Source organism: Furipterus horrens, unplaced genomic scaffold (assembly GCF_987537825.1).
Source record: "Furipterus horrens unplaced genomic scaffold, mFurHor1.1.pri manual_scaffold_6, whole genome shotgun sequence".
Classification (NCBI taxonomy): Eukaryota; Metazoa; Chordata; class Mammalia; order Chiroptera; family Furipteridae; genus Furipterus; species Furipterus horrens.
In genome coordinates, this window is record NW_028327176.1 from 70,808,104 (window position 1) to 70,952,282 (window position 144,179).

The window sequence follows — 144,179 nt, forward strand, 5'->3', positions numbered from 1 at the left end:
TAGAGCAGAGCTTTGATCCCTGATCCTCGCTGGCCCTTAGCCATACTGTCAACATCACCATTACCAGGTTTAATGGCATTTCCTATGGGCTCTGTGGGCCAGGCACCGCAGCCGAGCCTTTCACAGACAGTCAGTATCGGTTCTGCCGCACTGGATGAGACGGATGTGCACAGACAACAAGGCTGAGCAATGCACCCAGAGCTACAAAGGCAGGCAGGGTTTCTGCCTGGTACAGAGTGCTCCCCCATGTGCTGTGATGTGGAGACATGTAGGAAGGGGGCCTCTGGGACTCACCATGCCTCCGGTGCACTTGTGGCAGTCCTGCAGACAGTGGATGTTCTCCCAGGTGCACCAGGCCTTCAGCCCTGCCACTAGCGCCTGCAGCAGGCGGCTGTCCAGCAGTTCCTCCTCCTGGAAGACATCCTTATCCAGGAGGATCCTGGCATACCTGCGAGACCAGTAGAGATGTGTGACATGCAGCAGTGTCCCAGCACACCAGAGAGGACAGTGCAGGGTGAAACAGGCGCCTCCCTCGGAGCTCCCAGAGGCTCCATGTGCCCCTCAGAACTGTCACCCTGCAATCTGAGGCTCCCAAAGCGTCTCCTTCAGTTCTGTTCATGGTTATCCTTCAGTCAGTCCCCTCACAGGCCTCTGCTTACACTGGCACTGGCTCAACTCTCTTCCTGCTTTAGTCCATGCAGATAGCAAAATATTCCAAACTATATTCCTCTACCGTTCATGCAAAAAATGTTTCATGTCTACTGTCTTGTTAATTTTTTTTTTTAATCCTTACCTGAGCATATGTTCATTGATTTTAGAGAGAAAAGAAGAGAGAGAGAGAAGGGAGAAAGAGAGAGAACCATCAGTGTGAGAAAGACATTGATCAGTTTCTTCCTCTACATGCCCCAATTAGGGATCAAACTCAAAACCTAGGTATGTGCCCTGACTGGGGATCAAATCCTCAGGTGCATAGGATGATGCTCCAACCAAATGAGCCACCTAGCCAGGGCTCGTATTATTAATGTTTTCAATTCTACTTCCATGAAAAATTTTGAAATGAATCTTGTGTTAAGCAGATACATGCCCCCCTCCACCCCCGCCCTGCCCCGAGGTGTGCAGGTACTCATGCCTGGAGCCTTCGACTTTGCTAACCACATGACAAAGGGGTTTTGCTGATGTGATTAAATTAAGGAGCCCAAGGTCGGATGTTATCCTGGATTATCCACGTGGGTCCAACGTCATCACAGGGGTCCTTCTAGGAGAGGAAGGCAGGAGAGACATGACAACGAAGTAGGTAGGGTGATGCAGCATGAGAAAAGACTCAACCAGCTTTCAAGATTAAGAAAGAGGCCTTGAGCCAAGTGGCAAAGCAGCTTCAAGAAGCTAGAAAAGGCAAGGAAATCTATTTTGCTCTAGAGCCTCCAAAAGGACTGTAGCCTTGGTTTTTCATCAGTGAGATGTATTTTGGACTTCTGACCTCCAGAACTATAGAATAATAAAAGTGTGTTATTTTAAGCCACCAGGTTTGTGGCAATTAATTACAGCACCATGAGCAAAGTAATACAGTTTGTAACATTTCTTCCTTCAAAATGCTGAGTCCCTATTTTCCTCATTTCTCAGCTGCCTATGGGCATGACTATTGTGCAGTGCCAAAGCAATGTCTAGTGATTGATGTTCCCCTCAGTTCTGGTTTTCCTCTTTGCCATCTTTCAAAACACCACAGCTTTCCCTCTCTCCCTTCTTCTGAAGATTGTCCTATCATCCTTATTTATTAAGTCTCTTTTCAAATGACTCTTCTAACAGCTAGGAATAAAACATCATTTAACACACATTCTGTGCTCAGCCAAACTCCAGGACACAGAGGAAGCCTCAGGATGAGGCACTAAGGTCAAGGGTGGTCAACACACGGGCTGGGTACTTTCCTCTAAGCCCCTTGAACTTACTGAAGGATCCTGGGAAGTGCCCTGAGGCCTGGCCTCACTGGTCTGCTCCAAGGAAGCCAGATGCTGGAGGCTGATACCAGTGACAGCCATCAGAGGTGTTGATTCATTGGTCGCTCTCCATCAATTGAGTGTCATCTACTAAGATGATGATTGTATACTTTTCTTCTTTATAATGGTAATATGATCAGTTATGTAGATTTATTTTCAAATGTTAAACCAACCTAACATTCCTGGGATAAACCCCACTTGGTCACTGCTATTATCAGGTTTATATTTTACTGTATCAGATCTGCTAATATTTTGGTCATAAGGGACACTGGTCTCATGTCTTTGTCTGGTTTCTGGTATCAGTCTAATGCTCCAAATACTTGGAAAGTTTTTGCTTCTCCTTTATTTTCTGAAATAGTCTGTATAAAATTAGCATGTTTTCTTTTCTTAAAAATTTGGTAGATTTCACCAGTAATACCAAATAAAGCTATTCAGATTTTCTATTTCTTTTTAATTCATTTTTGGTAATATGTACCTTTCAAAACATTTATCTATTTCATTACTGTTGTCAAATGTATTGTATTACATTGACATTATATCAATAACACCGATAATACAGATTGGGGCAAAAGAAGGTTTACAGCTGTGAGTATGCAAAACCGAGTTTATTCTTGTATTATTTATTAATTATTGTATTATTTCCCATCGAAACAACTGTAAACTTATTTTTGCCCCATTCTTGTATTAAATTCTGTCTTTAAAAATCTGTAGACGCTATTGTGACATCCTTTTACTCCAGATACAGTAATTTGTGTCAATCTAGCTAAAGGTATATCAATTTTATCTACCTTTTGAAAGAAAAATATAGTTTTTGGCTTAATTATTTTTTCTCTCTTTCATTGATTTCTGCTCTCTTGTCATTCTTTCTACTTCTTTGGGTTTAACCTGTTTAACCTGTTCTTTTTTTTTAGCTTCTTAAAATAGAAATTGACACCATTGGCTTTGAACCTTTATTCTTTTCTAATATAGCACTTAAAGGTATACATTTTCCTCTGAGCACTGCTTTAGCCAGATATAACAGATTTTGATATGTTGTGTTTCATTTTCATTTTGGTCAAAATATTTTCTAATTTCCCTTGTAATTTCTTCTTTGACCTGTGAATTATGTATGGTGTTTAATTTCTTAATATTGGGGAATTATTCTAAATATTTTCCTGTTATTTATTTCAAATTATCTCATTCTAATCAGAGAACACACTTTTTAAAAAAGATTTCATTTATTTATTTTTAGAGAGAGGGGAAGAGAGGGAGAAAGATGAGGAGAAAGAGGAAGAGAAACACGGATCAGCTGCCTCTTGTATGTGCCCTGTCCGGGGTCCAAACCTACAACTTAGGCATGTGCCCTGACTGGAAACTGAATCAGTGACCTTTTACTTTGTGGAACAATCCCCAGCCAACTGAGCCACACTGGTCAGGACCAGAGAACACACTTTGTATGTTTTCAATCCTTTTAAATCTACATGGTCTGTTTTGATAAATGTTCTATTGATATGTGCTATTGTTGAGTAGAGTGTTCAAGGTATAAATTTTTTGCATACATTTAACCTATTTTTCTTTATATTTTAAGTAGGTTTCTTACAGAAAAAGCATCTAGTTCAGTCTTGACTTATGTCTAAAATGTGAAAATCTGAGTGTTTAAACTACTTATACCTACCTGATTGTCTTAAAAACTATTAACTTGCCTTTTTTTTTCCATTTATCCCATTTGTTCTTTGTTCCCTTTCCCCTCTGCTTCTGCTTTCTTTTGATTAACTGAATAATTTGTAGTATTCCACTGTTATACTTTTAACTATGCTACTTTATTTTTTTAGGGATTTTTCTATGGGCTAAAATATGCATCTCTAACTTATCACATTTTCCCCTCAAATGTTATACCACTTCAAAAATAATGTAAGGACCTTACAACAATACAACAGTATACCCTCACTTTACTCCCATACACTGTACTACTATAGGATACATATATCTTCTACATGTTATAAACTTCACTACTATTCTTGTTTTAAACAAAATATTGATCTCTTTTCCTTATCAACATTCTTGAGGAATAATTTATTAACAATAGAGTGCATTCACTCAAAAAACACCATTTAAAGTTTTGACAACTGTATGTGCCCATGAGAACACCACCACAACCAAGCTACAGAATATTTCCAACACCTTCCAAAACAATGTGTCTGTCATTTTGTAGTTCATTGCTTCCTCCACCCCCACCTTAGTCCTTACAACTGCCCTGCTCTTTGTCACTATAGATTGGTTTGCATTTTACATAAATGGGATAATATAGTATGTGTTACATGCTGCTTCTTTCAAGCAGCATATTGTTTTCAGATTCATCATATTGTAGCATGTATTCATAGTTGTTCTTTTTTATTGCTGACTAGAATTCCACTCTGTGCAATGCATATATCACATTTCATTTATGCATTTACTTTTTGATGAGCATTTTAGCTGTTTCCAGTTTTCAGCTATGACAAATAACATTGCTATGAAAATTCATGTAAAAATCTTAGAGGAGACATATGTCTTCATTTCTCTTGAGTGAAATAAGAGTGGTTGTGCAATTTTACATTCCCACCAGCAGTGTATGAGAATTCTAGTTGTCCCACATGCTGGCCAATGATTGGTCTTTAAAGTCCTTTTAATGTTATCATTCCACTGGATATGCAATCGTATAGCCTCATGGTCTGAATTTTCATTTGCCTGATAAGTAATGATCATGAGCATCTTTTCATGGGTCTATTGACTGACCATTCATGTACCTTCTTTTGTTAAGTGTCTTTTCAAATCTTTTGATCTGAGAGGGAAGATGGCGGAGGAGTGAGGGGAGGCTGCGCTTTCAGCCTCCTGAGACCCATCTGTAGTTTGGACTAATTGCAGACAGAACATCTCAGTGAGCAGCTGGACACTGGCAGGAGTCGAGCCTTGGCACTGCTGGATTAGAGAAAAACCATCTGGGAACAACCTGTTTAGTGAGGATAGTGGAAGAGAAAGGGACGAAACGAGACTCCTGACTGGGGTGGCTGCCCGAGCTGCGGTTGAAAGGACACAAAGGCTTTTTGGTGACCACAGGCTTCCCCAGAGGGGAGTCAGGAGGAAAGCGGATCTCTGCCCGCTGGCAGAGACGGGACTCAACCAGGTGGTATTGGTGCTGGAAGACGGGAGACAGCATGCTGCTGAGCAAGTGAAATCATAATTTTTCCTTTGTATTTTTCTCTTGTGAACGGCGGAGAGGGGGGAATTTTGGGGGTGATAGGACATTCTTGAGGAGTGCAGGCACAGAAATGCGCTTGCCCACTCCCCACCCTCCCCTTGGGTCACGGGTGCACATAGGGAAGTGCCCTCATTCACTGGTCCAGGTGCGCAGGGCCGCGAGTCCAGGTGCCCCTCAGACACACCCCAACAGACGTAAGATCAGTGCCCCAACGGGCGCAGGGAGGGCCCACTGGATACGCAGAAGACTGTGCGCAGTTGCCCCTGGCCAGCTCCAGTGGGCACCAGGCCTGAGTGCCAGGCCAGAGCACAAAGCATTTGCTCAGGCTCTGCTCGTGCCCGCCCAGGCGGGTGCAGGAACAGTGGGCGGCTGCAGCGCTGGAACAGCAGGCAGCAGTGACTCACAGACACTCACTTCTACTGAGCACAAGTGTTCGGGGCCCCACCCTAAGAGGCGAGAGACCAACTCTCAGAGCGCTGTGCAGCAGACCTGAGGCTAGCTCCCCGGCCGCCTTCGGGTAGCATGGGCGCGGGAGCGCAAAAACACTTCGCCGACATCAATAGGGACCAATCGCTCACTTCCACTGTGCACAAGTGTCTGGGGCCCAGCACTGGCAGGTGAGAGACCAACTCCCGGAGCACAGTGCTACAGGCCTGAGGCTAGCTCCCCGGCCACCTTGGGAAACTCCCGGAGTGCTGCGCCGCAGGCCTGAGGCAAGCTCTCGAGCCACCTTACTGGCTCATAGGTGTGCCTGCAAGCACACCTTGGCTAGCTCCAACAGGCACCTAAGGAATGCACCGTACAGGGGCCCACTGCTGTAAGGAACAGGAACCTCTGACCCACCTCATTAGACCAGCTGTGGATACAGAAAAACAAGACAACACACAAAGGTTGAACTGACATCTCCACAAAAGAATTCAAGATAAAGTGGATAGAGTGACTCTCAACTAGCCAGAAGGAAGATCCTAACAAAAAGCATCTGAAATTTAACCAGACAGCATAAACAAACCACATAAAAGGTACCCCAAGGACATCAGGCTCAGGAGATCAAAGAGACTGCACCACTGAGACCCCCAGATCTACCATAAAGAATCTCATACCAAAAAGGTGGGAAGGCAGAGCAGACAAATCCAAATAACAAAAACAAACAAGAAGAATCCAACATGGTAAGACGCAGAAATAACCTCTCAATGAGAAGAAAAGAGGAATCCCCAGAAAGAGAGGTAGATGAAATAGACATAGCCCAAATGTCAGACATGAATTCAAAACAATGGTGGTGAAGAAGCTCAATATACTCAACAACCTTAAAAACAACTATGACAGCCTACAAGGAAGTTACCAGCAGCTCCAAGAAAATTACAGGGAACTTGCAGAAAACTACACCAGCATAAAAAAAGACATAGAAACTATCAACAAGAACTAGGAAGAAATGAAAAATGCAATCTCTGAACTGAAAAACACAGTAGAATCAGTCAAAAGCAGACCAAACGAAGCAGAGGATTTTATTAGTGAGTTAGAAGATAATGTAGGAAAAAATACTCAGATGATACAGCAAAATGAAAAAAGATTTAAAAAGTATGAAGAAGAGGTAAGGGAGTTACAAGATAGCAAAAGGAAGAACAATATAAGAGTAATTGGAATTAAAGAGGGATCAGAAGAACAAGGAATAGATAAACTGGTAGAAGAAACAGTGACAGAAAATTTTCCCAACCTGATGAGAGAAAAAGTTATGCAAGTCCAGGAAGCACAGAGAGTTCCAATAAAGAGGAACCCCCCAAAACCCACTCCAAGGCACATCATAGTTAAAATGGCAACATTCCAAGACAAAGAGAGAATCCTAAAAGCAGCAAGAGAAAAACAGCAAATAACATACAAGGGAGCTCCAATAAGGCTATTGACCGATTTCTCAACAGAAACACTACAAGCCAGAAGGGAATGGTCAAAAATATTTCAAGCAATGAAAAACAGAGGCCTACGACCAAGAATACTCTACCCAGCAAGGCTCTCATTCAAAATAGAAGGTAAAATAAGGAGTTTCTCAGACAAAGGAAGACTGAAAGAATACATCTCCACCAAACCAACATTGTGAGATATGCTAAAGGGAATATTCTAAGAAAAAGGAAGAGAAAAAACAAAAAAAGAGTAGAGGAACAGAGGTACAAAGGGAAATGAACAAACACATGTCAATAATAACCTTAAATGTAAATGGATTAAATTCTCCGATTAAAAGACATAGGGTAACAGAATGGATAAGAATACAGGACCCACATATTTGCTGTCTACAAGAAACACACCTGAAAACAAAAGATTTACACAGACTGAAAGTAAAGGGATATAAAAGAATATTCCAAGTAAACGGACCTGAAAAAAAAGCTGGGGTAGCAGTCCTCATATCAGACAAAACAGATTTCAAAGCAAGGGCAATAAAAAGAGACAAAGAAGGACATTTCATAATACTTAAAGGAACAAACCATCAAGAAGATATAACACTGATAAACATATATACACCCAACACAGGAGCACCCAAATACATAAAGCAAATACTAGAAGACCACAAGAAGGACATTAACAACAACACACTCATAGTAGGGGACTTCAACACTCCATTATCAACAATAGACAGATTATCAAAGCAAAGAAACACCAAGGATATACAGACATTGAACAACACACTAAACCACATGGACTTAACTGATATATATAGAACTTTTCACCCCAAAGAAGCAAAATATACATTCTTTTCAAGTGCACATGGGACATTTTCAAAGATAGACCACATGATAGGACACAAAACAAGCCTCAACAAATTCAAGAAAATTGAAATCATATCAAGCATCTTTTCAGACCACAATGCCTTGAAACTAAATATCAACCTCAGAGAAAAAAATCAAAGACACCCAGAGTCATGGAGGATGAATAACACGCTATTAAATAATGAATGGGTTAACAATGACATCAAAGAGGAAAACAAGGAATTTCTAGAAACTAATGACAATGAACACACAAAAGCCCAAAACCTATGGGACACGGCAAAAGCAGTCCTAAGAGGGAAGTTCATAGCAATACAGGCATTTCTGAAAAGGACAGAAGAAGCTCAAATAAAAAATCTAATCCTAAAGCTACAAGAACTAGAACAACAACAACAAACAAAGCCTAGGGCAAGAAGAAGGAACAAAATCATCGAGATCAGGGCATAATTAAACGACATAGAGACTAAACAAACAATCCAAAAAATGAACAAAACAAGGAGCTAGTTCTTTGAAAAAATAAAATCGACAAGCCTCTAGCCAGGCTCATCAAGAAAAAAGGAGAGAAGACCCAAATAAACAAAATCAGAAATGAAAGAGGAGAAATCACGACTGATACCTCAGAAATACAAACCATTGTAAGAAATTACTACAAACAACTGTATGACAAGAAATTTGACAATCTAGAACAAATGGACAAATTTCTAGAAACATATAACCTTCAAAAACCGAATCAAGAAGAAGTAGAAAATCTAAACAGACCAATAACAAAGAAGGAAATTGAAACAGTAATCAAAAATCTCCCTGCACACAAAAGCCCTGGACCGGATGGCTTCACAGGCGAATTTTACAAAACATTTAGGGAAGAACTAACTCCTACCCTCCTCAAACTATTCCAAAAAATCCAAGAAGAGGGAAAAATCCCAAACTCTTTCTATGAAGCCAGTATTATCCTAATCCCAAAACCAGGTCAAGACACAACAAAGAAAGAAAACTACAGGCCAATATCACTGATGAACATAGATGCTAAAACCCTCAATAAAATTTTGGCAAATAGGATCCAGCAATACATCAAAAAGATCATACACCACGATCAAGTAGGATTCATCCCAGGGATGCAAGGATGGTTTAATATTCGCAAATCAATAAATATAATACATCACCTAAACAAAATGAAAGACAAAAATCACATGATCATATCAATAGATGCAGAAAAAGCATTTGATAAAGTACAACACCCATTTATGATGAAAACACTCAGCAAAATGGGAATAGAGGGAGCATACCTTAACATAAATAAGGCTATATATGAGAAGCCTGAGGCCAACATCATACTCAATGGACAAAAACTGAAAGCATTCCCCCTGAAATCAGGAACTAGACAAGGCTGTCCACTCTCTCCACTCCTATTCAACATAGTGTTGGAAGTCCTAGCCACAGCAATCATACAAGACAAAGAAATAAAAGGCATCCAAATTGGGAAAGAAGAAGTAAAACTATCACTATTTGCAGAAGACATGATAGTATACCTAGAAAACCCTATAAACTCCACTAAAAGACTACTCGATATAATAAGTGAATTTGGCAAAATAGCAGGGTACAAAATAAATATACAGAAATATAAAACATTTCTGTACACCAACAATAAAATACCGGAGACAGAGGCAAAAAAGAAAATACCATTTACTATAGCAACAAGAAAAATAAAGTACCTAGGAATAAACTTAACCAAAGAGATAAAAGACCTGTACACTGAAAATTATGCAACAATGAAGAAAGAAATTAAGGAAGATACAAATAAATGGAAGCAAATACCATGTTCTTGGATGGGAAGAATCAACATCATCAAAATGGCCATACTACCCAAAGCAATTTACAGATTCAATGCAATCCCTATTAAATTACCAATGACATATTTAACAGACCTAGAACAAATACTCCAAGAATTCATATGGAACCAAAAAAGACCCCGAATAGCAAAAGCAATCTTGAAACAGAAGAACACAGCAGGAGGAATCACGATACCAGACATCAAACAATACTACAAAGCCACTGTGATCAGAACAGTCTGGTACTGGCATAAGAACAGACATATAGATAAGTGGAACAGAATAGAGAGCCCAGAAATAAACCCAGGCCTCTATGGTCAACTAATATTTGATAAAGGAGGAAGGAACATAAAATGGAGTGAGAAGAACCTCTTTAACAAATGGTGCTGGGAGAACTGGACAGGGACGTGCAAAAAAATGAAACTAGACCACCAACTAACACCACACACGAGAATAAACTCAAGATGGATCAAAGACTTAAATGTAAGCCGTGACACCATAAAAGTCCTAGAGGAAAACATAGGCAGGAAAATTTCAGATATCCCACGTAACAATATTTTCACGGATACATCCCCTAAGACAAGAGAAATAAAGAAAAAAATAAACAAATGGGACTACATCAAACTAAAGAGTTTCTGCTCAGCAAAAGAAAACATCAGCAAGATGAAAAGGAAACCAACCATATGGGAAAACATATTTGCCAATGACATCACAGACAGGGGACTGATCTCCAAAATATATAAAGAGCTGATATGACTCAACATCAAGAAAACAAACAACCCAATTAAAAAATGGGCAAAAGACCTGAACAAACACTTCTCCAAAGAGGACATGCAGAAGGTCCATAGGCACATGAAAAAATGCTCAACACCATTGGCCATCAGAGAGATGCAAATAAAAACCACAATGAGATACCACCTCACACCTGTCAGAATGGCCATCATCAACAAATCAACAAACAACAAGTGCTGGCGAGGATGTGGAGAAACAGGAACCCTACTGCGCTGTTGGTGGGAGTGCAGACTGGTGCAGCCACTATGGAAAACAGTATGGAATTACCTCAAAAAAACTAAAAATGGAACTGCCTTTTCAACCAGCAATTCCACTGCTAGGATTATACCTGAAAAATCCTAAAACCCTAATTCAAAAGAACTTATGCACTCCTATGTTCATAGCAGCCCTGTTTACAATAGCTAAGTGCTGGAAACAGCCTAAGTGCCCGTCTGTAGATGAGTGGATCAAAAAACTGTGGTACATCTACACAATGGAGTACTATGCAGCAGAAAGAAAGAAGGAACTCCTGCCATTTGCAACAACATGGATGGAACTAGAGAGAATTATGCTTAGTGAAATAAGCCAGGCAAAGAAAGAAAAATACCATATGATATCACCTAATACAGGAAACTAAAGAACAACACAAACAAATGAACTAAACAGGACAAAGAGAAGAATAGTAGTCAGTAGGGGGGAGGGAGGAGGGAGAGAAGGAGGATAAGTAAGGGAAGGGTCTAGTCAAGAAACGTGTATAAATGACTCATGGACATGGACAATGGGGAGGTATATGATTGCGGGAGAAGGAATGGGCTGGTTAGGGGGAGCAATGGGGTAAAAATGGGACAACTGTAATTGAAAAACCAAAAAATAAAAGAAATTTAAATAAAAAAGAAAAAAATCAAATCTTTTAACCATATTCTTATTGGCTTACTCATCTTATTTTTAGTTGAGCGTGTTCTTCCCATATTATGGATAGCATCAAATTGTCAGATATATGGATTGCAAACATTTGCACCCATTATGTGACTTCCCTTTTCGTTCTCTTAATGGGGAAAATTAATTTTGGCTCAAAGTATTTACCTTTTTCCATATATAAAATAATCTTGTAATTTCTGAATACCCTAGCTTCCTCAATGAAATCTGCATGTGAAAAAGATGTTGCATTGAATCTCCTCCTACAAGAAGAGGAAAGAGTGCTATCCAACCACATACCTGAGACCACTGAGCTGGGGCAACAGACAAAACATGGCACTTGGATGAAAAGAAATCAACTGCATTTAGCGACTACTATAATTAAAGGGCTTCTTCTGCCTTTATCATTTCATTTAGTTCTTACAGCAACCTGTGAATAGGAAATCACAACTCCACTTTACAGATGGGGAAACTGAGCCTCAATTGAGGTTACATACCTAAGTGAATATCTTGCATGAGTTGGAGCAGAGCTAGGGTTCAAACCTAGTACTCTCTAGCCCTAAATACCATGTTCTTTTCATTATAAATAATTTGTGTGTCAGTGCCCTTGTAACTTTATAGCATTATAACTCTATACTATAGTACTATCACCCATGTCCTGGGCTGTTACTACTATGCAATGACTCTCTCAAACACACACACACACAGCTCTACCCAATCCCCATGGTGGAAATGGGTAGGAAATAAGAAATGGGCTTTAAGGAAAAAAAAAAAAAAAGAATCATCAGACTCTCCCCTAGCAGAGATTTGATGAGATTCCTTTGCAATGCTGACCTGTGATTTTACTTAACACTGACATGGGCCCTGCTGAGGGAGAGCCTCCATTGGCCAGGAGAGGAGCACCCAGTGGTCCTCTTCCCTATCACACACTCATGTCTCCTCAAAGGGGATCCAAGAAAGCACCTGTTTCAAGGTGGGTTACAGTCTAGGAGGTATAGGTCCTAAGAAAATCTGAACATACCTAAACATAATAAAGGCCATATATGACAAATCAAACCCACTGCAAGCATCATACTCAATGGGAAAAACTACAAGCTTTCCCCTTAAGATCGGGAACAAGACAGGGATGCCCGCTTTCACCTCTCTTATTCAACATAGTGCTGGAAGTTTTAGCCACAGCATTCAGAGAAGAAATAAAAGCCATCTAAATTGAAAAGGAAGAAGTAAAACTGTCTTTATTTGCACATGACATGATACACTGTACATAGAGAACCCCAAAGATTCCACCAAGAAACTACCAGAACTCATAAATGAGTTCAGCAAAGTAGCAGGATACAAAATTAATATCCAGAAACCAGTTGCATTTTTGTATGCCAATAATTAACTAATAGAAAGGGAAATTAAGAAAATAATTCCATTCACAATTGCTACATAAAGAATAAAATATCTAGAAATAAATCTAACCAAGGATGTAAAAGACCTATACTCAGAAATTATAAGACATTGAAGAAAGAAATAGAAGAAGATATAAATAAGTGGAAGCACATACTGTGTTCATGAATAGCAAGAATTAACAGCACTAAAATGTCCATACGACCCCAAAGACTTTACAGACTCAATGCAACTCCTATCAAGATTCCAATGATATATTTCACAGAACTAGAACAAATATTTCAAAAATCTATATGGAGCCACAGAAGGCCCTGTATAGCAACAGCAATCCTGAGAAAGAAGAACAAAGTTGGAGGAATCACAATACCTGGTATCAAACTCTACTATAAGGCCATAGTAATCAAAACAGTCTGGTACTGGCATAAAAACAGACACATGGATCAATGGAACAGAATAGACAGTCCAGAAATAAACCCATACTTTTAGAGTTAATTAATATTGGACAGAGGAAGCAAGCACATGCAATGGGCTAAAAATAGTTTATTCAATAAACGGTGTTGGGAAAATTGGACAGATACGTGCAGAAAAATGAAACTAGACCCCTTCTTACACTGCACACAAGAAGAAATTCAAAATGGATCCAAGACCTGAATATTAGACCTGAAACCATGAAAATCATAAAAAAAAAAAAAAAAAAAACATAGGCAGCAAAGTCTCAGACATTGCTTAGAGCAATATTTTATCAGATATATCTCCTCAGGCAAGGGAAATGAAAGAAAAAAATAAACAAACAGGACTATATCAGACTAAAAAGTTTTTACACAACAAAGGAATCATCAACAAAATAAAAAGACAACCCACAGGATGGGAGAACATATTTGCCAATGAGTCTAATAAGGGGTTAATATCCAAAATACATAAAGAATTTACAAAACTCAACACCAGAAAGCAAAACAAAAACAAATAAAAACAAACCAATTAAAAAATTGACAAAGGACCTGAATAGACACTTCTCCAAAGAACACATACAGATGACTAACAGACACATGAAAAGATGCTCAACATTTCTAATCATCAGAGAATCGCAAATTAAAACCACAACGACATACCATCTCACACCTGTCAGAATGGCTATCATCAATAAATCAATAAACAAGTGCTGGTGAGGATGTGGAGAAAGGTGGGAATGAAGATTGGCAGAGCCGTTGTGGAAAGCAGAATGGTGATACCTCAAAGAATTTAAAATGGATCTGCTTATCGATTGAGAGATTCCCCTTCCAGGAATATATCTGGAGAAACCCAAAACACTAATTTGAAAGAAAATAAGCACTTCTGTGTTCATTATTTACAATCACCAAGATGTGGAAACAGCCCAAGTGTCCATCAGTAGATGAGTAGATAAAATAACTATGGGATATTTACACAATGAAATACACTCAGCCATAAAAAAGGAAGGTTTTACCCTTTGTAATAGTATGAATGGACCTGCAAAACATTATGCTATGTGGAATAAGTCAGCCAGAGAAAGATAAATACCATATGATTTCACTCATATGTGGAATCTAATGAACAAACTGAACTAATAAGGAAAATGGGTACAGACTCATAGATGGAGAGCAGGTTGACAGCTGGGGTCAGGGAGGGTAGGGGCTGGAGGGATTGAGCAAAAAGGAAAAAAGACTCATGGACATGGCCAACAGTGTTGTGAATGTGGGTGGGAAGGGATATAAGGGGAGTAAATGGTAATGAAAAAAATATAATAGCCCTGGCTGGTGTGGTTTAGTGGGTAGAATGCCAGCCTGCAAACTGAAAGGTTGCAGGTTCAAATCCCAGTCAGGGCACATGCCTGGGTTGCGAGCCAGGTCCCCAGTTGGGGGTATGAAAGAGGCAACTGATTGATGTTTCTCTCACACATTGACTTTTCCCTCCCTCGCTTTCTCCCTCCTCTCTCCTCTCTCTAGGAAAATAAATAAAATCTTTAAAAATATAAATAAATAAATAAATAAATAAATAAATAAATAAATAAGAAAAACTGGTATAAGAAATTCACAGTGGCCCAGAAGATCAATTAGGAAATATGGATTTATAGGAAATTTATACCTTCTTTCTAAACATGTTTATTTAATAGGCAATTCCCTTACAAATGCAAGACATTTGTTTATAAGTTACATCCACTTTAAGTGCACATCAAGGCAAGATTCATGGGAAATGCAGGTAGATATGTCTAAGACCATTAAGTCAGCAAGAGGGCATGATTCAACTACAAAATCTGTTTTACATAAGAAGAACAAGCAAGACTTTTTGGCAATAAGATATTATGTTAAAAACATAGTCCCATGTACAAACAGTAGAGTTCACTTGGTGAAGGATATCTAAGGAGCTTAATTATCTTCAACTCCATGTTTTGACAAGGATAGGACTTGGATCAGTATATGCAAATTATAAAGTACCATTCCATAATTCATTCATTCATTCAACAAGTACTAATGAGATCTTATGTTGTCCAGGAACAATTCTAGGTGGTATAAAAGCATCAATTAGAAACAAAGAGAGAAACTTGTTGAGATGAGGCATTAAATTAGTTACTACACATAAGATCTTAGGACAGTGTCTAGAACACAGTACAGCAACTGAATATGTGAGCTATTACCTTAATTTTATCCTTATAGGTGGTGGGTAAAAAGAGACTGCCAGAGAGAGTGACTGACTGGATCCAGTTGAAAGACAGCAGCACAATGGTGCTATGGCCAGTCCTGGCCAGGAATCCAGCTCAAGTGTTGAGTTGCCCATTTGGCCTGGAATCAGTAAGAGGAGAGGTAGACCCAGGACACTTCCTTTGGCTGGCACACTGCAAATACTGACATTCTTTAAAAGTTGTTAGACACTTTCTAAGCTGGGAAATTCATTTTGTAGCAAAATCCTACCGGATGATTCTGCTAATGGCCCTGGCTGGCTAGATCTTGGCCTCTTTCACAATGTGTAACTTCTGCTTCAGAGACCATCAGAGTGTTTAAGAGCAAAGTTCCAAGTGTAATGTAATTGCACAAGGTAATTTCATTCAGTCGAAGCCCCCTGTGCAGACAGCCAAGCACTCCTAGATTAGGAGATGCCAAAGTAAGAACCATGATTTCTAGGCTTGAAGAATTTACAGCCACAGACCAAGATGAATTGCTCAATGATCAGTGGGACCCAGGCTGCTGTTTCAAGAAGCTCACAAAAGGTTCCTTATTCCAGTAGGGGCTCAAGGAAGGTGTCTTGGAGGAGATGACCTGAACTGTAATCTCAAAAGATTATTGTGAACTACCGGGTGAAGGAAAGCAAGGGCATGAGAGATAATTGATGGAAGCATGTTGGGAGGTGTCTGTAAGAAAGGCCAAGGCAGGGAGGAGCCTGAACTCAGAGCCCATGGGAAGGAGGCTGGCAAGGGTTGGGCAGGGGAGGTGCTCCAAGGCCATAGGAGGGGGCTTGAGTTTTATCCAGTACGGAAGACACTGAGAGGCCACCAAAGGATCCCAGCAGGCAAGTGGTAATTCAGATTCAGATTCCATTTCTGGTAGTTGGAGAACAAATCTGACAAGGGCCAGGATGGGTGTGGGGTGCCAAGAAAGGAAGCTGGGAGAAGCCAGGTGAGATGATGGGGGTGGGGGGAAAAAGTCACTGGAATGTGGTCACTGGTGGGATGGGGTAGAAAGCTTGAGGAGACAACTACAACAACTAAATTAATTGAACATCTACTATGACCACAGGAGGACTCACTGTCTCAGTCAGTGGGTGAGAACCCAGAGGGCATCAGCTGGGTGTCACAGCATGCACACTGAGTACAACTTGGTGTCCATCGCCGGTGGGCATGGCATTGAGTCAGGAAGTACCCAGGGTACCACCAGCACTCAGCAGTGGAAAGCAGGCCTTGGATGCCCAGCTTCCATGGGAGATGGTTAATAAGACACAGGATAAGCATCCACAGCCAAAAGCAGGAAATAGAAGTCCCACCAGGCCACACAGGCCACACAGGCCACCCAGACAGGGCTGTGACTGTTCTGTTGACTGCCTGGTCCTTAGGGCCTGAAAAGGTGCCTAATGCCCAAGAGGGAGGGAGGAGGGGTCAGCTCTGCCAGCTCTGTAGAGGGTGGGCAGGAAGTACAGCCCCAGCAGGCTCCTCAGAAAGCTGTTACCTAGCTCAGAGGCCCCACCGGGCCAGCCCTGTCCTGTTTGCCCAGCAGCAGAGTAGCCCAGGAGCAGAGTGGCAGTCAGTGGGAAGAAGGGTCCCATCTCCTGCTGGATCCAACAGGTCTGTTGAGGGCAAGAGAATGTGAGTGGTGCAGAGTGGGGATAGGGGGCTCACTGAAGGCCAAGCAGGTCCAGGGATCCCTGTCTCCAGGCCTATGGAGGGAAGGGGAAGGAAGGGGAGAGGGAATCCAGTCTGCTTGCTGACCTGCTCCCGTGAAACCCCAGACAAGGCACGGGAAGCACCACATAGCAGCGTGCACATCAGACTCGAGCACCACTGTGCATCTAGGACCTAGCAAGCAGGACTGCCAGATTTAACTAACTGAAATAGGAACCAGAGACAAGACCTATTATCACAGTTCCATAACCTTAGTTTTAAAAAGTGGGGTTTGCAAAAGGGGAGAGGTAGTAGCATAAATTTTGTCATGTAACAACCAACTTCATTGAACTATTTCATCATAAACTGAAGGAAAGGGAACAGGGTCAGTGAATGAAGAGAGGAACAAGAAAGCCAAAAGATGTTGCAGAAAATGCCAGCTTCTCCCTGGGCTTCCCCCTACTGAGACACTTCTTCCTGGGAAGTCCTTCAGCCAGATTTTCAGTGGCTCACCCCCAGCCACAATGGGGAGACAGAGGGAAAGAAAGGAAAGTGAAGGAGCAACAGAAATGTGATGGGGATACAGGGACCACAGAGGGCACAGGGAGGTAAGTACAAGTCAAGAAAATCAGAAAGGTCCAGGTCAATGAGACTGAAGCTTGATGAGGGCACAGATCTGACCTGTTAGTGTTGTCTCCCTGATGCATGGCCCACAGTCAGCACTCCAGGCTTTATTAATTAATTACTTTCCATTAATCACTCCTTGTTTCTCTCCTTGAAACCTAAAGCTAGAACTGTGACCTCTCTCTGCTTCTCTAATGTTGGCATTTGGGGAGTGTCTCACTAAAAATCAAGAGACACTTTAGTTTTTATTACAAGTGGCCATTCACTGCTTTAAAAATCAAGATATATTAAATTTAAATCAAGCTAAAAAATAAAAATGGAGATGAATAAAAAGGAAACATAGATACATGTGACACTTTATGTTCCACATAAAGATGTATGTACAATATATACAAATGTAGGCTACATAATTGCTCGTTGTTATGTGGCCTAGTAACTTTTAGCGTCATGGATTTGTAATTAGTGTAAAAAGACTGCAGGAAGCCTTGCTAAACTGAGTTCCAGAGGGGAGAGGCACTTCTTAGTCAGTAGACTAGACATTGCATATGAAAGGAACAGAGAATGTGAAGCTAGATCCATGAACATTATTCCTATTGAAGCATAGAGAAAAAGGATAGGAAAAAAAATATTAGTTCAGTGACACATAGGACAATACAAAGCAGTTTAACATCTCTATAATTAGAAGCCCAGATGGAAAGGAAGAAAAGAATGGGGCGGAAATAAAACATTTAAAGAAATAATGGTCAAAACGTTTCCAAAAAACTTCAACCCACACATTCCTGAGGCTCAACAAACAGCAGAAACACACAAAACCATAAAACAACACCCAGGCCAGCATAATCAAACTTTGAAAACCAGAGAAAATCTTAAAAGCAGCTAGAGTGGGAATATATAAGTATATAAGGAAATAGCTAGAAAAGTGATGGCTGTTCTTTTATGAGAATCAAAAAATCAGGAAGGCAATAGAGTGGCATCTTTAATGTGTGCCAAGAAAAATAAACTATCAACCCAGAATTCTGTATCTATAAGCAATGTCTTTTTAAAAAATAGAGAAATAAAGACTTTCTCATAAACAAAAACAATCGGGAGTTTATCACTAGCAGATCTATTCTACAAAAAAAAAAAAAGTTAGAAGTTCTTCAGGCAGAACAAATACAGTATCAGTTAAAAACTTGCATTTAATGTTGGAAATTAAATAAATGAAGGTAAAATAAAATTTGACTTTCCTTAGATACTATGTAAAAGAAAAAGTGTAGAAATGTACTGTGTGCTTGTAGCATATTTAGAAATAATTATATGAAAATAATAATAGAAAAAAAGGATGGGAGGGAGGAACTGGGAACACGGTGTTTAAGATCCTTAATTACACCATATGGAAAGCAGTATATTATTTGCAGATAACCTCTGATTCACTAAGATTTATACTGTAAATCATGGGTCAAGAGTTAAAATATTTTTTAAAGAAATATGAATAATATATCAATAAAAGAGATAAAATGTAATATTAAACAATGTTCAATTAACCCAAGAGCAGGCAGGGGGGAAAAAAAAAACAAAAAATGGAAAAAATAAAAATCATCTAACAATATGGATTTTAATAAAAAAAATCAATGATCACTTTAAATGCAACTGGTCTAAACACACCAGTTAAGAGTTAAAGATTTTCAAATTAAATTTAAAAAGCCAAGACTCAATTATATGTTGTTTTACAAGAAAACCACTTAAATATATACATAGGTTAAAATAAAAGTATAAAGAAAGATGAACTATGAAAACACTAAACAAAAGAAACCTGGAGTACCTATATTAATACAACGAAATAGGCTTCAGGACAAGGAATAGTTTCAGGGATTTAGAGAAAAATTACATGATAATAAAAGTCAATTCTTCATTAAGTCATAATAATCCCAAATGTGTATGCATCTAAAAAAAGATTCAAACAAGAAATAGACAAATAAATAATTATACTTGGAAATGCCAACCCTTTTCTCTCAGTCACTGACAGAATAAAGTAGGCACAAAATCAGTAAGGAGTGCAATCAATCAACCTAAACTAACAGACATTTACAGAACTATCCTCCCAACTATCATAGATTATACACTCTTTTCAATGGGTGTATGTGTGTGTGTTCTTGGCCATGCATTTAGAAGAATGAAATTCATGTAAAGGATGTTCTTGAACTATGAGTTCTAAATAACTGAAGCAGTCAAAGCAGATGCCTCAAGGAAAATTTTAAACTATTTTGAACAGAATGAAAGTGAAAATGAAGACTTCTAGTCAAGATGGCAGCATAGGCAGACTTGGCTCACCTCTTCCCACAACCACATCAAAATTACAACTAAAATATAGAACAACCATCACTGAGAACTATCAGGAATTGAGATGAATAAAGTCTGACAACCACGGAATTAAAGAAACCACATTCATCCAGACTGGTAGGAGGGGCACAGACACACAACAGGCTGGTCTCTCACCTACGTGTGGTGTATAAAAATTTGGGAGGGGTATCTTGGGAACGAGGATCCCAGCCCCACACCAGGCCCCCCAAGCCAAAGTTCCAGCACCAGGAAGATAAGTCCCCACAACTTCTGGCTGCAAAAACCAGCAGGGATTGAGTTAGTGGAAGAAACCGCTGCAGCCCAAGGCAGTTCTTCTTAAAGAACCCACACATGGACTGACCTACTCAGACTCACTCCCTCTGAGCACCAGCACTGGGGTAGCAGCTTAAAAGGCACCAGTGCCATACAAGGAGAAACAAGTATTTGGTATCAAGGCTAGCAGAGGCCATTGTCTCTTTTCTAAACCCTCCACCAACAGAGCCAGCAAGCCGGTGCCATATCTGAGACTCCATCAACCTGGCTAACACTATTTGGCTCACCTTGAAGACCCCCAGAGGCTCTACCCCACCCAACTTACGGGCCCACCCAAGCTTCTTTTCCATTTGAATGGCTTGTCTTGGCTTATGCTTCACAACTTCCTAAATCATATCAAACAAGCAACGGCTGGCCTCAGTAAGTTCAAGACCCAGCACTACCAGCAGCCAGTCAAGATTCACAGCTTGGGTTTGCCTGGGAATCCCCAAGCCCAGCACAAGTAGCAACCATCTCAGATTGCTTTATAGCTCAGGCAGAGTGGCCCAGGGCAGAACACAGATAGGGTCTGACCTTAGCCCGCACTACACAGGAAACCCCAGGGCCAGCATACCCTGTGGACAACTACAGACCAAATCAAAGCACCAACACCCTGCTCCTTCAAAGCTGATCCTCCACAGAGGGCAGAGGTTGGTGGTTAGTGCTCACAGCCAATCCTTGCCCCTGACTTGCCTGAGTAAATCCCCCCCATTTACCTGCAAATAGCAGCCAAGGCTCAACTACAAGAGGGTGTACTCAGCCCACATGAAGGGCACACCTCGAGTGCCCAGCTTGGCTGACAGTGGAGGCTGTGCCACTGCACCCTACAGGACACCCACTACATTAGGCCACACTATCAAGACACAGAGTCAAAGCAGCTCTACCTAATACATAGGAACAAATACAGGGAGGCTGCCAAAATGAGGAGACAAAGAAATATGATCTAAATGAAAGAAATGATCAAAATTCCAGAAAAAGAGCTAAACAAAATGGAGATAAGCAATCTATCAGATGCAGAGTTCAAAACACTGGTTATAAGGATGCTCAAGGAACTTAGTGAGGACATCAACAGCATAAAAAAGATCTAGTCATAAATGAAAGCTAAACTAATTGAAATGAAGAACAATTTATAGGGAAATAATAGTAGAGTAGATGAAGCCAAGAATCAGATCAATGATTTGGAACATAAGAAAGCAAAAACAACCAATCAGAGCAACAAGAAGAAAAAAGAATTTAAAAGAGAGAGAGAGAGAGAGAATAGTATAAGTAGCCACTGGGACAACTTCAAGCATTCCAACATTTGCATCATAGGGGTGCCAGAAGGAGAAGAGAAAGAGGAAGAAATTGGAAATCTATTTGAAAAAATAATGAAAGAAAACTTCCTTAATTTGGTGAGGGAACTAGACATGCAAATCCAGGAGCACAGAAAATCCTAAACAAGATGGATACAAAGAGGCCCACTCCAAGACACGTCATAATTAAAATGTCAAAGGTTAAAGATAAAGAGAGAATCTTAAAAGCAGCAAGAGAAAAGCAGAGAGTTACCTACAAAGGAGTTCCCATAAGACTGTCAGCTGATTTCTCAAAAGAAACTTTGCAGGATATAAGGGACTGGCAAGAAATAGTCAGTCATGAAAAGCAGGAACCTACAGCCAAGATTGCTTTACCCAGCAAAAATATCATTTAGAATCAAAGGGCAGATAAAGAGCCTCCCAGAAAAGAAAAAAAACTAAAGGAGTTCATCATTACCAAACCATTATTATCTGAAATGTTAAAGGGACTTATTTAATAAAAGATGTTTGCCACATGGGAGGAATGTGTGTGGGGGGGATGGGTGAAGAGGTGAGGGGATTAAGAAGTACTAATAGGTAGTTACAGAATAGCCATGGGGATGTAAAGTACAGTATAGGAAATGGAGTAGCCATAGGACTTATACACATGACCCATGAACATGAACAGTGGTGTGGGGATTGCCTGAGGGAGTGGGGGGTACTGGGTTGAGGGAGGAAAATGGGGAAAAATCAGGACAACTATAAGAGCATAATCAATAAAATATAATTTTAAAAAAGAAAGTGAAAATAAAAATACAACATATCAAAAACAGAGGGATACAGCTAAAGCAATGCTTTGAGAGAAATTTTAGTATAAAATTATTAAATTAGGCAAAAGAAAAGAACTATACACTCACAGTGTAACATATAGTTGGTAACCTTTTTCTCACAGTGGTACAATCTGCAATTCTGAAACTAATTTACATGCATACTCTGGTCCAGCAAGAAAATGTATTGTAGCCCATGACTATCAATACATGTTCTTGCTTGACCATAGTATGCACATAAATTAAAGTACAGCACATGGAATATAGTCAATAATATTGCAGTAACTATGTATGGAGTCAGATGGGTACTAGACTTATGGGGGTGGTATCACTTTGTAAGTTATATAAGTATTTAATCACTATGTTGTACACCTGAAACTAAGTATGTCAACTATAATTGAAAATGTTTTTAATTTTAAAAGACACACTGAAAACTAAAAAAGAAAAAGAAAATGTGTCACAAATACTGAGTCAGATTTCTCACTGTCAGTAAAAGAAGCTACAAATATGGAAAAGGAAAAATGCTGGACTGGGGTCAGAGGTATCAGTGTAAACCCATTTTTAAAATGTTACTATATATACTACCAGGCACACACATTTCACAGCCGTGTCTTCTGAGTGGGACCATAACAATGATCCTCAGTGGTAGCCAGCACACCCAGCACCCATACCGCTGGCTCTAAACACCATTCTCTGATAAAAAGAACCAGGAAGTCTGGGGCTGGGCAGGAAGAGGGAAAAATAGATGACTCTGGAGCATCTTCTGTGGTCATAAATTAAGGAAGTGCTAAAAGAAAGTAGGGAAAAGAACTGTCATCACTCACTGATGTCTGCAATGGACAAGGAATGAAAAGTGGCAGTGGGGACACATACACACACCAGGCATTTGACAACTCGACCCTGGGAAATGCTTGCTCGGTAAGGTGTTACCCTCCATACCAGTATGTGATCTCCATTGTAGTTCAGCTTATGTGGTGTCTATGTGACCACATTTTGCCAGACTAATAATGAACCCATGAACTGTTAATATTATAGAATTTCCTTAATTGATACTTTATGAGAATATCCAGGCTATCTGGTCACTGTATTGTTTGTGGAAAAATAGGGACCAGCCTTGAGTTTCCCATAAGAAATTGGTGGCTCAACTAGGGTGTAAAACAAGAGGAAAGGGCATACCAATTAAAAAGTGTTCACAAACCTTCATGCACTAGCTAGGTGTTTCCTGATGTATCATTAATAAAAGAATTGAGGTGAAAAATAGTCTTCAAAATATTAAGATTATGAAGCAGACTTGTCCACAACTAAGGGAGTTTATTCACCATTTGAGATGAAAAAAAGAAAACAGACTTAGCAGGAGTTGAGCAAAGGGATTAAAAGGAAAAAGAAGATATGGAAGTCAACACAAAAGACCTGCCAATAACCAAATCTGGACCAATCATAGCAATTTACTTAAAAGAGAGAAAACTTTAGTCAAAATTCAGCACCTATGAATAAAAATGTTCAGCAGACTAGGAGAAGGGAACTTCCTCAACATAACAAAAGGCATCCACAAGATCCTGCAGTGAATATTCACACTTAACAGGAAAATACTAAATGATTTTTCCACTAAAATCAGGAAAAGAAGGCTGTCTACTCTCACCACTGCCATTCAATATTGTAGTGGAGGTTTTAACAGGTCCAACAAAGCAAGGAAAAGAAAAGTCATAAATATTGGCAAGGAAAAAGTACAACTATGCACATGTGATCTGACTGTAAATACAGAAAATTCTAGAGTTTCCAAAGAAACTACTAAATCCAGTAAGTGAATTCAGTGAGAATACAAGATACAAGGACAATATTTTAAAATAAGTTACATTTCATATGACATTAGCAAATGATTGGTAATTAATTTTTCAAAGCAATTCCATTCAAGTATATTTATAGAGTTGTGAGTCCATCACCATCTAATTTTAGAACATATCATCACCCCAATAAAGAAAGCCCATACCCATTAGTAGTCACTCCTCATTCCCTCCTTTACCCTCTAGCCCCTGACAACCCATCTACTTTCTGTCTCTCTGAACTAGACTATTCAGGGGATTTCATATCAATGGAATCATATAATATGATTCTTGTTGTAGGTTCTTTTATCTAGCAGAATGTTATCCAGGTCCATTCCTGCACAAACCAGTATTTCACACCTTTTCATTGAGAAATAATATTCCATTGTGTAGATATAACACATTTATTCATCCATTTATTAGTTGATGGACATTTGGCTTATTTTCACATTTTGGGTATTACAAATATTGCTGCTATGAATGTTCATGAACAAGTTTTTGCATACACACATTTTCATTTCTCTTATGTATATACCTAGGAGGGGTATTCCTAGGTATGGTAATTTCATGCTCAACATCTGAAGAACTGCTAATTGTCTTCCAAAGTGGATGTACCATTTGATATTCCCACCAGCAATGTGTGAAAGTTCCTTTTCACCTTATCCTCAGTAACATGTTATTTGTATCTGTCTTTTTTATTCTGTCTGAGTGGATATGTGGTATCTAATTATTTCCCTGGTGAATAATGATTTTTAGCTTTTTTGTATATGCTTATTGGCCACCTGTACAACTTCTTTGAAGGAATCTCTATCCAGATCTTGCCCATTTTTCAGTTGGGTTACTAAATATTTTACTGTTGAATCATAATAATTTTTATATGTTATAATACGAGTCCCTTATCTAATATATAACTTGCAATTACTTTCTCCCAATTCTGTGGGTTGTCTATTAATTTTCTTAATAATGTCCTTTGAAACACAACATATTCTACTTCTAATGAAGTCCAATTTATTACAAGAGTCCAGTTTACTATAAAGGGATGTGATAAAGGACAAAGATGAACATCCAGGGGAACAAGAGGCTCAGGTGAGGCATGTGGGAAGGTGGACGTGAAGCTTTCATGCCCACTCTGGACTCCATCCTCCCTGCATCTCCCCCAGTTCACCAACCCTGAAGGACGCTCTCTGAACCCTGTACGTTTGGGGTTTTGTGGAGGCTTTGTCTTGTAGGCATGAGCCACCATCAACTCCATTTTCAACTCCTCTTCCTCTCTGCAGAATGAGGTGGGGGACTGAAAATTACAAGTTTCTAATCATGACTTTGTCTTTCTGATGACCAGCCCTTATCCAGGAGCCCACCCAGAGTCACCTCATTAGAACAAAAGGTGCTCTTATCACCCAGAAAATCCCAAGGGTTTCAGGAGCCCTGTGTCAGAACCAGAACTGGCAAATCCCAATTTTCTGATCTTTAGAATATGATAATGACCCATAACTGCCCAGGCAACCTCGTGGGTGTGTGAGGAGGAACTGATGAAAGCCTGTCTAGCAGGAGGAATCACAACACCAGATATCAAACAATACTACAAAGCCACTGTAATCAAAACATTCTGGTACTGGCATAAGAACAGACATATAGATCAGTGGAACAGAATAGAGAGTCCAGAAATAAACCCAGGCCTCTATGGTCAACTAATCTTTGATAAAGGAGGAAGGAACATAAAATGGAGTGAGAAGAGCCTCTTTAACAAATGGTGCTGGGAGAACTGGATAGGGACCTGCAAAAAAATGAAACTAGACCACCAACTTACACCACACATGAGAATAAACTCAAGATGGATCAAAGACTTAAATGTAAGCCGTGACACCATAAAAGTCCTAGAGGAAAACATAGGCAAGAAAATATCAGATATCTCACGTAACAATCTCTTCACGGATACATCTCCTAAAGCAAGAGAAATAAAGGAAAAAATAAATAAATGGGATTACATCAAACTGAAGAGTTTCTGCTCAGCAAAAGAAAACATCAGCAAGATGAAAAGGAAACCAACCATATGGGAAAACATATTTGCCAATGACATCACAGACAGGGGACTGATTTCCAAAATATATAAAGAGCTGATACGACTCAACATCAAGAAAACAAACAACCCAATTAAAAAATGGGCAAAGGACCTGAACAAACACTTCTCCAAAGAGGACATACAGAAGGTCCATAGGCATATGAAAAAATGCTCAACATCATTAGCCATCAGGGAGATGCAAATAAAAACCACAATGAGATACCATTTTACACCTGTCAGAATGACCATCATCAACAAATCAACAAGCAACAAGTGCTGGCAAGGATGTGGAGAAACGGGAACCCTACTGCACTGTTGGTGGGAATGCAGACTGGTGCAGCCACTATGGAGAACAGTATGGAATTACCTCAAAAGATCAAAAATGGAACTGCCTTTTGAACCAGCGACTCCACTACTAGGATTATACCCAAAGAATCTTGAAACAGCAATTCAAAAGAACTTATGCACTCCTATGTTCATTGCAGCACTGTTTACAATAGCTAAGTGCTGGAAACAACCTAAGTGCCCATCTGTAGATGAGTGGATCAAAAAACTGTGGTACATTTACACAATGGAATACTATGCAGCAGAAAGAAAGAAGGAACTCTTGCCATTTGCAACAACATGGATGGAACTAGAGAGAATTATGCTTAGTGAAATAAGCCAGGCAAAGAAAGAAAAATACCATATGATATCACCTAATACAGGAAACTAAAGAACAACACAAACAAAGGAACTAAATAGAACAAAGAGCAGAATAGCAGTCAATAGTGGGGAGGGGAGAGGGAGAGAAGGGGGATAAGGGAAGGGTTTAATTAAAGAGCCTGTATAAAAGACTCATGGACATGGACAACGGGGAGGGATATGATTGCGGGAGGGGGGGGTGGGTTGGGTGGGGGAGAGAAATTAGGGGAAAAAGGGACAACTGTAATTGAAAAACCAAAATTAAAAAAATAAATAAATAAATGAATAAAAAAGAAAGCCTGTCTAAAACTGAAGTTCCATGTGAATTTACAGTATTATTACTGCTGTTTTATTACAACCTGACTCCTCTCCTGCTTCCAACATATTTACACATCTTGACCTATTTCTGAAAACATTACTGTAAACTAAAGCCTTTATCAAAGGTAGAGAGATTGTATGTGTTTGAGTCTGTTTCTCTTAGAAGTGCAGGAGAAAGACGGGTCCATGTCTTCTCAAATTCTCTTTAGAGCCCATTCATCTGGATACACCGATACCACTTTTAACCAGGTGACTGGATTAACCACAGACTTTTTCATGCTCACCGTGAGAAAATGAAACCTCTCCTCTCACTCTTATTCATGCCAGAGCTTCAACACACCTTGAGAAGTAAACCCCGAGGGCCTTCTCACCTGCTGGTGAAGATCAGGGCCAAGGTCATGGCCAGGTGAGGCATCAGCCGAAGGGTCTGCGTTTGGTAATCAATGATGTTGACCTCTTCCTTCCCTTTGGGTCCAGACTGCCTCCAGCTAGAGAATCAAGTAGACACAGTTTTACCCAAATTCAATAGGCAACTTCATTCCCAAAGCTAAAAAGACAAAGCAGTAATTTGTATTGAAGCCATTCTAATACTTCAGAAGACAGAGCACCCAAGTTTCTGAAAAATGGGTGTAAAACAGTAAGATATAAAAAGTTCCTGAAGACAGTGATACAAAAAGCGTTTTAGCCCCTCTGGAAATTAGCCTTCCCACATGGAATATTTTAAAAACAGCCTATCTATTTAATACACAGGGTAATTTTTACTCCTTAACATTTACATGGTATTTCACAGTTCCTAGTGTCCCACGATCATTAATTATTCAACCTTACTAAGTTTGTGACATAATTAATAGGATGGGAGCCACATTCTAGGACGTATTTCGAAAGGACATTCTCTACAAGGAGGCGACACTAATGCTGGTGCTCCTGTCAGACTCACAGTCGGGCCTTTACAGTCAGCCCACTTACAACCCCCCCAGTGCTCCACACAGGGAAGGTGCTCTCCATATCTCACCCCAAATTCTGTGCCCCATTTTTCTCTGAGGAATTGTGTCAGTGTATATAGAGGCCTTCCTTGGAGCAGTTTATAATGTCCCCACAGGCAGCATCCATAGACCAATCTCACAGCATCCCTTGGCCTGTGGAAGTCTGACCCTCTACTCTAGGAGGGCATATGCTCTACAGTCCTGGGTGGGGTAGCATCCTGTCTTTGAATACCTCTGACCTTTATGTTGAGTTCTGAAAGAATATTTTACACGTATGCACACACATGTTCATATGCACACACACAGGCATATATACACAGTGCTACATTATCAAACAGGCAGAGCACACCTGTGCTTCCGACACCAGTGAAGTGAGGACACCCTACCATCACTCAAAGTGAGAAGGAAAGCAGCAATCTGTCTTAATTTTTATGCTTGATACTTTCTTAATATAATTGTATAATTTAGTAATGGTCTGTATTTATAATTTTTAAAGAGTACCATAATCTTTTTAGTGCTTAAGATGTCTGGAATCCATGCCTGGCTCTGTAGTGTGAGTGGGAGGTGGTAAGGACACCCATGACAATGAGCACATGGGGCAACTGCCCTGAGAACTGTGAGCACAGGCTCATTTCTACGAGCACGATGTCCCAGGCAGTCTGACACCCATAGACGGTTGTCCGAGGAGCACTGCCAGGCCTGCCCTCTGTCTACCCACCTGACATAGCAGGGCATGGCACCAAACAAGGCCTGACGATCTGAAGGAAACCTCCCACCTTCTGCTGGATCATTGCAAAATCAGTCTAAAAGCTCACAACATCAATAATGGTGTCATCTCAATGTCAGGTCATTTTACAAATTCCATTTGTCCCGACACTCTTGACCCCCATTTTTAAATGCTTTGGTTATAGTGTAATTTTTTCTACGGCTATTTTTTCTAAAATATTGTCTACTAAAAACACTGCTGCACATTATTCACTCCTCTGGGGGACATCTGCATGCCTGTTCATGCTGGTACCACTCCAGGCACTGGACATCTACCAGGGTCAGGAAGGCCAGGCCCAGCCACTGAGCTCACAGCCTGCAACACAGAACCAGAGCAGATGGCGTGAGCAGGAGAGCTTTGCGTGTGCCCCGACCCAGCCACCCAACTGTCCATCACTGTATTACCCATGTCTACCAGACCTTTTCAGGGGACTTTACCCACAGTGACAGCAAAAGAAGAGACTGATCACAGTACCTTTTAGTTTTGTTTTGTTGAAAAGTAATTATAATAACAATATAATTTTCCACAGTACCCCATGAAATTTTCTGTTTTTGAGTGTGCAGTCCCAGTCTTGTCCGAGCACACAGCAGACATTCAATGTCTGTAGAACAAGTTTTGCACATTAGGATGTGCAGATAAAGCCCAGCAGGGGAGCTTCCTCCAGACCTCAGGGGAGAATAGTCAGAAAATCAAGCTGTATGAAAATCTGACAACCAAGGAATTAAAAGTCACCGTCATCCAGACAGTAAGGGGTGGAGATGTGGAGATGTGGAAGAGGGAGTCCCACACCCTTGTGTGGTACATAAAAATTGATAGGAATACCTCAGGAGTGAGGGATCCCTGCTCCACACCAGACCACTCAGCCCAGGGTTCCAGTACCAGAAAGGTAAGTCTCCATAATTTCTGTCTGTAAAAACCAGTGAATTCTTCCACTTTAAGGGGCTGCAACAGACTTAGGACTTATGCAGACTCATTCGCTCTGGGCCCAGCACTGGGACATCAACTGGAAGGGCACCAGTGCCATAAGGAGAAAACCTGAAGTGTCTGGCATCGGGGCTAGTGCCAGAGGAGAGCTTCCTCCCCGACAAAACTCCAGAGGCAAGGTAGCAGCACTCTCCCCTTTCAGAGCCCTCCCCCACACAGAGCTACAGAGTGATGACACCATATCTGAGATTTCATCAACCTAGTTCATATAGGTTACCCTGCCCTGGCAATTATGTAAGTCCCCACCACATCCAACTTATGGGTGCGCTTTTCTACAAGAGGCCAAACTGCTAAGACAGGGTGTCAAAGCAGCTCTACCTAATGCAGAGAAACAGACACAGAAAGGCTGCCAAAACAAGGAAACAAAGAGATATAACAAAGCTCTAGGAAAAAAAAAATAAACAAAATGGAGATAAGCAATCAATCAAATGCAGAGTTCAAAACACTGGTTATTAGGATGCTCAAGGAACTCACTGGGTACTTCAACAGCATAAAAAAGTCTCAGGCAGAAATGAAGGTTGCACTAAGTAAAATAAAGAAAAATGTACAGGAAACCAACAGTGGAGTGGATAAAGCTGAGAATCAAATCAATAATTTGGAACATAAGGAAGGAAAAGCATTCAATCAGAACAACAAGAAGAAAAAAAGAGTTGAAAAAAACAAAGATAGGCTAAGAAGCCTCCGAAACAACTTCAAATACACCAACATTCAAATCACAGGAGTTCCAGAAGGAGAAGAGAAAGAGCAAAAAATTGAAGTTATTTAAAAAATAATGAAAGAAAACTTCCCTAATTTGGCAAAGGAAATAGACATACAAGTCCAGGAAGCAAAGAGAGTCCCAAACAAGCTGGACTCGAAGAGGACCACACCAAGACACATCATAATTAAAATGCCAAAGGTTAAAGACAAACAGAGAATCTTAAAAGCATCAAGAGAAAAGAGAGGGTTACCTACAACAGAGTTCCCATAAGACTACCAGCTGATTTCTCCAAAGGAACTTTGCGGGCAAGAAGGGACTGGCAAGAAGTATTCAAAGCAATGAAAAGCAAGGACCTACAACCAAGATTACTTTATCCAGTAAAGCTATCATTTACAATAGAGAGCAGATAAAGGGCTTCCCAGACAAGGTGAAGCTAAAGGAGTTCATCATCACCAATCATTATTACATGAAATGTTAAAGGGACTTATTTAAGAAAAAGAAGATTAAAACTATGAACATTAAAGTGACAACAACTGAACCTAAAAAACAAAAACAAACTAAGTAAACAACCAGAACAGGAACAGAATCATAGATATGGAGATCATATGGAGGGTTATCAGCTGGGAGGGGGAGGGGGAGAAATGGGGAAATGGTGCAGGGATTAAGAAACATAATTGGTAGGAACAAAATAGACAGGGGGATGCTAAGAATAGCATTGCATCACAGACTGTGGACTCCTGTTGGCCCTAGATTGGTGAAGTGACTGTTTTTGACACATTTTTCCTGCTCAGCCCCTTTAGGCACCTTCCCATTCTGGGCCCCTGTCCAGGCACAGTGCTCTCCCTTTGCAACCATCCTCATCCCTTAACTGTCACACGTCACTTTTGGTGGCTGAGCCAAATCTCCTCTCTCCACTGAGACCTTCTGCGTCCTCAGCACACTCTTCAAAACCAAAACCAAACCAGTCTAAGCAGAAAGCTGCATCTCCTCAAAATGCCCAAGCATTTCCTGTTGTTCTTCCCACACAGGAGCACTTTTCCCTCAAGCTGGCGTGTGTACACCTGTATTAACCACAGGTTTCGATTCTTTGACACCTGGGCCATTGCTGACAGTGAAGGGACTGCCCCTATCAGGGCCAGCTAGCTCCTAGAGAGAACAAACGAATCCTCAGTGAGCACCCTTCCAAGGCAGACCAACCAACGCAGAGCCCACAGCCCCAGTCAATGCTTCCATCCAGCTCTTCTGCTCTGGGCCACTCTCCGCTGCCCTCATCTCCTCAGGTCTTGGTACCAGACAACCATAGACAGCTCCCAGACCCCAGAACCTTCAAAGTTATTCAAACTAGACAGCGCTAACTCTGCTTAGCTTGCTGACCCTGTCTCACCCATTCCTTCCCATCGAAACCACAACAAAGGCTTGTGTCTCTGTCTCCCTTGTTCCCTGTGCCTCCTGACTGCCCCTGGTGTGGCCCTGTGAAGCACCAGGGCAGCCAGAGCATGCCCCTCCTCTTAGGGACTAAAATAGCAAGTTATCTTTTCAATCGCAGTCACCTTCTTGTCTGTTGGCCTTGCCATCCCAAAACAATAATAAAACCTATGTTTTAAGACAGTACTGTGGCAGGACTCAATGTGCTGAGAGCAGGAAAGGCTGAAAGTAGAATGATGGACTGAAGCTCTCCATCTCTCAACAGCTCCGTACCCACCCTTCCACACGCCTTCCTACCCTGGCTCCTTGGAATGTTTGCTTGTTACTCAATGTTCTGATAAAAGCATCTGGGTGGGAGCAGTGGGCAATTAAGGCAGGAATAGAGGATGCAAATCAAAGGAGGACCCACTCTGCTACCAGCCCCACCAACCACTGCTTTGTTTTGTTTTGAGTTTTTTACTATGGACTCAGAAAGAAACCAATGAGTGGCCAGGAGGCAGGCAGCACCCACAGCCTTTCCCTCCCTTCCTCTGGCCCAAGTCACTGACAGTTTCCAAAGCACTGAGCCGAGGTTCCTGCCAGCTTCTCACCCATAAAATGTATTCTTTGGCTTCTCCAGGGGAATACATGACTCAGAAGGCTAATGGTCTTTCCCTTGCCCAGAGATGCATCCAGAGGTTATCCCCTGATGGCCACCAACTGCCCCAAACCAGGCAGCCTGGCCCCAGCAGAGGCAGCAGAGAGAAGGGCCTCAAGACTACCCTGAGAGGGCACAGACAGTGCAGCAGTCCTGCCCTGCCACTCCGTGGTCACTCTCTTATTTATGCTCTTGGATCCTATCTGACCGCACTGAGGGCCGTGAGGTCCAGGCTGTCCTCTGGTCACTATATCCTGGCAAGCCACCCTGGACATAGCCCCTAGGGCTGCAAGCCTGCTGCCAGCCAGCAGCGACTGCCTGCCAGATGTCCTCACTGATCCAGGTTACCATCCACATGGGTGCAGGAGTCTTCTGTCTTTTTCCTCCGCTGATTTACTGGTTTTCTTTAAAAATACATGTAAAGGCTATATTTTTCTCTGTAAACATAATTTTTATTTCAGTTCTGGAAAAAACCTCAAAGTCACTGAGCTCAAAATTGTTATGGTCTTTCAAAACAAGTGACATGTATACGCACAACATCCATGTGAGGATGAAGCCGAGGCTCTGAGCTGCTGTGAACGATGCTGGTTAAAATTATAGATTTGAAAAGTTATTTCTGGATCTCAGCAACTTATAAGAATGAGAGGAAACGTTTATTTTGGGTTGTTTTATTTCATTCCCACTCAATTTTGAACACAGCTGTTTAAAGCAACATTCATAGGAAGTGACACAGCTATTAATTACCAGCGCAGCTACTGCATGCGCAGCCTCTGAGGGAGGCCACATACCCACCTTTCCAGCGTTCCCTCCAGTCTCTTCTCCCAAAGGAGGCCAGTGACCTACTAAAAAGATAATTGCTTCGCATGTTTCCTGCTCTGCAGCATCACTGCATCAGTCTACTCTGAATGACATCCATCAAACCAGAAAAAGAAGAGGAGCTTGTGGCTGGGCCTCTGCCTTCACCCTAAGACTTCCTGGGGTACAAGCTGGTTTGCATTGAAATATCAGGCTCAACATGTTACATCACCATGTTTTAGCTTCATACTTCAAGTGTGTGTGTGTGTGGCATATAGATAAATGCTTCTTTAACTGCAGCCTTAGTTGTAATAAAATATGTAAAATCACACCAAAAGAAGAGTTTTCAAACTGTCCTTTCAATCCTGCAGCATTTCCAACAAACAACTTTTTCACCTCCTAAATGCCTTTCTTTCTCCCAGACCTCTTCAGTCTATCAATCCAATCGCCACAGGCTAGAAGAGATGATCCTCTGTGGTTATGATGGATCAACGATGATGACAATTTTTAAAAACAAGAATATTTCAGATATGGAAGAAATGAGGGTGCTTTGTTGTTGTCAGTGTCAAAAGTCTATGTAGAGATCAGGGAGCCACCCCAAACCCACAAACACAGGACCTAGAGCCCATGTTTTCTCGACCAAACTGCAGAGATAACAAGACTTTGCTGTTCTTTTCTCCCTTTCTCAAAGGTCACACCAAATCAAAATGCCAGGAACCTAAAGGTTATCCACAACAGAAACTCATGGGTCTCAGGTTGTGGCCAGTGGTCAGAGGGAACTGACATCTGGCCCCCGAGGCTACAGTGTGCAGTGACCCATGGAGCAGGCTGCAGAACCACGGGGATTGGAATCAGGCCATCTCCTCCCACAAGGAGATGGATGACCCTAGGGGAGACCTCAGAAGCCCTTCAGATAAAGAGACAACACAAGACAGAAGAACCTGGAGTGCTGTCTCCATGTTTTCATTGAGTGGCCACTTCTGGACAACGGTACAGCCCTAGGTTATAACCGGTGTAACCCTGACCATAAATAACCAATAGAGAGGCAGGCCCGAGCCTCCCTGGATCTGAACGTTGTCCAACTCCAGCTTCTTAGAGGGTTCCATTATACAAACAACAGTGGGTCTGATCCAACACACTGAGGCTCAAACGCCTTCAAAATAAACACGGCAAACAGGACTGCCTTGCCATTGAGTTTGCTCTGGATACTCTTGGTGCCTCATACTGCCCACAGGAGGCCCTCCTGGGACCACTCAATACCACGCCACCCCAGGCACCACTGGAGGGAAGGCAGGAGATAATGGTTGAAACCCAGGCTGTGGGACAGACACACCTCATTTACAAGAGACCCTGGCAGCTTCAGTGTTATCCTGGGCAAGTTACACAAACTTGCTGCGTCTCAGATTCCTCAACCAGAAGATGGGGCTGACAATGATGGTGAGTGCTAAATAAAATATTGCTCTACAGGTTTAGTACCATGACTAACACATAGCAGGTGTGCAAGCTGTGGCAGGTGTCATCATCACAGTCATTACCATTATTCCCTTGTTCTTATGATTATCCCTTATTCTATTCATCCTTGATCTAGATTTTCCCAAAGAATTTTCCCAAAAGAAGCATTCTTTTTCTTTAACTCAAACAAAGCACTAACCTATTCTGTATTACTAAAACTTTTATAAAGAGTTTGAGGGTAAAAGGAAATTCTCTTCCATCCAACCTTAAATTAAAGACACTGAGATTGCTGACAGAGAAGAAGTAGGCTGTCTACTAAAATGCTAGGAAAAGTTGTGCATGTTGTGTGCATTGTGTGTGTGTTAGAAAGCACATGAAGCTTCCTAAAAGCAATTGTCCTTTTCATGTACCCAAGAACACAAGTGGATTTTTTCTTTTCAGATTCAAGGGAGGGATAAAGCCAGAGGTGGTAGTGGTAACCTTCGTGTTGCCACCCAAACAGCAGCTTCTTCACAGAGTCGATCTTCCTCCTCTAGAGAGGAATCTAAACATTATTCAGATAGTCCCCACACAAGGGAAATTAATATACTTTTCAGAATTGCAGCATTAGTAATATCTATGAGTGACATGGTGGTTAATAGCAGTAATCAGAACTGTGACTCTTTGAGATTTCTCTGTTAAAGAAATCATATCCTAGTGAACACAAAACAAAATTACAGCGTGGGAGACGGGAGCCATACATTATAGCTGAGATTACCTGCAGTGGGCTAATAATTTCACTGTGGAATTATTTTCACATTTTAAAAAATTGCATATAGAGAGAGGAGTCTTCCATTATCGGCAGCACTGCAGAGATACTGCAGGAACCCCAGCACTTCAGCCATTAGAGTCCAGAAGGAAGCAGACCAGCCCCTTTGACAGCCAGCCCTTCTCTCCTGGTTCCCCTCAGTCCTACAGCAAGTGGACGGTCTGTGTGCATCCTGCCTGCGCAACAGCCAACCAGAGCCTGCTGACGGCCTGGGGATCACGTGCACGAGCAGTGAGAGAAAACAGTCAGAAACGGAGGCCCCAACAAGCCAGGTTCCCCGTCACTGAGGTTGAGTATCAGATGAAAGGCATTTTTATAGCTGGCATCCATTTATTAATGCTTAAGGCTATAGCTTTAGACTGTCCCTGGCAGTAAGACATGCCTGAGGACTTAAGGACAGGCTGCTGCCTCCTCTTTCCCTCTTAGTCCACAAGCCTGAAAGGTAAAGGGTCTTTCAATCCATTAACATGGTACATCTTTACATTTCTTTAGATCATCTTTTATCAATGTTTAGTAGCTTTCAGCAAGTAAGTGCTACATGTGTTTTGTTAAATTAGCACCAAAATCTTTAAAAATTTTATGAGCAATTGTAAATGGTAGTATATTTTAAATTCTGGTACCCTTTGTTCACTGCTAGTATATAAAAATGTAATTGATTTTTGTATGCTTATTTTGTATCCTGTGAACTTGCTGAACTCACTTCTTAGTTCTAGGACTTTTCTGGAAATACCTTGACGTTTTCTACATAAACATTTACATCATCTTGTGAGATAATGGAAAATATATATATTGGTCTTTGACCCAGGTTCTAGCACATAGCTCCTAAACCATTGTAATCTTCCAGGTGATAAGAGAGTCTTTTGATCTAATGAGGTGACTCTGGGTGGCCTCCTGTATGAGGACTGGCCACTTGAAAAACAAAGACATGATTAGAAACTTGGAATTTTCAACCCCACCCCTCCACTCTCTTAAGGGAGAGGGGCTGAAAATGGAGTTAATGATCAATCGTGCCTACATAATGAAGCCTCCATAAGAATCTGCCTAGTCAGAGTTTCCAAACCAGTGACACACCCCTACTCCATGGGAACAGAAGCACCTTCTCTCAGGACCCTCTTAGACTTCATCCTAAAGTACCTCTTTATCTGGCTGTTCTTCTGTGTTCTTTATCCCTTCCTTCAACAAACTGGTATTTCACTCAGTTCTATGAACCCCTCTAGTGAATTAATCAAACCAGAGGAGGAAGTTGTAGGAACCTCTGATCTGTAGATGGTCGATCAGAAGCACCGGTGACCTGAGCTTGCAACTGGTATCCGAAGTGAGGGTGGAGGACAGTTTTGTGGAACTGAGTCCTTACCTATGAGATCTGACACTATCTCCAGAGTGTCAGAATTGATTTAAATTGTAGAACATCCAGTTGGCATCAGACTTGCTTATTGCTATGGGAAAAAACCTACACACATCTGATGATCATAAGTGTCAGAAGTGAAGTGCTCTATCTGAGTAGTAAAGGAGATTCGCAGGACAAAGAAACACAGAAGAACTAGGTTTTTCCCTTCAGAGAAAGAAAAACACAAGCTTTTCCCTTTTTACATCTGAATATAGAAACAATTTTATTACTTCCTTCCCAATCTGTATAGCTTTTATTTCTTTTTCTTGCCTTATTGCACTGGCTACAAGTCCCATGACTATATTGAATGAGAATGGTGAGAGCAGATATCCTTGCTTTATCCCCATAAGGGTACCATTCATTTAATCTTTCACCATCAAGTATAATGTTGAAGTTATGCTTTTATAGATGCTCTTTATCAAGTTGAGCACATTTCTATTTCTTTTTGAATGAGAGTTTTTATCAAAAACATGTTGAATTTTTCAAATACTTTTTCTACACCAATTGATACTGATTATGTGATTTTTCTTCTTTAGCCTGTTAATATAATGGATTACATTGACTTTTAAATATTAAACCAGTATTACAGCCCTAGAATAAACCCCACTTGGTCATTCTGTATAATTCTTTCTATATGTTGCTAAATTCCATTTACTAACATTTTACTAAGAATTCTTGTGTTCATATTCATGAGGAATGTTGCTTTATAGTTTCCTTTTATTATATTGTCTTTATTTCCACAAAATGAACTGGAAAGTATTTCTTCCTCTTCTACGTTCTAGAAGAGTTGTATAGAATTGTTAATTCTTTGTTAAATGTTTGGCAGATTTCTCCAATGAAATAATTTGGCCTGAGGATATTTTACAAGTTTTTAAATAAGCCAATTTCCTTAATAGTTACAGGATTATTCAAAGGGTCTTACATATTTGGTGAGTTGTGGCATTTTGTGTTTTTGGAAGCACTGATCCATTTAATCTAAGTTTTCAGATTTTTGTTTACAGAGTTGTTCCTTATTACCTTTTTGATGTTTCCAGTGTCTGTGGTATTATCCTGTTTCATTCCTGATATTACTAATTGTTGTTTTTCTTTGTCGGTCTTCCCAAAGGTTTGTCAATTTTCTTGATCTTTTCCAAAAAATGGCTCTTTGCTTTATTGATATTCTCTATTGCTGTTCTGTTTTCAAGTTCACTAGTATCTGCTCTTATCTTTATTATTTCATTCCTTCCATTTCCTTTCAGTTTATTTCCTTCTTCTTTTTCTAGGTTAAAAGAGAGCTTAGATACTAATTGGAAGTGGAGCTTAGATGTTGATTTGAGACTTCTCCTCTTTACTAGTGTATGTGTGCATTTAGTGCTATAACTTTTCCTCTCAGAACTGCCTGAGCTATGTCCCACAAATTTTGATATATTGTATTTTCATTTCCATCCAGTTCAATTTATTTTTAAATTTTTCTTGAGAATTTTTTTATATAATTATTTAGAAGTGTGTTGTTTAATTTGCATGAATTTGGAGATTTAAAAATCTTTCTATTATAGTTTTATAGTCTGAATCCATTGTGGTCAGAGAACACACTCTGTATGACTTCAATTTTTAAAAACTGGTTGCAGTTTCTTTTATGACACAGGATATGATCTATCTTGGTAATGTCAGAGAGTCACTTGAAAAGAGTGTGTACTCTGCTTTTCTGGTGCTGTTCTATGTCAGTTAGATCCTGTTGGTTGATGGTGCTGCTGAGTTTTTCTATATCCTTACTGATTTCCTGTCTAGTAGTGATAGTAATTGTTGAAAGATGAATGTTGAAGTCTCCCACTATAATTGTAGATTGGTCTATTTTCCCTTTCAGTTCTACCAGTTTTTAGATCACATAGTTTTCTGCTTGTTTTGTTTTACATGCACATTTGGGATTGCTATATTGTTTTTGATGGATTGACTGTTTTTTCAATTATTGACTGTCCTTCCTTGTCTCTGGCAACTATTCTCTGAAATCTACTTTATATGAAATTAATGTAGTCACTCCTGCTTTTCTTTAGCTAATCTTTGCAAGACATATTTTTCCATCCATTTTTATTCAACCTGCCTATATAATTATATTTGAACTGGGTTTCTTATAGAAAGCATAGAGTTTGGTCATGTTTTTAAATCTACTTTGTCACGTTGTTTTGTTTTTTTTAACTAAATTGTTCAGACTATTTGCATTTAGTATAACTACTGATATGTTAGGGACTAAGTGACTTTTTTCATTGTTCTGTTCTTCATTTCTTTTTTACTTTTATTGCCTTTCTTAAGATTACTTGGACATTTTAAAAATTACATTTTGATATATACATAGCAGTCATGAGTGTGTCTGTCTGTATAGCCTTTTTAGTGATTGCTTTAGGTATAACATTATATATACATTACTTATTACAGCCTACTTGTGCCATCATTTTACCAGCTCAAGTGAAGAGCAGCCTTACCTCTCTTATATCCTTTTCCCCTCTATGTGTATAATATAATTGTCTTAATACTTCCTCTTCTCTCATTTAGAATCATACAAAACAGTATTACAACTTTTGGTTTGGCTATCAATCATCATTTAGAGAACTCAAGAGAAGACAAAATTTATTGTATTTATCATATTTATCATATTTATCTGTATTTTTGTTACCATGTTCTTCCTTCCTTCTTAATGTTCCAAAGTCCCTTCTTTTTATTGTTTCCTTTCTGTTTAGAGAATTTTCTTCAGCTGTTCTTTTATGACAGGTCTGCTTGTGACAAATTCTTTTAGTTTTCTATCTGAAAATATCTTCATTTTCTTTTCATTCATGAGTGGTGTTTTTATTGGTGTATGAGTCTAACTTGAGAGTTCTTTACTTTCAGTGCTAGAAAAATTCATGTGTCTTTCCAGTCTCCATGGTTTTTGATGATAAATCTATAATACTAATTGTTTCTCTTTCACTGCTTTCAAGATTTTTTCTTTCTCTTTAGTTTTCAGAAGTTTCACTATAATGTGTGTTGGAATGACTTTCTTTGGGTTTGTCCTCTTTGGAATTTACTCACCTTCTTGAACCTGTGGACTATGTCTTTGGTCAAATTTGGGGGGTTTCAACCATTATTTCTTTGAGTGCTTTTTCATACCTGCTTTGCTTCTCATTTCCCTCTGAGATTTCAAGGACACAAATCTTTTAGATCTTTTGTTATACTCTCACAGTTTCCTAAGACTCTGTTTTATTGTTTGTTTGTTTTTTTTTCAATCTAGTCTCTCTATACTGTTCAGATTGGGTTAGTTGCATTGTTTTATCTTCTAGTTCACTGATTCTATCTTCTGGTCTCTCCATTTTGCTATTGAAATCATCTACTGACTTTTAATTTAGGTTATTATATTTTCCTGTTCTAATATTTCCATTTGTTTCTCCTTTATATCTTCCAGTTCTTTGCTTAGACTTTCTATTCTTTGCAAAAAGTCTTCTATTTTTTCATGTTACGCATATGTTTGTAATTGCTCTCTGAAGCATTTTTATGATGATGGCTTTAAAACAGTTTTCCATTTATTCTAACATCTCTGCCATCAATGATGTTGACAGTTATTGATTGCTTTTTTCCATTCAGTTTGAAATCTTCCTAGTTCTTTGTGTGACAAGTGATGTTTTTATTGAAACTGCTACATTTTCATGTTATACTGTGAGATTCTGGATCTCATTTAAATCTTTTGAATTTCTCTGATACTCGTCGTCGTCGGCAGCTGTCCGTCTCGAGAGACGATGGTGTAGCTTCTTAAGAGTCTATCTGCACCGCCGAGAATGGCTGTGCAGTCCGACTCGGGAGTGACACGGTATCTGTCTCCTCCCGTGTTGAATCGACATCTTACGATGACGCTGGAGTGTCCTCTCCAGTGAAGCTGAAGCTACAGAGCCTGGGCAGGGTGATATGGAGGGTCTGCTGTTGCCCATGCAGCAGACCCCCCGTCTCTTCGCAGCTGAAGGGTCCAAGGGAAAGACGGAGTCAATACAGCTTGGCTTCAGGTGCGCCGCAGGAGTTGCCGGTGTTGACTACAACGTCAAACTGCCTTAGGGACTCCGGCTCTGGATTTTCTGTCGGGGTTTACTCCCTTAGCCTTTCCCCTGAAGAGGTATGCCGCAAGGCAGCGGAGGTTTTTTGGAGTCAGAGTTTTCCTTCTCTGATGTGCCCTGACTGGAAGATCGAACCAGCGACACTTAGCTCGCAGGCCAACGCTCAATCCACTGAGCCAAACCAGCCAGGGAAAGGAGGTATTGGTCCATTATCACACTTCCAGTGTGGAGCTATCTTGGTAATGTCAAGGAGGCACTTGAAAAGAGTGTGTACTCTGCTTTTTTTGTTGGTGTTCTATAAATGATAGTTAGATCCCGTTGGTTGATGGTGCTGTTGAGTTTTTCTATGTCCTTGCTGATTTTCTCCCTAGTTGTCATATCAATTGTTGAAAGATGAATGTTAGAGTCTCCCACTGTAATTGTGGATTGGTCTATTTATGACCAGTGGAGCTAGAAGTATAGGTTCCACTTGATCTCCATCGCTATCCAAGTGATGGGAATGAGTTCCTCATCATTGTGGGGTAAGGTAAGGATGGGAGTTCTGGCTCCCCATGTAGTCTCTACTGACATGCAGTGGGTGGAGTGTCATTACTGTTGAGTGGTAGTAAAAGTTCTGACTTTCCAGTTGGCCTCCTCTGCCACCACTGCAGTGGGAAGTGGCAGGAGGTGCTGGGTAGAGGCAGATGTCCATGCTCCCCACATGGTTTCCACCAACACCACTGATGTGGAGGCCCTGTCCTCCTGCCAGGGGTGAAAATCCCAGCTCCCTCTTTGGCCTTCTCTGACAAGAAAATGTTGGTGGGGTTTGGGTACCTCACTAAAGAATGGGCAGGGCAGAAATCTAGACTGCTGACTTGGCCTTTGCTGACTTGGGGGCAGGAATGCACAGTTCTTTCTGTGGTGTTTGATTAACACTGAACAATATTGTCTAAAAGTTTTCTATCTTGCTAAGTGTCCTTTCTTTTGACTAGAGAAAGCAGATTTTGTTGAAACTCTTTTTGGGTCTTCTCATTGGTGTTTCTGGGTTATCAGCTTCATTGGTACCAGTCTAGGATAGATGAAACAAAAGGGAAACAAGGATTAGCCACTGTGTCATTCCTTGGGTTTGAGGTCCTTACTGGTCTGATTTCTTGTCTCCATGTTTCAGAGTCTTCTTATTGTTTTATACATAAAACAATAAGTGGGAGGAATAGAGAAAAGTACACCTACTCCATCTTCCCAGAAGAGTAGTTCTATTTTAAGTTCCTACCCATGACATATTTAGATATGAATTTTAGTAATTTCATCTGTCAGAAGTGTGATAATGGACTAATAAAATTAGATTTCTTTAGCTTCCATATACATAAAGAATGGCAGAGGGACAAAGAGAGAATGCCATGCAGATGTTAACATGCAATATATGCCATATTTCCTTCTTTTAAAAAATCTCTTAAAGATATACTACTATTTTAATAATAATCTATCATGAATAAGGAAGTATTATGTGGTGAACTGTGCAAAATTACAGACACCTCAACGTCAGAAAAACTAAAATGGACAAGTATGTGTGTTATTACCAAGGGATAATGAATATCTCCAACACATATATTCAATTAGTAATATATCATGAAGAGTCCTATATCCTGTTTTTCTATTTACCTAATAGTATTTCATTGTAGGTAATTTCCTATGTCATTAAATATCCTTGAAGTCACAATTTTAATGATTTCCTTAGGGTAAGTTTCTAGGAAAAACATTGCTGGATCAAAAACTGTAATCCGTTTTTAAAGCTCTTGACACATATCACCAACTTACTTTTCAGAAAGATTACACAAGTTTTTATTCCTTCTCCTAGTGCATAAGAGTGCCCATCCTAATACACTATTGACAGAGCTGAGTATTATTCTTTCAAATTTTTGCTAATTTAGTAAAGTTTAAAATTACCTCCTTGTAACTCACCTTTCTTTTATCACTAATAATTTAGTTTGTTACATATTGATTAGCCATGAATATGTCTTGTTAAATTTGTCTGTTATATCCTGTTTCCATTCTTATATTGTAGTGCTAGTATTTTTCTTATTTATTTATAGAAGCTTTTTATATATTAAGGAAATTAAACCATTTTCATTCATATTTGCTTAGATATTTCTCTGTGCCATGTCTTTATCTTTGCTTTTGAAATATGGATATTTTAAATATTTAAACAAGCAGTCTAACATAATACTTTTGCTTTGGGATTTTTTTCTCTTAGGAATGTTTTTAAAACTATGCAAAAAGATGAGTCACTTTTTCCCTTCATTTATGTTATTTTGTGGTTTGTTTTAACTTTTGAGATAAGCGGAGGTGAGAAATGTAGGTCTACCCCAGTGAGATACAGGAATAAATCTACCAACATAGTTAACTGTAGCAAATGTCACTAGGCTGACCTAACCCAAGAAGGATCTATGAAGGTGAACAGACTCTTGTTCATATCTGCTTAAAATAGCCATTCCCTGGTCCCAGACAATTCCCTTGATCTTCCTCCTTCCAATCAACTTGGCAGACAAGTCCTTGCTTTAACCTCTCTCCCACTTTATTCTCTAATCTGCCAGGAAATTAATGCAAGCCCTGAGCCTCCCTAAACACAGCCTTTTCCAGGCATCCTTTTTCATCTTTGATTCTTAAATTGAAATAATATGTAAAAGCAAACTTTGCTATTCTGTTGGCAACACCATATGTGGCTTCAAGAAATATTTATTTTAGGAAAAACAATCTCTTTGAGTGGGTCTGTATTGTAATAACTACCCCTCCCAGCATAAACTAAACACTTCATTCGCCATCTGACAGTTTCTATCTACCCAGTTCTTGAGCCTCATCTATGTCCAGTATCTGAATGTCAGGTGTTGGATGAACACATCTGTCCTTAAAGCCCACAACACAGCAATAAAAAGTGCCCTCAGCTGCAACTGCCCAAAGCGCACTCTCCTGTCAGTTTGCCGCTCTGGGTCACAGATTGACCTGCATGGTGCCTGTGACATGTGCAGGTTCCCAGGGCTTCGTTTCATGACATTTGTCCTTCACAACCGTGATTTCACTATCAACTTGCCCAGAAATGTCTGCCTAACCTATTCGCTGGCTCCAGTCCTCCCTTGGGCATTTCTGGAGGGTAATGCCATCATCGGGGTTATGACAAGCCCATCTCATTTCTTTGTACTGAAGTATTCTTGTACATAATTAAAATTTTAGAAGAAAATAACCTGATGGTTGTTTTCTTTACAAAAAACATTTCCAAAGTTAACAATTTATTATTCCTGTGACAAAAATAATTCATCAGCTTTGCAAGGATACTGCCTGGAAATGAACTTCCACAAGGTCATTTGAGTTTTTGTGTATGATCTTAGGATACTGGAAAATTTCCAAAGCACGGGATGCAAAAGAATGCAACACAAGGTGACAGCATGGGCGAGTGCATTTCAAAGAGGTGTGGGGAGGTGAGTACAGGCTGGACCCCAGAGAACCTGCCAGGAGTCAGGAGCTCAGGGTCCTTAGACCATACTCTCAGTTCTGAACCTGAGACAACAGCAAACTTCTGAACTTTGCTCATAAAGGAAACCTGATGTCATGCCTGGCTGGACTCCACCACGTTTGCTGACCTGCATACAATGGTACTGATACCCAAACCCTTCATTTAACCACTGTTATACCAGATTTAAACAAAATCCAACAATATTTTCTCTATGAGAGATACACTTTAGATTCAAAGATACAAATAAGTTCCAAGTGAAATGATGAAAAGAGATACATCATGCAAACCATAAGAGCTGAAATGGGTATAGTAATATCAGAAAATAGACTTAGAAACAAAAATATTACTAGAGATAAAGAAGAAAACTTTATAAGGAAGAAGTAAAGCTATCTCTGCAAATGCTGTGAGTCTGTATATAGGAAATCCTAAGAAATCAACTAAAAATCCTTAGAACTAATAAAGAAGTTCAGGAAGGTTGCAGGATACAAAATCAATTTATAAAAATTAATTATATTTCTGTATACTAACAATGATTGATCCAAAAATGAAATTAAAATAATTCTATTTATAATGGCACCAAAGAGAATAAAATAGATAGAAATAACATTTAACAAAGGAAGTGTAAGATTTGTACACTAAAAATGACAAATATTGTTGAATAAAATTAAATATCTAAATAAATAAAATATATCCCATGTTCCTGGCTGGAAGATTTAATATCATTAAGATGGCAATACTCTCCAAATTGATCTACAGATTCAATGAAATTCCCATCAGAATCCAAGGTGGCTTTTTTTCACTTAATTAATACAATGCTCCTAAAATTCTCACAAAAACAGAAAGGACCCAAAGTAGCCAAAACAATCTTAAAAAGAAGCATAATGTTGTAGGACTCACACTTATCAATTTGAAGACTTACTGCATAACTATAGTATAAGGACAGGGTGGTACAACGTAGGAGAGACATAGAGACCAATGGAATAAAATTGAGAGTCCATAAATAAATCCTTACATTTGTGGTCCTTCCATATTTCTACAGGGGTGCTGATACAAATCAATCAGGAAAGAGTAGTCCTTTCAACAAATTGTACTGGGCCCACGGGATAGCCATATTCAAAAGAATGAAATTAGAGTCCTCCCTCACACCACACATAAAAGTTAACTCAAAATGAATCTCAGACCTAAATATAGATCTAAAAAACTGTAATACTCATATAAGAAAGCAGAAGAGTAAATCTTCATGATATTGATTTGGGCAATTATTTCTTAAATTTGAAACCAAAGGCAACAAGAGAGAAAATTAGATATGTTAAACTTCATCAAAATTTATTCCTGTACTTCAAACATCATCATCAAGAAAGTGAAAAGACAACCCAGAGATTGGGAGCAAAACATTTTTAATCATATATCTGATAAGAGACTTGAGTCCACAATACATAAAGAACTCTTTTTTTTTTTTTTTTTTTTTTTTTTGGTTTTTCAATTACAGTTGTCCCCTTTTCTCCCAATTTCTCTCCCCCACCCAACTCACCCCCTCTCCCGCAATCATATCCCTCCCCGTTGTCCATGTCCATGAGTCATTTATATATGTTCTTTGACTAAACCCTTCCCTTACTTATCCCCCTTCTCTCCCTCTCCCCTCCCCCCTATGACTGCTATTCTGCTCTTTGTTCTATTTAGTTCTTTTTTGTGTGTTGTTCTTAGTTTCCTGTATTAGGTGATATCATATGGTATTTTGCTTTCTTTGCCTGGCTTATTTCACTAAGCAAATTTCTTTCTAGTTCCATCCATGTTGTTGCAAATGGCAGGAGTTCCTTCTTTCTTTCTGCTGCATAGTATTCCATTGTGTAAATGTACCACAGTTTTTTGATCCACTCATCTACAGATGGGCACTTAGGTTGTTTCCAGCACTTGGCTATTGTAAAGAGTGCTGCAATGAACATAGTGGGGCATAAGTTCTTTTGAATTGGTGTTTTAAGATTCTTCGGGTATAATCCTAGTAGTGGAGTCGCTGGTTCAAAAGGCAGTTCCATTTTTAATCTTTTGAGGTAATTCCATACTGTTTTCCACAGTGGCTGCACCAGTCTGCATTCCCACCAACAGTGCAGTAGGGTTCCCGTTTCTCCACATCCTCGCCAGCACTTGTTGCTTGTTGATTTGTTGATGATGGTCATTCTGACAGGTGTAAAATGGTATCTCATTGTGGTTTTTATTTGCATCTCCCTGATGGCTAATGATGTTGAGCATTTTTTCATGTGCCTATGGACCTTCTGTATGTCCTCTTTGGAGAAGTGTTTGTTCAGGTCCTTTGCCCATTTTTTAATTGGGTTGTTTGTTTTCTTGATGTTGAGTCATATCAGCTCTTTATATATTTTGGAAATCAGTCCCCTGTCTGTGATGTCATTGGCAAATATGTTTTCCCATATGGTTGGTTTCCTTTTCATCTTGCTGATGTTTTCTTTTGCTGAGCAGAAACTCTTTAGATTGATGTAATCCCATTTATTTATTTTTTCCTTTATCTCTCTTGCTTTAGGAGATGTATCTGTGAAGAAATTGTTACATGAGATATCTGATATTTTCTTGCCTATGTTTTCCTCTAGGACATTTATGGTGTCACGGCTTACATTTAAGTCTTTGATCCATCTTGAGTTTATTCTCATGTGTGGTGTAAGTTGGTGGTCTAGTTTCATTTTTTTGCACGTCCCTGTCCAGTTCTCCCAGCACCATTTGTTAAAGAGGCTCTTCTCACTCCATTTTATGTTCCTTCCTCCTTTATCAAATATTAGTTGACCATAGAGGCCTGGGTTTATTTCTGGACTCTCTATTCTGTTCCACTGATCTATATGTCTGTTCTTATGCCAGTACCAGAATGTTTTGATTACAGTGGCTTTGTAGTATTGTTTGATATCTGGTGTTGTGATTCCTCCTGCTGTGTTCTTCTGTGTCAAAATTGCTTTTGCTATTCGGGGTCTTTTTTGGTTCCATATGAATTTATGGAGTATTTCTTCTAGGTCTGTGAAATATGTCATTGGTATTTTAATAGGGATTGCACTGAATCTATAAATTGCTTTGGGTAGTATGGCCATTTTGATGATGTTGATTCTTCCTATCCAAGAACATGGTATTTGCTTCCATTTATTTGTAACTTCCTTAATTTCTTTTTCCAATGTTATGTAATTTCCAGAGTACAGGTCTTTTATCTCTTTGGTTAAGTTTATTCCTAGGTACTTTATTTTTCTTGTTGCTATAGTGAATGGTATTTTCTTTTTTGCCTCTGTCTCTGATATTTTATTGTTGGTGTACAGAAATGCCTTAGATTTCTGTATATTTATTTTGTACCCTGCTATTTTGCCAAATTCACTTATTATATCGAGTAGTCTTTTAGTGGAGTTTATAGGATTTTCTAGGTATACTATCATGTCTTCTGCAAATAGTGATAGTTTTACTTCCTCTTTCCCAATTTGGATGCCTTTTATTTCTTTTTCTTGTCTGATTGCTGTGGCTAGAACTTCCAACACTATGTTGAATAGGAGTGGAGAGAGTGGACAACCTTGTCTAGTTCCTGAATTCAGGGGGAATGCTTTTATTTTTTGTCCATTGAGTATGATGTTGGCTTCAGGCTTCTCATATATAGCCTTAATTATGTTAAGGTATGCTCCCTCTATTCCTATTTTGCTGAGTGTTTTCATCATAAATGGGTGTTGTACTTTATCAAATGCTTTTTCTGCATCTATTGATATGATCATGTGATTTTTGTCTTTCATTTTGTTTAGGTGATGTATTATATTTATTGATTTGCGAATATTAAACCATCCTTGCATCCCTGGGATTACTCCCACTTGATCGTGGTGTGTGATCTTTTTGATGTATTGCTGGATCCTGTTTGCCAATATTTTATTGAGGATTTTAGCATCGATGTTCATCAGTGATATTGGCCTGTAGTTTTCTTTCTTTGTTGTGTCTTGACCTGGTTTGGGGATTAGGATAATACTGGCTTCATAGAAAGAGTTTGGGATTTTCCCCTCTTCTTGGATTTTTCGGAACAGTTTGAGGAGGATAGGAGTTAGTTCTTCCCTGAATGTTTTGTAGAATTCGCCTGTGAAGCCATCCAGTTCAGGGCTTTTGTGTGCAGGGAGATTTTTGATTACTGTTTCAATTTCCTTCTTTGTTATTGGTCTGTTGAGACTTTCCACTTCTTCTTGATTCAGTTTTGGAAGGTTGTATGTTTCTAGAAACTTGTCCATTTGTTCCAGATTGTCAAATTTCTTGCCATACTGTTGTCTGTAGTAATTTCTAACTATCATTTGTATTTCTGAGGTATCAGTCATGATTTCTCCTCTTTCATTTCTGATTTTGTTTATTTGGGTCTTCTCCCTTTTTTTCTTGATTAGACTGGCTAGAGGCTTGTCAATTTTGTTTATTTTTTCAAAGAACCAGCTCTTAGTTTTGTTGATCTTTTGGATTGTTTGTTTAGTCTCTATGTCATTTAATTCTGCTCTGATCTTGATGATTTCGTTCCTTCTTCTTGCCCTAGGCTTTCTTTGTTGTTGTTGTTCTAGTTCTTGTAGCTTTATGGTTAGGTTTTTTATTTGAGATTCTTCTATCCTTTTCAGATATGCCTCTATTGCTATGAACTTCCCTCTCAGGACTGCTTTTGCTGTGTCCCACAGCAAAAAAAAATTTAGAAATTTCTTGATTTCTTCTTTGATGTCATTTTTAATCCATTCATTATTTAATAGCATGGTATTCAATCTCCATGAGTTTGTGTGTTTTTGATTTTTTTCTCTGAGGTTGATTTCTAGTTTCAAGGCATTGTGATCTGAAAAGACGCTTGATATGATTTCAATATTCTTGAATTTGTTGAGGCTTGTTTTGTGTCCTATCATGTGGTCTATCTTTGAAAATGTCCCATGTGCCTTTGACAAAAATGTATATTTTGCTTCTTTGGGGTGGAAACTTCTACATATATCAGTTAGGTCCAATGTGGTTTAGTGTGTTCTTCAATGCCTGTATATCCTTGGTGTTTCTTTGCTTTGATGATCTGTCTATTGTTGATAATGGAGTGTTGAAGTCCCCTCCTATGAATGTGTTATTGTTGATATCCTTTTTGTGGTCTTCTAGTATTTTCTTTATGTATTTGGGTGCTCCTATGTTGGGTGCATATATGTTTATCAGTGTCATATCTTCTTGATGGATTGTTCCTTTAAGTATTATGAAATGTCCTTCTTTGTCTCTTTTTATTGCCCTTGCTTTGAAATCCGTTTTGTCTGATATGAGGACTGCTACCCCGGCTTTTTTTTCCGGTCCGTTTGCTTGGAATATTTTTTTATATCCCTTTACTTTCAGTCTGTGTAAATCTTTTGTTTTGAGGTGTGTTTCTTGTAGACAGCAAATATGTGGGCCTTGTTTTTCTTATCCATTCCGCTACCCTATGTCTTTTAATTGGAGAATTTAATCCATTTACATTTAAGGTTATTATTGATGTGTATTTATTCATTGCCCTTTGTAACTCTGTTCCTCTCCTCTCTTGTTCTTTTCTTCTTTTTTCTTAGAACACACCCTTTAGCATCTCTTGCAATGCTGGTTTGGTGGAGATGTATTCTTTCAGTCTTCCTTTGTCCGAGAAACTCCTTATTTCACCTTCTATTTTGAATGAGAGCCTTGCTGGGTAGAGTATTCTTGGTTGTAGGCCTTTGTTTTTCATTGCTTGAAATATTTTTGACCATTCCCTTCTGGCTTGTAATGTTTCTGTTGAGAAATCAGTTGATAGCCTTATAGGAGCTCCCTTGTATGTTATTTGCTGTTTTTCTCTTGCTGCTTTTAGGATTCTCTCTTCATCTTGAAATGTTGCCATTTTAATTATGATATGCCTTGGAGTGGGTTTTTGGGGGTTCCTCTCCATTGGAACTCTCTGTGCTTCCTGAACTTGTATAACTTTTTCTCTCGTCAGGTTCGGAAAATTTTCTGTCACTATTTCTCCTATCAGTTTTTCAATTCCATGCTTTTTTTCTTCTCCCTCTCTAATTCCGATGATCCTGATGTTATTTCTTCTCATGCTATCCTGTAATTCCCTTACATCTTGTTCATATTTTTTCAATCTTTTTTCATTTTGCTGTATTGTCTGGGAGTTTTTCTCTACATTATCTTCTAACTCACTAATCCGATCCTCTGCTTCGTTTAGTCTGCTTTTGACTGATTCGACTGTGTTTTTCAGTTCAGAGATTGCATTCTTAAGTTCTTCCTGGTTCTTGTTAACAGTTTCTATGTCTTTTTTTATGCTGGTGTAGTTCTCTGCAAGTTCCCTGTAGTTTTCTTGGAGCTGCTGGTAACTTCCTTGGAGGTTGTCATAGTTGTTTTTAAGGATGTCGAATATATTGAGCTTCTTTACCACCATTGTTTTGAATTCCATGTCTGACATTTGGGCTATGTCTACTTCACCTATCTCTCTTTCTGAGGATTCCTCTTTTCTTTTCATTGAGGCGTTATTTTTGCGTCTTACCATGTTGGATTCTTTTTGTTTGTTTTTATTTATTTATTTGTTTTTTGGGGGGGAATGGTCTGCTTTGACTTCTCTCCTTTGTGTTATGAGATTCTTTATGGAAGATCTGGGGTTTCAGTGGTGCAGTCTCTTTGATATCCTGAACCTGATGTTCTTGAGTTACCCTTTATGTCATTTGTTTATGCTGTCTGGTTATATTTCAGATGTTCTTTGGTAGGATCTTCCTTCTGGCTAGTTGGTTGAGAGTCACTCTATCCACTTTGTCTTTTCTTTTGTGGAGATGCTGTTAAAAACATAAACACACAGCCCAGGCAGGAGACCCACACCCTCAAAAAATATCCCCCACCCTCTATCCCGCTATCGTCTGCCAACGAGCCCATATTAATATAAATGTAAAGAGATTAGAGCTTCTATACTATAAGAAGAATAGATAAGAGTTGTTTTTAGGGAGGACAAATATAATTTTTGAGAGAAGGGATGATAGATTAATAATAGTTGAGACTATGCAAGCCAGTAGGTAATATTTACATTGTATGTTAATAAAAATAGAAGAAAATGATGGAATAATGCATAATATAGTAAGAAAGTGGGATTGTATTGTATTGGGTTTATATAGTAATTATATTCTATTATTTAGAGTGATAGGGGGGCTAAACTAGACACACAAACAAATAAACAACGATTGAAGAGAAAGGATGAGAAGGAGAGGTTATAGGCAACACGTTTGAGATAAAGTTTGTTTTTCTTTTGGAAGGGAAAAAAAAACAACAAAAAAAGAAGAAAGAAAGAAAGAGAGAAAAGAAAGAAGAAAGAAAAAAGAAAAAAAAAAAAAAACAATAAAATCCCCCCCAAAAAAGAAGAAAGAAGAAAGAAAGAAAGAAGAAAGAGCAAAAAAAAAAAGTGGGAAAAAAAAAGGGATGTTTATATTCTGTTTTAGCTTGGTGTGTTGCCTTCTTTTTCTGAGTCAGCAGCTGGCCTAGTGTGGCGGTTCAGAGATTCTTGTTTCTTGTAGCACTGGTGTGCGCCCGCGGTTTCCGCAATGGTGTGCACTCGTGGTTGCCAGCGCGGCACGTTCCCTTGCTGCCCGCTGGAGCCAGCTGAGGTGTCCTTGCACGCGCACCTATTGTTGCCGGGCCGAGGTGTTTCTGCGTTCGTGCCGAGGTGTCCCCGCGCGCGTGTCCCTGCACACGCAGGTGGCCTGATAGCTTGCCCTGCAATTGGCGCCTATTGTCCCCGGGCTGAGGTGTTTTCGCGCTGGCGTGCCCGTGCCCTTAGTCCTGCTGAGTCGAGCTCCGGGAGTTGGTCTCTCGCCTCTTAGGGCGGGGCCCCGGACACTTGTGCTCAGTGGAAGTGAGCGTCTGTGAGTCGCTGCCACCCACTGTTCCCGTGCTGCAGCCGCCCGCCTTCCCTCACCCGTCTGGGTGGGCACAAACAGAGCCTGCGCTAGTGGTCTGCTTTCCAGCCTGGGGCCCAGCGCCCACGGGAGCTGGCTAGGGGTGTCTATGCATGGTTCTCTGCATGTTCAGTGGGGCCCTCCCTGTGCCCGTTGGGGCACTGATCTTATGTCCATTGGGGAGTATCCGAGGGACGTCTGGACTCACTGCCCCACACACCCGGGCCAGTGAATGAGAGCACTTCCCTATGCGCGCCCCCACAACCCAAGGGTAGGGTTGGGGAGTGGATGAGTGAACCTCTGCACCTGCGCCCCTCAAGAATGGCCTACCACCCCCAAAACTTTCCTCCCCTCTCCACCATCCACTATAGAAAAATATAAAGGAGAGTTATGTTCTCACTTGCCCGGCAGCACGCTGTCTCCTGTCCTTCAGCGCCAATGCTACTTGGTCGAGTCCCGTCTCTGCCAGCGGGCAGAGATCCGCTCTCCTCCCGACTCCTCTCCGGGGTAGCCTGTGGTCACCAAAAAGCCTTTGTGTACTTCCAGCCACAGCTTGGGCAGCCGCCCCAGTCAGGAATCCCGTTTCGTCCCCTTTTCCTCCACTATCCTCACTAAACAGGTTGTTCCCAGATGGATTTTCTCTAATCCAGCAGTGCCATGGCTCAACTCCTGCCATTGTCCAGCTGCTCACTGAGATGTTCTGTCTGCAATTAGCCCAAACTACAGACGGGTCTCGGGAGCCTGAAAATGCAGCGTCCCCTCACTCCTCCGCCATCTTGTCCCCCAAGAACTCTTGAAGCTCACTAGTAAAAATAACCCAATTTAAAAATTGGTAAAGAATCTAAATAGACATTTCTCCAAAGAAAATAGACAAATGGTCAATAATCTCATGAAAAGATGCCCATTATCATTAGTCATTAGAAAAATACAAATCAAAGCCCTGATCAAATACCACTTCTCACCCACTCAGATGGCTATGATAAAAGAAACAAGAACAAGTGTTGATGGGGATGTGGAGAAATTAGAGCCCTTGCATACTGCTTGGTGGGAGTATAAAACGGTGTAGCCACTGTGGTAAACAGTCTGGCAGGTCCTCAAATGTTCGACACATAGCTACCATATGTCCCGGCATAGAGAAATGAAAACACACACCCACACAAAAATGTGTGCATGATTCTTGATAAAAAGCATTTTTTCACAATAGACAAAAAGTGGGAATGCCCTGGAAGGGTGGCTCAGTTGGCTGGAGCATCATTCTGTACACAAGCAAGGTTGCGGGTTCAATCCCCAGTCAGGGCACATACCTAGGTTGTGGGTTAGACCCCCAGTCAAGGTGTATGGGAGGAAACCAATTGTTTCTCTCTCTCCCTTCCTCTCTTTCTAAAATCAATAAACATATCCTAGGGAGAGGATTAAAAAATTTTTTTAAAAAGTGGGAACAACCTAATATTCATGAATTAATGAATGAGTAAATAAAATGTAGTATACCCGTACTTGGGAATATTATTTGGAATATAAAAAGGAAAGCTGTGTTGATACATACTGTGACATGAATAAATTTGAAAAAGATTATTTTAAGTGAATACTATCAGTCACAAAATAATGCATATTGTACAATTTTATTCATATGAAATGCCCAAGATAGGCAAATACATAACAGACAAAAAGTAAATTACTTCTTGCCTAAGGCTGGGGGAGGGCATAGTAACTGGAAGTGACTGCTAATGGGTACAGGATTTCTTTTGGGGGCTGACAAAAATTTGGTTATGTTAGGTTGTGGTGGTGGGTGCACAACTGTGAACATACTAGACAGCACTGAATTGCATACTTTAAACAGGAAAATATTATTGTAGCTGAATTATGTCTCAATAAGGGTGTTATTTTTTTTTAAGTGGGGGCAGTTGATTTTACTTTATTGTGAACTCTTGAATCTCCAGTCCTGTACACAGCCAGCAACTCACTGCTACTGATGCAGCTCTGTTTGCATCTCATTGTAGGTGCAGGGGCAGCATGAGGCAGTGTGTGCAGCATGTAAATGCACAGGGTACCCAAAGAATCTACAGAAGGAGAGCCAAACAGCAACTAAAATGTCCCCAGATGTTCATTTTGAAGATAAAATTTCTAGAAGACTTCTGAAATGTAGTAAGACAAAACCCATTTCAGGAACAGTCCATGGGGAAGGCATGCAAGACTTAGCTGTAGGATTAACTCATCTGTTGAACACAAACTACTGGCGTGATGTCTGATTTGCACTGCAATTTCCTTTAAAACAGACAGGTTTGGTCTTGTAACTATGAATTTCCCTTTGCTTGTACATTATTCATACGTTTTAAAGTGGCACTCTCTGTCACAGTTTCCCCTAGACAATGACAACTTCCTTCAAGTTCTATTATAATTTGAAGCTGCCATTTCCTCCTTATAAGCAAACCACCAGAGTAACCTCAGTTTCAGTGACAGCATCCCTGTCCTCCCTGTCCCACAGGTGTAGCTGTGTCTCTAGATGATCACCAGCCCAGTTCACATGGAAGTAGCAGGATTTGAGACTGGCACAAATTAGACCACCTTCTACACTACTGACAAGAGTGAGAATCTTGGCCCCATTCATCTAAGTCCACTGAGTTTCTCTTGGGGGCCAGGAAGGGAGGGGTGGAGGAGATTCTGGTTATGATTGGGTTGTTATGTGTAAGTGTGTTTGGGATAATGAAAGGAAACAAGAATTAACAGAGTAACTGCTGTAACTGCTTGGTGTATTCACATGAGTTATAGCTGTCATTCTACCAAACTTTCTCTAAAGGAGATATTATGTCAGTACATCCAAGTTTCTAGAAAGAACCAAACCCCAGCAGAGCTCCATCATGTGGCCTGAGGCCAGAGGACAAGACAGGCCATGTTAGAACTCCATCCTCAGCTCACCCCTCCTCTCCAGCTTCTGCTAGGGCGATTCTGTGGATGCGCGAGACTGACGGCCAGTGACCAGTGAGGGGCACTGAGTTTGGGACCAGCCATGGAGCCATCAGCGCTGAGGGCAAGCACAAGTCTGAGACTTTACTAACTTTACAAGTTTTGGCTGAAAGAAAAGAGAAGGTAGATGCAGTCTCTCCATGATAAGTACACTAAGTATTTATCAGCAGATAAATTCTTTAGGGAATTGTTTAAAATATTAATTTATTCAAGTAATTGTGTTTCTCTTCAAACAAATGTTGGGAGTTTTATGTGCCTGTGAGGAGAGATGAGTAGATGCCCTCCACTGTCAGCAAGCAAGTGATGGAAACTTTCCTGATGGAAAAGGAAGGAAGGAAGGAAAAATCTTGATGATTATTCAAAAGAAGAATGCTGAACTTTTTGCCCAAACTAGTGTAGAAAGGCAACACATACTTTAAAGAAACAGGAAATTAACGCCCGAAGTTGGAATAACAGAAACAAGCTCTAGTAATTGGCTAACACTGAGCAGCGTGTGTCAGGGCACCCACCTGGGGGGCCCCAGGGGTGAGGTGAGCGAAAGGCTGGGGCTCAGGGCTACTTTTTGCTCTCCTTTCTCATTGGAAGATGGGAATATGATCAAAGGAAGCAGAGGGACCAAGAGTCAGTGCCCTGCCCTTCAGCTGTCTGTTTCTGTACAAAAGCATTTTGATATGTTTTAAAACAAGTCAAATTTCCACTACTCCCAACAAGATCTGAAAATTCAGAACATGCTAACGCAGTCAAAACTTTCACTTTCAGATCCAGGCTGATGCATCCCAGGCCATCTTTAACATGTGGAAGCTGTCATCTGCCTGGAGAAACCACCCCATGCCCCCATTTCCAAAACCACATTCAATAATAGCCTCTGACAGTGGTCAGGAAACCCTGAAGAGTTCTGGGTTAATGCAATGGCAAGCCTGATGAGCATGTCATGCAGAACCAGCACAGTAACCAGCAGATCTCATAAGCAAGTGGGAGAAATGTTAACCAAACACCACCTTTCAGGCAGCAGGACTGGCCTGCACAGGATGTGGGGCGGGAGGGCTCAAGAAGCCCAGCTGAGTGCTGGACATCTGTTCTGGAACATGACTCCAGGCCCAGAAAAGAGGACAGAAACCTGAGATGGGAAAGAATTCCATTCTTTCTCGAGAATGATTCTAGGCAAACACTGAAATGTGGCGTGCTGCAGGGTCTTGGGAGAAAGTTCAGGCAGGTGGGGAGACTGCTGCAATGCACGGGTAAGGGCCACCAGAGAACACACCCATTCAGTGCAGCCAACCAATCATTAACAATGCTAAAGTGTTTAATATTAAAGGAACACCTTTACATGGTTTACAAATTGGTATACAAACAAAAGACATCCTTCTTCTCTTCCCCTGCCCACTACTAGCTGCAGTCTCTTACATATCCTATCAGATAGCGTGTACACACAGATGCACCTGTGTATGTACATCCATACATCATCCATCCTTTTCATTACACACGTAGCATCATGCAGTACCTACTCTTCTGTACCTCACACTTTTCACTTGCTAATGTACTTTGGGCTGCTTATATCCATGCATATTACCATTCCACCCATTCTTTGTGACACTCACATGGTTTTTCATTATATGAATTAGCTACTTTTTGTTTAACCAATTTCTCTGATAGATGCTAAATGTCTACAGTATGTTTCCGTGATAAGCAATACTATCCCTTAACATATATTCTTGCTCTTCCACAAAATGCAGTGTATCTTTAAGCACAATTTCAGAAGAAAGTTCTATTAGCAAGACAGAAAGCAAAATACCATATGATATCACCTAATACAGGAAACTAAAGAACAACACAAACAAATGAACTAAATAGAACAAAGAGTATAATAGTAGTCAATAGGGGGAAGGAGGGAGGGAGAGAATGGGGATAAGTAAGGGAAGGGTCTAGTCAAAAAACATGTATAAATGACTCATGGACATGGACAATGGGGAGGGATATGATTGCGGGAGAAGGGGTGGGCTGGGTGGGGGGGAGCAATGGGGGAAAAATGGGACAACTGTAATTGAAAAACCAAATAATAAAAGAAAAAAAGAGACAGCAGGCATTAATAATTTTGATCAATATTGAAAATCAAAAAGTTATTGAAATAATAACTAGGTTATTAAAATCAAACACAAGATATTATTCATTCCTAAAGCAAACTCGTCCTTAGGGAACCTATAGGAATCAGGGATACAGGCATTTCACTGCCGGTCCCCAGCCGCTGCTTGCAGTCTCTTCCTCATGACTGTGTCACCTCACTACCTTCTCACATGTGCAGAGCTGTGGGCAGGAGCGGGCCACCCAGGGGTTGACTTTAGATCCACTTTAGACTCCATGGGCCAAATGGTCTCCCAGCTCTGCCATAGTGAACAAAGGGCATGGCTGTGTTCTAGCAAAACTTTATCAAAATGGGCAGTGGCCACATCTGGCCCCTGGAAGGAAGACTGGAAGATGATATCGGCTATATGCTGACAAGACAGTTTCACCATCAAGTAGGTGTGGCCTCAAGAAGCAACTTGGATCCACAAATGCCATCCCTGGAGGAATGAGGGGAAATGACAAAACCTGATAGAATTACCAGCTTCTATACTTCCAGCTTCTAAGGAAAGTTTAATTTAGAAACTCACTTTACGGTGTTGCCATCATTTTATGCTTAAAACAGTTCTAAAGCTTAACCACCTCTTCTCTATTGACCACATGAAATTAATTCTTTACACACAATTTTAGTCAACAGAACATATAGACATGTGTAAACACATCAGTTCATGTCATTTACATCAAAAATAAAAATTTGAGTTATTTTTTACGTGGCTTTTGCTACACACCAAAAGGTATTTACTATTGCTCCTCTAGTTTCTAAACTACAAGGACTCTTTTGATGCTGGAATTGAAAAGAAATCCTTATCTGTCCCCCACCACACACATGAACCTGCTCACTTTTCTGTGTCACTGACCACTCCTCATGGTAACACCTGTATCCTTCTCCCTCTCGGTTTCCATCCACCAGCCACAGAATTCTGCTGGTTCTCCTCCCATGGTGGCCCTGTGGTCTGGCTTCATCCCTGTTCTGCCTGCCACAGTTCAGAACTTCAGATCACTGAGCCATCACTCATAAAATAAATGAGTACCTACATTGGGCAAGGGAGCCATTCAACAGCCTATTGTCCCCAGTAATTAGGAGCCACATCTTATTAGTCACTGACTGCCCAGAATTTGGAACAGAAAAAGTTTTCTGGAAATGCCAAAGGATGGACAGACACACAGATGGATACACAGAGAGATGCACAAAGACCCACATCCCAGTATCCCAGCCCCTACCCTCTCTGCCCCAGCACATCCACTCCTTGACCCCAAGATCTCCTCCTCCTGGGGTAAATCAGGTGCCAGCATGCCTCCTTCACAACACTGACCCTGCTGCAGACTAAATGCCAGCTCTGTGCTCTTCAAGACCTCCCTGCCCTCACTCGGGCCCACTGCCCGTGCCTCCCTCATCCCCTGCCTGAGCCTTACCCTCTGGCCACACTTAGCTTCCCATCATCCCAGGACACATCTCTGTACCCTGACTGGGAATGTGTGTCCCTTCCCTTCCTCACTCAGCAAAGCCCTTCTCATCTTTAATGGCAGACAAATGTCCCCGGAGTCTTGCTCCCCAATAGCTAGGAGCCCAAGGGGCTACCCACTTCCTGCACCAGGTCTGTGAATGTCTTTCCCTCTGACACGGGAGGCTCTGAATGACAGAATCCCAATCTCAGGCACCCAGGCTCCCAGCACTTGGAATCTGCTTGGTTCAAAGCTTATGGCAAGTGAGTGAGCAATGAAGAGCCAGACAAACCTGTGGCATCTCAGATTTCTGTCTCCTCAAGTCAAAGAAAATCCCCTCTGTTTAAGTCAAGCCCCAGAACTGTCTCCTACTGCTGGACTTTTGCAGCACTTCACACTCACTGCAGCTTCCCCTGCCCAGCTGCCCCCACAGCCACTGCTGCCACAAGGTCACCACACCTGCTGACCACAATCAGGCATGATCCCACAACCCAGACCCCTCTGTCAATAGACAAGCCTGGATGCTCCTCCTCCCCTGATGAGTCCTTCTTTCTCTACAGGTTTCTTCTTTTTTAAAATAGTACCTGCCACTCTGGGGAGAAAGAAAAATGGAGTCTGTCAATGAAACAGATCTTCATTTAGATACACTGAGAAATACAATCATCTTCCATCTGTGAAGAGGGGATGGGTTAAATAAATCTACCACAGAGTATGTGTCAGCTGTTTAAAATAAGGCACATCCTTAATGACATGGAATGGTCTCCAAGATTGATTGTTCTGTGGAAAAGAACAGCTGTACAACCATGTACAGGTTATGCTGCCACTCATGTGCAAAAATATACACACATGTAAATGCATATATAGCATGTGGAAAGATACACATCAAATTGTTAACAGTGGTTCCCTGGCCAATGTGGCTCAGTTGGTTGGAGTGTCATCCCATAAACCAAAAGGTTGTGGGTTCAATTCCCAGTCAAGGTACATGCCTGGGGTGCAAGTTTGATCCCCAGACCTAGCATAGGCGTGTGCTAACCCCCATCAGGATGCGTACCATCTGTGACCTGGGCATCCATTCCTGGTCTGGTGAATATGGGAGGCAACCGATCGATGCTTCTCTCTCCCATCAATGTTTCTCTCCACCTTCCTCTCTTGCTTTGTCTCTCTAAGAGCAATGAAAAAAAATGTCCTTGGGTGAGGATAAAAAAAAATTACTCCTGCCCCAACGGGCGCAAAACCAACTCACTGGCTGCTGCGCACAGGCACCCCCCTGGGCCCGCCCCAATAGGTACACAACAAACCCGCCTACTGGCACACATAGGCCTCCTGCTCTGCCGGAACAGGCGAGCAACCAGTTTGCCTTGGACCCACCCACCCCGGTGTGCAATGGGTCAACCCACCCCTGGCCTGTGCAAAGGAGTGCACTCACCCCTGGCTGAGGCCAAAGGATGGTGAAGTGAACTAAAGGTACTTTGTAATAAGTTTTGGGGGCTGGCTCTCAAGAAAAAGCTGGGAGAGCAGCGGACTAGATCCCAGTACAGAATCATCCCCAGTGCTAGGTGAGAAATCACTTAAGCAGACTGCTCCCCTCCAAGTGGCATCATTGGAGGCAGAAGCTCAACAACTGTATACAACAAGGTCACATCATAGAGACAGAATATATAAGCAGATCAATCTAAGAAGCAGAAACAAGACCAGTGCCCAAAATGGGGAGGTGAATAACACCCCACCAAACAGAAGCAGCACTCCACCAAAAGGAAAGGAGGAATTACCAGAAGGAGGGATAGATGAAATAGAAGCAAGCAAACTATCAGACATTGAATTCAAAACAATACTAATGATGGAGCTCAATGAACTCCACAAACTCGAAGAAAACTACAATGAACTCCAGGAAAACTACAAAGAACTCCAGGGAAGCTACAAGGAACTTACTGAGAAGGACACCAGCATATAAAAGGACATAGAAACTATCAATAAAAAACAGGAAGAAATGAAGAATACAATTTCTGAACTGAACAACACAGTAGAAGCAACCAAAAGCAGGCTAAATGAAGCAGAGGATCAGATCAGTGAATTAAAGGACAACATAGAAAAAAAATTCCAAAACAGTGCAACAAAATGAAAAAAGACTGAAAAACAATGAAGGGGGTTTAAGAGAACTGCAGGAAAACATGAAACATGTATCATAGGAATAAAAAAAAGAGAAGAAGAGAAGAATGGGATAGCAAACCTGATTGAAAAAGTAATGACAGAAAATTTTCCTAACTTGATGAGAGAAAAAGTTATGCAAGTCCAGGAAGCACAGAGGGTTCCAATGAAGATGAACCCAAAAAGTCCTACTCCAAGGCACATCATAATTAAAATGGCAACATTAAAGACAAATTGAGAATCCTAAAGGCAGCAAGAGAAAAACAGCAAATAACATACAAGGGAGCTCCAATAAGGCTACAAACTGATTTCTCAACAGAAACACTACAAGCCAGAACGAAATGGCAAAATATAATTCAAACAATGAAAAACAAAAGCCTACAACCAAGACTACTCTATCCAGCAAGGCTTTCCTTCAAAATGGAAGGTGAAATTAGGAGTTTCCCAGACAAAGGAAGACTAAAAGCATACATCTCCACCAAACCAGCATTGGAAGAGATGCTAAAGGGAATGTTGTAAGAAAAAGAAGAAAAAGAGAGATGGAGAAGAACACAGGTACAAAAGGAAATGAATAAATACCTGTCAATTATAACCTTAAATGTAAATGGATTAAATGTTCCAATCAAAAGACACAGGGTAGCAGAATGGATATAAAAACATGACCCATATGTATCCTGTCTACAAGAGAAACATCTCCAAACAAAAGATTTACACAGACCAAAAGTGAAGGGATGGAAAAAAGTATTCCAAGAAAATGGACATGAAAAAAAAGCTGGGGTAGCAATACTTATAATGAAAAAACAGATTTCACAGCAAAGGCCATAAAAAGAGACAAAGAAGAACATTTCATAATACTTAAGGGAAAAATCCATCAAGAAGATATAACCAGATAAACATATATGTACCCAACATAGGTGCACCCAAATACATAAGGAAAATATTGGAAAACTACAAAAAGAATATCAACAGCAACACAATCATGGTAGGGGATTTTAACACCCCATTGCCAACAATGGACAGATCTTTGAAGCAAAGAAACACCAAGGATATTGAGGCATTGAAGAACACTCTAGATCAAATGGACTTAATTGATATATATATAGAAGTTTTCACCCCAAAGAAGCAAAGTATACATTCTTTTCAAGTGCACATGGAACATTTTCAAAGACAGACCACATGGTAGGACACAAAATAAGCCTCAACAAATTCAAGAAAATTGATATTATATCTAACATCTTTTCAGACCACAATGCCTTGAAACTAGAAATCAACCTCAAGGAAAAAACTCAAAGACATTCAAACTCATGGAGAATGAATAACATGCTATTAAATAATGAATGGGTTAACAATTATATCAAGGAAGAAATCATTAAGTTTCTGGAAACTAATGATAATGGACAGACAACAGCCCAAAACCTATGGGACACAGCAAAAGCAGTCCTGAGAGGAAAGTTCATAGCAATACAGGACTACCTAAAAAGGATAGAAGAGTATCAAATAAAAAATATAACCCTACAGCTACAAGAACTAGAGGAACAACAACAAACAAAGCCCAGAGCGAGTAGAAGGAAGGAAATCATCAAGATCAGAGCAGAATTAAATGACATATAGAGAATAAACAAACAATTCAAAATATCAACAAGAGTAGGAGCTGGTTCTTTGAGAGATAAACAAAGTCCACAAGCCTTTAGCCAGGCTCATCAAGAAAAAAAGAGAGGACCAAAATAAACAGAATCAGAAAGAAAAGAGGAGAAATCATAACTGATATCACAGAAATACAAAGGATTGTAAGAAATTACTACAAACAACTAGAAATGTGACAACCTAGATGAAATGGAAAAATTTCTAGAACATATAATCTTCCAAAACTGAAGCAAGAAAAAGCAGAAAGCTTGAACAGACTGATAACAAAGAGTGAAATTGAAACAGTAATCAAAAAAACCCCAGCACACAAAAGCTCTAGACTGGATGGCTTCACAAACAAATGTTACAAAACATTTAGGAAAGAAGTAATGCTACCCTTCTCAAACTATTCCAAAAAATTCAAGAAGAGGGAAGACTCCCAAACTCTATGAAGCCAGTGTTACCCTAATTCCAAAACCAGGTCAAGACACAGCAAAGAAAGAAAACTACAGGCCAATATCACTGATGAACATAGATGCTAAAATCCTCAACAAAATATTGGCAAACTGGATCCAGCAACACATGAAAATGGTAAATGGGATTTTTTTTCTAGTTTCTTTCTCTGATACTTTATTGTTGGTGTACAAAAATGCCTTTGATTTCTGCATATTGACTTTGTACCCTGCTATTTTGCCAAATTCCCTTATTAGGTTGAGTAGTTTTTTCGTGGAGTCTAGGGTTTTCTATATACACTACCCAGTCGTCTGCAAATAATGACAGAGATGCAAGGATGGTTTAATATTCGCAAATCAATAAATGTAATACACCACATAAACAAAATGAAACACAAAAACCACATGATCATATCAATAGATGCTGAAAAGGCATTTGATAAAATACAACACCATTTATGATGAAAACACTCATCAAACTGGGAATAGAGGGAGCATACCTCAGCATAATAAAGGCTATATATGAGAAACCTGAAGTCAACATCATACTCAATGGACAAAAACTGAAAGCATTCCCCCTGAGGTCAGAAATAAGACAAGGATGTCCACTCTCTCCACTCCTATTCAACATAGTATTGGAGTTCTTGCTGCAGCAATCAGACAAGAAAAAGAAATAAAAGGCTTCCAAATTGGAAAGAGGAAGTAAAACTGTCATTATTTCTCTCATGTACATCAGAGAAGGAAAACTCTGACTCCAAAAAACCTCCGCTGCCTTGCGGCATACCTCTTCAGGGGAAAGGCTAAGGGAGTAAACCCTGACAGAAAATCCGGAGCCGGAGTCCCTAAGGCGGTTTGACGTTGTAGTCAACACCGGCAACTCCTGCGGCGCACCTGAAGCCAAGCTGTATTGACTCCGTCTTTCCCTTGGACCCTTCAGCTGCGAAGAGAGGGGGGGTCTGCTGCATGGGCAACAGCAGACCCTCCATATCACCCTGCCCAGGCTCTGTAGCTTCAGCGTCATCGCAAGATGTCGATTCAACACGGGAGGAGACAGATACGATGTCACTCCCGAGTCGGTCTGCACAGCCATTCTCGGCGGTGCAGATAGACTCTTAAGAAGCTACACCATCGTCTCTCGAGACGGACGGCTGCCGACGACGATTTCACAGACCTAGAACAAATACTTCAAAAATTTATATGGAACCAAAAAATACCCTGAATAACCACAGCAATCTTGAGAAAGAAGAACCCAATAGGAGGAATCACAATACCTGACATCAAACTATACTACATGACCACTGTAATAAAAACAGTCTGGAACTGGCATAAGAACAGACATATAGGTCAATGGAACAGAATAGAGAGGTGAGAAATAAACCCAGGCCTCTATGATCAACTAATATTCAACAAAGGGGGAAGGAATATAAAATGGAATGAGAAGAGCCTCTTCAACAAATTGTGCTGGGAGAATTGGACAGGGATGTGCAAAAAAAAAAAAGAAAGAAAGAAAGAAACTAGACCACCAACCTATACCACACACCAGAATAAACTCAAGATGGATCAAAAACTTAAATGTAACATGTGATACCATAAAAGTCCTAGAGGAAAACATAGGCAGGAAAGTTTCAGATATCCCACGTAACAATATTTTCACTGATACATCTCCTAAGGCAAGGGAAATAAAGGAAACAATAAACAAATAGGACTATATCAAACTAAAGAGTTTGTGCTCAGCAAAAGAAAACAGCAGCGAGATGAAAAGGAAACCAACCATATGGGAAAACATATTTGCCAATGATACCTCAGACAAGGAATTGAAATCCAAAATATATAAAGAACTTACATGTCTCAACACAGAGAAGATAGCCTAATTAAAAAATGGGCAAAGGGACATGGAGGCGTAGACAGACACACTGCGTCTCCCTCCACAACTAAGAAGGAATAAAACTACCTCAAAACTAGAAAAAACCAGAAGTTCCAGAAAATCTAACTGCATGGAAGTCCAGCAAACAAAGATGTAAAGAAGAAATACTCATCCAGACAGGGAGGAGGGGCGGAGCTGGGGTGGAGATTACGCAGTGTGGTGGCTGCAGCAGCCGCAGAAGCAGCAGCAGCAGCGGCAAGCTGGCAGAAAGCGCAGTCAAAGTTTTAAAAGTGAGAAGGGACACCTGGGGAGCATTCCCAGCTTCTCACCGGACTTGGCAGACCACAGTCCCAGCACCGGGGAAAATCAAGCCTCATTGCCTTTAACCGTGCAGATCACTGGGGGTTGGGGTGGAGGAAGAAACTGCCAGTCTCAGCAGAGTCCACTCGTTTAAAGGGCCTCCACATTCCTAGAACATTGGCAGACCCACCCACTCTTGGAACAACGGCCAGGGCAGAAGCTAGAGGGGCACCAGTCCAGTGCGGAAGTGGGAGAGGTGCCTGGAAAAGGGGCAAGTGATGGGCAGGAGGCATTGTTCTCTCTTGGACCCCTCCCCCACATACAGCGCCACAACCTGGTAAAACAGGTCGTCCTGTACTGACGAATCTCTAAGGCTCTGCCCCTTACAACGTAACAGGAGCGACAGCTCTACCTGGGACACGAAGGCAAACAAACACAGGAGTCTGTCAGAATGAAGAGACAGAGAACTATAGCCCAAAAGGGGAAGCGGATCAAGGATCTAGTGGGAGAACTAAGCAACGAGGAGATAGCCAACCTAACAGATGAGGAGATAGTCAACTTAACAGATGCAGAATTCCAAACACTGATGATAAAGATGCTCACAGGCTTGACAAATGTGCTTGAGTACAGCAAATGCATAAGGAAAGAAGTGAAGGCTATGCTAAGTGAAACGAAGGAAAATCCACACAAAACCAATGGTGAAGGGAAGGAAACCAGACTCAAATCAAGGATTTGGAACATAAATAAGGAAGAAACAGTCAACCAGTGCAGAATGAGGAAGTAAGAATTGAAAGAAACAAGGGAAACTTCCCAAATTTTGTGATGGAGATGGACATACAGGTCTGGGATGCATGGAAGGTCCCAGGAGAGCTGGACCCAGAGGGGACCACACCAGGATGCATCATGATTGAGATTCCATAGGTGAAAGATAAAGACAGAGTCCTGGAGGCAGTAAGAGAGAGGCGGAGAGTTGCCTACAGGGGGTTGCCTATAGGACTATCAGCTGATTTCTCAGAGGACATTTTGCAGGCAGGAAGGGACTGGCAAGCTGTACTCAATGTGATGAAAAGCAACCTACAATCAAGATTACTCTATCCAGCAAGGCTATCATTTGCAATGGAAGGGCAGATGAAGTGCTTCCCAGACAAGGTGAAGCTAAAGGAGTTCATTATCATCAAGCCATTATTATATGAAATGTCAAAAATACTTGCTGAAGAAAAAGAAGATCAAAACTATGAATACTGAAATGACAACAAACTCACAACTATCAACAACTAAATCTAAAAAATAAAAATAAAATCCAACTAAGCAAACCAGAATAGGAACAGAAACATAGGTATGGGGATCAGTTGGAGAGTTATCAGCTGGAGGGGTGGGGGGAGGGAGAAATAGGGAAATGGTGCAGAGACTAAGAAGCATAATCGGTTGATACAAAAAAGACAGGGGGAAGTTAAGAATAATATAGGAAAGGGTGAAGCCAAGAACTTATATGCACGACTTAATGGACATAAACTAAGGGGGGTGGGATTGCTGGAGAAAATGGGGGTACTGTGCAGAGGGGAGCAAAGGGGAAAAAATTGGAACTACTGTAACAACAATCAATAAAATTACTTAAAATAAATAAATAAATAAATAAAGAGCACTGCTAGTGGGAAAAACAAAATGGGCAAAGGACCTGAACAAACACTTCTCAGAGGAGGATATACAGAGGGTCCATAGACATATGAGAGAATGCTCAACATCACTAGCCATCAGAGAGATGCAAACAAAAACCACCATGAGATACCACCTCACACCTGTCAGAATGGCCATCATCAACAAATCAACCAAGAACAAGTGCTGGCAAGGATGTGGAGAAATGGGAACCCTACTGCACTGTTGGTGGGAATGCAGGCTGGTGCAGCCACTATGGAGAACAGTATGGAATTTCCTCAAAAAACTAAAAATGGAACTGCCTTTTCAATCAGCAATTCCACTGCTAGGATTATACCCGATGAATCCTGAAATAACAATTCAAAAGAACTTATGCACCCCTATGTTCATAGCAGCGCTGTTTACAATAGCCAAGTACTGGAAACAGCCTAGGTGCCCATCTGTAGATGAGTGGGTCAAAAAACTGTGGTACATTTACACAATGGAGTACTATGTAGCAGAAAGAAAGAAGGAACTTCTACCATTTGAGACAACATGGATGGAACTAGAGAGAATTATGCTTAGTGAAATAAGCCAGGCAATGAAAGAAAAATACCTTATGCTATCACCTATTACAGGAGACTAATGAACAACACAAACAAATGATCAAAATTTAACAAGGAACAGAGTAATAGTTATTAGGGGCAAGGGGGGAAGGAGGGAAGGCAGGTAAGTAGGGGAAGGATTTAGTAAAGAAACTAGTATAAATAACCCATGGACACGGACAATGGGGTTGTGGATAGCAATGGGGGGAAAAATGGGACAATTGTAATAGAAAAACAATAAAAATAAAATTGAAAAAAAATTACTAAAAGACATTGTTAACAGTCGTGACTCCGGGGAAGGGGCCTAGAACCAGAGGCAGGGAGGACTCTAAATTTTATAATAAGAACATGCTCCATGTATCATTTGTATAATTAAAAAATTAAGAATAAGTGCAAATATAACAAATGCTCATTCCTTTACTGTCTCTTAGGTGGAGTTTTCTCATTGGGCTCGGAAAAAAATTTGAGTCATCACCCCTCCAAAATAATAGCCTTTTCTTCACAAAATTGAGACTCATGCTTAGTTTGAGAATGTGAAATCAGGCAAAAGAGCTACCAATGTAAAGTTAAGGTTAAGTAAAAACAGAGGTGTTTGAGAGGCACATCTGAGAAAGCAACTTCAGGGCCAGCTCCAGCCCAACCCCACCATGCACACGCAGCGTCCTGCTCCAACCCATGCCAGCCTGGCCACAGGGACCCCAGGCCAAGGTGCCCATTTCTTCCTTCAACATTTACAACTGGAAACATACAATTATATTTTTAACAGGCAAACTTATGTTTGGGGATATTGATTCTATATTTCCAGTTTGTAATAATTTTCCCAGCAACCAAAAATTCTCCTAAAAGCCCTGGTTTTAGAAGTCCTTTCAGAAGCATGGAAAAATAGAATTCACCCACCATACAGAAATACATAAAAAATGAAACCAGCAGTCAGCACCATGGGGGGAAACTGCCTGCATGGCCATCTGTCTCCAAGGCCCTATCTGCACATCCACTCACTCACTAGAAAAACTGACCAGCAGGTGTCTGATCAGAGCAAGATTTGTTGGCCATGAGGCCACAGTGAGATACCACCCACAGGAATCTGGATTCAAGGCTGCTCACTGATAGACCCAATCCAGTGAGCCAGCTTATTCCCCAGGGCTGAGGCCAAGAATCAGACTGTATTATGGAAGTAAAAGCCTGATTAACTCCATGGAGGCGTGCAGCCTGGAAAACGCAGCAAGGGTACATCTGGGAGGAAAAGGTCAGCAGCACTCTCTCACCTTGGGAGAGACAATCACAGCCAGTCTCCTTGGAAAGGCTATGTCCACGTGGGTCAGAGGGCCTCATATTCCCTCAGCTGAGGGGTACTTCTGAACATGCAGTGACTCCACAAGCCTGGAGACTGTGACTTCCCAAAGACATATCTATAGGATGGAGTGGACTTCCGGGTCACCGCACAGCAAATTTCTTGCTGTAGAATAATGAACAACTTTAGTCCCCTGTGAGCTTTGTGGATCCTTGAGAGGTGGGGGTCCCTCTTGTGTTTGGTTCTGGGGGCTCCTCCTCCTCCTTGGGAACTGGGAAAATCTTCACTCAGCATCTCCCATCAGACCAGTCCTGTGGGCCCTGGAGAAAGCTATTCAACAGAAAATAATTTTCTTGCATTTTATACTATGGGACTTGCTCTAAGAAAGGACAGATTTGAGCAAGTTCACCAGAGCAGTTGGTGACAGGAGTTAGGAAGGGACTCAGGTCTTCCCAAAACAACTAGCATGCTGGTTCTGAGCCAATGGGTACACTCAGGACCTTTCTAATTAGACACAGAGTCACTTCTCCCCCAGAGAAGGGGTCTGAATTGCTTTGACTTGCCCTCCCTAATAGAGAAGAAGTAGACTCTAAAGGTCCCTGTCCATAATATCTACATTTCACTTTCTCTGGGGTTAGTCAGGAAAGTTAGAACAGTTGGCTGCACACAAGAGGAAGGAATAATGACAATTAGAGACAATCCAGCTCAGGTGTCCCCACATCCAAGGAAATACAAGTCAAATGAGTTGTGAAACTAGCCAAGCATGCAGTAACACAGAAATTAGCCCTCATTTGTACTTAAGAGCACAGATCTCTGGTTCTTAAAGACTGCTCATTACTAAAGCCAAAACAATGGACCTAAAATTACATACACCCTGATACAGACAAGCATATCCACACAGAGCTCATGGGTCCTAGGTGAGACCCTGGGGCCAGCACTGCATGCCGGGTGCACTGCTGGAGGCAGCCCAACCCTCAGGAGTGGGACAAGTCCATCTTAGAACTGGGAACTTGGGTTGTGGTCCTGCCTTGTCACCAACCAGCTAGGAAACTTGGGCAAAATACCCTAGTTATCTAGGATCCTGTTTCTTCCTTATCTATTAACATCTTTTTCTGACTATAAGAGCTATACACATTCCTTATAGAAAACACAGAAAGTCCAGAATAAAATAAAGAGGATATCAACATCAATCATTTCATTGTCAAAAAGCAATCACTCTTAACATTTTGAAAAATTTGCCCGGGCTGGTTTGACTCAGTTGAAGCATTGTCCCATACCCGACAAGTTGCGGGTACCATTCCCATTCAGGGTACATACCTAGGTTGCGTGTATGATCCCCAGCCCAGATGTGTACAGGAGGCAACTGATCGGTGTTTCTCTCTCACATCAATGTTTCTCTTTCCCTTCCTCTCTCCTCTAAAAGCAATGAAAAAAAATGTTCTCAGGTGAGGATAATAAAAAATAATGATAATAAAAAGAAAATTCGCTTCCAGTCTTATTTTATGCATACTGATAATTGCTTTTACATTTTGGGAGATAATTAAAGTGTACTGGAAACACAATTTAATTTCTAGCTTTTTAAATCCAACATTATATCACGATCATCTTTTTGTGTTATTAAAACTCTGACTATTACATTCACAGCTATATAATATTCCATTATAAGAAAGCATCATAAGTAAGCCAGCCCACTCCCATTGTTCCACTGTTTCCAATTTGTATATTATGAATAACAGCGGGAAACATCTTTGTAAGATGAAATGTTTTCTGCATCTTGGATTATTTTATTAGGATGAATTTAAAAGGCCCTTATCATATATTTACATTTCACTTTCTCTGGGATTAGTCAAGGGAGTGAGTGCAGTCAACTGGATGCAAGAAGAAAAACAAAACAAAACAAAAAAAAACTAGTGAGTGTGAGCCCGTCAAAAAGGGCAGCTGCTACAGGGCTCCAGCTGGTGGCTGCCATGTGGGCCAGAAGCCAGGGTGCTGCTGGCCGGCCCACTTTTCCAAAGAAGCCAGAAACCCAGAGTTTCTACTAATGTATAAGTACTGGCAGCAGAGGTCCACCTGCCCTTCAGCTGTTTGGCAGCTGGCCACAGCCTCTCTACAGTGGGCAACTCTTCCCTGGGGGACTGCGGGGTTTCACTCAACGTGAGCAGCATCTTGTCCCCATTAGGGTCCTAGAAAGAGGCTACAGTGCGTGTCCAAGGGGTGACTCCCGAGGGCCACACACAGGCTTTGTAGCTTGCACCAATTTTAAAACTCTGTTGTTCCTTCTCTGTTGTTACTTTTCTGTCTCTACACATGGAAACAGTCTTAGCACTGACCTCTAAGTCCAGCTAGAGTTCAGAAAGCAGCTAATTACAGCTGCCAGAGGCCCACTTTGCTCTCCTCCTTGATAACTCCGGACCCTTATTCCAGAAGTCAGGTGTGTTTCTGTGCAGTGAAACTCCAATGTTCCAGGAGGCAGATTGCTAGGGAAGCCTGCTTTTCCACTAGAGCTGAGACTGCCAGGTTGGCTGAGGCTGGGCCATGAGGACAGGAGGAGCAGTGTTTCGGCGAGCAGGTATGCCACACGCAAGGGCCTCACTGTTCTAAATGGGCCACGTCACAGCTCTAACAGCAATCACAGCCGCACCTCCAGGACAAGAGACAAAAAAGGATTCTGAACACCCAAATCCCTTGTCACAAAGCCCACGGAGGTGCCTTTTATGCTTCTGCCATCTGTCATTGTAAACTTCACAGCAGCCCCTGAGCCTCACGGTGTGGACAATTCTACAGGGTCACCGGGAGCGGTTCAGACCCCTGACAGCAAAACAATGTGCACCCAGGTGAAGACCAGGCAGAAAATCCTGCCAAACAAACTTGAGGGGTCAACAGCTCAGAGAGCAAGAGCCACTTAAACCCTCTAATTGGAAATAATTCCAAGTTTTTCAGACATGACGTAGTGACAATAAGGTGCAAACACCGGATTAGTGACCTCCAAAAGACAGAGCACTTTTGTTCCATCTTTGTAAGAGCAGGATTTCACTCTGTGTTTTCAAATTCTCATCAACTACCCTGCGTGAATCTGAATTTAAAGTTTACAATTTAATAACAGGCAGGGTTAGCTTCTGAGTTCCCCGTTCCAGGTCAAGGAGCAGGACGTATGTTGGGGGAACATGAAGAGGTCAATAAAGCACAGAAAGTAGCCAGTGAGTACTTTCATTCTGGTCTTCCACAGAGGCAGCTCACCAAATACACACCTTAAATTATTGTCCCAACGGGAGAAGACATGTGTATTTTCAGTGGTTTGGGGTTTGCTTGTTGCTTTTTTTTAAGTCAGTCTTGTCAAGCTGCATGTGTCAAGGACCTTAGTCCTAGATGACAGTTCTCTTGTTTTTATTTGGTGGTGGTTGTTGCTGTTTTAATATGCTGTATAATTTCACTGAGCTTTATAAGCACCATAAAGGAGTACAGAACAATTCTTAAAATGAGTCTGGGCCTGGTTTGGTTTGGGTAGTATGAACATTTTGCAAAACTCAGTATTGAAATAAAGCCATTTTTTAAAAAGGCACCTTGTTGCTCCTAGAAGCCCTTGCAGAATTTACTGTGGACTTGGGTTCTATAAAGTAACACTCACTCCAGCATCAAGTCCACCTGGCAAAACAGGACAGAGTCTGTGGGTACAGGGGGTCAGGGGAAGGTGGCCAAGATACAGACAAGCCTACTGTCACTTCCTGGGGCTCTCTGTGAAGTGCTGGACTTAAACACTTGCCCAGCTACAGAGTGGAAGAGCCAGACTTGAACCCAAGTCTGTTTGTCTTCTGTCTCCATATCTCCCAGTCTCTGCAGTGCAGACCTGTGTGGAGCTCTGGCCCAAGAGGAAGCGGGCAGATAATCCCAGCCTTCCACCCACACACCAAGATCCACCATCTTGAGTGAAGTACACACTGATGTTCTCCAAAGAGCTGTGAGCAAACTGGGAGCAGCAAGCCATGTCCCAGCCCAGGCAGGTTCCAAGTGGCCACTTGGGAAAGGCCTGATAAGCTGTGTCCCAGCCCAGGCCAGGCTCCATGCCATTGGGGGAAACCTGAGTGACAAGACACCCACCCAGCCTCCTAGTGCAGCTGGGATGGTGCGGGGCCTTCCCTGAGTCTTTACACAGGAATGCAAACAGCTGTTCAGGTGACAAGTTCACATGCCCACACAAGTGGAAAGCTTGCTTTCCTGGTAAAAAGAACAAAAAAGAAAGAAGTGTGAAACCAGCTGCAAAATCGTGAATACATGCAGAAAGAGGAAGGTGGGGTTTGGGTTAGGCAGGTTGTGTGAGCTGGACTGAGGTGATTAGACACCCTTGTGGCCAGAGAAAGGTTTCCCAAGGATTCCAGAAGTTGATCCCTCTCCACCTTCTTTGGGGATACAGACCTAGCATGGTCCTATGGGTAAGGAACCGGGGCACCACTCTGCCACAAGCTGAGCTCATGCACGCTGGGGAGCAGGCATCAAGTGAGCACACCCTCAGCGAGTAGGACCTCAGTGCCACCATCTGCCCTCCTGCTTGCAGAGCCCCCCAAAACCAGAGTCCATAAGTTGGAAATTAAGCCAACTTTCACCTTTGACCAAGCTGCTGGCCATGGAGGCCTCAGGGTTCAATAACAGCTGCAATTTCTCCACATTCTCCCCGGGTCCTGGTTGGTCTTCCTCCTCCTGCTTCCTGCAGGTGCACTCCTGCCCGAGCCAGCCCCGATGTCTCCCTGTCACAGGGTTCTGATGAATAGATTGTCTGTGTTTTCTTTTGCATTCCTTTTCATGGCCTGGACTATGTGCCAGTGACCCAGCTGTGCATGTCAAGTAAAATGTATTGGGGTCGGCAGATTCTCACACGGCACCAAAGTGCACAGCACACAAAACAAAGGCCACCCAACCGCAACCTGCACATTCTAGAAAGAAAGCTCCACTCAGACCAGTGTAACTACTACAAAAGCCACCCACACCACGCAAATATTGAGGCAAATGGCATCATTTCATGTCATTATGCTATTCTCTTTCTCTCACTTTTTAAAAAAATTTCAAATATAGTTATGCAAAAGACTTCTGTTTTTAAACTCTCTCTATGCCAACACTAACATTTTACAAAGCCCAACAGATAAAATCAGCTCAGGTTGAGTATATCCTGAACACAAAGCTGTAACTGATTCAGCTCTGCAATCTGACCTTTAATTGGTAGTGTAGAAGTGGAGATACATATTTAGAGAAATGGTGAATTTCTTTTTATGTTCTATACCAGCCCTCATGAAGCATGTGAACTACTCTTGTTAAAGAAGCAAATGTTTAAAAACTGCAGGAAAATCTGAAGGCAGGCTTCCTGTTGCATATGCAGAGAGGAAGAGGGGTCTTTTCAAGCTGTACTAAAACAGGAGGAACACAGAAAGGTGCATGGAAATATGCTCTTACTGCCACCGTGATATTTTAAAGAAACAACATTTGCATTTTGTTCCATTACTAAATAAAATAAGCTCAGGCCATCGGGAAAGTACATGTTTACAGCCCAGCCCAGAGTCAACCTGTGACATCTGACATTCTGCTCTGGTTGAAAACGTCTCTTCCTTCAGCCTGCTGGAGAGGATGCCCTCACAGCCAAAAACACCTTGTGAAAAAAATGCCACACAGCAGACCGCCACCACAGGCTCACACACCTGCAGGTGACATCACCGGCTCTATCTCACCCCAGAAATCTATTAACATGCAGAAACAGGTGGCATCAAACCAAAACCCACTCTTAGAAAGCATTCACTTCACCCGCCTGGGAGTGGAAATGACAAACGAGAGGCTGAACTTGCCCTCATCTTCCTTGTCCGGCTCAAGCTCCCTGGACACCTGTCTCTCACACTCCAAGAGCTCCATATGCAGCCAGAACAGAAACTTTGCAGAAAACCCCTGCTCCCTGGATATTGGAACTTCCTTTGTTTCAAGGAATTCAGTTTTTAGCAAAAGTAGTTAATACTACATCAGTCTTCACTAATTTCTTGACCCTGAAACAGCTCTGCACTTTGGGTCTGTGACTGGGCATATAGAAAGTACTCAGTATATGTATGGAGCACATTTTTTGAAGGACATATCTACGATTCATTTCAAAATAGTTCAGCAGGAATTAAAGAGCAGAAAAGGGATGAGCTAAAGTTATCAAAATTGTTAATTGTAGAAACTTGAAGATGAATAATTGGAAATCCACTATGCTATTCCCCCTTATGTTTTGAAATGTCCCACAGTAAGTATATTTTAAAATATGTAATAATATTTACAGTTGTTGGTCCAACTCCTCTTCCCTCTCTCCTTAGTAATAAAATCCCAATTTTGTTCATGTACTTCACCTTCCTCCACAGAGTCACTGTGCTTCACTAAGCCAATGACAGCCATCCAATTCTCGCTGCTAGTGATGGCTTGGCAGTGGACAGATGGTTGAACTGGCCAATGAGAGTTGAGGGGAAGTCTCTTGAAGGGTTGTGGGGGAAAAGTTTCCATGCTGCTACAAAGCGACATATAGGAAGAGCTGTGTCCTCCTTTTCTGATCAACTGTGTTATATCTGCATATGACAGCAGGAACCTCAGCAGCCATCTTGTGACCATGAGGGAATCAGCCAAAAACAAAATCAATATGCTGAGCATTACAGAGAGAGAAGATCAAAACAAACCTAGTCCTGGAGGATGTCACTGAGCTACTGAAATAACTTCTCTGAAACCACCTTTAGTTCAGGAATCATTCAGTGAGAAAATAACCCACTTACTGTCTAAAACAGTTCAGTTAGAGTTTCCTGTTACTCATAGCTAAAGGCAAAAGAAAGAACAGATGAAGAGAAAAGAAAAGAAAGTAAAAGACTGATGTACAGAGAGAATTACCAGACAGTCTTAGTAGCACCGTGTAATTTCAAGCCAAGGTTGAGATTTATGTTATCTATCCCCATAGCACACAGGGTCATCTCTCTTTTATTCTACAGCACGTATTGTATATTTAATTTCTCTGGCAGCCAGTCTGACTCTTCCTTGTATCTTCTGTTGTCAAGCTGCCCTTTGATTTGTTTGCAGCACTTTTTTCAATGGCATCATATAGTAACAGCTCCTCCATCCAGGTTAATGGGGGCTCCCAGTGAACTGGAAAGTGAATGGTCTGTCTTTATACAGTGGCTGTGTGGCCCTAGACAAATTCCCTATCCTCTCTGAGCATTAGTAACCCTATCTGTAAGACTGTAATGTGCATTGTAGGAGCTCAGAGTTACATGGGGTAGCATGCAGTGTCCTGTCTAAAGCACAGCTCACAGGCATTCATCCACTGGTTTTAAGGTCGGGGTAACTGTTTGCAACTGGCAGAATCACTTTTTTTTTGTTTGTTTGTTTTACCCTTCCTTTTAGGCATACCAAAAAAAAAAAAAAAAAAAAGTAACAAGTATGAAAAAAGAAACAGCAGAATTTCCTTTTTTTATGAGCAGTTTTGTCTCCCACACCTAACATTTATACCTCCTTTCATCACAAAGGACATGTGATTAAAAAGAAGATAACAAAATGTTAATTTTCAAACAGAACAAGCCCCTTTGGGTCAGTCAACTATCTCAGCTGGAAGAGTTTCTTGGAGCACAGGTTGGTAGCATCCTCTCCCTCCACCTGCCCCATGCTTCAACTCAAGCAACAGATGTGAGGCATCCCGGGGGCAGGGGCAGGCTGAGAGGAGCAATGTTCTCTGAATCTTTGGTCCCACACTAACAAGACAGGAGCCACTGTCTCCCTCTTTTTCTCAATGGGAGGAAGTGAAAACTCAGAAAGTCCTGGTCCCTCCTGGTTTACTTGAAGACGGGCCACCTGCACCTGGGGCTGAGCAGGCGCTTTCCAGACCTCTGCCATGTGAACAGCCCTCAATGGTTTCTGTCCCATCATCACACCACCTGAAGTCTTCTCAACAATCTTCCATAAATCTACTCTGTTTTTACTTAAATGAATTTATAGGAGTAGAAATTTTTCCATTGGCATTATCTGCCCTTCCAGCCCAAGCATCACTTAATTGCTCTCACAGGGGCTGTAGTCCCTGCTGATGACCCCAAACAAGCACCCCCAGCCCAGGGCTGGAGCTGGATCATGGCTGTGAGCCACATGAAACCACCCCAGGACCTCAGTGGTGTTGTTGACACACTTTGGGAAACACATCTTCTGTTGGGAGTCAAAGACCTGAGTGCAAATCCCCATGTCCACCTGGTATAAAGTCAGACACCCTGTCTCCTTACTGAGCCTCTGCCTGGGCAATCACAGCTACATGCTGAGATCGGGAAATTGTAACCCAGTGCCAATCCTATCCCCCAGCACATCAGCCTGCCAGTCTCCTCTCCCTCCTCCAGAAGTTGTCTCCAGCTCACCCAGTGGACTACACCACACACATTTGCACTCATGCCTTAGCACTCTGAATACTCCCTTTATCACTCATGTCATGCAGTGTCCCCAGCAGAGTCACCAGAGACAGACACGGTGTACTTAATCTCTATCGTGTCATGAGAGACACTCAATACAAGTGAACGAACTCATGGATTTACATTCAATTAAAATTTTTTTAATGTCCCAAATTTTATTTCTTTTTCATTTTCTGATTCAAAGAGAAAAAGAGGACAGAGAGAGGTTGAAATAAGTCAGTCAAGGTAAAATAATTAATTACTTTCCAATTATCCCTCACACCATATAGATTATCAACAGGGCAGGACTCTCCTTCCAGTGTGTCTCCAATGAAAGCCAAACCAGGAATGGAAGTGGGCTGGCTCCCAAGGGTGACAGTTAGCCTAACTATGGGTGTATAGTACCAAATCTCTGCACAAACCACCATAAATGGGTTCTAGGTGATCTACCATTCAGAAAAGGCTACCATTCTCTTCCTCCCATTTGTATGACTAATTGAAAGTAATTTACTTTCTATGTCTAGACAAACAAGCAAATAAATAAAATGGAACAAAAAGGTTTTCAGGAAATACCAGAGCTTTTGCCAACACAAAAGCCAACATAGCACATGCGTTCCACTCCATAGAAACACAAACTGGGCCTTGGTATAAACTCTCCTTCCATAAAATGGAGACCACCACCTTCACGCTCACTATCCTGTGATCCACCGGACTGGGCAATACAGCACCAGTCAAGGGCTATATAAAGGACTCTGTACTTCCCCTCACCCAGCTGCTCTGCCATAGACACTGGCCTGGACAGTGGCCTATGAGCTGTCCCCAACCCCCATCCTAGCAGAAGGGCAGCTCCACTCAGCACAATGAGGAAGGTGCTGGTGTTCTTCCAGGTTCATTTCTCTGTTGGCCATTAGCCCCAGCATGGCCCATTCACTGAATGCCTGGTGCCCTGCCCCTGCCTGCCTCTCAGCAGCAATCAACAGAGTGGAAGATGGGATGAAACCTGCCACATTGGCCTCAGTGGCCAGGGACAAACATGGAGCTGCGTTCTCACTACTTGGTTGCTAGTGACATTTGCAAGGAGCTGCACCCACTTCCTAGGTCTCTAACCAGTAAGTCTTCCAGATGGATAAGATGAGCAGGGCCTCCTGGAATGTGACCTAAGGCATCTGCATCTGGAACCTCCATTCCATGGAGGGGAGCAAGCTGAGCCCACATCATCCTAGCCCCTAGGGGCTCAGAGGACCACAGACTGCAGAGCCAGCCCTCACAGTCCCTGGCAGCAGCCTTGTGGTAAAGAAAAGTTTAAAACCAATTGCCCCTGGCTGAACCACCCCCACCAAGAGCATCTTTCCATCTGAAAAGTCCACAGTTGACAAAAGGCCTCACTGCACCTGTGAACTTGTCCACACAAAAGCCTTAGAAAGACCAGGGGGAGTTCAAGTGCTTGCAGTTACACATCTAACAACTCACCTTCACTGGAAATGCTGAAGTGAGCAAAACTATAAAACCCATGATTCATGCCTGGAGTACCAAACACAACATGATTCCATATGCAGAACCCCTGAGACCTTACCCAGAAGCACATGACTCTCAGTGTGGCCTCAGACAAGGTGGCCTCATCTTAAGGAGTGGCCCAGGATCCCCCTTACCTTAGCTCTCTTCAATCCAAATTCACTGAGGTATAATTCAATTACAAGAAAGTTAACAGTTTTGGGTGTTACAGTTCCATGAGTTTTAACAAACATATACAGTGGTCCCCCCTTATCCACAGTGGACACATTCCAAGACCCCCTAGCAGATGCCTTGAGACCACAGATAGTACTTAACCCTGTATATACTGTTTTTTTTCCTATACATACATACACATCTGCGATAGTTTAATTTATAAATTAGGCACAAGAGATTAACAACAACTAATAATGTACTATAATAAAAGTTATGTGAATGTGGTCACAGTTTCAGAGGGTCCCTTGCTGAAGTCCTTGCAGAGGCCCAATGTTTTCTGGCAAACAGGCTGCAGTCACTCAGAACACACTTTCTGCTCATGTCCTTCACCCACAAATGTAATGTTTTTTGCACCTTAACTAAATACTTACCACTCACTGTGGCCATAATGTTTGCAGTTTGAGGTGCTACAGCAAATCTAGCATGACTTTCTTTTCCTTCTCCACAATGTCATGGATAGAAGATTTGTTCTTATTATAGATCTTAGCAACCTAGGCATCTGATTCTTCTCATTAAATCAAGAACTTTTATCTTTTCACTTACACAAGCACTTTAAAGCTTCTCTTTGGCATGTCCAAATTGCCAGTGTCACTACTCTTGTGCTTTGGAGTCATTATTAAGTAAAATAGGGTGACTTGAACACAAGCACTGTCATGCCACAACAGTCGATCTGATAACCAAGACAGCTATTAAGTGACTAATGGGTGGGTAATGTATACAGAATGGAGATGCTGGACAAAGGGATGACTCCTGTCCTAGGTGGGACAGAACAGGAGGATTAAAGACTTCATCACGTAACTTGAATGGCGTGCAATTTAAAACTTATGAATTGTTTATTTCTGGAATTTTCCATTTAATATTTTTGGACCACAGTTGACCACAGGCAGCTGAAACCATGGAAAGCGAAACCGTGGGTTAAAGTCATGTAACCACCACAATCAAGATTTAGAATAGGTCTATCAACACCCCCCCCCAAAAAAGAAAAAAAAACCACTTATGACACTTTCTATTCAACCCCTCCCCCTGCTCCTGTCAACCATTGATGTGTTTCCTTCCCTGCAGGGTCTCTTTTCTGGAATGTCATACAGATGGAATCAAACAGTGTGTGCACCTTGGGTTTGGCTTCCTTCACCTACTGCCTTTTTATTGCTGAAAATGGGCCACAGTTTATCCACTTCCAGGTGAAGGATATTTGAGCTTGTTTTCAGTTTGGGGCTATCATGAATAGAGCTGCTATGGACATTTGAACATGTGTCTTCGTGTGGGAGAACATTTTCATGTCTCAGTACTACCTGGGAGTGGAGTCACCAGGTCGTATGGTTAGGTACTGTTTAACCCCATAAAAAAATACCATGGTGTTTTCCAGAGTGGCCACTTCAACTGGCCTTCCAACCAGCAATGTATGGGAATTGTACTTACTTCATATCCTCACTAGCACCTTCATGGTGTCAGGGTCTGGGAGTTCTGTGTTGTGTTGTTGTTTGGGGATTTTTTTTTTTTTTTTTTTTTTTTTGGTGTGTGTGTTTTGTTTTGTTTTGTTTTTTCTTTAAGCAATGGTATCTCACTGTGGTCTTATTTTGTATTTCCTTAATGATTAATGACATTGAGCAACTCCTCATGTTCTCACTTGCTACCTGTAGCTCTTCTTTAGTAGAGTGTCAGTTTAAGAATTTTTTGCCCATTTATTAAATTGCTTTTTTTGTTAAAGGGTTGTAAGAGTTTTACACATATTAGACACAAGTTCTTTATCAGATACATATTTTGAAATGATTTCTCTTGGTTTGTGGCTTGTCATTTAGATCCTCAGCAGTGGTTTTCAAAGAGGAGATATTTTTAATTTTGATAAAATCCATTTTACCAACTTTTTTTGTTCACAGTGTATACTTTTTGTGTTCGAAGCAATTTTTGCTGGGCCAAAGGTACAAAAATTTTCTGCTGTTTTCTTCTATAAAATTCTTAGTTTTACCTTCTACTTTAGGACCATGGCCCATTTTAGTTCGTGTTGTACATGTTATAAGGTATGGGTTAAGAGCTTGGGTTGTTTTTTTTTAATGGATGTCCAATTGTTCCAATACTGTTCGTTAAAAAGATTATCCTTTTCCCATTGGATTACCTTGGCACTTCTGTTGAAACTCAATTGGTCCTTTATATGCGGGTCTCCTTCTAGACTGTATTCTGTTCCATTGACATATATATCTGTCTTTGCAGTAATAGCACACTGTCTTGATTACTGCAGCTTTACCGCAAGTCTTGAAACAGAAAAGGGTAAGTCTTCCAATTTGTTCTTTTTCAAAATTTCTAATTTATATTTACATATAAAAATTTTTAATTAGTTTGTCCTTTTTAAATTAGCTTATCATCACACAGAAGCATCTGAATTTGTGTTTCTATGTTTTAATTTGGGTTGTGTTGAATCTCTAGAGCAATTTGAGTTGGGTGCCTGCTTTTTCAAAGTAAAGAAGTGGTCACTTTTCAGAAACATTATAAAAAAAAAGACTAATCAGTTCCTCCCAGACCCACCCACACAGCATGACTTTGCCAAATGGCCTTGGCTCTGAGGGCTAGGTTGTGGAGTCCACATGTTCTGATGTGTAGGGGCATGTGGTGGGGAGCCGGAATGCAATCTGCTGCCTGAGACAGAAAGGAAAAGATATAGAGTTGAGGTCTGGCCTGAAAAGCAGCCCTGAGACCTAACAACAAAAAGAAGCATGGTTCCTTGCCAAATATTTGAAAAGGAGGTGACATCTAGGAGCCATTGGACAGTGAGAAGGAATTCACTCATGCAGACGAGAGGGAAAAGTTAATTCCTCAAAGGAAATAGCAACAGCAAGGGGTGAGGGAGGCTGGAAGCTCAGGACTGCTCAGTGGGAGGAGACAGACGCTGGGATGAGGTCTGGAATACTATGCTAAGAATCAGAATTCTTTTCTCTGGTCATGGAAGCCCATGGGAGCTTCTGAGTGGGAAGGGCATGACCAGATCTGTGTTTGAGAAAAATCCCCTTGGTGGCAAGCAGAAGAGTCCCTGAAGACTGTCCTGTGGGTGTGGCAACAGATGATGAGCACATCTGACTGGGGAAATAGCCAAGAGCCCGTAAGAGAGGTCCATAAAACACAAGGCTGCCAACATAATACCAGGCATGAGATTAAAAGGGGATGGAGAGGCACGAGACAGCACATCCACGTACTCCTTCCTCCCCTAGACGCTGAAAGCATCTACCACTCTCCCAGCATATTCACAGCCCCTGGCCGAGCTCCATCATGATCACTGACAACACAACCTTGGCCCTCAAGAATGTCTCTAGGTAAGAGCACACAACTCAGACACCCCACCAATATTCAAATTCTGCTCTCTGGGGGCAGGATTTTGTATTAAGGTCATCTAAAAAATGCAACCTTCCAAAAGATGGCTTTGCTTTTAAGGTTATACCATGGAGGTTGAGTAAAATTCTTGGCAACCCCACTTATAAATCTGGTCAGAACCTCACTATGAAGTCTGAAAATAGAGAGATGGAACAGTCAGCAGAGAACCCCAGTGACAGAAACAGCTATTTTCTGGAAGGGGAAAAAAGGGCAGAAAGGCATCTTTGTTTATTTTTACAAAATTTGGAGAACACAGTCTCCCCCAGCTGTCTCCACAAGATCAAACCAGCTACAAATGGGAGTCGAGAGGTGTTTGCCAACACTCAAAATCAAAGTCCAATAGACCTTATGGCCTGTTTCTTATCTTTTCCACCCTTGGGATTTCAAGATGACAATTTTGTTTGTGCGTTGTGTCTGTTCAATAAGTGTTCTGATTCATCTATGAACTTCAAACTCCACTTCTAATCTAAATCAGAACACAAAAGCACACGACCCCTTCACTTCATGGTCGGCCCTCTGAGCTCACTCATACCCAGCACCAAAGGCAGTCTGGGTGTGACCGCGCGGTCTCAGGATCCGCATCTCAGTGTAAAGGCTATTCCATCAGTCCAGCTCCAGGATAGTCAAACCCTGCCCACTTCTAACCACATGAAGGCTCCCTACATCTCCCTTCCCCTTGCCAGCCCTCAGGGGACTCCAAAGACTTTTAGGGGGGTTGGTACCTGTAACTCCAATATTAGATTTAGGGCAGAGGCCTGAACAAGGTACAAAATTTGGCCTTTCTTAGGACCTATAAGAACCCACAGAAAGGAGTCAGTTGTGGGGAAGAAACACCTGTAGGCTCATCTAAAAGTCAAGCAAGCCCTTGTGGAGTTCCACTGAGCTAGAGCAATGCCGAACTGAAGATCTTCTTCCATTTCTCATTTATTAAAGAAAGACAACCAACAAAAAAGATAAAAACACAACAAAATAATTCTGTTGTGGGCTAGTTCACTGCTCTCACACCCTGCTTTCATGAGCTTTCTTTGGAAATGTGGGCTTTAGTGCCACATGCAAAAACCCCACACTGTTGGCTCCGAGGCCTCTCCATCGAGTCAGAGGTCGAGGGTTAAAAGTGACATGATCACTGCTGGGCCCGGTTCATCACGGCCGGGGCTCCCACGAGGAGGCAGAAGCTTCTTCAGGCTGCTGCACTGTGATAGGCAGGAAGATCATCTAAATTCTCAATCTTGCAGAAAAAGAAAAAAACAAAACACCCACACAGTGGGGAACAATTTCCCCACTGTGTGGGTGGCAGGGCCCCGAGAGCTGTTATCTGCAAAGGGCACTTCTGGGGGTTACCCAGCTGTCACCACCATGTGGATTCCACGCAGAAACCTCAAGCCAAACAGTGGGGAATGAACATCAAGAGACAATTTTCCACTCTGCGAAAATGACTTGACTTAACAAAAATAAATGAAAACTCCATGATAATAAATGAAATGCATGCAGGACCTGTTGTCAAACACCCAGTTAGTCAGAGCAGATGCTCTTCCCCCTTGGAATGTCTGTCCAGTCGGAATAGGATGATGTCATTCTCCATTTCCTGACCCCTCAGCACCTACCCCACACGATGTTCACACACACATGCACGCACGCACACACACACTCCTGCAATTCCTACACCACACAGACAGGTCTGAGCAACTAGTCTAATAGAAGTTAGAGGCTGACCCACATGTCTAGGGGCAGGAGTGGGAGAGGTTGGGTGTGTATGGGTCAGTGGGCAGGTGTTGCTCCAATTCCTGAATGTGTTCCTTGTAACAAGGGAGATATGACAACTGAAGCATCAATCAACTGAAGCACTAATCATTCTTTCTGCTCCTAAAGTCTTCCAACTTCTATGCACGGAACACATAGATGCAGGGCAGCCTTTTGTGGAGACTGGCTTCACCACGCCACCATTCACTCACGGTCCCCAGTCCCCAAGGAAGGAGGTGAAGGAACTCGGAGCTTGCAGAGAGTCTCACTTTCCTCCTCCTCAATCTCATTACCTTCCTTTCAAACATATTTAGATTTTTGTTTGTGTTTTGCCATACTTATGTAAACATCCATGACTCCCTTGTTCTGTCCATAACACCCCAGAGGCAGGATGCGGAGATAGCAAACATCCTTGTCAATGCAGCACAGGGTGGCCCATCTGCCAAGATATCTCCTGTGACAGCATGGGTGGCCTGGCTGGAAGACATTGCTGCCCTGACTGGGTTGGGGGCCTGCACCCTGAAGAGACTTGCTCATGTACCACAGATAGCTACTGAACTTGCCCCTTGAATCCATCTAGCTCTGAGCAGGCAGGAATGAAGTTTGTGGCTGAGAATGAACTACAGAGAACATAGACTGAGGCAGCCCAGATCAATCCCATTCTTTCACACCCTCCTCACACTCTGCCTCTCCTCCAAACTGATGTCAAACAGTAGTGTAAAGACTCTGTGTTCTCAAGGATTTATCAGATCAGCCTGCCAGGGCATCTGCCTGAGCCTTTGGGTCTGCTTTCCACTCCTCCACCCCAGTGGAACAATGGTGATTAAAGATTCACTTCCTCAGAGAAGCCTCCTTTGATTGATTTGCCTCCTCCTGTAAGGCTGTGGCTGTCCTGAAGTCTTCCTCACACATTCTTATTGTGCATCCCATTGCCTAAGTGCCTTGAGAAAATAGTCTTCAATTTCTTTTCACAAGTGCTCCAAATAACTATTCCAACGTGCATCTGGGTTCTGCAACAGACTGCATTTTCCAAAAATGGCTACATGAAGATTTTCCATCTCTCATGCTCTTGTTACAATGTGACCAACAGTCCCTTCCACTGAGAGGTGGGGTCTCTGTTCCTTCCCTCTAAATGCAAATAGGGGTCTGTGACTGCTCCAAGCAATAGAGTAGGTAGAAGGAATGCTATGGGGACTTCCCAGGCTGATCACAGAAAGGTGACAGCTTCCAGCTGGCTCTCTCTTTCCAAGACACTCATTCACAGAAAGCCAGCCACCTTTCTGTGAGAAAGCCTAAACTAGCCCATATGGAGAGGAACAGAGACCCTCCACCACCCCCAAGCCATAAGCCAGAATGACCCACCAGACACAAGGGTGAATGAGTCTTCAGATGACTTTGCCCCCAGCCTTGAGTCTTTCAGCACAGGTCACACATGCTATGGAGCAGACACAAGCCATATATATATATATATATATTTTTTTTAATACTAGCTTTATGGAGATATTATTCACATACCATAGAAGTCACTCTTTAGGCACACAGTTCAATGGTCTCTAAAACATTAAGAGTTGTTCAGCTATCATTATCATATGATTCCAGGATATCCCACAACCTCTAGTAGAAACCCTGCATCCACCAGCAGCCGCTCCCCATTTCCCTTGCCCCCCAAGCCCCGGCAACCACCAATCCACTCTCTGCCTCCATGGACCCGCCCACTCCAGACACTTCCCACAAACAGAATCATACAATAATACATGGACCCCATGTGACCCACCTCCCTCACCCAGCATGTCCCCTAGATTCTTCCATGTTGTAGCATGCACCAGCACCCGAATCCTCTCAAGGCTGAAAGATATTTTGTTGTATGAACAAACCACTCTCTATCCATCTTCTCATCAACTGATGACTACCTGAGTTGTTTCCACTTGTTGGCTATTAAGAATAATGCTACTATGAACATTCATGTTCAAGTTTTTACATGGACATATGTCTTCATTTCTCTTGGTTATATACTTAGGAGTGGAGTTGTGGGTCATATGGCTAACTAGGTATTTAATCATTTGAGGAACTGCCAGACTATTTTCAAAGTGACTATACCATTTGACATTCCCACCAGCAATGTATGAAGGTTCCAATCTCTCCACATTCTCTCCAACATTTGACATTTTCTGTCTTTTTTACCTTATTCATCCAGGTGGATGTAGATACAAGCCATCCTGACTGCCCTTTCCAAATCCTTGTTAACCCTGAGAAGGAATACACATGCTAAGAAGAACTCCTTGTGGGTAACTGGGCTCAAATTCATAACCAGAATCTAGCAGCCATTTCTGACAGAAGCCTCTCAACCACATTGCTTCCAGGAGAAGAGGCACAGAAAGGGTTGTCAACCTCCTGTGGTGTGCTCTTGCCGGCTGAGTCAACCCTTATAAAGGACTTCCTGGAATCGCCTTTTGTCCAATGGGCTGAAACTACTTCATCTGACCAATTGGAGCTGCACAGCTACATTCTCATTTGCATTTGTACTGACCAATCAGAGCTGCTCCACAACAACCATTCAAGATGCATGATTCCAACCAATCAAGACATTGCTATGTGAACCAATCAAATTGTATAAATTTGGATTCTTCATTTGCATAGAAATGGAACAATCAGGGTAAGCATGTTCTCTGAATAAGCAGCCTCCCCATGGTCAGGGGAGCACACTTCCAATTTCCTCCAGAGGCTGCATTTTTCTGGTTTACAATGTTCACCTGAATAAAGTCTCCCCCTTTACTATACACTAAGACTGGGGACTCCTATTGGCATTGGACTGGTGATGACAAATTTTGTCACCTCTGACCCACAGAATGTTTGAGCATGATGAACGGTAGTTCAGTGACACTATACAGCCATAGAAATGGGGGCAGATTACATAAACGTGGGCACAGAAGGAATAAAGCTCTGCCCTGTCTAAAATCGACCCCCTTCTTTCCCTTCATCACAAAGGTGCTCTTATCTTCAGCTCCTGCAGAGCTGTGGCTTGAGGTCCACCTTTCTACTTGGACTCATAACCACATTTCTTCAGCAAGGCTGAACTACTCTGGGGAAGGGGACCAGAGGGAAAAGCACTCACAATTCAAGCCAGGTGTTCCCTTCCAGAGCATAACCCCTGCCCCCACCCACTGGGAGGCATATCCAAATTTCTTCCCAGACAGTGGTAAAAAGACATTCTCCCTTCACAAAGGAAGAAAGGGCTCAGCCCAGAGAAGACTCTCAACCAACCCAGTGTAGTGTTGGTGACAATAAAGAGTGGCACCAGCCACCTACCAGGCCATGAGTGCAGAGCAGGGATCTGCTCACAGACACAGGCTTGGGCCATGGAGGAGCACAGGGACAAAGACACTGTCCAGCCTGGACTACCCACAGGTCTGTCCTTCTCCACTGTCTTACTTGACCCCTGATACAAAAAAGGTTGATGGTTGAGCAAAAGTCCTTGGTGTGACAAAGTATTACAAAGAAAGCTTTCTCCTCAAGCTCCACACAGACTGAGTGTCTGCACAAGTCAGAACTCTCCTCAGAGCCACAGCTGGGTGACCCTCACACCCATGGGGAAGAGCACATCTTGTTCCCCAAACAAACAAGAGCAAGACCTGAGCTTTCCTAGGAAAAGGCACCTGTAGCTCTCCTGCAGAAATAGGCAGCTGCATCCCCTGACATTCATGATGCATATATGAGGGACATTCCACCAAAGGAAAAGAAGGGAAATGATTTTTTTAACCTCTCTCTCTCTCTCTCTCTCTCTCTCTCTCTCTCTCTCTCTCTCTCTCTCTCTCTCCTCTCTCTCTCCTCTCTCTCTCAAAATCAATAAAAATTTAAAAATTTTTAGAAAGAAACATGCTACTATCAATCATTTTACATAAAACCTTCTTCCTCCAAATAGTGATTAATTCTTGCCAATTGACTAGAGTGATTTCATCTACCTGCTGTAACGCTGACATCATTGGGAGAGCAGCCGCCAATATGAAGCTCAAAATCCTGCAGATTCAAGCAAACCAATAGTATAAACCAGTAAGTATATTCCTTTAAAAAAATGTAAACTTTACCTGGGCTGTAGCGAATGGCTATCGTCAACCCAAGCTGTAATTAAGAGAGAAATACATATTAAATAATATTAAGAATATGTTGAATTCACAGAAAATTAACTTAATTTGGTCGATGACTTTTAAACATTTCTTGTTATGCCCCACTGCTAATACTTCATAAATAACACATCTTAATAACAGATCTTTAGTTTCAACTTAGTTTTTGGAGCATAATCACATTTTGAAAGGGTCTTAAAGAGGTCTACAATATTTCACTGTGGATTAAACAGAAGTCTCCTCAGTAAAGACTTCCATAAAAGGGCTCTTCTTTTCCACTTATTTTGTTTCTTTTTAAAAATATTTTTAACATCTTTTTTATTGAAGTCTAATTAACAAATAAAATTGTACACATTTAAAATGTACAACTTCATGACTTGATATGTGTATACACTGTGAAGTAATTACCACACATTACTATGTTCATTAACACCTCCATCACCTCGCACAATTTTTTTTTTTTTAATTTTTTTGGTGAGGACACTTAGGATCTGCTCTCAGCTATTTTAAAGTATATAATAATTTGTTAGCTACAGTCACCATGCTGTACATTAGATCCCTGGAACTTACTCATTTTGAAATTGGAAGTTTGTACCTTTGATCAATTTGTACCCACTTCCCTACCCTAGCCCCTGGGAACGACCATAGTGCCCTCTGTTTCTATGAGCAAAACAGGGTTCTCACGACTGAAGACAAAGCACAGCAGGATGGGACTGCCATGTGCACTGCTTCTGAGGTTTGCATTAGGAGAGTAACACTGTCCCCTGCCCCACTGCCCAGGGGACAGATCACCTGGGCCAGAGCCCTGCTGAGAGGGTCACACTGACTTAATCAGCTTGATTTCAACAGGCCATAGCTCTAAAGACAGCAAGACAGTGAACCTGCAAACCACATGTGACATCAAGAGAAAGTGTGCATGATCGCTGGGCACAGCACAAGTGGGGACCAAGGTGATTCCCTCTCTATTCTGCGGGCATCATGGAGACTTCTCAGGCATAACTGAGGGTCCAGTCACAAGGCTCATTCACACAAAGTCAGTAGTGGATCACAGAAGAGTCGCCAACCATTTCAACTGCTAACTGCATGGTTGTCAGCAAGTTATTTAAGCTCTGAGAGCCTCGGTGTTCGCAGCTGTAAAATGGGCAAAATAGTTATTTTCTTACAGTATGAATGTAAAGATTGAGCAACTTTTCTATATTTGTGTTTATATCTGTATGTGTGCATGTGTGCAAACTGCCCAATAGGAAAACTACAAATAATAACTGCCCCTCTATATAAGATAATACCCCATTTATTAAACTGTCACATTCCAAAATCTAAATTTCAAGATAGTTTTTTGAATTTTGAAAGTATTTCATCATGTAAAAAACACTCATCAGTCACAACAACAGCTGCATGAGTCTCATTAACCCACTTGTGGTTGAACGATGGCACCACTAGTTTAAGGAACTCACAGCAGTTAAAATCCTAAGCATTACTGATAATATCATTTCCAGGCAAGAGTCTAAGTTGCATGCTCACATCTCCAAACACATCATTGCTGATTCCCTTAATGTTACCCCCACAGAGGTGGAGTGACTTCTGTGTCACTATCCTGGGTCCTACAAGATGACTAGGCAGTGGGAAGGGGAAGGGGTAAAGAAGAGTTAGAAGTAAAATCGTCGCTGAGGTGAGAAAGCCCAATTCCTCTGCTCAGTATGACATACGCAGAGACCCCAGCTACTGTGTGAACTGCTCAGCTCCAGCGTAAGCTGGCTGCTGTCATCCCTGCATACACCCTAAGTACAGAACCAACAACGATGAGCCAACCATCAGCAGTCTGGGAGCATAGGGTCAGCTTTACAAAACACATATCTCAAAGTGAAGCATAAAATTTACAACATTGAGTTGATACCATATCACACTCACCTGCATTCATGCAATGATCTATCTCAACCAAGCCAGGAAGGTATTTTCTCTGCGACTTAAGCCAACAGCAGAGAAAGTCGCCTCTAGGACAATCAAAAACTTAAAGAACAAGGAGGAAACTATTTGGGAAATGAAATGAAAACAGAATCTGCAGCCAAAGTCAGGATGAGCAATTTACAGATCTCATGTGCTGGGTAATTCTTACGTTTCCTAAGGTTAAGAAGTTCTGGCTTACAGTTAGGCTAATTATAAGATAATTTTACTGACTGAATATTTCGACAAGGTTTGGAGGACTGTTTCACTGGTGGCTTCTCCACAGTTGAAAGACAAGCCCTTGCTGGAGCAAGGGAGGAAATGGGCAATGGAAGGACAGAATCGGGAAAATGAAGAACAAGCTGTCAGATGGCAGCTGTGCTGGTTAAACTGAGTTTGTGGATAAAACCCTTCACAGAGGTGAATTTCAATTTAGCATTTTTATTAGTCCTTTCCTGGCATCTGATTCCAATACATTTTATTGTCATTTTTTAAAGAACACCTCTGTTAAGGAAGAAAGTGTGAACCCTGGAATCACAGAGGCCAGCTACAGCACATGCAGGCCCTGTGAGCACAGGCCCAGTAAAGCCTCGCAAGGAAGCACGGTGACCAAAACCCATGTAGAGGTGCCAGAGCCACATGGGAACCAGTTTAGGGGGTAGATGGGAACAGAGCATTCACAGTCATCCTACAAATATGGCTAAAATGCCACACAGAATACACTGGATCCAATCGGGCAGCCCTGCGAAGATGCTGGAACATTCTGGAAAAGTCCTTGTGAGTCTCGCCACAAAACCCAGGCTGGAACAGGCAAGGGAGGCCAGTAAGCTGTATAAGAAGCCTTTTGTGCCTGCTCCTCATTCCTGTACATTATCTAACCCTAGCAGAGGCAGGGGACATGGAAAGTTCTGAGGTTTCTGCACCATAGCACGTACCAGGTAAAAGTAACTGTGCCTGAGGAACAACCGTCGGGCCAGTCAGGCCCCACTAAGAAGCCTCAGCAACTCAGAAATGCTTTAAGCCAAGTCTCACCACTACATGCATGTGCATATAATACATGTGCATGTGCACACACACAACTCACACACATGCATACATGTGTGTATGCACGCGTGTGCATTCTCCGTCACATGTGTGCGTGCACACACGTGCACATATGCGTTGCCCGCTCGTGTGCATGTGCATGCACATGTGCACTCATACATGCATTGTGTGCACCATTAGTTAGCATGTGTATTTGCACAGGCACACACATTTGCTGCATGCACAATGCTCACGCATACACATATATGTGCACTGGCACATATGCATAAATATAGGCATTCATACCCCATATGCACAGACACTTCAGCATTCAGAGAGGCCCATAGAGCCCCTGAGACAAAGGGAGGCCTCAGACAATTGACCCTTTTGTTGCTGGCCTCAGCAGGGACCCAGAGGAAAGGGAGGAGGGGGGCCAGGGGTTGGCCCCCTGACCCCAGCCCAGCAGGGCTGAAGCCCAGGGACAGGGAGGTCAGTGGGATTTCTGAGCTGCCACCCCCTCTGAAAAACTACCCCCAGGACATACTATATTGTATTGCCAGAAAGAACTTAACAAACCCCCATTTGGAGTACTTCTTTTTAGATTTACACAATTTGTTAATAACAAAATTAAAGCACACTTTAAGGAAAGAGTAATTTAACATTTTTCAAAATCTCCACCAGCTACAAAAACTTTTTTCCTGCTGCTTCAGCCTTAAAATGCTCCTTTTTTGGAACAGCTGACTGAGGCAGCTGTTTTGTATCAAGTCCTAGCGTCTTCTATATGACCCAGGGAGCTCAGACAATAGGCAGGCCTTCCTGCATTAGAAGGTAATCTGAGAATAATTTGCCATAAAACACCCAGAAGTGCCCCAGCTGTGACCGGATACACCCTATAAAGTACCACAGAGACTGCATGGATCTCTTAAAATAATCTTAATAATTTTAGAAAACACATTTCTAAAACATGTTTAAAATTTTTTTTAAAGGAAAGAAACAGCTGACCCTGTCTTAGAAGGCATCAGGGGAGTTCCCTTACATGTCCACGCATGGTCAGTGTCCCCCCGCTAATACCCACTTGACCAAGGGCATCTTGTTACTGCAAGTCCATTGCTTACGGGTCCCCTGTGCTTCAGGTTCAGTGGGTGCTTCACACACACAGGCTGCCGGGGGCAGGGGAAGCGAGAGTCTGGGAAGCACCACACCCAACGTCACTGGGCTGGTGGCTGCTCTGAATGTGAACGCACAATGCAGGGTGGGTGCTGGCTGGGGCACGTTTCACGGGGTCGGCGGTTCACCAACTGGCCAGCCATGGCTCTGATGTGGCACGCCTCATCCTTCAAGAAAAGCTGGAAACCATTGTTATGAAAATGCCCACATTTTACATTGATTTGAATATTTTTCAAATACTGTATGAGCCAAACAAAACATGTCATTGGAATCTGGCCAGCAGGCCACCATTCTGCAGCCTCTCCTTACACATTCCGGGGCTGACGTGCGTGCCGTTCCTCAACCTCTCAAAGCTTCGATCTGCGTTAATGAGTCTGTGGCAAATCTGGAAAAAAGCTTTTGTATAATTTCTGAGTCTTCCCTCCCTTTTCTGTACTAATGTGGAGCTTTGTCTTCTGTTTTAGTTTCAAGATTCCCAAGAGTTGTAACATCCAGAATAAACTCAAAAAGAAAAGCTTGTTTATTATGCCCGTGCATTAATTTTTTTTTACTATCCCTTCCCCATTTTATGGGAAATATAGAAAAGGAGCATGAAGGGGAGAAGAGGAGGTGTGGAGAGAAGCCCACACAGACAGAAGCCAGGTGTGGCAGCACCAGGATTGGGGGCAGGTGCAAGGGATTCACCCAGCTCTCCTAGCACTGCTGTCTCCTGATAATACCCAGGCCCCTGTGCTGCCCCCACCTCACCTCCAGGGCTGGTCCTCCCCCAGGTGTCACCCCAGAGCTTCCTCACCCTCCATGCCTGACTCTCCAAGGCCCAATCACACATACCACAATGCACTGGTCCTCGCCAACGATATCTGTCTAGGGCTTTCCTGGGCACTTGCTACTCCCTCTGACGAATTAAGCATGCTGAACTAACATATGGTCACTGGCAATGAGCTTTGTGGTCAAGTCCCCTGACTTTTCTTGCTGTTTCCTCATTGTAAAATGGGGATAATGTTACCTATCTCATGGGTTGTTTTAGGCAAAATAACTTAGAGCTCAGAGATGAGGACCAGCAGCAGACTCAATGTCTCTGGGGAATTTGTGACAAACATAAATTCTCAGGCCCTGACCTAGACCTACTGAATCGGGGGGCGTTTTAGCTAGGGGTCAAGTTTAGGAAACACTGAATGAAGCAACATATGGAATGGAAAGAACTTAGCAACATGCTGGGCACAGATGAACTCCTATTGAGTACTATGATGACAATGAGGACAAGGATGGTGCAGCTCTCACAGTAAAGCTCTTTTCACTTCATGTCCCCTTAATGTCACTTCAGTGTCCTATACCCAATGTCAGCAACTGTAACCACTGTGAGTTCAGGCCCCCTGGCAGGCCCAGGGTGCTCCTTTGGGAGACAGGCCTCCTGGGATACCCAGGTGATCACCCACCCAGCAGGGAGAGCTGTACACACCCTGCGAAGTCACTGTATGCTGCTGACAGTCCAGGGCCAGTTTCACAGAGGCCAACGGCCAGCCTCACAGGCCCCTCTGATCCTGTCCTGCACACCTCTGTCATTCCCATCAAAAAGAAGAAAGCAGGAAAGGCAGGAGGGGCAAAAGCAGCATATTTTAATTACTGAGTTTATTTTGTCGTGTTCATTTCATTACTGAGTTTATTTTCTGATCCTTCCTCTCCCTTAAAGTTAAATGTAAAAAAAAAAAAAAAAGGAGAGAATGTTGGAAGTTTAGGAAAAATTTAAAGGGGCTATGTATACTGTATAGGCTCCTTACAGATTTGTCAGAAACCTCGTTAATTCAGACCAAGAATTTTCAAGACCCGATACAAAAGACAAGCTACTAAGTCAATGGAAACTTGCATTGAGCTGTTATTGAACCATAGGTAGGCGGTGGTTGTTTAACCAGCCTAAGAAAACAGGTTTTTTTCTTAAGTCTCAAACCCCAAGTGACTGAAGAAGTCAGACCAATTAAGCTGCTCCTCCTCCTGCTGTTCCCCAGAACCTAAGCTAGGCACCATTGTTTTGGACTAACAGTCAGAGCACCGCTGGACGAGCAAGGAGATGGCTTCCGCAAGGACTTGCCATGTCCCCCAGCCTGCCCAAATTACACCCACTGTGTGTGAGTCCTGAGCTGCTGCCTCCACAGCGACAGCTACTGGACCCGTCTCTGCTAGACATTTTCCAGGGACCAGCGCCCCGAGGCGCTGGCAGGTCAAGGCACCCTCCTGCTCTCAACCTCAGTGCCCTCCTCTGCAGAGGCAGAACAGTAACCTCACCCCCAGCAGTGAGAGGAGAGGAAGCTTGCAGACCCGGCTTTATGAGGCCACTGTCTTCTTTGTCATTGTCATTAGGTGGCCAAGTCCCTCCCCCTGTGTGGCAGCACAGTGAGCAGGCAGCAGGACCTGGTCACTCAGCTTTGTGTGCCTAGCCTTCACGGTTGCAGAAACAAGGCTGCCCGATAGTTCATTCCAGGAACGGCCGGATTCATACAGCTTGTCCATGAATGTATTTTTTTAGGCATTAGGATTCAAATAAAATAATTGTGGATTTTGGTTTCCTTGCTTCTCTTGCTATGAATGGATGGGTATTTGATATGAATAAACCACACTCTTCCTAGAAAGCCTGTCTTCCCTTCACAGAGAAGCAGTGTGACAAGGAGGTGGGCGCTGTGCGCGCTTCCGGCATGAAGTGCTAAACCCAGAACACCCTGGCAAATACTGCTTATGTGAAAAATTTGATTAAGTCAGAGTAGGTAGAGGGATGAGGAAGAGGTTGAAGAGAAAAAAGGAAATGTGCAAGGGACTGCAGAGAAAAAATAGGCGCTACCCTCAAATGCAGTCAATAACAAGAGCATTTTAGGGTATTTCTAAGGTAGATTTGGTCTGTTAGTGCCAGAAAGTCAAGGGCCTTTCATGGCCTGTCACAGAGCTTTGAGACCCCACCACAGCCTGCTGACCCATGCCGACCCACAGACCCCCACTGGAGTCAAGAGTGAAACTCCCAGGAAAGGAACTCTCTTTTTTTTTTTTTTTTTTTTTTTTTAACTTTATAGATTTTTATTAAAAATCTGATCAGCCAACTTAACGTTTTCCACCAACACGGGGGGCAGAAACCTTCACAGGCTTCACAATCTTTTGTTTAGGTGCTGCCTTTGTGGGAGCCTTAGCAGCAGCCATTGCTGTCTTTTTAGATGCTTGCTTAGCCTTTTTTGCTTCCTTGGCAGCCCTGATAGCTTGTTCTCGTTGAGCTTTCCTAACTTCAGGTTTCTGATTCCTCTTGGCCATTATATCAGCCAGAGATGCACCAGTGATGGCCCTCTGGAATTTGACTGCACGGCGGGTTCTCTTCTTCTGAATTTCTTCCGACTGTCCCTTTTTGTGCTTTCTTCTGTAGAGGACAGTCCAGTTTATCTGCCGAGGATTCCTCTTGGAAAGGAACGCCGACTCACATTTTGCATTAAGAAATTGGAAAACCTTCCCGTCGGTCCTGGCGTAGCGCCTCCCGTGTCCGGGGTAGATCTTGTACCCGCTGAAACTGCACAGCTCGACCTTCATGGTTGCTACTGCCGGAAAGAAGGAAAGCGGAACTCTCTTTTTAATGTGAAACACAAAAATAGTTTTAAGGAACTTGTTCGAAAGCAAGAACACTTTTCCTCCTTCTATCTTTCACCTACTTTCTCCTCTAATTTTTACAAAAAAAAATAAATAAATAAAAGATGCAAAATGAATAAATAGGCAAACACAAATCCCCTTCACCCAGGCATATGGGACATGGGCTACATTAAGACATTCCATGACATATGAAGGCAGCTGTTTTAAAAAAAATACCGTAGATCCATTACGGAAAAAGAAAAAATATACTTTAAAATTGAACTATTCATTACAAGATAAGTATAGATTCACCTATAGGTATGGGAAAGTATATAGAGGAATACAACAGAGAGGTCCTGTGCATCCTTATCCAGCTTCCTCCAGTGGTAACTCTCAAAAACTGTGGTGCAAATCACAGAATATAGGGACGCTGCTACAGTCAAGCCACAGGACGTTTCTGTCCCTTGTGTTGCCCTTTTATAAATGCACCTACTTCACTCTCGCATTCACCCACTGTTTAGGCCCTGGCAACCATCAATCTGTGCTCCATTGCTCTAGCTTTGTCATTTTAAGAATGTTATATCAAAGAAACCATGCAGTGCGTAAACCTTTTGGGATTAGATCTTTTCATTCCACATAATTCTCTGAGGATTCATTCAGGTGTCCCTCTAGTCCATTCCTTTTGATTGCTAAGTACTACTCCATGCACGGATGTACCACAGCCTATCAGTCTGTTATTAGAGGACATCTGGGTTATTTGCATTTGGGACTATTCTAAGTAAAGTTGCTATGGACATTTGTGTGCAGATATTGGCACGAACACAAGTTTTCATTTTTGTGGGTAAATATTGTACAATTCTAATACCTGTTTTGTTAGATTAATGGGCTATATTTTTGTCCAAAGGTAACTTTCATTCTTTGTTGATAAATAACCAATTTAGAAACAGGTAGTTAAACAAAATACTTTATTTTTGTTGGGGCTGCTGGGGCTGTCATTGTCCTTTTGCATCAGCCATCACTAACTCCTCTCAGCTGAGGGCTCCAGGTGGGTCTTTAAGGCTTCTGAAATACCGGGCACTCCCCATTACTTCTCTTCCTGCTCCTTGATGCCTTCCTGTCCCTACCTGTGCCCAGAAACATGGCCCAGACATTCAGTCAACCACAGAAGGAAGCAGAAATTATGCCATTCCCAAGAAAATGAAATGAATGTTTCACAGGATTCCAACAAAAACCTTGCCTGAGGGCCCAAGACATTTCTCCACCAAGACCTCAGGGCACTGTGTAGGGGGACAAGGACATTGGATGCAGCACTGTCTGTAAAAGCAAAACTTGGGAAATAGCATAAACGTCCACCAGAAGGGGTCTGGTTACTATGGACTACCATGCACTATTAGAAAGACTGAGGAAGTCCTCTAGATACTAATTTGGAAAGATCTCCAAGAAATAGTGTTAGGGGGAAAAGCAGGCAGAAATTCAGTTCCAGTATGCCAGTGTGAGCCCTCTCCAGACTGACCCTCCCACAGGTAACAGCTATTAACTCAGGGAAAAATACAACAAACCTAATGAGTATACTTAAGAGTGAAAACAAGCAGTCAGATTGTTAAGGAGTGTCAAAAATATGAAGTAGCAACTGGTATAGGGGGGGTGAATTTCCTGGATTTTTGTTGCTTTTCTTTTTTCCTGTTTTTTGCCCTGAAAGCATGAAAACCTGTTGCCTTTCTGGCTGGAGAAACTAGGAAAAGAAGCAAAGACAAATATGGTCACTGGATTGTGAGGCAGAACCCCAGACAGGCAAGAGCAAAAGGACAGGACCCCTAATTCTGTGTGTGGACTCTCTGTGATCCTCACGTGGCCACTAATTAACATGCATAGGACGAAGAAGTACAGCAAAGGCAGAGCTCAAGGTTAGTCATTGGGTCTAACCAGGTTAATTGCCTGTTAAAATAAACCATTGATGTTCTTCAGAAGAATATAACATAACTCAGAGTTTCTCCAAAACTAACATTCACAATTTACAATGACCAGAAGATAATCCAAAGTTACTCAATTTCTCAAGAATCAGGAAAATGTGACCCCTTCCCAAGAGAAAACACTATCAACAAATGCCTACCCTAAAGTCATCCAGATGTTGGAATTATCGGATAAGGGCTTTTAAGCATATGAGGGGGTACCCCAAAAATGGAATTTATTTATTAAAAATTGTATATTTATTCTTATATGTTTAAACTTCAGTCATCTTGAAAGTAATTTCCATTTGAGGCAATGCACCCATTGAGATGTTTTTTCCACTGCTCAAAACAGTTTTTGAACTCGTCGATTCTGATGTCTTTTAATGCTTCTGCCATTTTTTGTTTCATTTCTTCCACCTTGTCCAAATGTTTCCCTTTGACGACTTTTTCAACCAGGGAAACAAACAAACAGAAAAAGTACTCAGGACAAGAGCAGGTGAATAGGGAGGGTGGGGCATGGTCAAAAAGTGCTGAACACTCAGTGTGGTGTGGGCAGGTGCACTCATAAATCACCAATCATGAAACAGGCAAACAGGCTGAAATAGTCTTCAGAAAAAATCCACTGAAGCCAAACCCAGCCTCTCACAACAATGCCACTGGTACACTAATAATACAGATGGATTACTAGGACCCTCACCTAGAGGGGAAGTCTGTACTATAAGAAGATAATTCTGGTTTTTTTTTTAAATCCCCTTTGTATATTACAAGCATACTCCATGAGATCAAGGAAAATATGCTCTAGTTAATGAAAAGATAGGAAATCTTAGCAGATAAATAGAAGATAAAAACAATAAACAAATAAAAACTTCTGTATGGAAAAATACAATATCCCAAAATAAAAGTTCACTGAATAGACTTAATAGCAGAATGGAGATACCAAAAGCAGAGTCAATGATCTTGAAAATAGCTCAATATAAATTATCCAAAAGAAGGAAAAAAAAGATTTTAAAACAAACATCAAATATAAATAAGTGGAAAGATATTCTGTGCTCATGTATTAGAGACTCAATATTGTTAATACGTCAATTCTTGAGATCCCAATACAATCCTAATCAAGTTCCTACCGAGTTAGTTTATAGATATTGACAATGTGATTCTAAAATTTATATGAAAAGGCCAAGAACCTAGAATAGCCAAAATAGAAAAGAAAAAAGTTGAAGGAGCTACACTGCTCAATTTCAAGACTTCAGTAATCAGCCCTGGTTGGTGTGGTTCAGTGGATGGAGCACCAGCCTGCAGACCAAAAGGTCTCCAGTTCAGTCAGGGTCCATGTCTGGGTTGCAACCCAGGTCCCCAGTTTGGCATGTGTGAGAGGCAGCCAACAGATGTCTCTCTCACGTGTTGACGCTTCTCTCCCTCTCTTTCTCCCTCCCTTCCCCTCTCTCTAAAAATAACTAAATACAATAATTAAAAAAGTTTTTTAAAAAGACTACAGTAATCAAGACAGTTTTGAATTAGAGAAAAATAGACACAAAGGTCAATGGAACTGAACAGAGAGCCCAGAAATAAAAAATAAATTTAAAAAAGACTACAGTAATCAAGATAGTTTGGTAGTAGAGGAAGAATAGACACAGAGGTCAGTGGAACTGAAAAGAGAGCCCAGAAATAGCCCCACACAGATACAGCCAACTGAGTTTGACAAAGCTGAAAAGGCAATTAAACTGAGAAAGGAACAACAGTGGAATATCCATATGCAGGAGTGGGTGGGGGGAGCTAGACGCAGACTGTAGACCTTAAGCAAAATTAACTGAAAATGGCTCACAAGCCTGCAAAACCATATAATTACTAGCAAAAAAAATGGGAGAAAAATCTACATGACCTTGGGTTTGTGATGAGTTTTAGATATGCCACCAAAAGCACAATCCAGAAAAGAAAAAAATAAATTAATTAAACTTTATTAAAATTAAAAACTTCTGCTCTGTCAAAGTTACTTTGGTAAGAAAATGAAAAGCCAGAAATTAGGAAAAAATCTTTGCAAAACATACCTGATAATAGATTGATAGTCAAAATATCCAAAGAACTCTTAAAGCTCAATAAGAAAACAAACAACTCAATCAAAAAATGGACAAAAGATCTGAAGAAACATTTCACCAAAACAAAAAAATATATTCAGAGGGCAAGTAAGTTTATGAAAAGATGCTCAACATCACATATCACCAGGTAAATGCAAATTAAAACAACAGTTAGATATCACTACACACTTATTAGAATGGCTAAAATCCAAAGTACTGACAATCGTTGGCAAGGATCCAGAGCAACCGGAACTCTCATTCATTGCTGGTGAGAATACAAACTGATAGAGTCACTTTGGCAATTTCTTACACAGATAAACACAGTTTTATTATATAATCCTGAAACAGAGTTCCTAGGTATTTACCCATATGATTTGGAAACTTATGTCCTCACAAACACCTGCAGGTAAATTCCGTTGCGGCCTTATTTATAATCACCAAAATCTGGAAGGCACCAAGATGTCCTTCAATGGATGAACAGATGAACAAAATGTGGTACATTTATATCACAGAATACTATTTAGCAATCAAAAGGGGTGAGCTATTAAGCCATGCAAAAACATGGATGAACCTTGAATACAAATTGCTAAGTGAAAGAAGCCAGTCTGAAAAGGTTACATACTGTATGATTCTATTTATATGACATTCTGGAAAAGGCAAAACTATACAGTTGGTAAAAGATTAGTGGTTGCCATAGGTCTGGTGAGAGAAGATTAATTAGTGAAGCACGGAGTATTATCTGAGGGTGGTGAAACTATTCTGTGTGATAATATAATGGCAGATACACGAAACTATGCATTTTCCAAAACTACAACACAAACAGTGAAACAAAGTATACAATTTTTTAAAAAATCACTTAGAAGTTGACAAGGGGATCTGAGAATGGAATGCAAAATAATCTAACTGCATCACAAATGTATGAAACAATCTCACTGAAAGGGGTGGGGGATAAAGGTAGGCACTGAAAAAAGGAACTTTTTGGAGCTGAGCATAGACTATCAGACTAAAGGCAAAACGAATTGAACATGAGCACTGTACTCCGGGTGATAAGGCTGTTTCTTGTTGGGGGTATGAGTGAACAATTCTGAAACCACTCTCCAAGGATGGACAACAGTAGGCTCACAGTTGTGAGTATGCAAAACACAGTTTATTCTTGTATCATTATTTATTAATTATTGTATTATTTATTTGTATGCCAACTATAAACCTACTTTGGCCCACTGTTGTACATGTATACTGGAATCGATCAATCAACTAAGTAGATGGCAGATATTGGGAGCCAGGTTTCTCATGGCCAGAGCAGGAGATCACAGACAAACAAGGCGGGAAGCCTGGGACGATCAGCCTGGTAATGGACTGAAATTGAGAAATCAGTATGAAGTTGTGTTTAGCTTAATACATTACAAATGAATATATATATTTCTAGATATCTATATGTTGTCGGCAGCCGTCCGTCTCGAGAGACGATGGTGTAGCTTCTTAAGAGTCTATCTGCACCGCCGAGAATGGCTGTGCAGTCCGACTCGGGAGTGACATGGTATCTGTCTCCTCCCGTGTTGAATCGACATCTTGCGATGATGCTGAAGCTACAGAGCCTGGGCAGGGTAATATGGAGGGTCTGCTGTTGCCCATGCAGCAGTCCCCCCCTCTCTTCGCAGCTGAAGGGTCCAAGGGAAAGACGGAGTCGATACAGCTTGGGTTCAGGTGCGCCGCAGGAGTTGCCGGTGTTGACTACAACGTCAAACCGCCTTAGGGACTCCGGCTCCGGATTTTCTGTCGGGGTTTACTCCCTTAGCCTTTCCCCTGAAGAGGTATGCCGCAAGGCAGCGGAGGTTTTTTGGAGTCAGAGTTTTCCTTCTCTGATGTACCCTGACTGGAAGATCGAACCAGCGACACAGCTCGCAGGCCGACGCTCAATCCACTGAGCTAAACCAGCCAGGGCAGATATCTATATAGACACAGGTTATTATACAAGCACATATTCCCTTGCTCTAACAACTGAGAGGACATAGAAGTGACAACACTCCAGTAGCAACAAAAACACCTAGCACCCAATCTGTTTCTAAAACCGTTCCTCAGTAAAATGAACCACGGCTCCTTGGGGAAGTGCCTGACTCAAGAGCTTGGGGGTACATATGTGATCATGAGTCCAGAGGTTCTGAGAGCCCAGCTTTAATGGTCACACTTTGGGTAAAATCCAGCTAATGTTGATATGTATAGATAAGGTATGAGGTATGCAGCCATTCTTGCCATAAAGCTTTCCATACAGATGCCTTATATTTGTTGGGAAATAAGATTTGTAAGTGGGCCATATGTATTATTCATTAAAAATTCCTAATCACACTCTGGGTATTCAACCACAGTGGAAGGAAGACCACTGCCCCTGTGACCACAGGGTCCCTTCTTCCCCCTTTCATCTCCTGGGCTCCCATGATTCACGCCTTCCCAGCAGCCACCGTCTCACTGCCACATACTCTGTCCTTTCACAACCCAATTAGTGAATTTCCCAATTTAGGCCAACCTAACCATCCTGTTGCCCTACCATGGCCCCAGGTACAAACTACATCTCACATTGCCTGGATGACCACAGATAGGAGTTAGACCTGGCATGCCACTCCAGACTGGTTCTTCAGTGGTGTCCCAAGCCCTCTTCCTCCTTGCCCCTCTCCTCCCCATCCTGTGGCCTTCAAAGGCTGCAGAGACCGAGCCTCTTCTTCTGAAGTTTCCATCCAAATCCTAGCTCCCACTCCTCAGACCCTGACCCACCTCTGCATTCCTGAGAGAATATAAATCATCTGTTAGAATGCTGAAACTTCCTTGCCCCTGCTTGAAACTTCCAGTGTTTCCTCCTCCCTTCATATTTTCTGTCCCCCTTTCTCTAAGGAAGAAACATCTGCTTTGGTTTCAGGGTCATCCCTCACCTGTATTTGAATGTCATGTCATGTCTCCCTGTGACCTTCCCATCAGTCACCCCCTCACTCTCTGGCAGCACTAATCCCTCCCTTTCTACTTCCTCTCTCCCTCCAGGTTCAGGCATGCTCAAGTCACTCCTACCTCTAAAACACCACTCCTCAAGGACACAAGCATTCAAGCTCCAGTCTCATATCACCTCCTTTGGTAGAAGGCACAAGCACAGGCTATGAATTCATATATGGGTTCAGATCTCAGCTCCACTACTGACCAGCTGGATGACACTGGGAAATCACCAGACCTTGCAAAAGTCTAGGGAGGGGCTCCCATTTCAATTACAATAAGACAATCTTGGAATCCCATTGTCCTCAGGAGACTGGGCCATTATATTTCATTTAGAGAAGAGGAATCAAATAACTTGTATAAGTTCACACAACCAGCAAGGGCAGAGGTGGGACTCACACCCAGCCTATTGCACACCAAAGCCCACATGCTGTCTCCCAAGATGGTTGACACTCTGGTCCTTAGTCTCTATGGGACTCCTGTAAGAACTGAAGGAAATGATGTATGGAAAGGCTTTAGCATACCACCTGACTCTCTACAAAAGAACATCATTCAACAAACGGTGGTCATTATTGTGGGATTACTGACAGTACACTCCCTAAAATTCTCTCCTGTTGGCTTCACAAAGCCATGATCTTCTGGTTTTCCTCCCGCTTCTCTGACCCACCTCCACCATTCCCCATAGTCCCCTTCAGCTTATCATTTAAATGTTGGCCTTCCCCAGAGTCCCTAGTAGTTCCCCTTTCCTGCATGATGTCACCTACGCCTCCAGCTTCAGTCAGTGCCTCCCAGAACCTTCAAACTGCTGCCTGACACTTTCACAAATTCATGCCTCCCTCCCTAGGCCTGTTCCTTCTCTGTGTTTTCCATTCCAAACCAAGGTGTTCCCTGAACCCCAAGCTAGATCTCACTGCTTTCTTCCTTAGAAACCATCAGTAGCACCCCATTATCAATGGAATAAAATGCAGAATATTTAGCAAGACAAGAAAGGCCATCGTCATCTGGTTCACACCATCTTCCCAGCTGCCTCCAGCAGCGCCAGTCCACGGGAAGGCTACTCTCATGTTTCTCCACCCTAAGATCTGCTCTTCTTCCAGCTGATCACCCCCAGGTGTTCCAGAAGTTCCCAGCACAGCTTCATGTCAGAACCCCTCCCGTCCAGGGGATCATCTCCAGACTGCCTCCGTTTGTCTGAGTCTCTGCTTGAAAACAGCCCGGAAATCAACAACACTCCTGGCACTGGGGGAAACTATCCACACCAGTGTTCTGAAAATTATACTTCTCCTAACTCACTGTGTCCCCTCCATGCCTGCCCAGCAGGCCACACCAGGCTGGCTACCACCTGTGGCAGGGCCACCTGGGTTGCTCAGGGGCTTCAGTGTCCTCGCACAGCACCAACACAAGGAGCCTCTGAGGTCTTACTCAGGGTTGAAAACTCCGGAAGGGCAAAGGCTTCTATCTACGTTCTAGCCTCCAAAACTTACAATAGCGTCATGTCTTTTAATCCATCTGTAAGTCATATAAAAAATGGGCTTATGTAAACTAACTCCTCCCTTCCTTTTTTAAAACTCTACATACTTCAAAAATGGAGTATAGGCAGAGAGTATACTTTGCTGCTCAATTCAGGCCACAACAATGACGAAGGGTCCTCTAAATTTAGGAGATATTTCATGACAGTAGACAGTATCATTTGGCTGACAAGATGAGTTCTTTTAAAATAAAGGTCTGGAGTATGGATTGAAACAAAGCTTGATTGAGAAGCTGAACACAAGAAAGGGAAAGCGCTGAGGTGAACCAGCCCCTTAGGTCTTACACCATGACAGTTATTTATTCAAGCATGAAAACTGGGACAGCATTCTCACAGTGCTAATTAGACAAAGAAATGAGATATGCAAATATTGTTTCAAAGTCTAATCACTACAACATTCTCACCAGACACAAGTTAATGAAGAAAACACAACCCACTGGGGTCACTCTGGCTCTAGCACCATCACCCAGAAGACGTGACCTGTGACATCCCTGGGAACAAAAGTCAAGTTTAAGTCTAGGGCTACCTGCACAACCTGGAGGCAGACAATTTAAGCCTCAGAACGTCACACAGACCAGGCTGGTTCAAAGATCAGAGGCCACACAAGCAAGAAGCATGAAAGTTTCCAGAAATGCAAGCTATTGCACTTTGAGGCCCTCTGTCCAGCACTCTTCTAGGGCAGCCTCAAAACAAAGGGTCTTTAGCAAGGAGTCTGGTGGGGACCACCCTTCTCCATACACACTGTTTGCCCTTGTCAAGCCACCGCAACTCATGAGTGTCCGTCTTCCAATCTTTAGAATGGGAGCCATGATGAAGCTGCTGTGAGCTCTGCATGAGAATATGCACATCCAGCAACCCACACCTGGCCGGCTGTGGGCAGTCAGCACAGGCCTGCCTCCCTACCCTCCTCCTAGACCTCACTACAGTGAAGATGCCTGTGATGGGCTGGGATGGCCACAGGGACAAATCAGTTCACAGGTATTTTACTGAGGGCCTCGCACACCCCTAGAGGTGTGTGACACCCTGCCTCTCTGATAGCTGACAGTCTAACAAAGGAGAAGCAGGCCACAGTTACTACATGGTGCTGAGATAAAGCAGGAGGTGGGAGAGCTCCATGCAGGGAGGGCAGCCCCAAGGGCAGTTGGCTTCCAGGAGAACAGGTGAATGGAAAACAGAGGAATCAGAGTGTCGTGGGCACAGGAACAGTCTATCCAGAGCCAGAGGTGACAAGACCTGTTTGAGGAACTGCAATAAGGTCTATGTGGCTGGAGTATGACTTCAATTTCTCTCACCCAGGAAGAATTCCCCTTAAACCAGGTCTTCCACAGTTTGGGGCCAGGGCTGCTCTCTGAAGCTTTAATCCTATTACACAGCTGTCTTCAGAGGATGAGAAACCGTCCCCAAACTTGCGAGTCATCTGCCCAGAATAGCACTCGAGTCACAGCAACAATGTCGTCAGACCCATGAGGCTCACCCATGAGCAATCTGCAAGTGTGCACCAGGAAGCAAGGGAGCTCTACAGGAAATAAAATAAAACAAAACAGCCTCTGCCCAAATACACACCTGCCAGGACTGAAAATACCCTGGGGTGGGCAAGTTCAAAGTTGTAAAACAAAGGTCTGGGTATACACATAGAAACTGAAGAATGTTTGTTTTAATTTTTTTTTTTTTAAGATTCATATCAGGGTTCCAGTGCCCTTAATACTTTGAAAATGTCCCCAAATGACTCATATCTGATCTCCACAGAGCTGTGATCTACACTGACTATCTTCCATCTTCATCACAGTACCCATCCTTCCATCCTTCCATCCTTCCATCTATCCAGCCAGCCAGCCATCTAACAAGTGCTTAACTAAGTCCCAGGCCCTCCTCTAAGTCCAGAATGGAGAACTATGACCAAGAAGACACAGGTCCTACTCTCTTGAAGTTGACATTCCCAGTGACTACCTTCAGAAGTTGGGGACCCTAAGCAACACCTACTTGCCTCTGAGTCTGCTAAGCAGCAAAAAGAGGTGGTTCTACAGAAGCCCTCCCTGCCCCAGGCCAACCCTATAATCAAGAAGTGCCTATTCCTCAGTTTACCTTCTCTTGCTTCAGCCACCTCTTCAAACTCAAGTCAAATCTTACCCAGAGGGCATTTTCTATAATGTAGGAAGGATTCCCCCCACCCCTGTGTGCTACTGTGGTAAGGCCACATATCCTACAGGGGCAGGGGACTGTGATTCTCCTTGGATATGTGAAAGCACACATATTTTAAATATAAACAACAACACCTCCTTCTATCATCCCCATATTGGGTTTTCTGAGGCACCCATACCAGGCTTCTGTGTAAATTGAAAAATAAACCAAGGAAGAACAGACATAGGCCAAAATATTATCTTTCTTATTGATTCAAGTCAAACTAGAGGAAATGGCTGGGGGAAGTAATAGAAGGACTTGCTAATACCCCATCCAGCCTTGGACACACTTTCCCATGCAGTCCTACAGCACTGGACAGGGGGGCCTCCCCAGAAGAAGGAGCCTTCACTGGGGCCAGCCCTTCATGTCTGCTGCAAGAGGGAGGGATAGGAGGGAGAGAGGCGGGCCTGTGCTGACTGCCCACAGCGGGCCAGGTGTGGGATGCTCAAGGAAGGAGGAAGGACAACAGGCCTACAAAAGCCCCAGGTCTTGTTATCAAACTTCCCAATGAGGTGGCTCACTCTGCAGCCCCTACAGCAGAGTGAGTGAAGGGTGAGCAAGCAGTTGCTCATTTCAAGGAAAATCTCTATTGATGGAAGCAGAAGGGGTACCTCCTTCTTAACTCCATGGATAAATTCAAGCCACACTATCACCAAAGACAGACCTGCTATCATCCTTGGTCTCTCACATCCAATCAGCCCCAACATACTCTCCATTCTGTCCACTACAAAGGCACCATATCCTCTTCCCCACCCCTTCCACACCAGCTATGTCTCATGTCTTCCTTGGACATATATTATCATCATCTCAATTGCCAACACTTCATCCCTTTATCCTCTGCCTCCCTGCAATGAAAGTCTATCTAACATGCAAATCTGATCATGACCTTATCTTGCATGTAATCCTTCCTTCACAGACTCTCCATGGCTCAAGGGTCCTTTTCTGTTGTGGCATTGGCTCACCTGGCAGGTTGGTCAGAGTAGTGTATAACCACACAATCTCTCAAGCAGCCATGGACGCTCTGGCCATGTTAAGCCTTTTGTTCATCCACAGTGGCCTGCAGTGCTTCATCCCTCTGTGTCTTCATGCATGGACTCCCTTCTACCTAAAGTGTCCTTCTCCCCACTGTCTTTGCCAACCAATTTCTACCTGTCCTTCAAAAGTCATGTAAGGTCTTTGAGGGACTCCAATAAATGTCTTAGCCTAACCTGGTAGCCCTTGTTATAGGAATAAACTCACATTGACAGTCCCTCTGTCCCCCAACCCTTTCTATAACTCTAATCAAATCCAACTGACCCAAGAGTAAAAGTAAATAGTTCAGGGAACAGAACTCTGAAAAGCAATCTCCAGTTGATATCTATAGAGAGGTTGCAGAAGCAATTGCATCTAAAAGAGAAAACCATAACCCTATAGAAAAAAGATAGATAAAAAAGCAAGCTCTTGAAAATTAAAAATAATTGAACAAATGAAAATGTGTAAACAGGAAAATGCCCAGAACATACAGCAAATTCTGTTGAGAAATATGAGGGGAAAAAATATAAAAGACAGGCAATAAAGACAAAAATTCCAACCTCCAATATCAGAGTTGAGAAAACAGAGAAAATGGGAAAAACAGAATTATCAAAGAACTAGTAGAAAAAAATTCCCAGCATGCAAAGAGATACCAGTTTTCAAATTGAAAGAGCCTATTAAGTGTGATGTAGGATAAATGAAATACCAGATCTAGACACGTTATTGAAAAATTTCCACAAACCTAAGACACATAGCTTCAGAAGTGAAGTGCAGGTCTTATAGAGGGAGCTTTGCGACTTTTCACTAGCAAACTTCATGCTTAGAAGACAACAAAGCAACATCTTCAAGTTTTTAAGATTTTCACCTCAGAAGTCTCAGCTGAACTACCAATCAAACGTGAGAGCAAAATACAGACCATTTCATACATACAAAGAAACAAAATATGACTCCATATACCTCACAGAGGGAATTACTTAAGGATAAACTACAACAAAACCAGAGAGAAACCAAGTAAAAGGACAATAGGAGATATAAAAGTTGAACTATTCCCAGAAATCCAGCGAGAAAAATATTTAGACGATGACTGCTATACATCAGGCTTAAAAAAATAATAGCTCAAAATTCAAATAAGAAATCAGTGGGCACCATGAGATCTTCAAGGAGAATTATGCAACAGACAAAATAAATAAGAAGCTAGAAGATGTTATTGATAAGGTAATATGGTTATGAAGACACATTTCTGCTCTCAAGAAGAAAAAGCAATCGGAAACTGCAGGAGAAACAAACAAACGAAAAAAAACCTCTACAAAAACATAATGATCTAAATATCAAGCAAAGAAAAATATGATGTGATTTTGAGTAATTTATGAAGTGTGAGAAGTGATACCATTTGACCGTGTTCTTCAGATTGTAAAGGTGTGTGGCACCGAACCTGTATAAAGAAAATAGAACCCTTGTCTACGACACAGTTCCACAGTGAACAATGCTCCATAGCCCTTGCCATAATAATGTAACCTAAAGCCCAGAAGTTAGAGTTTGTTCACAGAATAAAATGGAAATGTCTCAGTCTTGGTAACATAAAAATCAATTGTCCAGCCTATAGAGGTGAGGAACAGATGGAAAGGAGTCAGGGTTGTCTGGAAAAGAAATGGAGGTTTAAGAGTATTTATAGTTACTGTGGCAATCCTTGGGACAATTAAAAATAATAATGTAAAAATCAAAAATTGTGAGGGGGGAAAAAACTGAAAGAGGGAACCGAGGTGGGGTGTCACATAAGTGAACTTAACTCTCATCTCTCATAGCAGAGATATGGAAATGTCTAAACTTCATAAACAGGAGTAGTAATACACAAATATTCCACTAACAATCATTTTGCTTCTCTTCTTAGTGCCTGCAAGGGAAATGTGGAGATAAATTTAAACAACCCAGTTTACTTTTTGGAAGTGTGAACTTTTTTGACTTATTAAATTTCATTGTGGTAGGGGAAGGTATTCAAAATTATTCCATTGGAGTGGGTTCAAAGTTGAACACACTCAATAAACGTTCATTATAAACGAACACTTTACCCATAAAAAGAAAACACTGAATACAAAGGCTGGCCCAGCCCATCTCGCCTCCCGCTCCTACTCCCAGCACACAGAGGCTCAAGACCACAGTGACACGCAGCTATCAAAGTCAGCAGTGCCACTAAAAAATAAATCAGGTCCAAGTCACAGTGGGGAAAGAAGCCTGGATCTTGGCCTAGCGGCTAACCATTTGTACCTTCCAAATCCCTGTTCGAGTGGAATCTTCATATTTTGAATGTAGACAGCAAAGTTTTTAAATCTTTGGTTTGGTTTGGTTAACCAAAGCAAATAGAACTGTCTGCCAAAGTGGTCCAGGAATGTCAGTGAGCAGTGTCTAAGCCGGATTCAAAGAACCGCTAATTTGGGAATTACCAAAGCAGCCCCAGTGTGGGTTGGTGCCGGACCCAGCACTGGCCAGCATGAGGTGAAACCCAGGACTCTCTGCTACCCCTTCCTTTACATCAATTTTCTCATCTTGAAATGGGAATCATGAAAGCACTTGTGTCACAGGGCTGCTGTGATGACTACAAGAGCGATGATGGGGCCCTGGCCAGGTGGTTCAGTTGGTTAGCGTCATCCCGTGCACCAAAGGATTGCAGATTCAATCCCCAGTCAAGGCCCGTATGGAAGGCAACTGATCGATGTCTGTCTCTCTCTCTCCCCTACCCCCCACCCCCACCCTCGACTCTCTCTCAAGAAAATCCTTGAGTGAGGATTTTAAAGAAGGGGTGATGATGTGTAAACTGCTCAGAACATGCCCCTGATACAGGGACACAATACAAGTCAGTTACGTGTTGGCTTTGGCTTGAGCTACTGTTGCCTTCTTCTACAGAAAACTACTGAAGGATGGACTCATCTGGAGGGAAAAAGGAATGGAGTAACAAAATGTGGAGAGAGAAAAGGGACAGGGAACTGTACAAACACCTGCACTACGCAGAATATCAAGTTTCAGGGAAAGCTCCTAAGGACAGTAATCCAGCCATTAATCATCCACATCTGACCTCTGGGCACACAGACAATACTCCCCAAAGGCAAGTGCAGGGCTTCCGAGGAGAGATGATGCGCCTCACCGCTCCAGCCTGGCAGCCTTTCTACCTGGCCCAGGTGAGCAAGCTGCTACAGCTGACAAAGGCAAGCCCCCCACCCAAGCAGGACCTAGGCCCAGAGCAACTTGAAAGCAGTCTACACTGGCCACAGCATCACTACTTCCCTCACAGCTGCCACGGCCACAACCCAGGATTTGAAGAGACTGGGGTTTCCTACAAGCCTTGCTCATACTCTGATGACTTAGTTGAAGGGAGCTCTGTTCCTTGATATGCTGTCACAGTCACAGACATTGGACATTTCTGGATCACATCAAATGGGAGGTTCCCCAAAACTCTCCTCTCCTACAGCACAGAACGACTCCACAAACTGTGTGCTCGTGGGCCATCCATCTGCAAACATGGCCTGGATACTTCATTCAAAGGGGAAGGGCTGGATGCCAACTCCAGGTCCCTGTGCCAGAGAAACCCAGAGACCTCCTTCAGGAACATTTCCATGTAAGAAGTGCATCAGACTGTAATCTCAGTCCCTTCCAACCATGAAAACCCCATGAATCTCTCTTTATGAAGTATTCTTCTCAGTACCACCATCTTTCCCTCTGGCCAGCATGATGCCAGAGAGTTCTTCACCCAGGAATGCCTCACAGGGCTGCAGAGCTTAGTTACTGGGTGCACTGTGAGGCACACATCTGCTCCAGGCCATCTCTGCTCACTGCCGATCCTCTGGTTGAAGGAAAGCACTCAACACATGCTCACAGATTTGAGGTCAATTAAAACTGCAGATTCTTTCAAATCTCCATTTTGAACAGTCATGTTCTGTGCAATATCCATTACAAATAGTTATTTATAATTGCACTGGATCTTTAGCCCTTTGGTCTCTGGAGACTGAGGCAACAGACCTATCTTTTTAAAAATAAATGTTTAAATTGCAGTTGTTGAAAATATAAATAACTGCCATGGAAACACCACAAAAAAACCACTTCACACCCACCAAAAATGCAGCATACTTATATTTTTAAGACAGTTGTGAATCATGCTGTATCCTGAAGAAACACCAAGATAACTCCACATCTTATTCACTGTTGGTCTTGAACCAATCACCCAGCTGACACCCCTCGTTTTCCTTAGATTGACCACTTGGTTAAATCAACACTCATAGCTGATGAGAAGCTACACTGAGATCAAAATCCCTGCCACTCCTTACATGTAAAAGTAAATATGTGCCAAGGAAAAATAATCTGCAAGTTATTATTTGTATTTGCTACCCTCTGGTGGTCAAGCCTGTTTCTACATCAGAAAACTGGAAACAGTATGTACATACAGATGAGGATCATCCAGGCCAAAGCCTTTATTCCCTGGGACCTCCCTAGCTGCCAAGCAAGTCCTGCTGCTCTGCTCCATGCGTGCATGCGTGCATGCGTGTGTATGTGTGTGTGCATGTGTGTGTGGTGTGTACACCAAAGAAGGAATAACGTCAACCCTAGTAGAAGGGCATGAGCCGTGTCAACCTGCTTCCTCAAAGCATGAATAATGCATCTAAAAAGACAAACATGCAACCAACCCACGATGAGCCTCCATGAGAACAACTGACTGGCCACATCACAAGTGTCAAGAGAATAAACATCAGTGTTTGCTTCATCGAGTTCAATGACACACACACTTGAGTACCATACATTTTCAAGATTACTCTTAGGGACCCATACACTCTGTGACTCCACCCTTTATTACACCCACTGTTTGAGGAGCAGAGGCCTCACTGTGCTCATTGTCAGAGTATTTTCATTTCTATCCAACCCCATGCGATCCAGTCCCCACCCTGGGCACTCGTGTGTACAAGGTCCTTAGTACTGGAAGAGGGCCGGGCTCTGGAAGACGGGCGATGCCTCTGGCTTCTCCTTAGAGTCCTGCCTGGGAGTTTTTCTAAAATATGGTGTCAATCAGGTAGGTAATTTCACAGCTCCTAGAATATTTCACAGCTCCTCATTAACTTCTAAATCAGGCAGGATCTAATCACCATTACATTCAGAGTCTGTAGTGGGATGTGTGGCTGGGTGGGTGGATGGAAGAGCAAAAACACTTCCATATTTAGTGCTCTATTAGGCCCTGCACTGAGACTAAATAAAAAGGCATGATATCTGCCCACTAAATGTTCTGTTAATAATTATAAAAATGAGATCAACCTAAATGACAGGAAGAGATAAACATAAAATGATTCCAAAAGAAAATAAAAGTAGGTGCCCTCCTAACAAGAATTAAACAAATTCCTGATAGTTTTATCGTGGTAGCCACGATAAATTGAGACTATTAATTTAAGGGGATTGAGTGGGCTTCAACACAGGGAGCATGTCACCCTCTGACTCAAGCTGGCTATCCCTCACCCCAACCAGCAATTGAGGCACACAGATACGGCACTGTGGAGCCTAATGCAGGAGCCAGACCCCATGGTGGGAATACTGATGCTGGGGACATCTCCGGGCATGTGGAAGCTCCAAAGCAAGACCAGAGGGCAGCAGAGACACGCAGCCTCACCTGGGGCAGTGCAGACCTGAGTTACAGCACCACCATGTGTCGTTTAAAAGCAAGGGCCACTTGTGACTCAGAAGCACACTTCGATACCCCAACTCCCTGTTCTTTGTTGTTCTAATGCTCCATGAATCCTTACAGGTAGAAAGTCTTAGAAAGGTTTTCCAATGGGGGGAGACTCTCTTGAAAAAATGGACTTTACCACCTTCCACAGACCCATTATTCATGTCCAACACACTCACTGTTGGAAAAGGCTGTGTGTCTACACAAGTTCTGATATCCCACTTGAAACCAACTTCTTCCCTTTGTTCTCAGCCCCAAGAGATGGGAAACGTGGCCACCACCTTACACAATGCAACATTTTATGACTCAGAAGTATGGACTTTTAGTCTCTCTTCTGTCAAGACCATGTGTCCTTCACTGAATCCCAAGAGGACAGCCACATGGCACAGACCCCACAGCTACCCATCCCCCTCTCATGGCTGACCATGACCATTGCCCCTTTCGGCTGCATCCACACTCAGCCTCATAATTCTCCACCCTCAACTCCAAGCAGCTACCACCATCGAGACATAAGTCTGTCTTGTAAACACTATTTGTTATGTTCACAACCTCAGTATACCTGAACTTGATTATATAAACATCTGCATCCCTCGTAATGATGGCAACAGTCTACATAAATTGATGATTTACTATATGCAGAGACCGGTATTGGATAAGCCCCTTATAGGTATTGATTCACTCAGGCCTTCCAACAGCTGTATGAGGAAGTGCTGTCATTATTTTCAGAGGTATGGGGAGACTCATAATGTGCTCAGGCCATGCAGGGGCAGGATGAAAAGCCAGAGAGGCTGGTTCCAAAGTCTGTGTTATTAATGGTCTCGCTGTGGAGTCTAGAGCAGACACATATTCCACCTGTTTCCGTGCTTGCCGATCCCACTTGTGTCACCTGAACCACACCACCTTGGGCACCTTCATTTGGCCTGGCACAGCCCTGGGCACTGGGGCAAGGTGGTGAGGAGGAGCAGGGCTCCTAGCAGCTGCACTCCTAGTGAATGCCGTGTGCGTTGCTCCTTAACCCCAGCACTCACTGACTGGCTGCTGGCCTTCCAGGACCCAAAGATTGAACTCCAGTAATTCAGCAGTTTGTTCACATATGCCCTGCACCTCCTGCTTTTACGCATTCATGTGCTGGACAGGCTGCCTCTGCTCCTGCTTAATTCTCTTCTCTTCCAATAGTATCTACATGTCAATCTTATCTACATGACATGGGGCCATCTATTCCCTTAAAAAGGGCCACCAGGATCAAAGGCTACATATTCAGTGCTCATCTCAGGTAAATTCCTTTACCATCTAGTGCCTCAGTTTCCTCAAATGTAATATATATGGGTATACCAATGGAAATGAGTTAACAACACCTGTAAAAAATGGCTTATATTAAGCTGGGGTCCCCAACCCCCAGTACCGGCCCCTTGCCTGTTAGGAACTAGGCCAGCACAGCAGGAGGTGATCAGTGAGCTAAAGAGTGAAGCTTCGCTTGCATTACCACTGGAGTTCCGCCTCATGTCCGCCCACTCCAAACCCATCCATAAAAAATTGTTTTCCACAAAACTGGTCCCTGGTACCAAAAAGGTTGGGCACCGCTGATATTAAGGACTCAGTAATTACTGTCAGCTCATGATACAGGTGGTGGTGGTGGTGGTAGTAAAGAGACACATTAACTCACTATGTTTTCACGATGTTTCCATGAGTGGCTACTTTTTCTTTTTATTTATTTATTTTTTTGCCTCACTTTTAGCAATGAGAAAACTAAAGGTAAGAGATTGAAATTGAGCCCCAGGTCCACTCTACCATAGTGTCACACCACTCATAGCAGCAGACCCTGAGCCTGCCCCTGGTGGGCATGATCGTGAGGTCTTCTTCCTGCCCACAGCCAGGAGTGGTGGCCTCACCTGACAGAACAGAGTCCCCCAGCATCTGTCCTCTGCGGGGTGTCCAAATGGCCTGGGAGGCCCAAAGACCCTTTCTGCTGTCCCCCAGGTTCCTTGGGCCGACTGTCCAGCCCCAGAGGGGACTTGAGCCTCTTCTCACCACCATGACCTCACCAGACACGTGACAGACTTGCCAAAAGCTGGTGAGACAAGAAAAGATCCAGCCGATCATTTCACTCAAAGAACTGAGAGAAGCAAAAACGGCACTTTGCAGCAGCCTGCTGGGTGGACATTGCTTCACAGTCCCTAGGCCCAGAACCCATAACGATTGTTTCCACCTTCCACTCCAACATGCCTACAGAGACAGTCCTGACTTGTACTCAACATGCAGACCCTGCAGGGGGCCCCAATGTGTCACCAGTGCACTGTGAGAGATGTAGCACCCCGACCCCCAGGGCCTCATTCCCATCTGCAAACAGGGAGACCACAGGGCATCCTCACAGAGCTATGAGCGAGCATGTGCATATGAAGCCAACATGAAGGATAGTGCCCAGGACAGGACAACAGAAACAAAGGGAAAAAGCAGACTTGTTATTCTGGGTGAGAGGCTGCACCATGGGAACAAATGAGGGTTGGGGTGCAGGGTGCAAGAACATGTACTGAGCTTTTGCCTCTGCTAAGAATGAAGTCAGGGGCTTCACATGTGAATTCTGAGTCATCCCTCATTCATTCTCTCACCTGCTACTTGCTGTGATCCTACAATGTGCTGGAACTATGTAGAAAGCTGAACTCACAGCAGTGCAGTAGGCTGACAGGTCCCTGACTGCGGAAGCATCTCAGCTAGCAGGAGAAACAGCTACACAATTTACTTAAGTAATAGTCACAATGAATGCTGTGGCGAGGAAGGGGAAGTTCAGTTCCCTGGGAACATGACAGGGGGACCACATGCAGGCTGTGACCCTCCTGACTTCTGAGATGAACATGGAAACTAGCCATGAAAAGGTGCAAGTGGGCTTTGCAGGCAGCACAGCAGCCTGTGAGAAGGGGACAGGGTTAACAGGTAATGCAAGAGGCTGGAGAGTGGGTGAGAACTGGGGCCCTGGCCCTGGCCCTAGAGGCTCTGGGAGGTCACGGATGGTGACAGGTGGCTGGGGTGGTGCCAGGAATTCAGAACTGTATCCATCCAAATCTCCAAGCACAGGCCCCACCAGTAGCATTGGTCCCACCTGAGCCCTGCTAAATCAGAAACCCAGTTCCTGAGGAGATACAGCACCCTGACCACCAGGGCCTTCTTTAAAAGATTAGAGCGGTCCTGGCTGGTGTGGCTCAGTGGCTTGAATGCTATCCTATGAGCCAAAAGGTCACAGGTTCGGTTCCCAGTCCAGGCACATGCCTGGGTTGTGGGCCAGGTTGGTTGGGGGGGCCTTCAAGGGGCAGCCAGCTGATGTTTCTCTCTAGCATCTGTTTGTCTCTCATATCAATGCTTCTCTCCCTCTCACCCTACTTTCCACTCTCTCTGAAAATAAATAAATAAAATCTTTTTAAAAAAGAAAGAAAAAAAACAATTAGGGAGACTTGAGAGAAAACGATGGGCTAACTTCATTTACATTTCACACTCCCTCCACTTCAGGCTCCTGACTTGCAGTGACTTTCCGCAGCCTCCTTCCTGCTTGGGGAAGGGCTGCCAGGCCTCTCCTCTGGCACCCACCTCTCACCCCTGCCAAACATCTTAGTTTCCTTTTCCTTTTGTTCCTGCTAATCATTGAATTTGGCATGGCATTTTGGACACAAATTAGAGGATAGCTATTATGGAAAGCCTTTTAAGAGAAAATCTGAAAGTATTGAGAAATGCTATGGAAATGAGAGATAACCATGAAAAGTAAGACATCTGGGCAAAGTTTAAAAGGACGCTGTATGCTCAGCCCTGAATGAATGTCACTGTGGGGAGCGTGGTGACAGTTTTCTAATACACAAGGAATGCACGTCAGAGAAAGGGATCCATTTTTTCACTCATCAGTGAGAGCAGAACAAGCAGGACCGGCTCAGGTTTCAGCCCAGAAAACATCTGTCATATGTTTAAGCCACAGGAGAGGAGGAGTTGCCAAGAGGGCTGGTGAGATCATCCTCCCAGACACTGGTGATGAGGTCACAGTGGCCAGGGTCACTGTCCATGAGGGCCGGCCGCACAGGGTCCAGGCCTGCCGGGCTCTGCCGGGGGTCTCCCACTCCTGGCAAATCCACCCCCTGGGCAGGGCAGATGCCAACCAGGGGTCACTGTGTTTTGCTTCAGATACCCAAGAGTCTGAGGGATCCCGTGCAAATGCGCAAGACCGCCTTGTACCTGGAGGCTAGGATTTCAGGCACATTTTATGGAAAAGCCTGTTTAGTCCCTTCCTACAGCCAACGCCCACCTTCCCAGTTATAGCAGCAGCAGCTGCTGAGCTACTGAGTGTTTGCTCCACACCAGCGCAGCACGCATCCCCTCACTCACACCTCACCATTAGCAGAAGGCCCATTTTACAGATGAAGGGCCGCTAACTTGCCCATGAACCCAATGCTGCTCATGTACGGGCAGAGATTGGAGCCCAAGTCTCTGGCTTCAGAGCCCATGGTCAGGAGAAGGCCTCCACGTTGCCAGGATAAAGTACATGTGTCAGATGCCCAAGGAATTGATCCCAATGTGGCCCTGCGGGAGCCTCTGAAGTCAGCAGGGACTGGCCCCTCAATAATGTCCAGAAGACTGGAGAAGGGGTGCCTTTTAAAAATCACTGATTCTGTGTCCTCTCCCTACACCCACCCCACTGCCCCGGATTGGGTGATATATAACAGCAGCTCTTTGCTGGAAGGCCACACCCACTTCCCTACACCTGCCCCATGGACTCTGCCCGGATAAGCTAACAGGGCTACGGGCACCTGAGGTCCACACACACTGTCATCCTCTCCATCACTGCATGTGTTTTTCTACTCTCCCAGCACTCTCCTCACAGGGACTGTGAAGCCACTGTCACTAGCAGGAATACTGTGCAGGTATAGCTGTTGTGAGTTCACATGACCTTGGACTGCATTTCTGTCCCATCTTCTCTACAGTGCAATGATAGGCTCATCTGACTTCTCTGCTTTTGCCTCTTTCTGGAGCCCTGAAAATGGCTGAAATGACTTTTATAGCCTCAAAGAAGCTGGTGTCCTCTGCATTTGATGATGTGTGGGTGCTCTGGCCTCACCCCATGCCTGCATGATAAGCTTCTCCTGAGGCTGCCTCATTCAACCCTGAGATGGTTCAGCTGAGGCACCAGCTGAACCCCTTCTAATGCAGGACCTCAAGCTGCACGTCTGCCCACCCCCTTCAAGAGTCACTGAAACACCAACACAGAAAGCAGTGCCCATGGCAGGGCTCAGGTCACTGGCTCTGCACTGAGCAATGTTTTCAGCATCACAGCTCAGCCCACTGGCGGGAAGGGCGTCACAGAGAGAAGGTGGTGTCAGGCAGGCTTCCTGTGAACAGGACAGACCTGAGAGAAGTGATTCAAGAAGAATGTTCCTACTATTCAGATGACTGTGCGCTGATGTCAGGCCTGGAGTCAGGTAAATGAAATTTATTCCTTGTTGATGGAAATGCTGGATTAAGCCACAGATGTATATTCGTGGGTATCTTAATTTTCTCCCAGCTTCACCAAATTCAGTGGTACTTAAGCAGGCTTATCCCTCATGCAGAAACACAGAGAGGACCCAGAGAACCCAGTGCTGGGTCCTGAGTGGGGGTGGGGGTGGGGCAGCTGCCAGGACTTTCTCTCCTGGCCCCTGTTTCCAAACCAGTATATGGGAGAGTGGGGGTAGGGGAGGCACAGATGGCCTCAGGGACTCCAGCTGTGGTACTCATGCCACACATCTCCAAGGCCTATGAGCACCAGTGCTCCCCAGTGAACTCAGCCAAGACCCTCCAGCCTCATCCACATGGGGCAGCTCTTGGCGCAGCTCTTGGCTACATTTCCAGCAGATGTGCTTGTCTGAACCAGCCCTTCTCCCTGGGTCACCTTTGGTGGCTCTCTTGCCTCAATGTCTATGTGACACCCATGGTGATCAGCAACACACAGCTGGGCTGCAGATAAATGGATGGATCCTGTGGTAATATTGTGCAAGAATGTTCTCTGTGTGTGGCTAACTGGCACCCCTGGTCTCTACCTAGTAACTGGTCATGTTACACCAATTGTGGCTCAGGAAGTGCAACTCCTGGAATTATAAGCCACCCTAGGACATGCAGAGAATCAACAGTGAGCATCAACTACCTGCATGGTGCCTACAGCTTGGAAAGTTAGAGCCAATCTCGAAAGAGTCAGTGCTGTCAGCGTCGCATTAAACTTGCATTCATGTTCTTAATGGGGGAATGGTACTGCCCATCTGGAGCCACGGAACCGAACCTGTGGTGGGGGGAGAGAGGTGAGGTTAACTAAAGAGAAGAACATGGCACCACCAGCAAGGAGGTCAGGCAGCTCCCACCTGCCCACACAGGAAAGTCTCACAGGGCTCCACAGCCTGCCACCTCCCTCTGGAGACAGTGGGTGGGGGCAGGGAAGTGCTTCCTCAGGAGATGCTGAGAAAGGAAAAGCAGGCTTTCTGCCACTACTAACCTAGGACTCAGCAGTGGCCCCTGACTAAGATAGTCATGAGGACCGCCATTATTAAACTAACACCAGAGCCTGAGTATGAAGACTGCCCATCAATCCACTTTTTCATTGTTGAGTTATCCACATACCATAAAACTCCCCCTTTTAAAATGTACAATTCCATGGTTTTTCATATATTCATGAAGTTGTACAACTATTTGCCACTATCTAATTTCAAAACATTTCATCACCCCAAAAAAGAAACCCCATACAGATTCTCCACCCTCTGTGCCCCAACAACCACTGACCTATTTTCTATCTCTATGAATTTATCTATTCTAGAAATTTCATATCAATGGAATCATACAATATATGGCTTTTGTGTCTGGCTTCTTTCACTTAGCACACTGTTTTCAAGTTTCATGTATACTGTAACATATATAAGTACATCATTCTTTTTTATGGCCAAATAATATTCCACTGTTTCTAGCTACCATATTTTATCTATTCATCAGTTTATGAATATTTGGATTGTTTCTACTTTTTTGGTTATTATGAATAATTATGCTATGAACATTTGTGTACAAGTTTTATGCGGACAATAAGTTGTCAATCCTCTTACAGATAATGTTCTCATACATACCCTGGGGTGAAATTGCCGAGTCATTTGAAAACTGTCCATCTTTTCCAAGTCAGCAAGACCATCTTACATCTTCACCAGGAATGTAAGAGGAGTCCAACTTGTCTAAATCCTTGCCAACACTTGTTATCATCTGTCTCTTTTATCATAGAGTCAAGTGGGAGTGAAGTAGTATTTCACTATGATTTTGATTGGCATTTCCCTCATAACAATGATGTTGAGCATCTTTTCATGTGCTTATTGCCATTTGTATATCTTCTTTGGAGAACTATCAGATTTTTGTCCATGTTTTAACTGAGTCATATGACTTTTTTATTGTGGAATTGTACTAAGTCCAATTTATATTCTGAACACGAGAGCCTTATGATATATGTGATTTGCAAGTATTTTCTCCCATTCTGTGGACTGCCTTTTTACTTTCTTCATAGTATTCTTTGAAGCACAAAATTTTGTCAGTTTTGATGAAGTCAAATTCATCTATTTTTTTCTTTGGTATGACATCTAGTAATAAGTCATTGCTTAAACTAAGGTCACAAAGATTTACACCTATGTTTTCTTCTAGCAGTTTTACAGTTTTAGCTCTTATACTTAGACCTATGATCTGTTTTGAGTTAATTTTTCCATATGGTATGAAGTAAAGTTCCAACTTTATAACATTTGCATGTGAATATTCTGTTGACCTAGCATCGTTTGGTAAAAATACTTCTTTCTTCATTAAATTGTCTTGGATCCCTTGTTGAATATCAACTGATCATAAATATAAGAATTTATTTCTAGACTCTTTGTCCTATTCCATTGTGTGTGTACATATATCTGTATGCCCATGCCACACTGTCTTGATTACTGTAGTTTTATAGTAAGTTTTCAAATCCGAAATGTGAGTCTGCAACTTTGTTCTTTATCAAGATTATTTTGGCTATTCTAAGTCTTTTACATTTCCATACAAATTTTAGGACCACTTTCTTAATTTCTGCCGAAAAAAGGCAACTGGGATTTTGATAGGAATTTCACTGAATCTCTACATCTACTTACTGGCCTATCTTCGATCAAGTGATAAACCAGCATCACAGAAGTGGGGGGAATCCTCCATCAAATATCTGTGTTGCTGCTGCTGTTCTATACTATATGTGGGGGGGGTGGGCAGCTTAAATGTCAATGGAATGGCTTTAAAATAAAATCTTACTTATCAAGGAATATTCTATGTGTGCTCACATCTTCTACAGACTATGTAGCTCCCTATCATTTTTCTTTCTGGTTTAATCTCATCTCTAGTGCACTGGATGAATGCAAAGCCAGTGGGTCCAGCGTCCAGCAGAGGGCTGTCCAGATCACTGAGATCCAGTAGGGTGGATGGGATATGGGGAGCTCCACATCTGTAGCTCTGCCACCCTCCTCCCCATCTCTGAGTGGAGTGATGCCATAAGTGATCAGGAAATGGGTAGGCATCTGGGGTCATGGGCACTGGCAGCTCCTGGGGGGGCCTGATGGCTTCACCAGGATAAGTGCAAAGAAGCTTTTGTTATTTCCAACGAATTCAAGGGTGAGGTGAGGGGAGTTAACAAACAGAATTTGGTCCATTTTAAGTTTGTTTCCCCACATTTTTCTCAAACATTTGGCATCTACAACATTTATCTGCTAACAAGAACTTGCAAGCAACAAAAAGGAGTAAAGTATAAAAGGAAAATCTATAGGAAAGTGGGGAGCAAGCCTGGTTGGGGACCTTTTTACAGATTTAAATGTGACTGTGGTTCAAGGTTGTAACTGGATACATGAAATACTGCTGAGAAAAGCAAAGTAACTGGTGATTCTAAGCCTCTGTGAAGAGCACTGTGAACCCTGGAGTGCACCTGGAGAAGCTACCTCCACCTTACTGTTTAACCACCTGGACTGCACCGAGGGAAGCTGGAAGTGACACTGAGCACCTGCAACATTATCCACCAAGCAATGCTAGTTTTAACAGTCTCTGACACTGAAAGGTAATGTCCTACTTTCTGCCATCCATAAGGGGACAATAATACCTATTCATTTATGACAGAAAAAAAGATTAAAGGAAACAACCTAAATACCCAACAATACGGGATTGAGTACATAAATTATAGACTAGTTAACAGTCTCCGATGGCAATGTTGAAAATGACCATGCATGTGTATATTTATTGCTGCACAGAAACATTTCACATATAATGTTAAACAGAGATTGCAAGTTATAGAATAGAATTTATACATAGATTTCATTCAGTAAAAGTTGAAGATATTTCTTTTTTTTTTTTTTTTTGATATATCATCATGGAGAAAATTCTAAAAAATTATACATTAAAGTGTAACATGCATTATGTCTGGGTAATAGCATCTTGGATAATTTTAATTTTTTTCTATTTGTTTATCTACCCTTTCCATTTAGTTGTTAATAAACCTGTAGGAGTGGTTATGAGAATAAACCCTTGACATGCAGCCCATGAGATGGAGAGCCAGGTCTGGGTGGGGAGCAATGAGATTATACACACAGTAAATCTGAGTTAAGGAGGAACTACTCACTTATTCAGCAGGTTGTCCCTTGGTATCCGAACATTGTCAAATATTAAAATCCCATTATCCACATCATGCAGACCTAGAGAGAACAGAAGAGACATGGAGCTGCATGGGACAAATCCAGGCTAGCATCAGAACTACTGTCCCTGCTACTTCCAGGAGGCTCCACTCGGAGGGAAAGCCCTTTTCCAGAAGTGTTAATGCATTTTACTTGGTGTGGGGGTGGTGGTACTCTTTGCTTGTTACCTTGAACAACTGTGCCTACCGGGGCTCAGGTGGGGCCTCTAGGGCATACGCCTGACTACCTGAGCAGTTGCTGTGGCTAGGAAAAGGGGAGCTCCAGGCAACAGAAAGTGTGTCAGACTGAACACAGAGAGGGGAGGAAAGCCATCACTCCCCCAGGAATGCAGAATGCAACTTCCTCTCCCTCCCAATGCTCTATCCCAACATATGGGGTAAATCTGTCCAGAAAATGCCTAAAAGACAAGAAAGACAGCCACAACGGCAAGAATGTCAGTGGCTGGGTAGGTGACCCAACCCTCTGGGAGGTTTCTGAAATCTGCCAACTCATTTCCTCCTGACAACGTCAGAGCTGGGATCCACTTCTGGATCATCCCACGTTTGGGAAACCTTAAGTCTGGGGGAAAATCTCTCTATTTAGAACATGGCCCCTTGACAAGGACATACTTGAATTTAGGAGCTCCCAAGGCGACCAAACAGGCTTTCTGAGGTGGTGGTGTTTCAATGTCCAGCCCCACTTCACAATAGCTGGGCCCACCCCTCTGCGCTCAGTACTACTGATACTGGAGGTGCTTTCTGGAGTTGGGGCCAGTGAGGGCCTCGGTCTCCCTGGGAGATGCATGTAAAGCACTCAAGGACTTGCCTGTGCCCCATTCCCACAGCCTTGCAGCAGTCAGTGGTCAGTGGTCGAAAACCTTGAAGGGAACAGGGTAAAACCACCCTTCTACCAGAGGATTGTGTTCTTCCCTCCTCTCTTCCCCTACCCTTTCTTATCTTTTTTTTCCTTCTGCCCCCACCACCTGTTTCTTGGGCTGGCTTGGTCTTGGCTGGGGATGACCAGTGAAGTTCACAGGCATGGCCCATCTTCACTGAATGTTATGAGTTGAATTGTGTGTCCCCCAAATTCACATGTTGGAATTCTAACCCCCAGTACTTGTGAATGGGACCTTCTTTGGAGATGGATCTTTATAGAGGTTATCAACTTAAAATGAGGTCATTAGGGTAGACCCTAATCCAAGTGGCTGGTGCCCCTATAAAAGGGAGAAATCTGGACACAAACACATGTACATGAAGACAGACACCTAAAGCCAAAAACAGAGGCCTGGAACAGACCCTTTCTAACACCCTCAGAAGGAACCAACCCTGCCAACACCTTGATCTCAGCCCCGTGGCCTCCCAAACTAGCCCACTGAGTTAAGCTTAGGACTCATCGAGGGCCTGGTGTGCACTAACACAGGCTCATGGCTCAGGGGCAGGAAATAAGAGTGCCTCAGCCTGCCCTTTGAGAGCTCACAAGTCCAAGGACAGAGTGGGTGACACAACTCAGCTCAGAGCTGCCTCATTACTAAGAAATCGGGAGGCTGGGAGGAAATGAGACCCATGCATGCTCTTAAGTGGCACTCTGCAACATTCTCTAAGAACTGTACAGAAAAGACTCTAAGCAGGCCTCAAAGTCAGAGTCTTCTCTGCCTCCCTGTTTTAGAGAGCTGGGTTGGATTCTCCTCAGAGAGGTAGTGAGAGCAGGCAGGAAGTGCAAATGAGGCCAGGAGGGAGTCTCCTGGGGTCTCAACTTCTTTGTACATCATATCAACCACAATCACTCCAGGGTACAAGCTTCCACTTTCATCACGGACAGGAATGATGAAGCAGTAGGACCCTATGGAAGGCAAAGAGATAGTGACTAAATTCTGCTTCTAAAGATAGGAATGAAGCTTTACGACTTCCTGGAACAGGGCACAGTTTTGTTGATCCCAAAATCCATTCAGTTCTATGTGCACTGCAGGTAAGAGTATGTAATATCTAAATATCTGATACATTTTATCATCATGTGTATTTAGAAAGTAAAGGCAGTGCTGAATCTTTTCTGAGATAAACACAGCCTTGTGAGTGGGTTTTCAGAGTAAAGTGCTCACTGGAGAGCAGTGATAGTGACCATTGTTCCTGTTGTCTGCGGTCTATGATGAGCTGGGTGAAGACCGCGGCATAGTTTCCATATATGGCATTTCCAATGTACATCTTCTCAGCATCTTCATATGGTGTGTGGATCACAAACTCCTACAGAAACAGCAAAGCAACAGCATTTCCTTTCTTAAAGCTCATTTCAACACCTCGGCTCAGTGGAAGGCCAACTATAAAACAGATCCACATCATGAAATGAGCACACTTGGGTGACTTCACAGCAAAGGAGGAGACAATCAAAGTCATTTGGCTCAGCTGTGCGAGGTCAAGGCCACTGTGCCATCACCTCAGTTCACACAGCTCACCTCTACCTCCCCTGTGAAAATTACTAGAAATTAAAGCACTTTTTCAAATAATCTTTCAAGGAAAGGGAGTTGCCAGTTTCATTGAATAAGGTGTTCGTCCCTCCTTCCTGGTCTCTTCGTTACAATGTTGGGCTGGCATGTGTGCCATCACTGAGGTCACCCGGCTTCAGTGTCCCCGGACTTTCTTCAATTATTGACATCTTCCTCTCTTGACTCACTTACACTGAGGCTTTGATTTTTGAATAATCCAACAGCCAAACTCATAAAAGCCTTCTAATATCTGTTCAGCTCTCCATATACTTCTTGCCCTCAAGCAGCCCACCTATGAGGTTCACAGAAAGAATGGACGTTCAATGACCTGGGGTCCTAGTTGAACAAGTCCACATCCATGCAGTTCCTTTTGTCTGCCAGGTGTCGCTCCTTCGAGTCAAATTGCTTGGTTCCTCATGCCTGCCCCTGTCATCAGGCCATGAATATCTCTACCTCCACAGGAAGGGTCTGTCATTCAAATAGCAACCAACTAACCAAAGGCCAAAAGGGTATGCTCAATGCCAGCAAAACTAACAAGCAACCTTGACCTGCTCCCACCACTGCTTAGGCTCTTAGCCAATACAACTTTGGTTTTTCTAAAAAGAAAAAACTCAGTTAAAGCTTTGGATGGCTTTCAGAATCTGCTTCTCTGTTTTCCGAATTGATGAATAAGATAATCAAAGTTTCCTTAAAAGGGTTCATACATACAAGCCCTTAGAATCATTTGTAAATGATTTTCTATCTTATAAGAAAAAAGAACCTTAGACTTCTGGCCAAGATGGAGGTGTAGGTAAACACGCTTTGCCTCCTTCCACAACCATAAGAAGGATTACATCTACCTCAAAACAGAAAACAACCAGAACTACCAGAAAATTGAACTGCATGGAAGTACAGCTAACAAAGATATAAAGAAGTAATACTCATCCAGACAAGTAGGAGGGGTGGAGACAGGGAGCCTGGGTGAAGAGCACACAGTGCAGTGGTGGCAGCGACAGTGGTGTCAAAGCAGTGGCTGCAACCGGCTGGCATAAAGAGCAATCACACATTATAAAAGCTGGGAGGGTCCCCTGAGGAGTGATCTCAATCCCAGGCGAGACCGCACAGCTCACTGTCCCAGCACAGGGAAAATAAAGCCTCATTGCTTCTGCCTGTGAAAACCAATAGGGGTTGGGGAAGCGGAAGAAACTGCCCATCTCTCAGGAGAGTCCATTTAGAGGGCCCCCACAGTCCTAAAATGTACGCAAGCCCACCCACTCCAGGAACCATCACCAGGGCAATAGCTAGAAGGCTGCCAGTCGCACACGGGAAGCAAGTAAAGTGACTGGAAAAGGGGTGAGTGCCAAGCAAGCGGCATTGTTCCCTCTCCAACTCCTCCCCCACATACAGCACGACAAGGTTGTGAAACCTGTCACCTGGCACTGGTGAATACCTAAGGCTCCACCCCTTACAACGTAACAGGTGCGACAGCTCTACCTAATACATAGAGGCAAACACAAGAATTTGTCAAGTTGAGACAGAGAAGTATGGGCCAAAAGAGGAAGCAGATCAAGGCTCCAGAACGAGAACTAAGCGACTAGGAGAGAGAGCCAACCCAACAGGCACAGAGTTCAAAACACTGGTAATAATGATGCTCACAGAAATGATTGAGTACAGCAAACACATAAGGGAAGAAGTGAAGGCTATACTAAGTAAAATGAAGAAAAATCCACACAAAACCAATGGTGAAGGGAAGGAAGCCAGGGTTCAAATCAATGATTTAAAACATAAGGAATAAATTAAAAAACAATACAGAATGAAGAAACAAGAACTGAAAAAAAATGAGGAGAGGCTTAGAAACCTCTGGAACAACTTTAAACATATCAAGATCTGAATCATAAGAGTGCCAGAGGAGAAGAGGAAGAGCAAGAAATTGAAAACTTTATTGAAAAAATAATCAAGAAAAAAATTCCTTAATTTGGTGAAGGAAATAAACATACAAGTGCAGGAAGTACAGAGAGTCCCAAGCAAGCTAGACCCAAAGAGGACCACAACAAGATACATCATAATTAAAATACTAAAGGTTGAAGATAATGAGAAAATCTTAAAAGCAGAAGAGAAAAGCAGAGAGTTACCTACAAAGGAGTTCCCATAAGACTGTCAGATGGTTTCTCAAAAGAAACTTCAAGCAAGAAGTATTCAAAGTGATGAAGAGCAAGAACTTAGAGCCAAGATTACTCTATCCAGCAAAGCTATCATCTAGAATGGAAGGGCAGATAAACTGCTTCCGAGACAAGGTAAAGCTAAAGGAGTTCATCATTACCAAGCTGTTATTATATGAAATGTTAAAGGGACACATTTAAGAAAAAGAAGATGAACAAAAATATGAGCAATAAAATTACAACAAACTCATAACTATCAACAAATGAATCTAAAAAATAAAAACAAACTAAGCAAACAACTAGAACAGGAGCAGAATCATAGATATGGAGATCATATGGAGGGTTGTCAGCGGGGAGGGGGAGGGAGGTAAATGGGAGAAAAGGTACAGGGTTCAAGAAGCATAACTGGTAGCTACAAAATAAACAAGAGAATGTTAAGAAAAGTAAATGGAGAATCCAATGAACTTATATGCATGACCCATGGACATGAGCTAAGGCAGGAGAGGGACTGCTGAAGGGAAGGGAGGTACTAGGTAGAGGGGGGCAAAGGGATAAAAATTGGGACAACTGTAATACATAATCAAGAAAATATACTAAAAAAGAAAAAAGAAAAGAATCTTAGAATGTGTTGTGCAGGTTGTCTCCATAATAGATCAAGGATTCCAGTTCAAAACAGTCTGAAAATAACACTGACTGGGGAGAAGCAGGAAGAAAATGCCGAGTTTTTGTTTTAAGTCTCTGCTCAGAACTTGTTTTTCTATTTCTTACTCTCTAGAAGCCAGTAATCAAGGATCACAATGGAAATGCCTCTCCTTAATCTGTTGGATCTCCCTAATTTGGTTCACCACCTGGGTTACCCGGAAACATCTCGTCTAGTACAGACTGACTGTAACTGCCAACTCTGAAAACAAGGTACCTGGGACAGGTAGGGGCATCCAGGGAAAATGCACATTTAATTGGAGCTGACAATATTGAAGATGTGACTGAATTAAACCAACAAGCTATTGGTCATGGAAAGATTATCAGGTTTCAGATTCTAAAGTACATAGATTCCACTTTCCCGCTGGCCAAGAAATACAGTCTTGAAGCCTAAGAAAACCTGCTCTGACATATGTTTGCACAGAGAAAGTTTTCACATGTGCAAAGGCTTTTCAGAGATATAAATGGACATGGCTGAATCCTTTTAAGAGAAATCTCCAGAGGCTGCCGTGGTCTTAGTGGGCCAGCTAGGACTTCTCAAAGGAAACAAACTGCTTGAGGCTGGTGGTGCAGTAAAAACAAACAAACAAAAAACAACAACAGCCCATGTGGTGAGGGAAAGCTTACACCTCAAGGGAAGAAAAGGGAGCAGCAGGAAACCACTGGCCTGACAGGAAAGGTCTGGTGGGAAAGAAGACAGGAGGCCACCCGTCCCCATAAACATCTGATATGCTCTAGGAAAGGAGGTCTGTCACTTCTGGAAAAAACACTTGAGTTGGAAAGTTTGCATCAGCCAAAATGCTGGTGTTATAGCTGGATCTACATAATGCACACCATGTGTGTCGGTTCCTGTTCTAACTCTTTGCTGAGGGCCAGCAAAGTGGTCACTGCTGTAAGCTCCAAAAATTAAGGTGCCTTTCTCCTGAGAGATTTTAGCCTCATTTATTTTTGATATTTAGCATAAAGTATAAAAATAAAACTCTCTCTTACCTCTTAACTATCCAACACCCCCCCCCCAAATAAAACAGCCAGCACAGGAATAACCAAAGCTACGAGAGAGTCAGACAGTCCTTGAGGGAATGAAGACTCGTTTGATATGCTCTACCACTTTAAAGGGAAATGAAGGGGAAACAGAGACCAATGCAGAAGATATCCATCCCCTCTTCGTTGTCCTCAGGAGACACAATGTTCATCAGAGTCCCCTCCTCATTATGCTGTCACCTCTGCAGCTCCCCTGCTGACAGTGGGAGCCCCACAGCATGCCAGGGAGCTAAGTCATTTATGCTGTTTAGGAAAAAAAATGGGACCAGCACAGGAGCATGATTTTGTGGGAAAATAACTGTAGGATGAAACAAATAAAAATTATTGGTGAGGTTTTTTCCCTTTAATGACATCAAGTTGACCTCAGTAGCATGGTTTAGGGAGAGGAAAAACTGACCACCCCAAACCCAAAAGATGTTCGGTCAGCATCCATCACTGCAGGAAAGCAAAACTGTTAAGGATGATCACAATAGAGCCTGAGACTCGCTCATGAACTGTATGGCTATAATCAGTTTCTCAACCTCTATGAGCCTCAGTCTCTCCACCTGTAAAACAGGGACAATAATATCTCCCTACTACTTTACAGAATACTTAACAATGTGACACTTAGAGGGGTAAGCCTGGTGCCCAGCACACATGTGCTCAATGAACAGAAGCAGCTCGCTGACACTCTGTGGGACTGTCGTGAGGGCATATGATATACTATACAGAAGGAGCCTAAGATGGAGCCTAGCACAGGTGAGCATTCACTAAATGGCAGTCCTTACTCTTGTTATTATCATGACCTTGGACATCACCAGCTACTGAAGACAACTAGCAGCAGGGCAAGAGGAAAGGCAGGGCACACTCCAGCACAACCCTTACCTGGAACCTGTCATTCTAAACACTGACACCTAGCATTTGTGCGTCAGGAAAACCTACTAAGGAAAACCCAGACTCTAAAGAACAAACTCAGCAAACATGAAGACCAGATTGACTACCACACACACGTGCACAGGGCCACACTCACACTCATGCACATGCTTGCACATTTACATGTATACAAACTCATTTCTAGGAAGAACTTCAAAATGTATTTATTCCTTTGCAGTTCTTATGGATATCCCATATCAAACAAGAAAGCATAAAGGAGAGTGAAATGAGTAAACATTTGCTGTCTTTATTCACATGGATTAGGAGCTCAAGAATGGGGGAGGGATATGCAGAGCAGGGTTTCACAGGGCGAGTTGTGAACCATACTGAAAGCAGATCAACTGAGAGGGTCTGGAGAAACACTGTCGTTGTTTTTTAAGATTTTATTTATTTATTTTTAGAAAGAGAGGAAGGGAGGGAGGAAGGAAGGGAGATATCAATCGGTTGTCTCTCTCAGGCGCCCTGACCAGTGACTGAACCTACAACCCAGGCATGTACCCTAACCAAGAATCAAACCAGCAGCCTTTCACTTTGCGGAACAATGCCCAACCCACTGAGCCACACTGGTCGGGGCTTGAGAAACATTTTCTAATTAATAAGAAGGGAAGGGAAACTCATGGAGTTCATCATATGTAGTAAAGATAGGAAACGTAAGATTGATTTATGAAATGTTCACTTCAGTTATCATATGAATTTTCATGCAGGTCATGGATAAGAATATGGCACAGTGCCGGTACAGAGGGCCCCACTCCTGGTAAGGAAGACCCACCACAGACAATGCCCTCCTGCCACATGGTGCAATCGATGGAGAGTACCAACAGTCTCTCTTCCAGTCATTACCTACTACCATGAGGAAGGACCCCAAAATGGTTTTGGCACTGTTCTCACAGAGTTGTCATAGGCATTATTTAATTTCACATAAGGTGTTCAGAGTGGCTCCCACCACCACACAGTAGGTGCTGTGTAAGCATTGACTGACATTAGATTCACTGTGAATCAGAGGGCCTTGTGCCAGAGGGCACACCCACAGGGTGTGAGGTTGGACTCAGCCAGAGGGAGAGCCTGGTTCTGTGCAGGTGTCCTACTGGCCAGAACCACAAAACAATGGAAAGAATCCTCATCTGTGCAGAGAGGTCAAAAGTGGCTTTGGTCTGGGTCCCTTTCACATTGCTCCCATGGCCCATCTCGGTCATTGCAAACATCCCAGTATATTTCTGCTCCTGGAGTTTACCAGACATTAGAAGGGGATTAGCTGGGCAAGTGGATGCTCTAACTGCAGATCATTAAGAATGGTGGTGAGAGAGCAAGAGGTGACAGCTAATGTGAAATTAATGATATGACAAGCTCAATGCAATACAAAAAAAGAGAATGTGAAATTCTCATTCCAAACAAAATTCTGGCTGACACTAATTCTGTTTCATTTTTTTTCTGCACACATACATACACACATACCCTAGCTACTGTGAATTTTTAAGGCTCTCCATAAAAGAAGACATCATTTGAGGTACATGCCATACCTGGAGTGGCTGAAGCCACTTAGTTATATGTCCTGGGCTTTCGAGATTCCTGACTGCACCACCACATAGCCAATAAACTATTGCATACTGGAAACAAAGACAATACAGGCCATTGTTAGCAACAGTTAACAACTGAATGACAGCTAGCCCCACTGGTCTAACTCCATTCCAGGCGCATCTGTTAAGCTCATGGAGCAGTCACAAGGCTTAGTGCCCTCCCTTCTCCATCTGTCAGTCTCCAGGTCTTCTCTGCAGGAATGGATTAAGGTTCCTTCTCTCAAGAGGCCACTCCAACACCACAGAGTGAGTCCTCCATCCCCAGGGCCAACCCGTTCACCCCATCCAGTGATTGTTCTGAATGTTCATTCTGCCTGTCTGCTTAGGGTCCAGCTCAGTGCCTGGGATGGAAGACATGCAACCAAGCATCAGGAAGGTGAAGGAAGAGGCGCTGCTGCAAACAAGCAGGCACTCCGCCAGTACAAGGCAGGCTGGATCAGAACCCTGTTCAGCTACCCACTGCTGCGGAGCCTTGGACAAATGACATAGGAGCCTCCATTCCCCATCTTACAACAAAGTGAATAATGAGCACCCCAACTAGTGAGCACCCACACCTTCCAGGCACTGAGCTCCATACACACAAGGTCACTGGTTCTCATGAAAACCTGGAAAAGAAAACATCATCACCCCCATTTGACAGATGAGGACTCTGAAGTTCAGGAGAGGAAAGTGACCAGGAAAGGCTGCACCAGAGGGAACGGGCAGGGGTAAGGTTGAAACCCAGGCTTCCTGACATCTAACAACAGTCCATGAAGCTGCTGCAGGGATTCGTGAGGGTGAGTAGCCAAGACTTTGTCTGGTCTTTTATAAACCTTAAAACCATCACCCCACCTGAAAATATAATACTTTAATACCGCCAAATACTCAATGTACAAATTTCCCCAACTGGCATGTAATTTTTCTTTACAGTTTGTTGTTTGAACCAGGATCTAAATAATGTGCACACATCACAACTGGTCAGAATGTCCCTTAAATCTGCTTGGCCCACAGTCTGCCTCTCCCCATTCAGCCAAACAATCCCTACAGGACTCAATGCACCATGCTCAGTGCAGACCCTGAAGGTTCAGAGAAGAGGGCCCCACCCGCAATTCAGGGATGCCTGTAGTTTTCCCAGGTCACACTTCACCAGACCTGGCTGAAGAGAAGGCAGGTGGAGGGGCAAGATGGATCCTGAGTGTAGACCAGGGTCCACCAGTGTTTCTGAGAGGGGAACTATTTGTTTCATCTCAGCTGACTTTCTTCTCTCTAGAGCCACAGCCAAGGCATCCAAAAGGGAAGAGACCCTGACTGGCTCAAGTCACAGGGAAGCCAGTCTCCCCTGAAGGACCTCATGGCAGGTGCCCTCACCACAGGTGGCACTCATGGGTTTCTTTGTTTTTAATTCCTACACATTTTTCAATGACTGCACCACAGAACAGAAATAACTGCCACCTTGGACTCACCAACGATCCACCTAACTTCCTGTCTGATCATTCTCTCTCCATGTGCTAATTTTCCCCGATGACAAACACCAGACTGGAGGCTTGGATGCAGGGACTATTTCTGAGGCACAGGGGAGTCCACAAAAGGAAAGGGAGGGCATATGCACGGCCACATGAATGACATTCTGCTAGGGGCCTTAGGGCAGCATGAGGGGCCACAGCAGTCATGTACTCCAAACTATTCTGTTCACCACCTTTGATGAGCCAGGACACGCAAAGCAAGCCCCACAGTGCAGTGCCACTTTAAATTCATTTGGTCTGCAAAATGGAGCAGTCCAAGACTTCCAAATGCAGGGTATATCCACACAAAGGAACACAGCACAGCAGTCAAAAGTGAATGAACTTCCATTTGTGTATCATTCTCAAAATGGCAAACTACAAAGCCAGCGAACAGACTAGTGGTTGCCGAAAAAACGGGGATGGTGGGTGCTGGAGGCAACTGCGAACGGGTTGCACTATGCATTTCTGTGATGATCAAACAGTTTTATATCCCGATTGTGTCAGTGGCTGTGTGAATCTCTATGGGATCAAACTGCAGAGAGCCACACACACACACATACAAACAGCTGAGTGTGCGGGAAAGCTGTGAAATCTGAGTAAGATCCGCAGACTAGTTAACATACCGTATGAGTGTTGATTTCTTGGTTTTATGTTGCATTACAGCTATGTATGGGGTCACCACTGAGGAAAATTGGGTGAAGAGTTCTTATGACTCTATGTACTCTTTTTGTAGCTTCCTGTGAGCATTATTATTGTAAAATAAAGATTTAAAAAGATAAATATCAATGCAGTGGCATACAACCATATGGATCCACTAGTGATAATATTTAAGTGAAGAAGGTAGATCACAAAAGATTATGATACTGTTTTTATAAAATTAAACAAATAAAAGTAATTGACTGACACTGCAATAAAACTAAACAAAAAGAAACACAAATGCAGGATTGAATGTAATGATTAAAGAGAAGCTTGGGAGATGGGTTGTTAAGCTGTAGCATTTCACAGACATCTTCTCCCATAAATAGACTGATAAATCCAGGATTCTGATTTTACTCCTTGTCTTTCAAAACTATGTTTCAGTTAATGAAGGGCAGGTGCCAGTCCCCCTCACCTTTACCGCTGTGGCCACGTCTGCTGTGGAGAGCACTTCTCCTATGATGAGGCTTCAGCTGAAGAAATTCTTTGTTTTTTCTGCCTGAAAACAGGACAGACCAAAGTCAAGGTTTCTTCATGGTTTTCTGACCTTCTGAATTAAGATTTTTTATAATAAACTTATTTAGTTTTATAATAAAAATACAACACAGGGAAGTTTTTTAATGAAAATTAACCCCATCATCCTAGATGTTTTCATCTTTTTTTTTTTTTTAAATCCTTACCCAAGGGCATTTTTTCATTGCTTTTAGAGACATGAAGGGAGAAGAGAGAGAGAAACACTAATCAGTTGCCTCCCCTATGCACCCTGACCTGGGATCTAACTGCAACCCAGGTGAGTTTATGGGCCAACACTCCAACTGAGCCACACGGCCAGGGCACTGTGATCCTTTTTTATGAGACCATCTAGTGTCTGACCACATATTAAGTGCTTAAAGACAATTTTCTTACACAATAGGTCAACTGTGTCTCCACGCAGGCCAGACTCCTGACAGATTCCCCTTGGACCTCGAGTTGCCTTTGCCAGGTTTGTACCTGGCACACCCCAAGCCCAACACCCTCAAGGACCTGCCTGCAGGCTCTCTGCATTGACCTCTGACCAGCAGGGAACTCCTGGCTCAGAGCCAGGTAACAATCTTGATAAAGACAGAGGATTGGAAGGTTTGAAAACTCAGGAAGAGCAATATTCTTCATTTTCTTTTCTAACCTAGACCATCTCAGGCTTTGATCATTTAAAACCCACCCCCCTTCATCATCTTCGTCTCACTCGCTGTACACAACAGTCCAAAATCCACAAGCTACATGAGCACATGCTTCTTCACCAGCAAATGAGACAGGGCAGAGCTCTGCCGCTGTTTTACCTTAAAATTTCAGAGCCAGGGGGCATTTCCTTAGAAGGTGGGGGGTCCTACCCATTGTTAAAATTAATGCTAGTCTTCCTTACTCACCAGTCTCTCCTGAGACCCAGCTAACAAGGTGGTCTTTGTTGCCTGTGTGCACATGTGCACATACATGTGTGGTGTATGTGCATGTGTGCACATGTGCATGTGCCTGTGCTTTTGCCTATGGTTATGTATATTGTGAATGTGTACATGGTGAGATGTACGTGTGTGGGCACATGAGCATGTGGGCTTGCATGTGTGCATGAGTACATGTGTGTACATGTGTGTGTGATCTACCCTACCAGCAGCAGGATGAGAGCTAACTTTCCTTGGATGGTTCTGTTTCCACATGGGCTTAAGCTGTCTCCCCAAATGCACTTTGTTTTCTCCGCCTTCAGGTTTTTGCATGTTTCTCTCAAGTATTATTAATTTTATCAAACAGCACACTGTCAAGATTTATGACTCTCATCGTGGCTCCAACCCAGTCCATCTTGTATTGATTATTTCCTAAAATATCTCCAGGCTTGAGTATGAACCATTATGTGGCTCTGGCTCCCACTGGAGTTAGTTACCAGCAAATAATAAAAAACAACTGTAAAAATATTAATATCTGCAGCCTTGTTCAAAAGGTCCATGTGTCTTCTGTCCCCCAGATGCAAACAACAACCCTCTACAAGAGGCTAAGCAGGACGGGAAGCACTGATCCCATGTAACAGATAGAAATGTCAAGGCTCAGGGAGGTCAAAAGACTTGTCCAACCAGAGTCACGCAGTAAGTGGCAGAACAAGGACCAGAAACTAGATCTTCAGAGTCCTCATGGATATCTGGCCTCCAGCCTCCACCTCTTGATACTCTTCATTGTTAAGCTGGAGAAAACCTGGGACTCTGAGGGCCCAGCTTATCACTGACTGGTCGAACCCTATGTTGTACTCCAGTGAGCACCTGACATCAACCTGTCCCCATAACCAGGTAATCTTCCTGAGCATCACCCCACCCCACATGGTGACAACAAGCCCTTCCTCACACCACCACTCAGCTGTAGCCAAACCTAAAACACTAGGAGCAAGCAAACTCCTCTAAGTCTCCAATTGTTCATAATTTTCTTCATTTTACACTCTCTCCATTTATACTGTTGGAGGAGTACAACTTTGTCATTAGTGGTATCCATCTGGGGTCATGTTACCCACCAGTTTGAAATAAATTGCAATCACATTTGCTGAAGAATCAACCCCAAATTTAGCCATCTTGAGGCATATAAATTGCTTCTGACACTTACTTTCCTCTCCCAGTCTCTGCATGAGACAGCAATCTTTGCTATTAGACCCCATGGGCAATGCCAACAGGAGCTTGTCACTAATCCTCTGATGTTAATTTAAGCACTCACTTGGCTTGGTCCATTTCCAGAAGTCAAGCAACCATTCCAGAACTGAGACAAGCCTTAATTTGATTGACTGCCCTACTGGCACATATTTTTAATATGTTCCCCCATATAAATTATCCCTTCTTCAATCATTTCTGATCTGTTAATTGTTCTTAATTAAAGAATATCTAATATTGACAAGTGTCCCCTCTCATTCAATTGGCAACATAATAAATCTGTACTGATAAGTGATCAGTTAATAAATGACATGTGTTTCAGCATATACTTTTACAGTATTTCTACTGTGTCAATAGCTGCCTTTATTTAGATTTGACGTATTCAAACCAAGCTCAATGCCCATATCAGAATGTTAGTTTGTAATAAGTTTAAATGATAATGGTTCCTAAATATATAGGGAATATACTCAGGCTTGGCTTTTGTCCTAACTTATACCCCACGCTATTTACATTTCTGTTTAAATTCAGTCTTAAACAGAAGGAATGTAGTTTTCCCTAAAATAGCCCCATTTCTTTGTAGAGCACTTGATGTACCAGACCTTTATGACATAATATTCTGTCACAAATCAAACTCTACAAAAATATATATTTTTAGTTTATAAGCCTAGAGAGTCTCTAAAAGGCAGTTATATTTTTCTTCCACTAAAGTCAACTTGATTCAGCACTGCGAGGTCTATAATTTGAGCTGTCTTTGATGTTAAAAGACCCTCACTACCCCCTGACAACCCATCAGCAGCCCCAGTTATGTGCCAGCTAAAGAAATTGGGCAGAGACTCCTGAACTTCACTTTCTCATATCAGCTCCCAAACAGACATATTCGCTTCTTCTGTCTTCTGGTTTCCATTTTCTATTTTAGTTATGTCTTCTCAGTCTTATTAAATAAAAACCCTTTGTTGTAAGTACCCTCAAATTATTTTAGAAAGAGAAGGAGGTCAGAGTAAAATGTACAAATAAAATAAATAAATGAGCTTCACGGACTCACTTATCTTGGTCTAACCAGACTCTTGCCTCTGAGCTAACCATGTCTGAACCTCCCTCCAAAACAGATCTCAAGGCTGGTCCCTTCTTGCATCTCCCACCACCATCTTGTGCCTGAACTATCATAACAGCCTCTCTTCTGGCCTCCCTGCTTCCCTCTGTCTCAAATATCAATTATGTTATTTTATTATGATTAAGGTAAAATTTACCTACAGTGAAACGCACAGAGCTTAAGTGGACGTGTTCTGGTCAGTTAACTACCTCTGTAACCATAATTCCAATTAAGATTATAGAATGTTCCCATCATCTCCAGAAGGTGTCCTCATGTCCCTTTTCAGAGAGTCCCACTACTACAGGGAACTATGGCTTGGCTCTTCTTTTTATCACCATCATTAGCTTTACCAGTTCCTGAAATTACATAAAGGGAATTGTACAGGATGTACTTTTTTCTGTCTGCATTATTTCATGCAAATAAGTCACCCATGCTGCTTTGTTTATTGGCAGTTCCTTCTTTTTTTACAACTGAGTCATTTGCCATTTAGGAATATTCCACAATTTGTCCAGTTTCTTACTGACCAACATTTGGGTTGTTTCCAGTTTGGACTTATGATGATGAATAAAGATAATATAAATATTTATGGACCAGTCGGATATATGTTTCCATTTCTCTTCTGTAAATTCCAAGGAATGCAATTTTTGGGTTAAAGGACAGGTTTCTACCTAACAGTTTTTCAAAACAGTTGTACCATTTACTCTATCAACAATCTGTGAGAGTTCTAGCTTCTCCCCATCCTTGTCAGGACTGTCAGTCTTTTCTACTTTTAGCTCTTCTGGAGGGAGTGTGATGTTATCTCATTATAGTTTAAATATACATTTTTCAGAAGACTCAAGATGTTGACCACATTTTCATGTTTGTTGATGATTTCTATAGTTTTATAAAGTATCGGTTAAAGTCTTTTGCCCATTTTTAAAAACTGCATTGTCTTTTTATCATTGAGCTCTAGGAATTCTTTATATATTCTAGGTACAAATCCCTTTTATCTATCTGGACATGAATTTCTGTGACATATACTGCATTGAGGATATTTTTCCTACTTTTCAAATTGCCTTTTTTATCTTAATAATGTCTTTTGATGAACAACAGTTTTCAATTTTGATAAAGACCAATTTATCAGTTTGTTCGTTTACTCTTTAGGGGTTCTCTCAAAGAAATCTCTGCCTATCTTAAAGTAAAAAAAGAAAAAATTGCCTTTTGTTTTGCTACAAAGTCTGTGATTCTAGAATTTATGTGAAGGTGTATCACACATCTTAATGTATTTCTGTGTGTAGTGTGAGATAGGGACCAAGGTTAACTTTTTCTATATTTAGCTGTTCAGACACCATTTATTGAAAAGACTTTTCTTTTCCCATCAATTGCCTTGGCAACATTGCCCCCAAATCCACTGATCATCTGTGTGTGGGTTCATTTTAGGACTCTCCAGCTGTTCTGTTCATCTATTTGTCTAGCCTGTGCCAGAACCACATGATCTTGAGTGTCTTGTGATAAGTCTTGAAATCAAGGATGGAGAGTCCTCCTCCAAATGTGTCCTTTTTCATAATTGCTTTGACAATTCTAGGGGGTGTTTTTTTTATTTCCATGGGCTTTTTAAATAAAATTATAGATTTTGATGAAGGCACTAGAATATTTTTAAAATAAGAATCATGCTGTACTTCCCTCCTTCCTCTCTCCCTCCCCTACATCTACCCACAACTATGAAAACCCTCCAATGGTCCTGACCAGTGTGGCTCAGGCAGGTGTCATCCTGCAAACCAAAAGGTCACCAGTTCCATTCCAGGTCAGGGCACATGTCTGGTTTGCGGGTTTTGGTACCCAATGGGAGTGTGTACAAAAGGCAACCAAATGATGTTTCTCTCAAAGTCTGGTGCCTGAGCAGAGTGCTGGGAGGATCCTGCCATAAAGTCCATATGTTACCATTTATGCTTCTATTCTCCTGGGGCCCCAAGGACTCCAGGAAAGCCCAGTGCAGGAATGATCCAAGGTGACAGTCCCATGGCCCTGTCTAAGGATATTTTTCTCTTTCACAACAACAATATTGTAGTCTGACAATTTAGGATTTTCCAATTCTTGCCTTAAATTTCCTACCTCTTCCTACCAGATTCCTAGCTGCTTTGGAAAGTTTTATATTACTGTAATCACTAACATCAGTATTGACAGCATGTAATAATGAATGCATCATAGTGATATTCCACACTGGCATAAGCTTCCTTTTCTGTTCATGGGAAGTGCGTTATTTTATATTCATTTTAATGAAAAAATAGTGGTTGATTTTATACAATGCAACTTTGATGAGTTTATTAGTTCTAATGGTTTTTTTGGCAATCTTTAAGTTTTCTACATGTAAGATCATGTCATCTGTAAACAGAGATCATTGTACTTCATCTCTTCCAATTTACCATGCCTGATTTTTATCCACAGCACTTACAACCATCTTACAAACTATAAACGTGTTTATTAGTTTATTGTCAGCCTCCTTCTAGACTAAAATGCCAGCTCCATGAAGATAGGCATCTTTTTGCCTGCTTTGTTCGCTGCTTCTTGAACAATGCTTGGCTCATAGTGAGTGTTCAATAAATAATTATAAAATGAATGAACCATTTCACCTGGCACATAGGAGGAAGTTCGCAAAGGAAAGGAAATACTTATTTTTAACATACTATTTCACTGAAAGAATAATAATTAAGACTTAACATGAGAATATTTCATTATGTAGAATGGTTTACAGGACAGAATTCCAGCTGCATGGAGGCCCTGGCTGGGTCCTTACTTACTCCCTGGCCCTCCCTTTCAAGTAACCCCTGCAGCCAGCACAGGTGACAACTCGGCTCAGGTGCCAATCTACACAGAGGAACTTCTGTAAACAGGCTGCTCTGTCCTGTTATCTTTACTGAAATCCTCCACAGCCTCCCTTGGGGTCAGAGCTGGCCCTGTCAGAGTATTGGCCAAGTGGCTCATGTCCAAGTCTGTGGAGCTGGAGCTGGAACAGGGACTCCCGCCAAAGGCAGCACATGAGACTGAGAGCCAGGGGCAGCCCGTCACAGTCCACTAGGAAAGGCCTGGGTTCCAGTACAAACAGAAGCCAGAGGGCCAAGGGCAGAGCCAAGACCACATTGTCGGAGCCAATAGCTCAGAGTAGGTGACGAGCCAGTGCTAGGGTGGTAGAGGGTGCCCATTGGGGTCTCCAGGACCAGTCCGGCTGGTGTCGGTGGGCAGCAGGGCCAGGGGCAGGGTAAACATCATCAGCCTCTTGGCTTACTCCCTGCTCAGCTCTGTTTCTATCCACCCCGCCCCCCAGCCCCCGGCTTCAGCATCACTGCTTCCTAGGAAAGGTTATTCCTTCCTGGGGATAGTGAGAAAAGCCACCATCTTCCCCATCCCCAGTTTCCCTCTCAGATGCTGACCTTAGACTCTCATTCCATTTTAGATCTGATCACCTGCCTGGTATTTCGCTAAATACAAAAACAAAAGCCACTCCAAATGGAGATTATCAAAAATTCTGACAGAAATAATAGATCATTATAATATAATATGAATTAAAGCCACCAATCTTCTGCCAATTCCCCTCCAAGCTGAGCTGAGGTTGGGTTTCCTAAGAAAACAATGGGTAATTTAGGTCAGCAGTTCTCAAAGCTTATGGTCTCTGGACCCCTTTACATTGTTCAAAATTACCAAGGATTCCAAAAACTATTTGTTTATGTGGGTTCTACCTATCAACTTACCATCCCAGTAATTAAAACTGGAAATCTTTAAAATATTTAATCATTAAAAATATATATACCCGAGTTGATCTCTGGTAGTCTCCAACAGTCTGCCTAGGCCCAGACTGTTACATGATCTGATGCCACCAGGGGCAGTCAAAGGAAGTGCAGATCAATCTAAGAAACAGCAACAAACAAGAAGAGTCACAAAATTGGGGAGACAGAGAAATAACCCCCCATCAAAATAAAAGGAAGAATCCTCAGAAAGTGCTAAATGAAATAGAGGGAAGCAAACTATAAGACATGGAATTCAAAAGATGGATTATAGGGAAGCTCAATGAGGTCAGCGAGCTCAAAGAAAATTACAAAGAACTCCAGGGAAATTACAAGGAACTCCAGGGAAACTACAAGGAACTTACTGAGAATTATACCAGCATGAAAAAGGACAGAGAAGCTATCAATAAGAGCCAGGAGTAAATGAATAATACAATTTCTGAATTGAAGAACACAGTATAAAGAATTAAAAGCAGCCTAGAAGAAGCAGAAGATTGGATCAGTGAACTGGAGGAAAACGTAAAAAAGAAGTTCACAGACAGTGCAACAAAATGAAAAAAGACTGAAAAAAAATGAAGAGGTTTTAAGAGAGCTACAGGACAACATGAAATGTAATAATATCTGTATTACAGGAATTCCAGAAGGAGAAGAAGAGGAGCAAGGACTAGAAAACCTGTTTGAAAAAATAATGACAGAAAACTTCCCTAACTTGATGAGAGTAAGAGTCACACAAGTCCAGGAAGCACAGATGGTTCCAATGAAGATGAACCTCAACAGGCCCACTTCAACACACATCATCATTAAAATGGCAACATTCAAAGACAACGAGAGAATCCTAAAAGCAGCAAGAGAGAAACAGCTAATAACACGCAAGGGAGCTCCAATAAGGCTATCATCAGATTTCTCAACAGAAACACTACAAGCCAGAAAGAAATGGCAAAAAATATTCTAAGCAATGAAAAACAAAGGCCTACAACCAAGACTACTCTACCCAACAAGGCTCTCATTCAAAATGGAAGGTGAAATAAGGAGTTTCCAAGACAAAAGAAGGCTAAGAGAATACATCTCCACCAAACCAGCATTGCAAGAGATGCTAAAGGGTCTGCTTTAAGAAGATGAAGAAACAGAGAGAGAAGGGGAGGAACACAAGTACAAAGGGGGGAAAACAATGAATAAGTACCTATCAATAATAACCTTAAATGTAAAAGAATTAAATGCACTAATCAAAAGACATAGGGTATCTGAATGGATTAGAAAGCATGATCCACATATATGCTGTCTACAAGAGACCCACCTTAGAACAAAACATCTACACAGACTGAAAGTGAAGGGATGGAAAAAAGTATTTCAAGCACATGGACATGAAAAAAAAGCTGGGGTAGCAATACTTATATCAGACAAAACAGATTTCACAGCAAAAGCCATAAAAAGACACAAAGAAGGACATTTCATAATACTTAAGGGGAAAACCCATCAAGAAGACATAACCTTTGTAAACATATATGCACCCAACATAGGAGCACCCAACTATGTGAGGAAAATTTTGAAAGACTTCAGGAAGGATAAAGACAGCAACACACTCCTAGTAGGGGACCTTAACATCCCATTGTCAACAATGGACAGATCTTCAAAGCAAAGAAACACCAAGGATATTGAGGCATTGAACAACACTCTAGATCAAATGGACTTAGTTGATATAGATAGAACTTTTCTCCCCAAAGAAGTAAAATATACATTCTTTTCAAGTGCACATGGAACATTTTCAAAGATAGACCACATGGTAGGACACAAAACAAGCCTCAACAAATTCAAGAAAATTTAAATTATATCAAGCATCTTCTCAGATCACAATGGCTTGAAACTGGAAATCAAACTCAAAGAAAAAACTCATGGAGAATGAATAATATGATATTAAATAATGAATGATTCAACAATGACATCAAGGAAGAAATCAAAAAGATTCTGGAAACAAATGATAATGAACACATAACAATCCAAAACCTATGGGATACAGTGAAAGCAGTCCTGAGAGGAAAGTTAATAGCAATACAAGCCTACCTAAAAAGGACAGAAGAATCTCTAATAAAAAGTCTAACCCTACACTACAAGAACTAGAGGAACAACAACAAACAAAGCCCAGAGCCAGTAGAAGGAAGGAAATCATCAAGATCAGAGCAGAATGAAATGACATAGAGACTGAACAATTCAAAAGATCGACAAAAGTAGGAGCTGGTTCTTTGTAAAGATAAACAAAACTGACAAGT

At 42.3% G+C, this 144,179-nt stretch overlaps 1 protein-coding gene across 1 annotated transcript; it reads right to left on the minus strand.

The window, feature by feature from the left end:
- Window positions 1-95,751: 95,751 nt before the first annotated feature.
- On the minus strand, window positions 95,752-96,280 carry LOC150006461 (large ribosomal subunit protein eL24). The gene has a single exon (XM_090280332.1). It carries the CDS (start codon window positions 96,257-96,259, stop codon window positions 95,786-95,788), a length of 474 nt encoding a protein of 157 aa, XP_090136458.1. The 5' UTR covers window positions 96,260-96,280; the 3' UTR covers window positions 95,752-95,785.
- Window positions 96,281-144,179: the final 47,899 nt, after the last annotated feature.

What these genes read in the sequence shown, in the direction of transcription:
- LOC150006461 (XM_090280332.1), bottom strand. Translation starts at nt 96,259, where the DNA reads ATGAAGGTCGAGCTGTGCAGTTTCAGCGGGTACAAGATCTACCCCGGA.